The 131355-nt window shown below is 42.8% G+C and overlaps 1 long non-coding RNA gene across 1 annotated transcript; it reads right to left on the bottom strand.

Moving 5' to 3' along the window:
* Positions 1-9724: 9724 nt before the first annotated feature.
* On the bottom strand, positions 9725-110028 carry LOC126986758 (uncharacterized). The gene is made up of 5 exons (XR_007739933.1): positions 109987-110028; positions 82166-82637; positions 64720-64852; positions 54694-54823; positions 9725-9931 (listed from the first exon to the last, which is right to left on the bottom strand). It is a non-coding gene; the product is annotated as an uncharacterized LOC126986758 (long non-coding RNA).
* Positions 110029-131355: the final 21327 nt, after the last annotated feature.

Raw genomic sequence — 131355 nt, 5'->3', positions numbered from 1 at the left:
ACTCAACTATGTCTTTTATTATGAATCTTAAGAATGATGTTTTCTATGCCCTCTCTGGCCTCAATCCTCAGAATGCTTATGGACCTGACGGAGTGCCTCCTATTGTCTTTAAAAACTGTGCTTCCGTGCTGACACCCTACCTAGTCAAACTCTTTCGTTTCTGCCTTTCAACATCAACCTTTTAGTCCTTGGGACAGGACCCCAAAAATCATGAATCGGCACCATGCGGGGTGGCCAAATCTGACTGGTATTTTTCGCTTGCTAAATGTATCTAGTTTACATTTTGGTTTGATAGTCCTGCCAATCTGGTAGCTTAACAGAGGTTATCACGCCTCAAAGGTGGCGACCCCATTGGTCCAGTCAAATTTTACCAAAAATTGCTGGTTGATGGAAAACATTGATACAGTCTTTATACTTGACAGAAAGATTTCTCAAGGATGTTAAATTAAAGACATAAAATGTTCCTACCTCTTAGGGGAGCGCTTCCCCCTTTTTTGCGGTAAAAAAAACACCCTTCAGAAGGAGTTTAAAAAATCTGTTCTCATATTTATGTATTTTCTCCAAAAAGGTACATTGTTGGATAAAACAAAACTATAAGGAAAAACAGCAAATTGAATTGTGCACAAAACCTTATCTATGAAATATTGCTCTAGGTCTTACAGTTTTAGCGCAAATGGAGGCGAAAGTTGAAGACCCGTGTTTCATGATAATAAAAGATAATTGCATTTCCTAGCCATATATTGTTCAATAACAACAAAACTACTAATTTTTCGATAAACGCCTTAAAATGTAATTTTATAATGGTTATTCCTCTTTTAAATGGAGCCCTGGTCCTTGGGCCAAAACCCATAATATCTCGACTTGGTACTACCTGGGGTAACTAAATAAATGGTATTTCTCAAAGAAATGGTTCATTTTTCATATTCCTTTCTCAAGTAAACTTGTGGTGCCTTGTATGGAAACAACCATTTGCTCTAGTGTAGTAAAGTTTTTTTTAATGGAAATATGATGTTTCTGTACACCCACATTCAAAGGTTCGTCGACAGTTGCCGTCAGGTATGTTTTCACACAAGCCACATATGGCGCATTATATCATTCCACAGCTTTGAGATGGTAACTTCTACTTAATCTATTTACGTATGATCCACTATACTCCGTGCTCTCTTTGCTGGTTTGTTTGGAAACATGTTTGACGGGGACTGTCGACGAACTTTTGATTGTGGATGTACATTCATAGTGACTGCATTATAGTGAAGACTTATGATCGTCGTCCTCGATATCAGAGTCTGCTATCTCTGCCTCTGGTTCTTCACTACCAGGTTGTTGCAGCTTTGCAATCTGTACATTTCTGTACATTTTAAGCCATTGGTCAGGCATGTGCATGTATTCAATTTGCAGGACCGCATACACTTGCAGGAGAGCAGCTGCAGCACGGCATCTGGTGCAGGAGAACCACGCATCCACACGGTAGCAAGTGTATCATCCTCTTCTGTTGCCCAACCACAGTCATTGCGATCTGGGAAAGAGGGCTGAGGCTTCAGACATCTCCTCCAGATGGCAGCTTGATAGTTTACACGGGGTGAATGCATATACAGGCAGTCCTCACAAAGGGGGAGATGTCTTGATTTAACTTCACGTCTGGCGCAAAAGAGTTGGTAACGAAGCATGTTCACACTGGCTCTTTGAGTAGATCTTATGCAGGGAGGCGGTGGCTGAGTCGTCAAAGTAACGGCCTCGTGTTCAGGAGGACGCGAGTTCAATCCCCGCCCGGTGCCACCAAGCTGGGATTTTTCAGCCGCCGCCGAGTGGCTTAAAACTACCCACATGCTGTCCAGAAGACCACCTATCAACCCGGACTCTAGATTCTAGGATCAAAGATGAGCTCTGGGAGGGCAGCATGAGCCAATGCAAGATGGCGCCACTATAAACACTCGCCTGCGCCAGAACGGGCTGGGCCGACCATCAGGACCTACCGGAAAGAAGCCTTGGACCGACCATCAGGATCCACCGGGAAGAAGCCTACCGGCGCAATAGGCTGAAATGTAAAAAAAAAAAAAAAAAAAAAAAACATGTGACATGTGATATCCTGCAGTGTCTGAAAGAGTTTCGCAGATAGCTCCCATGAACACCCAAGCTCACTGAAGGTCTCCTGGTATTTCTTGTTAGACTGCATCTGTTTTAAGGTTGCAGCCTTTCCTCTGCCAGCAAATGCACTGACTGTATCACAGCCTGTGAATGCATGCATACCAATCAATGCATCAAAGCTAGGTGATGTCAAGGTGTCTTGTCCTGTTCTTTGTTTCACACTTCTGGTACATGTGTCATTGGATGTTGTTCCTGACCCCTAGGCACAGAACTGTGACATCGGTATCCTCAGTAGTGATGACTACAGACTTGTATCCTAATTATGCTGCATGAAGAGCATGCAATAGCAGACGTGTGCCAGTTTCTTCCTGTGAGGATTTCACCTCTGCGACCTCTTCCCACTGTTCTCTGGTGAGTTTGAAGCAGAGCTGTTCAGAAGTAACATACATTACCTTGTCTTTAAGTTTATTTTTCAGTTTCGACAGCTTCCATTCACCCACCAAGAACTTGATCAAGCTGGCTTTGTTAGAGGGGCTACAGAGCAACTTCCTCCATTGCTGAATAGTGTGCTCAGAGGCTATGTTTCTGAAATGGAGTCCTGTGGATGCTCCTCTGTTGGTTCTTTCTACATATTTGATGGATGTCTCCTTTGGGTAGGCGGTGGCTGAATGGGTAGGCGGTGGCTGAATGGATAGCAAGACGGCCCCGCGTTCAGGAGGACGCGAGTTCAATCCCCGACCGGTGCCACCAAGCTGGGATTTTTCAGCCGCCGCCGAGTGGCTGAAAACTACCCACATGCTGTCCAGAAGACCACCTATCAACCCGGACTCTAGATTCTAGGATTAAAGATGAGCTCCGGGAAGGCAGCATGAGCCAATGCAAGATGGCGCCACTATAAACACTCGCCTGCGCCAGAACGGGCTGGGCCGACCATCAGGACCCACCGGTAAGAAGCCTTGGACCGATCATCAGGATCCACTGGGAAGAAGCCTACCGACGCAATAGGCCACGACGTAAAAAAATAAAAATAAATAAAAATAAACATCAAAGATGACATCAATACGATGACTCTGGGAACCTTCATGTAGAACACGAGACAGAGCTGATTCTGCCAGTTAAGAAAAGGTCTTGCCATCCCCCTTCAATTTGTGGATCATGCTCATCCCATCAATAAGAGTTGCTGAATGGTCTCCGATGACTTCTGCCAAGCATACCATTTGTTATCCAGCTCTCTTGCCAAAGTGGCTTTTTTTGTTTTTTCGAAGAGATCCATCAGCATTGGTGAGTGTCCATGGCAAAGGCCCTAGTGGGTGAGACAAGACCTCTCTCGTTTTTTTTTTTTTTTTTTACATTTGGCCTATAGCTCCGGTAGGCTATTCCTTAAGGGTCTGATGGTCGGCCCGAGCCCGTCATGGCGTAGGCAATTGTTTATAGTGGCGCCATTATTACTGGCTCATGCTGTCCCCCGGAGCTCATTCTTGATTTCACTTACACAGCTTCTTCTAGAGTCCGGGCTGACGGGTGGTATTCAGGACTGCATGTGGGTAGTCTTACGCCACTCGGCGATGACTGAAAAAATCCCAGGTGGTTAGCCGCGGATTCGAAACCGCATCATCCACAACGCGGCGACTGCGGGGCCGACACGCTAACCACTCAGCAGTTGTCTGTTTTCTGTAGCAAGGATCATCTGCCCAAACAACTTCCTGTCAGCGCTTAGGACCACTTCCTTGGTTCTGCTGCGGTTGATTGTCTTCTCTCTGATGTCAGAAAAAGTTTTCAATTTCTTCGTTGCCAACCTGTCGTGGAACTGTGTAGATGGGACATTTGTTTTCGGTCGATACTGTCTGAAAGTCTGGTATGCCTCTTTACATATCCTATAGGCATTCAGGAGGTCCTTTACGACGTCTGCTGGTGCCGTGGTAACTATTGATAGACTGAAAAACTCTGCATTGTCAAGATTAAAAGGGTTCAACCAGTTGTTATCCATCAATTAAACAAGAGACTGTACATTAGCTTCATGTCTCCTGATCCATGACTTTTGAAGATCTGGATGCCTGAGGTCTGATTCATGCTGATCTACCATGTCTCTTAGTTGTCTCAGGTATCTACTGCGGTACACGGAGGTAATATAGTATCGAGCAACAGCACCACCTTTGAGGCTGAAATCTCGAGTGTTCCCTGATGTCTGGGTATCTTTGTTGATGATCCCTATAATTGTCTGGTCCAAAAGGATTTTTGTTGCCAATTTGAGTTGAAAATCCACCTGCCATGAAGTGTACTTGAACTTCTGGGTGTTCCATTGGTCGCTGAGCCATGGTTGCATATTAGTAGGTAAAGAAACGGGCATAGTTCACTTTATCGTAGGCAAAGCACCATGTCTCGCTTAAATGTATCTTCATATAAAAAGAAGTATCTTTTCTTGATTCCATAGAAAATAATCAATTGTATACACTACTGAATGTAGCTTCAGCTAACACTGAAGGAAAGAAAAATACTTCGTTTCTGAAAAAAAAAAACCATGTTCATTTTTTCTGCGATTGGTAAAGGTTATGACGTAAATGATATCAAGATATGCATTTCTGTGAATATGCATTTCTATTTCTATTTTTAGCCTCCTAGACGTCAATATATAACATCTTAAGAATAGAAAGAGTACCATTTAAAATAAGAATCATCACCCTACAATCTCGTCTCTATGGCATTTTATCGATAAATTACTTGTTTTAGAGTTATTGAACGAGTTATGGCTGGGAAACGCAATTGTGCCTTCAATTTACGGCTTTATTTGTGCAAAAACTATGACAAATATAGCAAAAATGCATAGATACATGTGCATAATTTAATTTACTAAATTTTTAGTCCCCATATCCTTTATGCCTACGATGCACCGTTTCGTAAAAAAAAAAAAAAAACGGAAAATATGAAAAAAAAGTACCCAATGAAAGTGGGTTTTCCACAAAAAAAAATAACAGGAAAGCTACCAACATGGAACGGCTATCGTATCTTAATTCACTTATAGCAACTCAATAAACACTTTAGTATCGATAAGGTTTGGTCACCTCAAATGGTACCATCATCATCATAAAGATTTCCCCTGGGGCCCAGGGGGGGGACGGGCCTTTGTCTATTGACGGCCCGTCAAGAGAATTACTAAATAACTAACGGGGGGGGAGATACAGCTTAACCAGCTGCGTGAGGACCGCCTCTCCAAGACGGAAGAGAAGTCAAATGGTACCGTTTTCGAGTCTGGCCCAAAGACTATTTCATTCTCGCTGGAAGTCCACCTACGTACAGCCTGTGCCTAGGAAAGGTGACCGTTCCAATCCCGCAAACTACCGTCCTATAACTTTATTTCCTGTCTTTCTAAAGCTTTTGAATCAATCCTTAACCGGAAGATTCGTAATCATATAAGAACATAAGAACGCAGGAGTCTGCAAGAGGCCGGTAGGCCTGTACGAGGCAGCTCCTTTGACCCTAAGCTCCCGTGTATCTAACCCCACCTAATATCGCTGTCCATGAGTTTATCTAGTCTATTTTTGAATGTGACACTTGTATTGGCACTCACCACATGACTGCTAAGCCTATTCCACTCATCCACCACCCTGTTAGTAAACCAATTTTTGCCTATGTCCCTGTTGAATCTGAATTTATCCAGTTTAAACCCATTACTTCGTGTCCTACCCGGTTCTCTTACCAACAAAACCTTATGAATGTCTCCCTTATTAAAGCCCTTCATCCATTTATAAACCTCGATCATGTCTCCACGCACCCTTCGCCTTTCTAGAGAATGCAAGTTTAACTGTTTGAGTCTTTCCTCGTATGGCAAGTTTCTCAACCCCTGAATCATCTTAGTCATCCTCCTCTGCACCGATTCTAACATTTTGATATCCATTCTATAGTAGGGTGACCAGAACTGAACCGCATAGTCAAGATGAGGTCTAACTAATGCTAAATATAGTTTGAGGAAGACTTCGGGGCTTCTGTTGCTTACGCTCCTTGAGATAAATCCCAGTACCCTATTAGCTCGATTTCTAGCTTGAATGCATTGTGCCCTTGGACGGAGATCAGAGCTCACTAAGACCCCTAAATCCCTCTCGCACCCAGACCTACTTATGAGAGTGTCATTTAAGCAATAGTTATGTGAGGGGTTGTTCCTACCTACACTCAGAATACTGCACTTCCCTACATTGAACTCCATCTGCCATTTATCCGCCCAGTCATATAATCTGTTGAGTTCACCTTGGAGAATACTAGCGTCCTGATCCGACTCAATTACTCTACCGATCTTGGTAAATTACTCTACCGATCTTGGAATTACTCTACCGATCTTGGAATTACTCTACCGATCTTGGAATTACTCTACCGACCTTCTATTTGATGGCAAATATGGGTTCTGCAAAGGGCGTTCAACTAGTGATTTTGCTTTCTTAACTGACTCCTGGTCATCCTCTTTTAGTCGTTTCGGTGAAACTTTCACAGTTGCCTAAGACATATCGAAAGCTTTCGATAGATTCTTGCACAAATCTTTGCTTTCCAAACTATCCACCTATGGATTCTAACCTTCTCTCCGTACCTTTATATCTAGTTTCCTCTCCGGCCGTTTATCAATGTTGTGGTAGACGGTCACAGTTCTTCCCCTAAAGCTATTGACGGGGGTGTCCCGCAGGGCTCCCGTTCTCTATTGTTTATTAACGATCTTCTTTCCACAACAAACTGTCTTATCCACTCGTACGCTAATGACTATACTTTGCATTATTTAACTTCTTTCAACAGAAGACCCTCTCAAAAGGATTTTACAAGACTCCAGAATGGACGCTGCAGAACGCTTATCCTGAGACCTTGCTATCATTTCGGACTGAGGTAGGAGGAACCTGGTGTCCTTCAACACCTCAAAAACTCAATTTCTCCATCTATCAACTCGACACAATCTTCCAAACACCTGTCCCCTATTCTTCGACAATACTCATCACTCACCTTCTTCTACACTAACATTATCGGTATATTCTTAACTCAAAATCTGAACTGGAAACTTCATATCTCCAATATTACTAAATCAGCTTCCTCGAAGTTGGGTGTTCTGAATCGTCTCAGCCATTTCTTTTTCCTAGCATAGATATTGTCCATATACAGGCGCCTATACCGCCCTCGTATGTGGTATGCAGTCCACGTGTGGGGCGGCTCCACACACAGCTCTCTTGGACATAGTGGAGTCTAAGGATCTTTATCTCATCATCTCGCCTCTCACTGACAGTCTCCCAACTCTTAAATTTCATCGCAATGTTGCATCATTTTCTATCGTCTATATATATTATCATGTTTACTGCTGCATTAATCTTGTTAACTGCATGCTTCCCCCCTTTCCGGCGGCCCCGCTGCCCTCGATTTTCTACTTTTACTTACCCATATACTGTCCAAATCCTTTATGCAAGAGTTAACCAGCATCTTTATTATTTTATCCCGTCCGCTGGTATAAACTCTGCAACAGCCTTTATCTGTATTTCCTCCTGCATATGAATTGACCTTTTTCAAGGGAAAAGTGTCAAGACACCTCTTATCCCGGTTTGAATTCTCTTTTGGCCTCGTATTCTGGTTACTTTTGTTGGAGCAGCGCCCTTACCGTAAAAAAAACATTAAATGTTCCGTTCACACACACACACACACACACACATATATATATATATATATATATATATATATATATATATATATATATATATATATATATATATATATATATATATATATAACTACACACACACACACACACACACACATATATATATATATATATATATATATATATATATATATATATATATATATATATATATATATATATATATATATATATAATTTCCTATTGGGGTAAAAGGAAACTTGTGTCCTTCAAAGCCCCCAAAAAACAGTTTCTCCACCTATCAACTCGACACAATCTCCCAAACACTTATCCCCTATTCTTCAACAACACCTACCTGTCACCTACTTCAACACTAAACATCCTTGGTCTATCCCTAACTCAAAATCTTAACTGAAAATTTTACATTTCTTCTCTCGCCAAATCAGCTTCCTCGAGGTTGGGCGTTCTGTATCGTCTCCGCCAGCTCTTCTCCCCCGCACATTTGCTATCCATATACAGGGGGCTTGTCCACCCTCGGATGGAGTATGCATCTCACGTGTGGGGGGCTCCACTCACACAGCTCTTCTGGACAGAGTGGAGTCTAAGGCTCTTCGTCTCACCAGCTCTCCTCTTTTTTTTTTTTTTTTTTTACATTGCGGCCTATTGCGCCGGTAGGCTTCTTCCCGGTGGATCCTGATGGTCGGTCCAAGGCTTCTTTCCGGTGGGTCCTGATGGTCGGCCCAGCCCGTTCTGGCGCAGGCGAGTGTTTATAGTGGCGCCATCTTGCATTGGCTCATGCTGCCCTCCCAGAGCTCATCTTTGATCCTAGAATCTAGAGTTCGGGTTGATAGGTGGTTTTCTGGACAGCATGTGGGTAGTCTTAAGCCTTTCGGCGGCGGCTGAAAAATCCCAGCTTGGTGGCACCGGGCGAGGATTGAACTCGCGTCCTCCTGAACACGGGGTCGTTACTCTGACGACTCAGCCACCGCTTCCCCTGATACTGATAGTATTTTACTTTTTAAATTCCGTCGCCATGTTGCCTCTCTTTCAATCTTCTATCGATATTTTCACGCTGACTGCTCTTCCGAACTTTCTAACTGCATGCAACCCCCCCTCCAGCGGACTCGCTCACGCAGCTTTCTACTCAAGCTCATCCCTTTACTGTCCAAATCCCTTACTCACGAGTTAACCAGCATCTTTACTCCTTAATCCCTCACGCAGGTAAACTCTGGAACAATCTTCCTTCATCTGTATTTCCTCCTGCCTACGACTTGAACTCTTTTTAAGAGGAGGGTATCAGGACACCTCTCCTTCCAAAGTTGACCTTTCTTTTGGCCACTCCTCTGAGCGCTTTTAGTGGGAGCAGCGAATAGCGGGCTTTTTTTTCATTATAGTTTCCTTTTTTTTTGGTCTTGAGCCGCTTACTCCGCTTAATATATATATATATATATATATATATATATATATATATATATATATATATATATATATATATATATATATATATATATATATATATATTATGTGCAATTGTTAGCGCCACTGACTACGAATCTCCGGCCCTGGGTTCGAATCTCTGCCTGGGTAGTCGGCGTGACGCCCACTCAGCTGTTCATCCTTCCTTCCGGGATGGTGGATAAATGGGTGACTGGGGAAACTTTGGGATGGTATATTGTGGCAACTCGGATGTTACACTGATCGTTTGTCGGGTTGAAGATTATTTCCCACCACTATTTAACTTGCAATTGGGGAAGGAGATTAGTGCCGCCGCCACGCCAGCAGTAGAGTATGATCTCAAATTTACCTTGATCCCAAATTACATGTCCATAAACCATGAAAAAATAATATATACTGTCAAACATTATTATTCAATAATTAAGAGTATGTGAGGGAATATAGCACTGTGGAGAGCAATCAATTTCTTAATGAAACAACTGAGAGGTTGTATATATAAATAATGTCACATTACCTGTAGGCGTATGCTGTAGGAATCACTGAAGTAAGGTACACTAAAGTCTGCAGCTTGGTAACGATCCAGTACTAGTGCCATGCCGTTGATGAGGAAGTCCTTTTCCTGACGTACCACTTGGCCAAGCATACCCACCCAGCTGCCATTGATTAACTCTCCCCAGTAGCCATCAGGCGGTAAGTCTTGTAGATGATAACTAAAATTTAAACGGCTTGATAGCTCACTCAGCATAGACTCCCCAATGCCACTGACTTGACCCGCTAAAAGAGAAAGTACCAGGATTTTATCGGGATTGCATAAATAAAAATATTTATTTATATATTAGTCAACAGCAACGTGTTTAAGGTTTGAAAATGCAAATAGACACCACACCAACACGCTCTGTAACAATATATCCATAATATATATCTACATCTATCTATCAATCTATCTATCTATCTATTAATCTATATTTTTTCAAAATTATATATATATATATAGATATATATATATATATATATATATATATATATATATATATATATATATATATATATATATAAGTACATTTAATGGCAAACTAGTACCGACGCACACCTGATACCCATCCTTTGCTAGGCTAGAGGAGACAGCTCATCGGTCTCAACTTCGCCTGGTAATCAAACTCGGGAGCTTTCGTTCGTTAAGAAACCGCGCTAATAGATCCGTATGTCTGTGTTTGTGTGGGGACGGGGTCGGGGGAGGGTGGCTTGCAAAAAAGGAGTTAAGTCAAGAGTGAAAAAAAAGAAAAAAAAAAGCCTGCAATGTCGCTGCTTCCACAAAGTGTTCAAAAGAAGATTGCAAATTAGAGAGGACAGAGTTATTTGTAAAGGGGTCTTGGTACTCTCCTCTCGAACGAGTTAAAGTTCTGAGCAAAATAAATTACTTACAAATGAAGAATTATCCAGAGTTCAACAGCCAAAGGGATGAAAGCATTAAGAGTCTAGTTAATGTTTGCATAAAGTCTAGTAAAGTCTTACCGGCATCTTGCAGACTCTTTACGTTAAGTTCTTAAGAAGAAAGTGCCTTTGACTCTGTCCAAAAAGGCATCTGTGTATTGAGCCCCTCACACACATGAGATGCAAACAAGACAAATAAGACTATTATATTGTAGCATCTAGGAGGAAGGAAAACTGGTGGAGATGACAAATAACACAGAACCTCGAGTAAGCAGTTCAGCAAGAAATGAGGTAATAAGTTCCCATTTAAGATTTAAAGTTAAGGATAGGCCAATAATGAAAAAGGGGACAGCTGAAGGAAATAGAAAAATTTGGAATAGATGTTTGGCAGATTGTGTCGAGTTGACGAGAAATAGAATTTTTGTGTCATGGAAGGACTCTAAATTCCTTTTTGACCCATTCCTAAAGAGTGGCACGATCAGGTCAAGTGTTCTCTAGCGTCCATCTTTGAGTGATACAATACGTATAGCCTGTGCCTGAGAAGGGTGACCGTTCCAGTCTCTTAAACTACCGTCCTATAGCTTTACTTTCCTGTCTCTCTAAGGCTTTTGAATCAATCCTTAACCAGAAGATTCATAAATATCTATGCACAAATGATCCTCTATCTGATCGCCAGCCATTCTGTCTATGCTGAGATAGACGGTCACTGTTCTTCCCCTAAACCTATCAATAGTGGTCTCCCACAGGACTCTGTCACATCTCCCACTCTCTTCCTATTATTCATAAATGATCTTCTTTCCACAACAAGTGTCCCATCCATTTGTTCGCTGATCAATTTACACTGCATTATTCAACTTCTTACAAGAGAAGACCCTACCAACATGAATTACAAGACTCCAGATTGGAGGCTGCAGAACGCTTAAACTCAGACCTTGCTATCATTTCTGATTGGGGTAGCAGGAACCTGGTGTCCTTCATCGTCTCAAAAACTCAATTTCTCCACCTATCAACTCGACACAATCTTCCAAACGCCGATCCTTATTATTCGACAACACAAATCTGTTACCCTCTTCTACACTAAATATACTCTGTCTATCCTCAACTCAAAATCTTAACTGGAAACTTTTCATCTTTTCTCTCACTAAATCAGTGTCCTCGAGGTTAGGCATTCTGCATCGTAAATTTCCCTAGCACAGATGCTGTCCATATACAGGGGCCTTGTCCGTCATCATATAGAGTATGCATCGCACATGTGTGGGGGGCTCCTCACGAACAGCCCTTTTGGATAGAATGAAGTCTAAGGCTCTTCGTCTCATCAACTCCCCTCCTCTACCTCACTACCGTATTCAATATGTCCTTTCACTACCGTATTCAATATGTCCCCACTACCGTATTCAATATGTCCTTGCGACAAGGCATCGTCCCTTCGGATTGGAAAAAGGCTAACGTGACACCGATTTTTAAGAAAGGAGACAAAAAAATACCAGGTAACTACCGACCCATTAGTCTAACTTCAATTGTAAGTAAGCTACTCGAGAGCATAATTAGAGACAAAATTGTGAGTTACCTCGAAAGCCACTCATTAATTGGGGATTCACAACATGGCTTCCGTAACAAAAGATCCTGCCTGTCAAACCTACTGACCTTATATAACTATATCTTCTCAATTTATGACGTAACCAAATCAGTGGACGTAGTCTATCTTGATTTCCAGAAAGCGTTTGATAAAGTCCCACATCATAAATTACTTCATAAATTAAAGCAAATAGGCATTGACGGTCAAGTAAACCAATGGATCGCGAATTGGTTGAGCAACAGACAACAAAGAGTTGCAATTGACGGATTTAACTCAGAGTGGGCGCCGGTCACTAGTGGCGTCCCTCAGGGCTCGGTTCTTGGCCCAGTGCTCTTCATTATTTACATCAACGACGTGGATGTTGGACTCAATAATCGCATTAGTAAATTTGCAGACGACACAGAGATTGGTAACTCGGTTCTCACTGACGAAGACAGGCAAAGCCTCCAAGAGGATTTGCACAAAATTTCAGCTTGGTCGGATAAATGGGAGATGCCCTTTAACGTACACAAGTGCCAGGTCTTTCAAGTTGGAACAAAAAATAAGAAGTCCGATTACGAAATACGCGGCGTTAAACTCACAAGTGTTCAGTGCGTTAAGGACCTGGGGATTAAAATCGCGTCAAACCTCAAATTCTCACATCAATGCATCGATGCAGCAAATAAAGCGAACAGAATGTTGGGCTTCATTAAAAGAAACTTTTTATTCAAAAATAAAGATGTAATACTTCCGCTCTACAATAGTTTAGTCAGACCCCACTTGGAATGTGCGGTACAGTTTTCGCCTCATTGCTAAACTGGAAGGTGTTCAGCGTCGAGCAACAAAAATGATCCCTTCCTTGCGCAACAAATCCTACGAAGAAAGGCTTTCCACCCTTTAACATGTTCTCTATTGAGAAACGTCGCCTGCGAGGAAAACTGATCGAATCTTTTAAAATACTTAATGGTTTCATGAATGTAGACAGAACAAAATTGTTTATGATCGATGACACTTTGCGAACGAGGAACAATGGCACCAAACTCAAATGTAGACAAGTAAATTCAGACTGCACCAAATTTTTCTTCACCAGCGTTGTAGTGCGAGAATGGAATAAGCTCCCACCATCAGTGGTCTAGTGTAACACGATTGACTCCTTTAAAAACAAGCTCGACCGTCACTTCCTTGAACTTAATATTAACTAGAGTAGAAAAGCAACGTTTTGGAGCCATCTGATTAATATAAAATCACTTAGGTTTAAGGACAGACCACCTAGTCTGGACCATGGGGTCTGTGTGGTCTGATTTTCTATGTAAATCTATGTAAATCTTACTGACAGTCTACTACCTCTTAAATTCCACGGCAATGTTGCATCCTTTTCCATATTCTACCGATCTTTCTTGCTGACTGCTCTTTTTAACTTGCTAACTGCATGCCACCCCCTTCCCGTGACTCTGCTGCACTAGAGTTTATATTCTTGATCACCCCTATACTGTCCAAATCCTTTATGCAAGAGTTAAAGCATCTTCATTTTTTTATCGCTTCTGATGGTAATCTCTGGCATAGCCTTCCTTGATCTATATTTCCTCCTGCCTATGACTTGTCCTCTTTCAAGAGAGGAGTGTCAAGACACATCTCCCGAAATTGATCTCTCTTTTGGCCTCTTACTCGTCTCGTTTTGTTGGAGAAGCGCCTAGCGGACTTATATATATATATATATATATATATATATATATATATATATATATATATATATATATATATATATATATATATATATATATATATATATATATATATATATATATATATATATATATATATATATATATATATATATATATATATATATATATATATATATATATATATATATATATATATATATATATATATATATATATATATATATATATATATATATATATATATATATATATATATATATATATATATATATATATATATATATATATATATATATATATATATATATATATATATATATATATATATATATATATATATATATATATATATATATATATATATATATATATATATATATGTATATATATATATATATATATATATATATATATATATATATATATATATATATATATATATATATATATATATATATGCAACACAATCACTTGGTAGCGCGTGATATGTAAATATTTGCTGGTGTCCACTGAGGAAATTAAGGAAACACGAGGATCCCGAACGCTTTCGTGTATTACATCTTCAGGGGGAAAATACAGAAGTGGAGAGTACATGGGCTTATATACAAAGCTGTCCTGGTCTGGTCCCCTTCGTCACCGAATACTGCTCCACCCAGGTCAAAACTCACAAATTGAAATTTCGTGTCAGCCTTTTGCAAAGTGCCTAAAGGAACAAGTAATGCCTGTGTCCATACTACCACATCGCATCTGCAACGATCCGATCGTCCATTTGATGAGTTCCAGAAAATAATACTGAAGAAGCATATCGACATCACAAAAATAGAAAAGGCGGAAGCTTTTCTCATTGCTAACAAGAAAAAAAGAAGCTTTCCAAAGGACTATACCAATTGACTGGAAAAATCATATGCTGAACTATTATTATCACAAATTGCGACGTGTTTGCAGGGATCTTCAATCAAAATTCCAACGGAAGCTCATAATATTAATCAACAACAGGTGGACCGAGGCATCCAACCCTGACCTACTTATCAACCTTTCCAGCAAAAAGCTTGACAAAGACACAAGCTGTGCCTTGGCATACGGTATGAGTAGTGTATATTCAAGCAAAAATGTAGATTTTGTAGATGTAGCAAAATCCTTTTGCATATTAGAAGAAACATAACAATTTATCAGATGAGATCATAAACATTTGTAAAGGAATAACCTATGCTTCAATGTCTGTGCCGTCTATGCCGAATGGCCCTTCTCGTTTCAAGAAAGCAATCAAGAAACTCAAACTTGATAATAATATCCATATAACAACTGCAGATAAATCTAAAGCATTAGTCATTTTTAATAAGGAGAATTATCTTACAAAGATGCATGATATTTTAAGTTATGATACTACATTTAGTAAGCTTAGAAGCAATCCTATAAATAATGTCAACATCAACTATAATAAGAAAATCAAGAGCCTCTTTAAAAAAACAAGACAACCTCATCAAAGAATTCACGTCGTTGTCACCATCTCCTCCATACATGTATGGCTTAATTAAAACCCATAAACCTAATAATCCGATCAGGCCAATAATAAATTCCGTTGAAGCTGGTTCATAAAAATTATCAAAATGGCTCGTAAAATTGTTAACGCCTTTAGTAGACACCATTTCGCAATCCAATATAAAGGCCAACGAAATTCCCCACCAAAGAAATAACAATGTTGATCCTTATGGTGGTTCTGATCCATGTGGGTTCTTCCCTCTTTTCTTAAAAAAACACTAGTCATTTACTAGCCCCTAAACTTGCTGTCATTTTTAGAAAACCTATTCGCCAGGGTTGCTTCCCAGTTTGCTGGCGTACTGCCAATGTCACTTCAGTTCCTCAGGGCATAACTCTCTCAGTTTGGTTTTCGTAAGGGATTTGGCACATGTGACGCTTTTATGACTATGGCTCATGATATTTAGTGCTATTTGAATGATGGACAAGAGTCTAGAGTGATTTCCTTAGACTTCAGTTCTGCCTTTGATATTGTTAATCATACAGCACTTCTATTTAAATTACAATCCGTGGGTGTAGGCAGTTCGTTTTTAAGCATTTTAACAGATTTTTTGACTGGTCTTAGTCAAAGAGTCGCAATTGATGGTGCTTTGAGTTCTTTTTGCCCTGTTAGGTCAGGCGTTCCCCAAGGCAGTTTATTGGGTCCCCTGCTTTTTATCGTTTTTACTAGTGATATGTGGAATGGCATTTCATCAAAAATGATTGCTTATGCCGATGATACCAGCCTCTATATACCTATATCTTCCCCCCAACATAGAAGAATTGTTGCCGAGGTTCTCCAAGAGGACATTAATAAACACATGTCCTGGTGCAATCAATGGGGGATGAAATTGAGCCCGTCTAAAACCCAGAGTCTTATTATTTGTAGATTTAGGACCCACCAGCCTGTTCATCCTCCTATTATTATTAATGGTATACCTATTAGAGATTGCACTTCCTTAAAATAGCTTGGTATTACTTTTAACTCTAAATTAACTTTTGAAAAACACATACGGCAGTTGGTGGCATCAATTTCCCCCAAAAAACAGGGTCATCTTCATCTTTTGGAGAGGGCCTTCAATAATATTAGATTCCTACTTCCCAATCTTAATTTTACATTAGAGCATCGCCAGTTGATAGGAAGTTTGACATTTCTATATAAAACTGTTAGTACTAATGACCATCCCCTTCATAGTATGCAGAGCTTTTTTCAAGATCAGTTATCCCTTACCTAACGAAACTATGGATCTCTCTTCCAGAAGAGGTTGTTAATTCTTGTTCATCTAATTTATTCAAAAGTAGGGTTACTTCTTTTCTTCTAAAACACCCTATCTCATTTCCATAGTTATGCTGGGCCCTCCTTAGAAACCCAAATCACGTTTGGGGTTATAGTCATTTTGAATCTTCTCTGGGGCTCCCTCATAGTTCTGATAATAATAATAATAATAATAATAATAATAATAATAATAATAATAATAATAATAATAATAATATCATTCCTTGTCCTTAACTAAACAGTAGACAGACAATTTAAATTTAGCATTTACAGAAAACCCACAAACAATGAATCTTATATTCAGCCCACCCATTCAATGTTTGAAAATGTGGGGTTTTTTTCATCAATGTTTTTGCATGAGGAATTTAAAACTGTTTACAAGAATGCTCAAAAACTAAAATACTCGAGTCATGTGATTGATAAATCTTTTTCCATTGCCAACAAAACTTTCAACAAAACTCCCCAATCAGCTCCATTAAAAATAGGAAACGTTCTCGTGTTGCCTTACCATGAAAATTTCACAAACATTCCCCAATTATGTAAACCACTTAATATACATGTAGTTTTCAGTAACTCATATAACGTTAAAAAGAGGCTCATAATAAATTCCCCTATTAATTATGATGCTTGTATATATAAAATCCCTTGTAATTTTTGGAAACATGAATAAAACATCACAAATATAGTGTAAAAACGGCACAAGGATCCAATCCATTGTTTGTTCATTTAAGAGACAACAACTATTGTATAGATTGGTCCAGTGCGTCGTCCATAGTTGCTTGTAAGTTCTACATGAACAGAAATATCATATAATCAGCACTGATCAAAAAAATGTAATATCAACCAAAGTAGCGGCATATACAAGTTGGATTGCTTTATGATTGACAATATTTTTAAAAAATGTTCCGGATTAGAAAAAAAATGTTTGGTCAGTGACACACACACATAGACACCTGGGATCAGCGTCTGACCTCACTTGTCCCTATAGGTTTTGCCTTCTCTGAAGGCTCTAATCCCCAAATTTGGCAACACCCACACTTTCCCGATTGTCGGTTGTCTGATTGAAATCATATCGTCTCCTTGTTGTGTATGTTCCTGTTTCATTAAGGCCCGCCCAGACTAAGAAAGTTTGTATGTAAGCACTGTATCTCAGACGATTCTAAAGTGTTTCAGAAACAATAAAAGGACATGGGTAGGCGGTGGCTGAACGGATACCAAGACGGCCCCGCGTTCAGGAGGACGCGAGTTCAATCCCCGACCGGTGCCACCAAGCTGGGATTTTTCAGCCTCCGCCGAGTGGCTAAAAACTACCCACATGCTGCCCAGAAGACCATCTATCAACCCGGACTCTAGATTCTAGGATTAAAGATGAGCTCCGGGAGGGCAGCATGAGCCAATGCAAGATGGCGCCACTATAAACACTCGCCTGCGCCAGAACGGGCTGGGCCGATCATCAGTACCCACCAGGAAGAAGCCTTGGACCGACCATCAGGATCCACCTGTAAGAAGCCTACCGGCGCAATAGGCCAAGACGTATAAAAAATAAAAAATAAATTGAGAAAATAATGGGATGCATTTGGGAAATAATTGAGAAACATTGCGTGAGAGACTGAGTGTGTGTGTGTGAGTGTGTGTGTGTGTGTGTGTGTTCGTGTGTGTGTGTGTGTTCGTGTGTGTGTGTGTGTGTGTGTCAGTGGTGGGCGCGGTACCAAAAGTGGGGGGTTGCGTTACGCGGTACTGCGGTACCTCAGCATGCCCAGTGCGTTCCGCGGTACTCCGGTACTTTTCCCGCCCCTCTGGTGCGTTCCGCGGTACTGCGGTACCTGATTTCTAAAGTAACATTTAAAAAGATTAAAAAAATAGCTCTGCGACACCAATTACCAAAAACACCTATGTGTATAAAAAAAAAAAAAAACGCCAAAAATCACATTTTAATACAAGTACTTTCAATTGAGAAGACTGTACAAAAGTGTACCTCCTCCTCCTCCTTCTTTTTCCTTTATTTCATTAAATTATCTCTATTTATCTCCTTTAACGTATGAGAGAGAGAGAGAGAGAGAGAGAGAGAGAGAGAGAGAGAGAGAGAGAGAGAGAGAGAGAGAGAGAGAGAGAGAGAGAGAGAGAGAGAGGGGGTGGGACGTAAATCAGCTAAGTGGACTTTTTCCTCCTCCTCCTCTTACTTTCCTTTATTTCATTAAATTATATATTTATCTCCCTTAACGTATGAGAGAGAGAGAGAGAGAGAGAGAGAGAGAGAGAGAGAGAGAGAGAGAGGGGGGGGGGGTGACGCAAATCAGCTGATGGGAGAGCGTCGATGGGTGGAGCTGGAGACGAGACGAGCTGGAGGGACGGGTATATTGCCTATATTTCTTCACTTATTATAATCATAAATTTCTTTTTATTTACTATGTAATACACATGTAGCGTACATGAGATTTGGTGGAAACTATCCAGTAGGAAAGATGTTCCCGGAATAAGTAACATAATAATGTTGTAGATAATGTTGTGCTGGAAGCTTCCCCCGGCGTCCATGGGCCTCTAGAAGGCTCCGGAAGGAGCGAACAGGGGGGCGGGGAGCAAGGCGAGCCGTCCGTGCCCTGCGGGGCGCGGCCAGACGCCAGGCGGGAAGTGTTGCCAACTCGCATATATTTTTGCTACATGTTCTTGTATGATCTAAAATATACTGTAACATTCTAGACTGTACTGTTCTGGATATATATAGGAGAAGAGGGCGAGAGAGTCCCAGTCCCAGTCATAGTAAGCTAGTGGTCAGTGAAGAGTCAGAGTGAAGTGTACTACTAAGGAAGAATATTAAACTACAGAAGCTGCGCAAGGTGTTTACATATCTCCCTCCCACAGAGTCTCCTGACGGCGACATGGAACCCAAGTAACACGTCCGGCATAACATTGGCGTCAGGAGTGTAGGCATTTGTTCTTTTTTTCGCCATGGAGACTCGTTCCCAAGCTGCCCAGAGGGACGACGTGTTGACTGAACTCTTGGAAGCTTTGAGACTACAGGGGGAGAAACAAGAAAGAGCACAGCAACAACAAGAAAGAACACTCCAAGAACTCAAAGAACAACAAGAAAGACCACACCAAGAACTCAAAGAACAACAAGAAAGAGCACAGCAACAACAAGAAGGAACACTCCAAGAACTCAAAGAACAACAAGAAAGAGCACAGCAACAACAAGAAGGAACACTCCAAGAACTCAAAGAACAGCTAGAAGATCGCTTCACAGGATTACAGCTACAGCTAAAATCAGTACAAGATGGAAGTGAGTCAGTGCGAAGAGAAATGACTGATGTGACCACGAACTTGGGACAACGCCTGATAGAAGTGGAGAAAGAACACACAAATCTTCAACAAGAGATGGAGGTGGTACGGGAGACGACACACAAAGAAATATTAGAAGTAAGTGACAGAGTGAAGGCCCTTGAAGACTACTTGGCTGGAAACGGACAGCCAGTGCCTGCAGGGGCTAGTTGTACCCAAGATGCTTCTCCTACGCAAGTCGGGGGTAGTTTGAGCCCTGTTTCGCCTGAGTTTATCCCCGCAAGAAGTTCCGCCAGCCCCATGAGTCTGCTGGGTTCGACTGTTAGAAAGAAGCCTCAGGAGTTTGATGGCAAGGTCTCCTGGGAGGCTTACCGCGCTCAGTTTGAGCTGTTGGCAGCTCGGAACGGATGGGATGACCAAGAGTGCGCGGTACAGCTGGCCACTAGCTTGAAAGGGGCGGCGCTGGAGATCCTTGCTCAGCTCGACAATGCGACAAAGGGCAGCTACAGCGGGCTGGCACAGGCGCTGGAGCAACGATATGGAACCAAGCACCAGAACGAGCTCTTCAGGGTTAGGTTCAGAACCCGCAACAGGAGGCACGGCGAGTCTCTTCAGGAACTCGCTCAGGACCTTGAGAGCATGGCGCACAAGGCATACCCAGGTGCCACCCCTGACCTGCTGACGGTTTTGCTGCGTGATCAATTCATCGATGCCCTGGACAGCCCTCAGCTGAAGATACAAGTGAACCAAGCTAAGCCAACATCAATGCAGGAAGCTCTGGCACGTGCCATGGAGTTTGAGTCCTTTGTTAGGTCTAGCTCGTCAAGCTTCAGGGACGACTCGACTTCTGGCTTTAGGGCACGAAAGGGCGCTGTCAGCGACACAGACAGGTTCCAAGGAACGTACTGGTACTGCGAGAAGGTTGGGCACAAGGAGAACGAATGCTATAAGAGGAAGAAGGAATATGAAGGTGGCGCTAAGAAGAAGCCCAGGGGAGGACCCAAGTGCTGGACCTGTGGAGAAAAGGGGCACTGGAAGAATGAGTGTCGGAAAACTGTGCCCCCAACGAGGGACCACCACTCGGGAAACTAAGGAGGACTGGTTCACGGGGGCAACGACCAGTCTGTCCTGTACATGCCCCAAAGATATCAGTGTGCAGGAGAACTACCATGACAAGCTGCCAAGTGGAGGGCAAGGTTGACGGAGTGTTGTGGCATGTGGTCGTCGACACAGGCTCGGAACGCACATTGGTGCGGCCTGACGTGGTGAGTCATCGTCGGCTTCCTAAGACGCCGGATCGACTGTGCGGAGTCACAGGACACTACGCAGAGTGTCCTGGTGCGAGCTGGACTTCCGTGCTAAGCAGCTGACTGTAGGAGGAAGGAGGGTGCCACTGACGACTGTGAACAAGGAAGACCTGCCAGTGACGGTCAAACGCACCACCATTATTCCTCCGAGGTCGGAGATGCTGTTACCCTGTCAAATTACGGGTGCCCCCCCGGCTAGCCTGTGTGTGGTAGAGAGTGGAAGTCGATGCCCGGTAGAAAACGGGGTGATTGTAGGCAGTACTTTGGTAGACCCTGCTGCAGCGGAAGTGCCTGTCGTCGTGGCCAATGTCTCCTTCAGCCCAAAGAAAATAGAAAAAGGGACCATGGTGGGGTTGTGCCAAGAGATCGACCAGGAACCGAGAACCTGTGTCTGCAGGGTATGCTGAATCCGAATCTGCTTGTTACCAAGCTGGTAAATGCTTTATAAGGGCTCAAAATTGCAATTCAAAATGGCCACCAAAATCATGCTAATTTGAGGTTCGCATTTTTGAAATTTCATTCTTAGACTGAAAATATGTTAACAGATAAGGCAATTAATGTATTCAAAAGAACTTCCACATGCCTAAGACCAACTGAGTTGATATCAAGCAAAACAAACATAGCAGCACCCCACCAGAGGCCAAAATCCAAGATGGCCGCCATCAAACTTAAACAAGGCATATCTCTTGTCCTATATGCGCTACAAACACGTTCTTGATGTCTATATGCATGTTTCTAATAGCAAGGAATCCAACTAGATGGTCCTATCCAATACAAAACATACTTGAGGTCAAACAGGATGAACAAATCCAAGATGGCCACCACTAAAACTCCAATTTGTATATGTGGTTCAACACTACCCAGGCACTTTATCTTGGTGTCTAAATGTATCTTCTTTATTAAAGGGTACCAAGTCGCAACATAATGTAGTATAGTCTTTATCTCATAAAATGTAGTAAAACATATAATCCTGTACAATTGGAATCTAATCAACAATTACCCCTACCAAGTTTGAAAGCGGCAAACATTTGTTTTCACAATACATGTAGATTTAATTTCATAAATTCACAAACTATTGTTGTGTCTGCTCGCGACACCGACGTATTTGTCCTCCTGGTGGCACATTTTCATAAGTTTGACTGTTCTTATTTGTGGATGAAAGCAGGCACATCAAAGAAACAGAAATACGTTCCAGTCCACACTGTATGCAGTGAACTATCGTTTTCTCAGTCTGTCTCACTGGCATGGTGAACTCAATGATGACAAGATTAAGTCAGCTGAGAAATTCGTTTGCCGCATATATGGCAGTGAAGAGGATGACATTGATAAAGCCAGAGTCATATCATTCACAGGATCACGCTCCATGCAAGTACTCCCGCCCAGCAGCGATGCTCTACGATTGCATGTTCACAGAGTCCACTACCAAGCTTCGGTTTGGCGACAAGCACACTGCCCACATCCAAACTTACCTGAACCTACAGCACATGGCTGGAACCTGGTGGATGGAAAGCTCATTCCAACACTGACATCTCTTCCAGCAGTTCCCGAGAGCTGCTTAGAAGTGGTGTCATGTTCATGTACCACACGTTGCCAAACATTAAGATGCAAGTGTCGCAAATCAAAACTGTTGTGCACTGGAGCCTGCAAATGCGTACACACTCTGGATTCTTGCATGAACATACAAGACTAGTATAGAATACCAGCCTCCAGTTTACTTTCATTTCAATTACGTGTTTCTCTAATTTGCAAACCTATGACTAAATCAATATATTTCATTCATAAAAATGTTATTCTGAATGTACTTGGCATGGTGGTGTTTTTATTTTATTTTAATAAAGACAACTAGCTTTGTTGTTGTCAACAAGTAGCCATAGTCATATAGTTTTGGCTTACCTGATGTTGGAAAAGGCAATTTACGGTTTAATGTTAGTGGTAACCATCTTGGATGTGTTCCTCCCATTTGACCCCAAGTATGTTTTGTTTTGGATATAAGTTATGTAAGACCATCTAGTTGGATTCCTTGCTATTAGAAACCTACATATAGACACCAAGAACAAGTTTGTAGCGCATATAGTACAAGAGATATGCCTTGTTTAAGTTTGATGGCGGCCATCTTGGATTTTGGCCTCTGGTGGGGTGCTGCTATGTTTGTTTTGCTTGATATCAACTCAGTTGGTCTCAGGCATGTGGAAGTTCTTTTGGATACATTAATTGCCTCATCTGTTAACGTGGTTTCAGTCTAAGAATAAAATTTAAAAAATGAGAACCTCAAATTAGCATGATTTTGGTGGCCATTTTGAATTGCGATTTTGAACCCTTATAAAGCATTTACCAGCTTGGTAACAAGCAGATTTGGATTCAGCATACCCAAATTAGGTTAAAAACACTTGTTACCAACTTTTAACAAGAAATGCCTCAAACACTTTATTGAAGGGCCTTTTGAGATTTTTCATCCTGACTAAGGGAGCTTCTCGTGAGGAATGCAGATGTGTTTTCCACAGGAGACCTGGACTTGGGATGTACGGACCTGGTAGAGCACCACATCGACACAGGTAGCCACCGCCCAGTGAAGCAAGCTCCTCGAAGGATGGCACCAGCCCGTCGCAAGGAGATGGATGAGGTAATGGATGATCTCCGGCAACAGGGGTTAATCGAGCGGTCCAGCAGCCCGTGGGCGTCTGCTCTAGTGCTCGTCAGGAAAAAGGACGGTTCCCTCAGGTGCTGCGTGGACTACCGAGCCCTCAACGATCTCTCCATCAAGGATTCATACCCACTCCCACGGATCGACGACACGCTCGACGCTTTGGTGGGCTCCAAGTGGTTTTCAACACTGGATATGAAGTCTGGGTATCACCAAGTCAAAATGGCGGAGCAGGACAAAGAGAAAACAGCCTTCTCCTACGGTCAAGGTCTGTGGCAGTTTAAGGTTATGCCCTTTGGCCTCTGCAACACGCCGGCCACGTTCGAGCGGCTGATGGAGAGGGTGCTGGAGGGACTTCACTGGAAGACGGCACTCATCTACCTCGACGACGTAATTGTCTTTGGCCAGACCTTCGAGCAGGAGATGGAAAGGCTATCAGAGGTTTTCGCCCGGTTTAGAGCTGCACACCTTAAGCTCAGCCCGAAGAAATGCTGCCTATTCCAAAGGGAGGTCCAATACTTGGGACACATCGTGAGCGAGGTTGGAGTACGCACTGATCCTGAGAAGGTGGCTGCGGTAAGGGACTGACCGACACCCAGCAACGTGAAGGAACTGCGGAGCTTCCTCGGGTTGTGCTCATACTACCGCAGGTTTGTAAAAGGCTTCGCTACGATTGCTGCACCACTGCACCTCCTGACGAAGAAGGGGCGCAAGTTTGAGTGGACAGCGGAAACTCAGGTTGCCTTTGAGAAGCTCAAGGAGGCCCTCATCAGCTCGCCCGTACTCACCTACCCAGACCCCTCTAAGCCTTTTATACTGGATTGTGATGCCAGTGATGAGAGGATTGGTGGAGTGCTGTCTCAGGCATGTGCCGACATGGAACGGGTTGTGGCCTACTTCAGCAAGAAGCTCACCGCAGCCAATAAAAACTATTGCGTGACCCGGAAAGAACTCCTGGCAGTAGTCAAGAGCCTTGACTTTTTCCATGCTTACCTGTACGGTGCAACTTTCACTATCCGCACGGATCACGCCGCATTGCGATGGTTGAGGTCACTGAAAAACACTGAGGGCCAGCTTGCTCGCTGGATAGGTAAAGTAGAGCAGCATCACTACACTATTGTGCACCGATCTGGGCTAACACACGGTAACGCGGACAGCTTGAGCCGGCGCCCCTGCCTACCTGAGTGTCAACATTGCCTCCAGAGGGAAAGCGTCCAGAATATGTGCCGCCGCACTACAGTGGAACAGACAGCGGAGGTGCCATGGGAAGACTTGGGAAAACTGCAGCAGGAGGACCAAGATCTGAGACCAATTATGGAGTGGCTGAGTCAATCGTCAACGCGACCTGGGTGGGAAGTAATCTCGAGAGAAAGCCCTACCACCAAGAATTACTGGACTCAGTGGGACACTCTTCGGATGGACAACGGGGTGTTGCAGCGACGCTGGGTCTCTCATGATGGTCTTGACCACTACTGGTCCACGGTGCTACCTATGAAGTCCCGGGAAGGCGTCTTGAAAGAAATGCACGACAGCATCACCAGCGGACACCTTGGGGTAAAGAAGACATTGAGTCGCCTGCGCCAAAGGTTCTACTGGGTTGGCATGAGGAAGGACGTGGAAGAATGGTGTCACGCGTGTGAGGTGTGCTGTGCAAAAAAGGGCCCCAAGAAGCGTCACCGTGCCCCATTGCAACTATACCAGGTTGGAGCCCCCATGGAACGGGTGGCAGTGGATATAGCAGGACCCTTGCCTCTGACGACGAACGGAAATAGGTACATCTGCGTCACAATAAGAACATATAAGAACATACTTTTTATTATTTACTTTATTATACTACGATTGCGTCAATTGACTTTTCGCGGGCGCAGGTACGAAACTCCAATTGGCGCGAATCGGATATGCCCTTCTTACACGGCTACGAAAATGGGGCCGAGAAAAATTAATTAGCTGGCAACTCATGTCAATGCTTCCTTCATATGGGGTGCTATGACTCATCACCCTCAGTGACTTGTGTAACCGTTTTGTGTGCAGTCACCGTTTTTTTCCACCGCTGGCTTTGTTATTTTTTCGCTCGCACTCGCGAGATATTATGTGTTAATTGCATCCTTATCGTTATGTCTAGAAAGTACACATCTCATGACGATATCGTGCGTGTGATAGAGGACCATAAATTAGGTTTGAAAACAAGTGAAATTAGTCAGAACACTGGTATTCTGCCGAGAACCGTGCAGAACATAGTGAGAAGATTCAAGGATGGCGGAGGCGTGAAGGTACCGGCACACGGACACGGGGGAGGCAGGGCTCGCAGCACTGTCCCTCGGACTTTGAACCTGCTAAAGAGGGAGATTGACTGTAACCCGACCCTCACTGCAAGAAAACTGAAGGAACAACATCCCAGCCTCCTCGGTGGCGCGTCCGTTAGAACTGTTCAGCGGGTGCTGCACGATGACCTTGGCTACAGAAAAGTGCGGGCGCGGAAAAAGCCCCTGATAAATGACTCACAGAGGAAGAGGAGGGTATTGTTCGCTAAGGAACATAAAGACTGGAACTTGGAGAGCTGGAAGAGGGTGCTGTGGTCTGATGAAGCCACATTCCGTGTGAGTGACACATCAGGACAGAGAGTGTGGCGCGCGCGGGACTCAGACCCCTTGGCTGTGAACCGCATCGCTGCTGCTGTACGACACCCTCAGCATTTAATGGTGTGGGGCAGCTTTGGCTATGGTGGCTTAGGGGACTTAGTGATCTTACCGCAAAATGAGACTGTGACTAAAGAATCCTATTACATCATTCTGAACGAGCATTTGGAGTCATCTTTTGAGAAGAGCGGCACAGACATTCTCCAGCAGGACGGCGCCACCACACACGGCAAAACTGATCAAACACTGGCTATCTGACTGTGGTATTAATTTTATCACGGACTGGCCAGCGAACTCTCCAGATCTTTCACCGATCGAAAACCTTTGGGCCATAATCAAAGCCAGGTTGAGGGAAAAAGACACGTCATCTTTGCCCAAGCTGGAGGTAGAGCTGCGCAGGGCCTGGGAGTCGCTTGATCCTGACCATCTGAAGAGCCTCGCAGAATCTCTTCCCAAGCGCCTAAAAGAAGTTCTCAAGAGGAATGGCAACCCTACCAAGTATTAGTTACACAATTGGTGAGTATTTTGTGCAAAATCAAATGTCTTTATTAATTTATTTACCGGTTAAAACAAGGTATGTATACAAGGAACGCGTATTTACTTATGAAAACAAGCGGTACGAAAAGTCAATTGACGCAGACTTTACTTAAGAACGCAGGAGTCTGCAAGAGGCCGGTAGGCCTGTACGAGGCAGCTCCTTTGACCCTAAGCTCCCGTGTATCTAACCCCACCTAATATCGCTGTCCATGAATTTATCTAGTCTATTTTTGAATGTGACAATTGTATTGGCACTCACCACATGACTGCTAAGCCTATTCCACTCATCCACCACCCTATTAGTAAACCAATTTTTGCCTATGTCCCTGTTGAATCTGAATTTATCCAGTTTAAACCCGTTACTTCGTGTCCTACCCGGTTCTCTTACCAACAAAACCTTATGAATGTCTCCCTTATTAAAGCCCTTCATCCATTTATAAACCTCGATCATGTCTCCACGCACCCTTCGCCTTTCTAGAGAATGCAAGTTTAACTGTTTGAGTCTTTCCTCGTATGGCAAGTTTCTCAACCCCTGAATCATCTTAGTCATCCTCCTCTGCACCGATTCTAACATTTTGATATCCATTCTATAGTAGGGTGACCAGAACTGAACCGCATAGTCAAGATGAGGTCTAACTAATGCTAAATATAGTTTGAGGAAGACCTCGGGGCTTCTGTTGCTTACGCTCCTTGAAATAAATCCCAGTACCCTATTAGCTCGATTTCTAGTTTGAATGCATTGTGCCCTTGGACGGAGATCAGAGCTCATTAAGACCCCTAAATCCCTCTCGCACCCAGACCTACTTATGAGAGTGTCATTTAAGCAATAGTTATGTGAGCCGTTGTTCCTACCTACACTCAGAATACTGCACTTCCTTACATTGAACTCCATCTGCCATTTATCCGCCCAGTCATATAATCTGTTGAGTTCACCTTGGAGAATACTAGCGTCCTGATCCGACTCAATTACTCTACCGATCTTGGTATCATCTGCAAATTTACTAACATCACTACTAATTCCTGTGTCTAAGTCATTGATATAAATAATAAACAAAAGTGGACCTAATACCGAACCTTGTGGGACCCCACTCGTAACACATCCCCAGTCAGATCTTTTACCATTGATTTGCACTCTTTGCTTCCTATTGCTAAGCCACGCCTTGACCCAGTTCAAAACTTTACCCTCTACTCCGTGAGCCTGTAATTTAAGCAACAGTCGTTGGTGAGGAACTTTGTCAAACGCTTTACTAAAATCAAGATAGATTACATCATAATTTTCATCTCTGTCAACCGCCTCAAATACTTTATTGTAGAAGGACAAGAGATTGGTGAGGCATGACCTACCTTTTGTGAACCCATGCTGCGAGTCGTGAATTAAGCTATGTTTCTCTAAATGCTCCCGAATGTTCCTGGCTATTATGGACTCCAGCATCTTCCCTATAACCGATGTTAAGCTAATTGGGCGATAGTTTGAAGCAACTGACCTGTCCCCCTTTTTAAAAATCGGCGTCACATTAGCTACTTTCCATAGGCTCGGCACATAGCTAGTATTTACCGACATCTTAAAGATGTCGGTTAGTGGGTCACTGATTATATCACCTAACTCCTTTAATACCCTCGGAAATATCCCGTCAGGACCTGGCGACTTGTTCATCTTAAGCTTATCTATCTCATCCTGAACTACTTGCCTGGTAATGATTATATCCCTCAATTTATCGCCATCCCCGCCCTCGTACACCTGAACTCTTTCCGGTATAGTCGTTCGATCCTCCTGTGTGAATACTGAAAGGAAGTAGTCGTTCAACAATGTGCTCATATTTTCGTAATTTTCTACTAGCTCCCCTGTGTTTGTTTTCAGCGGTCCAATTTTCTCCCGTGTTTTGGTCTATACATCTGAAAGAAGCCCTTAGGATTACTTTTCGCCTCATTTGCTACTTTGATCTCATAGTTCTTTTTAGCTATCCTGGTGTTTTTCTTAACTAATCTAGATAGTTCGACGTACCGGCCCCTGAGATGTTTCCCCATTCTTTATTTTCTGATAAATTCCCTTCTTTAACCCAATCTCGTGTTTTAGTCCACGAGTCATCCACTTAGGATCATTGTTTTCTTTTCTAAGTGTTCGCTGTGGTATATGCTGTTCTTGCCCTCTACTATTACTCTAACTAAATTATTGTAAGACATTTCTACCTGGTTCTCCTGGCTCTCCAATCCGCAGTTCTGGCCTCATGAATCCCTAAATTATCCCAGTTTACCCCTTCAAGATGTCTTCGAAGCCCTCGTAGTTTGCTCTTCTAAAATCTGGCACTAACACTGGGTTTGGTTCGGGTTACCGCCCAGTCTAAGCTAAACCGAACCGTTCTGTGATCACTATTTCCTAACTCTCCGCCCACCTCCAACTCACGTAGCAAGTTCCCATTATTGGTTAGGACTAAGTCTAATATGTTATCTCCTCTGGTAGGCTCAGTAACTACCTGCTTGAGGAAATTATCTTGTATAACTTCAAGAAAGTCCTCGGCTTCCAGGTCACACACTAGATCTTCCCAGTCTATATTCCTATAATTAAAGTCCCCATTACGCAGACATTTCTACTCATACTCGCCCTGCCAATCTCCTGTAGTAATATACTCGTGTCCTGCCTGTTAAGGTTGGGTGGCCTATATAACTCCTAGAGTTAGTTTTTCTTTCCCTTTGTAAACGTCCACCCAAACTGATTCTGAATCCATGTTAGTTTTGACTGAGTTGTTAACAAAACATTTAAGTGAGTCTTTAACATATAGCGCAACTCCACCTCCCTTTCTGCCCCTTCTGTCTTTGTGAAACATCTGATAACCCGTTATTTCAAATTCTGATCTAAAATTTCTATTAGCAGTGTCTATCCATGTCTCAGTGATCGCTATTATGTCAAAATTTTCTGAACAAGCTTCACCCCTTAGTAAGTCTATCTTGTTTCTGAGGCTCCTGCTGTTAGTATAGAAGATTCTTAGCCCGTCCTCTGTTACTCCTCTAGAATTACTTCTAAGCTGCCTGGTTATATTATGAGCTAGATGTCCCCTCCCATTACTCCCATTACTCCTCCCCCCCTCGCCTATACTAAAAAATCCCTCAGGGTACCAAGTGCTCGCTCAAGGGAGTCTGAGAGAGCCTCAACACCAACACAATGGATTACTTCACCAATTGGCCGGAACCCTACGCCATCCCTGACCAGGAAGCCACTACCATCGCTAAGGTATTGGTGGAGGAGTTCTTCTGTCGCCTCGGTGTGCCTAACGAGCTCCATTCCGACCAGGGAAGGAATTTTGAGTCAACAGTCCTTGCTGAGTGCTGCAAGCTCCTGGGTATCAAGAAGACCAGGACCACCCCTCTGCACCCACAGTCAGATGGAATGGTGGAGAGGTTTAATTGGACGTTGGGCCAGGAGTTGGCCAAGCAGTGCAACATTGATCAGTCTTCATGGGATCGGAAGCTGCCTGCGCTCATCATGGCCTACAGGTCTGCCGCCCACGAGACAACGGGGTATTCACAGGCAAAGCTGATGTTTGGACGTGAGCTGCGATTGCCGGTGGACCTACTGACAGGAAGGCCTCCTGGGGAAAGCCTTCCAAGGGACGCCTCCAGTTTTGCCCGTCAACTAGAGGAACGGCTGGAAGAGGTGCACCATCAAGTACGTGGTGCCTTGAAGTTCTCCGGGGAGGCCATGAAGCGCGGTTACAATATGAGGGCAAGCCACGTTGACTTCAAGGAAGGAGACCAAGTCTGGCTTTACAACCCGCAGAGGAAGAAAGGACAGTCTCCTAAGTTACAGAGCCCCTGGGAAGGCCCTTACACTGTGCTAGAACGCCTCTCCGACGTGGCTTACCGAATCCGGAGAACGGAAAGGACCAAGCCGAAAGTTGTCCACGTCAACCGCCTATGGAGGTACCACGGTCCGGGAAACTACACCTGGAACAACTACAGACACCCAGCAGCCGATGAAAACGCAAGGGACGTCCAGGACCGAGAGGAGGTCGACGACGACATAGACCTTCTGGACCTTTCAGCCGAGGGAGATAACCTCCCGGCTTCGGCAGATGTTCCAGGGACACCCCAAGAAGCGGACGACGACGAGGCGCACCAGGAGACAAACGCGCAGGAGGCACCGAACAGAAGACAGAGACAACGCAGGCGTCCACAGCGATACGACGATTATTATGTTTTTGATTAATTCTCTTATGTTTGTATATATTTAAGTGTGTGATCGGGACGATCACAATTAAGAGGGGGGGGGGGTAGTGTTGTGCTGGAAGCTTCCCCCGGCGTCCATGGGCCTCTAGAAGGCTCCGGGAGGAGCGAACAATGGGGGCGGGGAGCAAGGCGAGCCGTCCGCGCCCAATAGGGCGCGGCCAGACGCCAGGCGGGAAGTGTTGCCAACTCGCATATATTTTTGCTACATGTTCTTGTATGATCTAAAATATACTGTAACATTCTAGACTGTACTGTTCTGGATATATATAGGAGAAGAGGGCGAGAGAGTCCCAGTCCCAGTCATAGTAAGCTAGTGGTCAGTGAAGAGTCAGAGTGAAGTGTACTACTAAGAAAAAATATTAAACTACAGAAGCTGCGCAAGGTGTTTACATATCTCCCTCCCACAGAGTCTCCTGACGGCGACACGGAACCCAAGTAACACGTCCGGCATGACAATAACAATAATATATACAAATAATTATTTAACAGATTATTTCCTAGGAGCAAGAATTTCACCGACCTGCCAGTAGTGAAGTTGAACCCGGACTTAGTTAGAATGTTACACGTTCTAAGTCCGTCTACGTAAGCACGGTACACGTTAGTAACGTGTCTCTCTCCCCCTTCTTTCTCTGTTGCCAGCTATAGCGAGATAATCGGCGCGCACGCAACTAAAGATGAATTGAGTTAACGTCCTATAGGAGTTATGAGGTGTTGATTAATTTTAGAAGCAAGTATGGTTCCTCCTAGAAAAGCATAGGTGAAAAAATCCTGGTTCCAACCTCCCTCTGATAAAAAAATCACATCCTTTTAATTAACAATAGGTACATATCCTTTCCAGTGAAAGTGCCTCCCTTCTTTCCAACGGTGTCTGTGCGTATGTCCGACTGCCTGTCTGTCTGTCTGGTGGGGCAGGTGAAAAGAAATACTCGACGTCAGAGGCAGGGTTCACTTCCAAAGGAACCGGTATCGCAGAGAGAATTTCACGTTCCTGATGAATGGTCAACAACAGGCGATGAGCACCCACAACCCTTCCTGATACATGACAGTGGGCCACAGTCTTCAAATAGAATACTTGTTTTTGCAGCTGATTATGTTCTGCAACACTTAGCTTTGTCTGATAGGTGGTACATAGATGGAAATTTTTCCTTAGCCCCCAATATATTCATGCAGCTATATGTTACTCGTGTGTCATTGGGTAATTCGGCAGTTTCAGCTGTTTATGGCTTGTTACCAAACAAACAACAGCGAAGTTATGAAGCAGTCATCAAAATAACAGTAGACAGATAAGGAATTGGGATTCACTCCTGATCCAACTGTTGTTGTCACGGACTTCGAGACATCTGCTATGAATGCCATTAAAGGAGTCCTCGGTCACCGTGTCAGAACGCAGGGCTGCTTCTATCATCTAACTCAGAGTACTTGGAGGAAAATTCAAGATTTTGGTCTTGTCCAAATATACAGAAATGAAGAAGAAATTAAACACTTTGCTGGCATGCTCGATGGTCTAGCATTTTTACACTTAGCTGACGTTGAAGAAGAAATGAAACTCCTGAAAAATGCAGTTCCTGAAGGGCTAGAGGAACTATTTCATTATTTTGATTCGACTTATGTATACGGAAGTATTAGTCGTGTACAGCCATCACAGAATAATGTTCTATCAATTCGACTTCGGCGCCGTCCATCTCTTTTTCCTCCACAAACTTGGAATGAGCACGACGTTACACTAGGAGGAGACCGTACAAACATGTGTGAGAGCTGGAATCACGCCTTATCTCACTTGGTTGGTCACAAACATTCATCTCTGTGGACTCTAATTGATGCATTATGGAAAGACTAAGCTTTAGTGTCCCTTGCCTTGCTTCAACAAGAATGTGGTCAACCACCTAAAAAACGAGTCAAACGGTCCACAAGACAACATAAAGAACGGCTCTTCGAGATATGCATCGCTAGACGAGATGGTCAATCGTTGAAGGCTATGGGTTACTGCATTTAGTCTAATAAAAATAGGTTTGAACCCGGAAAAAAATATTATGTTAATGAATTTGGTATGAAAAGAAGCGGAATTTTGTGCAGATTAACATATCCAAAATCCGCAAAAAGTCCACTTGGGGAAAAAAAATTACAGCGACAAAATGGCGGCCAAAAACAGTTTTTTGTAAATATCGTGCTTAATAATTATTTTTGCGGAAAACCTTTTAAATAAAAGTTTTTCTACACATAACATTCTACAAAATATGTCTTATACATATTTTTTGTATGTTGCTCGGTTTTAATGCTATAAGGGCGCAAAGATCGTACCCCTATCCCTTAACACCAATTTCACCCAAAACATTGTCACTTGAGGTAGCGCCCACTTTTAAAGAGGCTGCATTTCTTCTTTTTCCAACATAATACTTACATGTAAGTGTATGAAGACGTATATAAGAAAAAAGAAAGTCAGGTAAAATTTGATCTTATAATGATTAGACCCGGAGAAAATTGTTATACAAATGGTATCAAAAAGATAACAATTTCCTTTAGACTGACATATCCAAAATCTTTTCAAACTGGTTTTGAGGAAAAAATAATACAGCTAGCTATGTAACAGGGGATATCTTATAAAAAAAATACATATATAACTTTCAAAATAAAACCAGGTTGAAAAATATTTATATCCTTATTTCTTCAGGTTATAAGAAAAAAACATTACATACATTGTTTATAATTGAATTTGGGGTATTGCTTGGAGGTAAGACTGGAGTTGGGCCGCAAACAAACAAACAAACAAACAAACAAGATTACAAACAAGATCAGAGTTTTAGTATAATAGTAGATTAATGCCGTCTTTGACGGTGAAAGTAAATTTTCCTTAATTCCACATTGTTTGGAAAAAAAATAACGAAGGTTTTCTTTAAATAAATAGTATTCCATTATATTAAATTAATTCCATAGACAGAAAAAAAATTAAAAGTGAAAGAATAGGTCACATGTTTATTACCCTTATTATTAAATAATTCCCAAAATGTTCGAGGAATCTTCGGGCATTTCTTCACTACTCATATTGTCTTTTGCGTTGTGACAATTTTTTCCGTAACACTGGCCACACGCTGAGATACACCACAGTCCTATTTTCTTACATGTACATGCGTTCGTGCCACAGACGTTTTTCCCCATCAACTTACAGTTGCATCTCACACACTTCAAGATCTTTTCTGGAGCTGGAGCTAAATCTGTCATAATTGGCTCGTACATACCATGCTGAAGCTTCCAACCCCAGTCTTCTGCTGGTAATGTTACTCTCATCAGTGATTTCCATTCAATTACTTGTAGATGAACACGAAGTGAATGGAAATAGGCTGCTCTTGCTGTTGGTGGTAGACTTTGTGGTTTTATAGTAGTAGTTGCTGTTGCTGCAAAGCGCATGAAAGTGTTGTAACGAAGTTCGGAAAGATCATCTACATCATTCCCCTTATACCTGAGGAAGAGAAAAAAAAACCTCATAGGAACAGCTTCCCAATAAATAATTGTATTTCCATAAGTTTAGATTACGTATTGAACCACTTACAATATTATTGATGAACAATTCATGTAGCCTATATTACTTACCTATGTACAAAAATTCTGAGGCCAGCATTGCCAATGTCGTCTGATGTAGCCGTATCATCTTCGAATATCTCAGCAATCTTGTGATAATATTCATTATCTTTCTGCTGGAAGTTTTTCAGTAGTGATGTCTTTCCTGTGAACGTTTTACATAAATTATAATTAACACACATGCAAAGTAAATATCAGATATATCAACTCCAGCTGCTCCAATTTGCTTAAAAGGCATCGTTTTGACACAATAAACACGAAACAAATAGTATTACACAGGGTAAGACCTCCTCAACGAAAAGATGAATAATTGTTTCATATAAATTCAAATAACTTTTATATCGCGTGACAGGCCAAAAAGTAATTTAATGGCTATTATTCGTTTCTAGTGCAGGATATCACAACTTATGGAAATGAGGCAACTTAATATTAATAACATTGCTTACCTTGACCGTAAGTCGCAGATGTCGTATCACAACCGGACCAGGCATGAATGAAGAGAATATGTCTTGTGACCATATCTCCTGCTGATGTCACCAAGCTTCCAATGTCCCAACATTGGGATTGTTTCTTACCAACGTCAGACAGCATATAGAGGTTCATGTGAGCTGCCCAGTGGAACATCAACAGTACAAGAATATCAGTGTCGTTTGCCACCACTGTCAACGGTCTTTGTTCTCTTATGAAGCATACTCTAACCCATCCAACACAAACTGAGTCTCTGCATCCCCAGTGCTATGTCGCACATCATGACCTTCAACTTTAGGGCTTTTACCAGCAAAGAAATAAACTGTGACTTGTTTTTGGAATTCTTAAGAAAAGATTCCTGGTTGCATGTAGGTGTGTTGTGCAATGCAACAGTAACATTACCAGATATATTGCCTACTCTTCTTTTGTGTTCATGATCTTTGGTGGAAGGACCATTGTCATAGCCGTCAAATACCACGCAGGATCGACCATACGTGGCATTGACAAACTGCACATATGTTGGATGATGATTTCGTATGTGCTCTTACATGGCCACTTCACTTTATGCAGTAATGTGCCTCCGTCCAGTACATAAAATGAAGGGACTGGTGGTGTGACTGCTGAAACATCCTGCTTAATGGCTCTACCTAAAGCTGACTTGTTTGGTTTCCTCATAATTCCATGTTCAAAAAGTGAGGTAGGCACTGGTGTCAACTCATACTTAAAACATTCTTTCATATCGTCATCTCTCTCCACCAGTACCACCAAGCGCGAAAATAGTAGATTAGGATCAACATGTCTTATATCTTTATCAAATTGCACCCCAGTCTTCAAATACTCTAGTGTACGTATCTGGTATTTACGTTTTATCTTTGCTTTTGAGAATAGCATTTCATCAAGCTGTCTTTGAATAGCTTTCCCAACTTGTTCAGCATCATCACAGTTGATTTGATCTTCTTTAGTAGCAGTCAATCCTGTGGAGATGCTCTTGAGAAAAGGTTCTTCTTCGTTGAATGGACTGCTTTTTGTTAGCCAATCTTTCAATTTTCCAAGATCTGTCATGTCTCTCTTTAATCTACTTGCACCAAGATCGACGTGTTGTTGACTAGTTTTATGGTGATTATTAGTAAGGTCAGTCATGGCATTGTGGATGCTAGCATGCATGCATACTGTGAATCCATGTTGTTATGACCGAGTCTGTCATACCGCGTCCCATTGTAAGTCCACCTCGACTCTTTAACGCTCTCATCATTGATTGTTCGATGACTAGATCTGTCCAAAGTCCTGCCCAAAAACGATCACTTTTTCTGACTGTGTGGCATTGCTCATCTGTGAATTTCTTGTGAATATCTGGATAGTTTGAGGAAGATCTCATCGTCTGAAGATACAAGCGAGCACTTTTGGCATAGTTTGTGTGTCCAGTTGCAGCGAATAAGTTCAGCATTTTAAAGATAGCATCCAAGTGAAGTTGCCAGTTTCCGGTTCTTTCACCTGCAATGAACATCTTGATGACATTCACGTACTCCATGTATTGAATCCAAAGCTTTGCCGTCCTAGATGCATCTACCAATCTTTCCATTTTCTCTGACAGCAGTGAACGTACTTTCGTCAAGGCAGAGCTTTCTTCTAACTCTTTCTCATTAGGTGCGTCTTTCTGAAGCTTCTTGTACAAGATCTTGATTTCTTCTTTCTCGTCCTTACTAAATGCTTTTACGTCTCTTTGATCTCCCGTGTTTTCAGTGTCATCTTGTTTTTCCTCTCTCGTCACAAAAAAATTCATCAAGAAGCAAACCATATAAAGCACTCTGCACCAAGAAATGTCCCCTAAGTGCTCTGGAGATAGCTTTTCCAGATTCAATGTGTGTCACTGCATTTTCTCCGTAGATGGTTTGCAAGCATTCATTCAATCCGGAACCTTTCATTAGTGTTCCAATGCTACCGAGAAAACTCATTAGAGTATGAAAACCTCCTAGTCGGCATACGATCCGGAGTGACTTGTCAGTTATTATTTCGACTGCTTTGATCCAAAGTGGCTGATCGAATGTAATACAAGGAGTTCCCATGCCATAATGATTGCATAATTCAGTGACGAACAAAAGTGTTGAATACAGACATGTTTCATCAGATGGTTTCAGATTGATTATTGGCAAAAGCGTGATTACAGATTTTCCAGGATGCTCACCATTGCTATAAGTTTGCATGAATCCTGACCAGTTAGGTCTTGATTCTGTTGGGAACATCTGGGCAGTTTGCCAAAGAAGATCGATGTTATGTCCAAAATTAACAATTTCTGGTGTTTCCAGTTTCCTCAGAGACTTCAACACAATCTTGGAGAAAGCAGATTCGTCTGAGCTGAGATATGGAACAATCTTGACACCTTTGTTTTGAGTGATAGCTGTACTTCGTGAGTGGATGTCTCTTGATAGGAGGAGTTTGAGCTCGGATTCCATCTTTATTTGTTGACGCTGCCAGTATTCCCATTCCATGAAATGTCCTCTTGCCGTCCAGTGTGCAGATGTTGTGGTCCACATTATCTCCCACAAACTGCGTGAAAGTACCACAAGGAATAGATTGAAGGATTGTTGAAGCATCCTCCTCTATTACTGCTGATTGCTTGAATCGCGTTACTTCGCTGTAACTTACACTAAAACCAAGTTGATTTAGCTCATCAATCAACCACCGCGATCCAAAGACATGGTCAGCTTCAACAGCAAGACCAAATAAAATTGGAGGAATAAAGGATCTTGGTCTTGCAGCATACGTAATGAATGGCTTGACCTATACTTTGCTGCTTGAGTTCATCTTTTACTAGAACCTCCAGTAGCAACTTCAAGCCTGCTGGCACCATTCGTTGTAAAAGAATATCATTCTGTGATGGATAAAAAACTGTGTTGTACTCGTGTTCTCTGATCTCAGCCATTATCAGTTTTGCTGCTGTTTTTATGATGCGCTGAGCTTCTTCGCCAGTATCCTCTTCTTGACTCATACCATTTGTTGTTGATGATACTATCTAATGTATTTCGAAAAAGGCAATATTGAGTGCCCTTTAACTTCTGCAAACACCAAAGAGTCCTTATATCTGTCCTCTACTTGTTGTTTCAACCGCTTTTCTCCGTAAACTTTGTCTCCATTTGCCAGTTCTCTCATTTTATCATGCAATTCTTTTAGAGTATACAGTTCCCCATCTGATTTTCCTTCTAGCCATACACAAAGAACTTGAAACCATTTTTGCATACTTTCATCTTTTGGTCGGCCTCTTCTGTTTGGTGGAGAATCTGCAGATGGCCAGTTTGAAACAAAGCGAGAAAAACATTCTTTGTGGTATATTGCATTGACGGCGACCAAATCATGATTTGTTGCAATTCTAGTGTAGACTTCATGGCTCCAGTTGTCATTTCTTTGGTCACACTTGTGAAGAACTCTTTGTCGAAATCCGATATGTGTCACTTGATAAACAATGCCTCGATGGGGATGCTTCTCATCCTTTTTTGCTGCCTGTCCACATAAAAAGCAATGTTCCTTCCACAAAAAATGCTCCATGCTTGATCTGAGTCTCTTGTTAGGAGTATCAAAAGATAACGCTTCATCAGCGCGGTAGGTGACTTTTCTCTTCATGTCAGTAAAATTCCGGCGACAGTCTTTATGGACCAACACCTCTTCATTTTTTTCCATGCACTTAGCAACATAAGACTCCAGGTCCGGCCGTTCACGAAGTTTGCAGTAATGTAGCACAGTATTAAGTCCTTTCAAACTCACCACAACTTTTTCAGATGAAAGACACTTTTTAAGGCATATGACACACTTTTCAGGCTCGATGTCTTCCCCAGCCATGACTGCTACCATACAAAAACTGCTGAAAATAGGGGGAAAAACAAAGATCTAGTGAAGGACAAGAAATTTCTGCAATCATTATATGTAAATTTTAGGGCCAAGAACCTATAGTGCCATCATCAATGATAAATTTATATTTTAAGATTTTAATTTTTTTTACCTCTTATGTATGCAAAGCTATCTATCTATCTATCTATCTATATACCGTATACCTGGCCTCTTTCCCCTCACGGGGGTAGCCCAAGACAATGCGAAATCACACTCATTCGCCATGTCTTTTCGTAGGATAGTTATGCAGAGGAGGGAGTTCCCAATCCCCTCGCTCCGCCCCTTTTATACGGTGGTGGGATTCTTAAGCCCCCACCACAGGGCTTAAAGTTATAATAAAAGAAATACGAAAGGGAGTAGGCTACAGAATGCCACTTATTATGTTTACACACACACACACACACACACACACACGGTATAGAGGTATAATATAGTAAGCTCTGGGAATAATATTGTAGCCTACTCACGAAATGTATTTAAATTGATTAGAATAATCATATAATCAAAACCAGATATCATACTATTATAGTTCACCCTGTCGAAAACTATTCACATTAACACAATTACAACAACATGAATACGTTTTGCATACTTACATGTAGGTATTATGTTGGTAAAAGAATAGGTAAAGCCTCTTTTTATGTCCGCGCTACCCCATGTGGCAATGTTTTGGGTGAGATGAAACTGCAGTGGTCTAAGTAGTGACGATCTTGCGCACTTATATAACTTTAATCCCTTTTCTTGTTTTTTTTCCTCTATGCATACAAACTAAAATGTTGGAGTACTATTATAAAAACATATTTCGTTATTTTTTTTTTTGGCCGCCATTTTGTTGCTGTAATTTTTTTTCCCCAAGTGGACTTTTTGCGGATTTTGGATATGTTAATCTGCACAAAATTCCGCTTCTTTTCATACCAAATTCATTAACATAATATTTTTTTCCGGGTTCAGGCATTTTTATTGCTATTTTTACTAGACTAATTCGGCCTTGAATACAATTGATGAATGTGATGAATACTTTCCCCCTTATTGCTCTCATGATTTTATCATCTTTTTATTATTTGATTAAACTTAACAAGTACTGCAGATAATCTGTTGTCTTCACTCAGATATATGAATGCAATCACAAATTTAACAAAAACATTGTATAGAATAATGAGACGGATATCCAGGAGGGATATTTTTTTTTACAGCTAAGGAGACAGTTCAAGGGCGGAAAGAAAAAAGTAAAAAAAAGCCCGCTACTCACTACTCCCGAACAGAGTTCAAAAGAGTGTCCAAAAAGAGAAGTCAATTTCGGGAGGAGAGGTGTCCTGATACCCTCCTCTTGAAAGAGTTCAAGTCGTAGGCAGGAGGAAATACAGATGAAGGAAGATTGTTCCAGAGTTTACCAGCGTGAGGGATGAAAGAGTGAAGATGCTGGTTGACTTTTGCTTGCATAAGGGGTTTGGACAGTATAGGGATGAGCATGAGTAGAAACTCGTGTGCAGCGGGGCCGCGGGAGGAGGACAGACATGCAGTTAGCAAGTTCAGAAGAGCAGTCAGCATGAAAATATCGATAGAAGATAGAAAGAGAGGCAACATGGCGGCGGAGTTTGAGAGGTAGAAGACTATCAGTATGAGGAGGAGAGCTGATGAGACGAAGAGCCTTTGACTCCACTCTGTCAAGGAGAGCACACATGAGAAGCCTACTCCATACGAGGGCGGACAAGGCCCTGTAAATGGATAGCAAAAGAACTGGCGGAGACGGTACAAAACGCCCAGCCTCGAGGAAGCTGATTTAGTAAGAGATGAGATATGAAGTTTCCAGTTGAGATTTTGAGTTAAGGATAGACCGAGGATGTTTAGTGTTGAGGAAGGTGATAGCTGAGTGTTGTCAAAGAATAGGGGATAGTTGTTTATAAAATTGTGTCGAGTGGATAGGTGGAGAAACTGTGTTTTTGAGGCGTTAAAGGACACCAATCGGAAATAATAGTAAGGTCTGAGGCTAAGCGTTCTGTTCCCTCAAGCCTTGAATCGTTAAGTTCCTGTAGGGTGGGTGTTCTGTTAAAAGAAGTTGAGTAATGCAGAGTGGAGTTATCGGCGTAAGAATGGATAGAACAGTTCGTTTTGGAAAGAAGATCATCACTGAACAACAGAAAGAGAGTGGGAGATAGGACAGAACCCTGCGGGACACCACTGTTAATAGGTTTAGGGGAAGAACAATGACCGTCTACGACAGCAGAAATAGAACGGTCAGAAAGGAAACTGGAGATAAAGGTACAGAGAGAAGGATAGAAACCGTAGGAGGGTAGTTTGGAAAGCAAAGATTTGTGCCAGACCCTATCAAAAGCTTTTGATATGTCCAGCGCAATAGCAAAGGTTTCACCGAAACGGCTAAGAGAGGATGACCAGGAGTCAGTTAGGAAGGCAAGGAGATCACCAGTAGAACGCCCCTTGCGGAACCCATACTGGCAATCAGATAGAAGGTCAGAAGTGGAAAGGTGCTTTTGAATCTTCCGGTTAAGGACTGATTCAAAAGCTTTAGATAGACAAGAAAGTAAAGCTGTAGGACGGTAATTTGAGGGATTGGAACGGTCACCCTTCTTAGGCACAGGCTGTATGAAGGCGTACTTCCAGCAGGAAGGAAAGGTAGATGTTGACAGGCAGAGGCGAAAGAGTTTGACCAGGCAGGGTGACAGCACGAAGGCACAGTTTTTAATGACAACAGGAGGCACTCCATCAGGTCCATAAGCCTTCTGAGGATTGAGGCCAGAGAGGGCATAGAAAACATCATTTTGAAGAATCTTTATAACAGGCATAAAAGAGTCAGAGGGGGGATGGGTAGGAGGAATATGCCCAGACTCGTCCAGAGTGGAGTTTTTAGAAAAAGTTTGAGAGAAGAGTTCAGCCTTAGAGATAGATGAGACGGCAGTGTTGCCGTCAGGACTGAGGAGTGGAGGGAAAGATGAAGAAGTGAAGTTGGAGGAGATGCTTTTAGCTAGATGCCAGAAGTCACGCGAAGAGTTAGAGAAAGCAAGGTTTTGGCATTTTCTATTAATGAAAGAGTTTTTGGTTAGTCGGAGAATAGATTTGGCACGATTTCGGGCAGAAATGTAAAGTTCATAGTTTGCATTAGTTTGAAGGCTTTGGTACCTTTTGTGAGCTGCCTCTCTATCATTGACAGCACGAGAACAAGCGTGATTAAACCAAGGCTTTTTAGCGTGAGTAGAGAAAGTACGTGGAATGTATGCCTCCATTCCAGAGACCTCTGTGATGCGCTGGGCACACACAGTGGGGTCTCGTTCCACGGGGAAATCGGAAAAGTACATCCTCAGGTCGTCCCACCGAGCTGAAGCAAAATGCCAGAAGCATCGCCTCTTCGGTGGGTCCAGAGGGTGTACAGGAGCGATAGGACAGGATACAGAAATAAGATCGTGATCGGAAGAGCCGAACGGAGAGAACAGTTTGACAGAATAAGCAGAAGGGTTTGAGGTAGAGAAGAGGTCTAAAATGTTGGGCCTGTCTCCAAGACGGTCGGGAATACGTGTAGGATGCTGAACCAACTGCTCTAGGTCGTTGAGGAGAGCAAAGTTGTAGGCTTGTTCACCAGGCTGGTCAGCGAAAGAGGATGAAAGCCAAAGTTGGTGATGAACATTGAAATCTCCTAGGATGGAGATTTCAGCGAAGGGAGAGTGGGTCAAGATGTGCTCCACTTTAGAGTTCAAATAGTCAAAGAATTTTACATAGTTCGTAGAGTTAGGTGAGAGATAAACAGCACAGATGTATTTAGTAATAGAATGATAATGAAGTCTTAGCCAGATGGGGGAAAATTCTTAAGAATCAAGGTTGTGGGCACGAGAGCAAGTGATGTCGTTGCGCACGTAGGCGCAACATCCAGCTTTGGATTGAGATTTAGGATAGAAATAGTAGGAGGGAACAGAGTAGAGATTGCTGTCAGTAGCCTCAGAAACCTGTGTTTCGGTGAGGAAGAGAAGATGAGGTTTAGAAGAAGAGAGATGGTGTTCCACAGAATGAAAATTAGAACGAAGACCGCGAATGTTGCAGAAATTGAGAAGAAAGAAGTTCGAGGAGTTATCAAGACACCTCTCGGGTCGGCAGCCAGAAGGGAAGTCCTCCCTGGGGGAGTTTGTGGTCTCCACCCCCCAGGCGGGGAATCCGAGGCATGATGTAGGTGTGCCATTTTGAAATTTGAATTTTGGGAAAAGGTGTATATGTTGTGTAAATGTAGTGTGGTGAGGATAGAGAGAGGATCTGTCTTCAGAGAGCATTCTGAACTACTCTCCGGTGTTGGTGAGACAATAGGGAAACGGTTAGTGAGGACATGGGAGGGTTCTTTGGAGGGCTTCAGCTCCCTTCTCACCTCCCATATATACCTCATCGGGAGTGGCTTGCGTCCGTTCGGTAGGTGTCTTCCTACTTACTCCAGCCAGGGGAAATTGTCCAGGGGGGACATAGTCCAGGGGGTAAATTGTCCAGAGGAGAATAAGTCAGTGGTGGAAGTGTCTAGGGGGAAAAGGTCCAGGGGGGAAGATGTCCTACACTCCTTTGTTGTAACCCTTGACCCATTTGAATACTTCTATCAGATCTACCCGCACTCTTCGCCTTTCTAGTGAATGTAAGTTTAGATGTTTCAGCCTATCTTGATATGGGAGGTTACTCAGCCCCTGAATCCTCCTCTGAACTGATTCTAGCAAGTTGATGTCCATTATGTAGTGTGGGCACCAAAACTGGACAGCATAATCTAAGTGTGGGCTAACTAACGCTAAATAGAGTCTGAGGATGACCTCTGCACTCCTGTTGGTTACCGTCCTGTTATTAAAGCCTAATACCCTGTTAGCCCTATTTCTCACACTGATACATTGTTTCCTTAGTTTTAGGTCCCGTGTAATGGGTTGCGTGTTCCTACACTAAGTACGCTACACTTGGTGATGTTAAAATTCATCTGCCATTTCTCTGACCAAGCTGACAGTTTGTTGAGATCCTCCTGCAGTGCTCTAAGATCCTCCCCTGTCCTAATAGTGCGTCTTATTTTGGTGTTATCTGCAAATTTACCTATGTCACTATTTACCCCATTGCCTATGTCATTGATGTAGATAATGAATAAAAGCGGGTCTAAAACTGAGCCTTGAGTAGTAACATTACCCCATTCGGATTTTTTACCGTTAATGGTAACCCTCTGTTTCCTGTCGCTAATCCACGCCTTAATCCAATCAAATACCTTCCCTCTTATTCCATGAGCCCTGACTTTATTTAACAGTCTCTGGAAGGCCTTACTAAAATCAAGATAAACTACATCATAGCTCTCATCATTGTCAGCTGCCTCGTATACTCTATTGTAAAAGGATAAAAGATTAGTGAGGCACGACTTTCCTTTAATAAACCCATGCTGTGAGTCGTGAATTAAATTATGTCTGTCAATATGGTCCCTAATACTATCAGCTATTATTGACTCAAGCATTTTACATATAACTGACGTCAAACTAATCGGTCTATAGTTTTCCATAGAAGATTTGTCATCCTTCTTAAATATTGGAATAACGTGTGCCTGCCTCCATGAAATAGGCACCACCCCTGTGTCTAGTGACTTCCTAAATACTTCTGTTAACTGCCCACTGATTTCAGTTTTACATTCCTTTATTACCTTGGGTAAAAGTTAATCTGGCCTTGGCACCTTAGTGACTTGAAGTCTATATATCTGTCTAATCACGAGCTCCCTACTTAAGTTGATGTCGGTTAATCCTTCTACCTCTTCTCCCCTGTAGATCTGTTCTCCCTGAAGTATATCATCTAATCTTTCTTTGGTAAATACAGTTAAGAAATATCTATTTAACCCTCGCTCATTTCCTCATCTCTATCAATCAGTGATTCTCCTGACTTAAGCGGCCCTATCTTATCCCTAACCTTGGTCTTATAAATCTGAAAGAAGCCCTTTGGATTGGTCTTTGCTTCCCTGGCAATTCTAATTTCATAATTACGTTTTGCCATACGCGTATTCTTCTTTACTGTTCAAGCTAAATCGTTAACTATCCCTTAGGTGAGTTTCTCCCCTTTTGATTTCAGTTTTTAGCCTGTCTGTCATCCATCGCGGGTAATTACCTGTTGACCTGACTTCCCTGTGAGGTATAAACTGTTTCTGCCCTAGTTTAATCTCCCTGACCAGACTATTGTACTCACCCTCCAAGCTACTGACTTGATTAGTGACCTCACCAGAGATTAACTCCCCTCCCTGCTCTGGATCCTGACCTACTTCTGATCTTACTCGCCTAAGCCTTTTCAGCTGCTTTCTTATCCCCTCGTAGTCCGCCTTCCTGAAGTCAGGTATTAATGTGTTGTTACTGCTGACTCTATCCTCCCATTTAATATCAAATCTAATTTCCTTATGATCACTGTTCCCTAATGAATCCCCAACCTCAATGTTGCTTATTATGTCCTCTCTATTATTTAACAACAGATCCAAAATATTTTCTTCCCTCGTTGGTGTTCTAACTCCCTTTCGGCGGAAGTGGTTAGAATATTAACGACTTGTTTGGACGTATCCTCTAGACTATTTAGCAGTGCACTTCAAAACTGACCACCCTCGCGCGTACTCAGTGACCGTCTCTTCATGCTCCCGCGCTCTGCTGCCCCATAGCATGCATTATCAGTCTACGACTTGATGTGGAGAGGTGAAGATGGCACTTCCGGTAAGTGTTTTCCTTTGTATTTTTTTGTTATTATATGTAATTAAATCATGAATGTTTTAGATGTTTTCTATTATTGAAATTATACTTGTTCTTTGTGATAAAAATGTGTATTATGACATAAACCTCATGTTGTAGTATTTATATAGCCTAGTTTGGTGGTTAATATAATGACCACTACCACCATGCCCCAGAGGGTGTAATACTTCTTTGCCTCAAAATAAACAACCATTATTTGTAGAACTAACTGAATGTAGCCACGGCATTGTATTTTACAAGGTCAAAATACGCTATACAATTATTGTTTGTTTATAAATAATAAATAAATAAATAAATATAAATATATTTATATAGAGCCACTACCGCCATGCCTCACGGGGTACATGGTGATACATATTTTTTATCAAAATAAATAGTCAAGATTTACGAAACTAACTGAAAGAAGCTTAGCCTACTATATATACGATGTTGTAATGTACTAGTTCTAATTAGGCTTTTCAAATATTGTTTATGTCAATAAATAAGTGTGTGTGTGTGTATATATATATATATATATATATATATATATATATATATATATATATATATATATATATATATATATATATATATATATATATATGCCAGGGACTCTAGAGAAGCCGTCCAGCGTGTCCAAGCGAATCAGGAAGGGCAGCGGGGCACGCATGAAAGTACAAGCACTAGAGCCACCGCCTGCGACTGGCGCCGAAGCGTGACCATCAGCCTCCCTCTTCTGGGCGGACCACCAGGCCAGTAGGCAATATATATATATATATATATATATATATATATATATATATATATATATATATATATATATATATATATATATATATATAACACAATTTTCAAATTAATATCGTGTTTCGAAGATGAAAAAAAAACATGTTTGATGCTTACAGCAAGACTATTAGAGCAATCAGTAAAAAAAAAAAAAAAAAACATTTTCAAAACCTATCATGTATTTTTATTTTGTTTCAGAAACCTAACTCAAGAAAGAGACTGACAGACAATGAAATCAGGGATATACTCGATGAAGATGTCACTGATTTTCCTGATGAATTACAGGACGAGGAGGAGATCGGTGAAAGTGACGAGGATCCCGAAGAAGATATTCCCCTGCAGGAAAGCCGTGAACCACCCAACCATGATGAGTCTGACTGTGATGTCGATGAAGACTTTGTCGACGCCATAGCCTCGTCTGTTGTCTCGCATGATTTTGTTCCAAAATGGAGAAAGAAGGTGTATGACATAAATTCAGTGAAAAGGTTGGACCATCTAGCATATTCCCTGAAAATGAGCTTAGCCCAGTAAAAGTCTTCAGTTTAGTTTTCAGTGACGAACTCTATGACCATATTGCCTACGAGACTAATCTCTATGCCACACAAGAACATAACAGCTATACTGCTACAAATGTTGTTGAGCTGAAGAAGTTTATTGCCATTAACTTTCTCATGGGTATCAAGAGTCTGCCATTGTACAAGGACTATTGGTCTTCTGATCCAGCTCTTAGGGACCCATACATTTCAAATATGATGGGACTGAAACGGTTCTCTTGGCTTTTGTTCCACATACACCTCAATGACACTGCAAAAATGCCAAAGAGGGGTGATGAAAATTTTGATAAATTGTATAAAGTTAGGCCTTTTTTGAACAAATTGAATGCACAGTTTGGTGAATGCTACCATCCATCACAAAATCAGTCAGTGGATGAGAGCATCATAAAGTTCAAGGGTAGATCTTCCTTCAAACAAAAGGATATGTATGTCAGTTTGAAATTTATACGGGAAAGAAAACAAAAGAATCAAAGCCATCCAAAGATTTGGGTAGTTCAGTTGTAAAAGAACTAACTTCTAAACTTGAAGGAAAAAAAATATAAAATATATGCTGATAACTTATTTTCAATTATTCCTCTTGCTAAATACTTATCTGAAAAAGACATTGGGTATTTTGGAACCATTAGATCAAACCGAAAATGCATACCAGATGTCACAAAACTGGCGAATGGAACCCAATGGAATTTCAGTGACAAAGTGGATGGACAACAAATCTGTGTTTTTCATTTCCAATATGCACAATCCATCAGAAGAACAGCAGACAAATAGGCGTCAGAAGGATGGAACATTGCGTACTGTTCCTGGAAGGAAGATCGGCTCTGACTATGATAAGAATATGGGTTTTGTAGACAAAGCTGACATGTTGCGAGCACTGTATCAACTTGACAGAAAGAGTAGAAAATGGTGGCATCGCATTTTCTTCTACTTCTTAGACGTTACATTGGTAAATGCCTATGTAATCTTCTGTAATCTTCATGAAGGAAAAGATACACTGAAAAAGTTCAAAATTAGTGTGATTCATGGGCTAGCAGGCGCGCTGGCATGAAGTCCAAAGCTTGCAAAAGAACATCAGGTGAATCTTCCAAAGTGGTTAGTCTACCCTCTAAAAAAATCAAAACTAAAATACCACAAGAAATAAGACTTGATAAATCTGATCACCTTCCAACTAGAATTGCATGTCACAGACGATGTAATTATTGCAGCACAAAAAAAGAACCTCATCGCACAATTTGGGAATGCTCAGTTTGCCAAGTTCCACTGTGCAACAACAAAAGGGGATGCTTCACAAAGTTTCACAGTGTTGAAAAGTAAGACTAGAGTATATAAACCAAATAAAATGTGAAAGTAAAATGAAAGGAAAATATTCTGTAGTATGTAGTGCCTAATTAGAATGATAAAGTCGCAACATTACATAATTTTTTTTTGTTCTAATTAAGTTTTCCTCCTTTTTTTCATTTGGAGGTTCATTTTCTTATATCTATGAACTTTGTTATACCAAATACTTAAATACTTACATTTTATGAATCATGTTCTCTAAGGAATATTCAATTTTATAAAAATCTTATCCTGTACACTGTGTGGCAGTGGTTAGTTTTTTTAACCACCCTATTATTGTGTAACTAATAAATTTTCAGGCAAAAAACTGGTCAATAACATTTTATTACCCTCTATGCATTACATAAAAGCGAAATGTAAGAAAATTTTCACAAAGACAAAAAAAAGTTTCTCAAAGGGTTAAGGAAACTATCCTCTATCAAATCTAACAAATCCTGTGCCTCTTTTTTGGACTATCAGTATGAGGAGGAGAGGAGGGATGAGACGAAGAGCCTGCCTCACCACTCTGTCCCAGAGTGTGTGTGTGAGAGCCCCCCACATTATGAGATGCATACTCCATACGAGTATGCATCTCATGTGATAAAGTATCCCACTCTATGTTCCTATAATTGAAATCCCAAATTATACACACATTTCTATATTTTGACGCCCTACTAATTTCCTGTAAAAGGGATTGGCTACTGTCCCTGGTAAGGTTGGGCGGTCTGTAGAGTACTCCTATGACAAGCTTCTCCTTCCAACCTATTGTTTCTACCCAGAGGGATTCTGTATTGATATCTACCTTGATTGAGTTGTTAAAGACACACTTAAGATTGTCCATGACGAAGAGTGCGACCCCATCCCCCTTCCTGCCTATTCGATCTTGGTGTAATAACTTATACGCTTCAATCTCTAATTCTGGGAGAAAGTGTCTGTCTGCAGTGTTTATCCATGACTCTGTGATCGTTGTCATATCAAATTTCTCTACGCACGTCTTTTCCCTCAATAAATCTATATTATTCCTAATACTTCTACTGTTTGTATAGTACACATTTATACCTACCCCTTGCCTTACCCCGCAGCTGCTATTATTATTACTACATTTAATGCTCACACTTGGTATTGCCATCTAAGGCTCCTTCTTACTTACCCTAAAAAAAACCTGCGGGGCCCCCAATCCACGTTCAAGGGCATCAGACAAGATCTGAACTCCCTCCTGTGAAAGGTGAACCCCGTCCCTCTGGTGTAGGTGGATCTTGCCAAATAAACGGTCCAAGGCGTCGACAAATGTCCATCCATTGGCTTTGCAATAATCTGCCAACCTGCAATTTAATACAGTAGCCCTGGACAGCCAAATGCCACCAACCCACCGCCTTGGCAGAACCCCACACACCACAGGAATCCCGCCCTTGGACGTAACTCTTCGAAGAGCCACCCTGTAGCGACGCAGAAGCTGCTCGCTACCTAACCTGCCTATGTCGTTCCCTCCCACGCTCAGGCAGACGATGGGTTTGACTCCCTCGCCGGACATGCACGACTCTACCCTATCGCTGACATCCCTAATCCCCCCCCTCCCTCGAAAACACACCCTGGTCCTGCGTTTCCTATCTTTGGCACAGAAGGCCCTATCTAAAAAAAATTACCTATCTATCCCCAACAGCCAAAATGTTACCTCTGGGCAGGGATTTGTCATCTGTCCTCCTTTAGGGGTCCTAGTGAGCTCTGATCTCCGTCCAAGGCCACAATGCATTCAAGCTAGAAATCGAGCATATAGGGTACTGGGATTCATTTCAAGGAGCGTAAGCAACAGAAGTGCCGAAGTCTTCCTCAAACTATATTTAGCATTAGTTAGACCTCATCTTGACTATGCGGTTCAGTTCTGGTCACCTTACAATAGAATGGATATCAAAATGTTACAATCGGTGTAGAGGAGGATGACTAAGATGATTCAGGGGTTGAGAAACTTGCCACACGAGGAAAGACTCAAACAGTTAAACTTGCATTCTCTAGAAAGGCAAAGGGTGCGTGGAAACATGATCGAGGTTTATAAATGGATGAAGGGCTTTAATAAGGGAGACATTCATAAGGTTTTGTTGGTAAGAGAACCGAGTAGGACACGAAGTAATGGGTTTAAACTGGATAAATTCAGATTCAACAGGGACATAGGCAAAAATTGGTTTACAAACAGGGTAGTGGATGAGTGGAATTGGCTTAGCAGTCATGTGGTGAGTGCCAATACAATTGTCACATTCAAAAATAGATTAGATAAATTCATGGACAGCGATGTTAGGTAGGGTTAGATACACGGGAGCTTTGGGTCATAGGAACTGCCTTGTATAGTCCTACCGGCCTCTTGCAAATTCCAACGTTCTTATGTTATTATATATATATATATATATATATATATATATATATATATATATATATATATATATACATATATATATATATATATATATATATATATATATATATGGGCGTTCTGTATCGTGTCCGCCAGTTCTTTTCCCCGCACTGATGCTGTCCATATACAGGGTCCTTGTTCACCCTCGTATGTAGTATGCATCTCATGTGTGGGAGGGCTGTATCCACTCACACAGTTCTCTTCGACAGAGTTGAGTCAAAGGCTCTTCGCCTCATCAGCTCCCCTCCTCATTCTAACAGTCTTTTACCTCTTAAACTCCACCGCAGTGTTGCCTCTCTTTCTATCTTCTATCGATATTTCCACGCTGACTGCTCTTCTGAACTTGCTAACTGCATGCCTCCCCCTCTCCCGCGGCCCCGCTGCACTCGACTTTCTACTCATGCTCATCCCTATACTGTCCAAACTCCTCATGCAAGAGTTAACCAGCATCTTCACTCTTTCATCCCTCACGCTGGTAAATTCTGAAACAATCTTCCTTCATCTGTATTTCCTCCTGCCTACGACTTGAAGTCTTTCAAGAGGAGGGTATCAGGACATCTCTCCTCCCGTTTTTAATCTTGCTTTCGGCCACCTCTTTTGTTTCTTTTTTAGGAGCAGCGAGTAGCGGGCTTTTTTTATTATTGTTTTCTTTTTTTGTGTGCCCTTGAGCTGCCTCCTTTGTTTAAAAAAAAATAAAAATATATATATATATAGACATATATATATATATATATATATATATATATATATATATATATATATATATATATATATATACATAATGGTTTGTGTGTGTAAAAACATGTGTAATGATGATGATGATGATAATAATAATAATAATAATAATAATAATAATAATAATAATAATAATAATAATAATAATAATAATAATAATAATAATAATAATAATAATAATAATAATAATAATAATAATAATAATAATAATAATAATAATAATAATAATAATAATAATAATAATAATAATAATAATAATAATAATAATGATAATAATAATAATGATAATAATAATAATGATAATAATAATAATAATAATAATAATAATAATAATAATAATAATAATAATAATAATAATAATAATAATAATAATAATAATAATAATAATAATAATAATAATAATAATAATAACAATAATATTAATAATAGTAATAATAATAATAATAATAATAATAATAATAATAATAATAATAATAATAATAATAATAACACTAATCAAAATTAGCGGATTAATGATCAATACATGCAGCTATTGACTGAAAATCTACTTCAGAAGTCTAAAAGAGGAATAATCCTAAAAAATAAGGCTTATAAACAAATGAAATAAATAAAAAGGAAATAAAAATTATTGTAATGAAAGAACTTTTCAATGATAATTAAAAATAAAATGTTCCTCCCTACTCCTTTGCTGTAGTTGCAACAATAAACTTATCAATCAGTCAAGCAAAAATAAAATGAATACATATATTAATGAAATGCATGTAAGGAATTGATGAAAACTTTACAACAGGAACCAAAAAAAGCCTATCGGCGCAATAGGCAACAACGTAAAAAAAAAAAAATTTAAATAAATATAAAATGAAATTAATCGTAGTAAAAGAAAGGTAAGTGTGATGAAGTGATGATAGTTTGAAATGTCTGGATATTGCCTTCTGTTATGTGTTAACGAAATACTAATGTCGATATGTCATCGTTTTTGTATTTATCACTTCGTGCTCTGATGGGAAACAGCTTATTGTAGTGGCGCGCTGCTCGACCGGGCTTCGGGGCTCCGAGGGGGAAGTATGTGCCAATGGAGTCTATTATTTAGTAGTATGGTACCAAATTTCTGAAGCTGAAGGGTCAAGAGGTCCACAGTTGGGTGATGATGTTACTGTATGTGGTGTAGTTTGTCCCAAAGATAATTTAAATTGCTCTTTTCTGGATTCTATTAAGTTTGTTCATTTGTGTGTTTTAGACGGACGAGGACTAGACATGAGAGACGTACTTCAGCTTGGGTAGGATTAGGGGTGTGTAAGTTCTTGGGTAGGGAGGGACACCAAGCTTCTTCAATGTGCGAAGCATGTGCAATCTGTATGAGGTAGTTGAGACTGTAGGATTAGTGTGCGGGTCCCAGCTGAGGTTATCATCAAGGAGGATGCCTAGTAGTTTGGTGGTGTGGACAACCTTCAGGGTGTGGTCACCGAGCTTGAATGTTGGGGGTGGAATAGGTGTAGTAGCCAGGTCGAAGTGCAAAACTATTCTTTCATTCCTGTTTTTGGTGATCGGATTGCCCTGTACTTAGGCCTTCAGGGTGTTGGTATTGCTTTAAAGAGAAGTGCAGTCTGTTGAAGTGTTACCGATGACCGCGGCTATCGTGAAGTCGTCCACATATTTACACCGATGATTCGTGTCCTGCAGTGCATCATTTATTAGTATAAGGAAGTAGAGTGGCCCCATTCGTGTGCGCTGAGGGACACCACACGCAAGACTTTGGAAGCTGGATGTAGCACCATTCTAGCGTACTGCTTGTCGACCATAAGTGAGGACGTTTGACAGGCAAAAAACTAACCATTCTCTAATAAATATATTAAGCACTTTGATAATGATGTTGGTGTGATTGAATACCTCAATGCATTGATAAAATCTATGAAGACTGCTGCTGCAAAGTGTTTTTGTTAATCCAGATGTTTGTGTATAATATCAAGAAAACTGGTGAGGTAGTGAGGGGTTGAAAGTGATCTTATATTATCCTACTGATATATATTAATTTTGTTGGACGTCTGAGTAGGCCAATTCTGCAGCAAAACTTTCACAAAGGAGGTCTGGTATAGGTGTAACGGCAATGGGTCGTAGTTCATTAAGAGAAGTTGAAGTGGGTGATTGACGATCTCGGGTTTTGTAAGACGATTTCCATGTGTAAATATGTGTAAGGATGCATTGATGATGGACTTGAGGGGTTTGGGAAGTTCAACTAAAAATTGTTAATAAAGGCGTCTAGGCAGGTCAAGGGTTGTGGAAGAACGTTTCAATTTTATACTTTATAGGCAGGAAGCAACCTGATGGTCGAACACAGCCGTGGATGATTCACGGGCAGGGAGGTATGGGGGATTAAAGTTGTTGATTAGCCTCGGAAATTGCTGACAGATCTTGGCAAAATGGTCAGTAATAGTTTTCTCTGCCTCATTATTGGGCAAGTTAACAACACAAGAGAGTGTAGGTGTATGGTGCTGGATCTTACTGTTCCACTGGCTTTCAATGTTGTTGTTGGGGTAATATGATTTTTTGGTAACTAATTGATACTGATTACCTTGTTTCTTCATGCTTTTTAATGAGCTGTATTACTTGAGTGGAAGGCAACATTACGAAGCTAACCGAGACGTTTAATGCTATTAGCGAGCCATGGTGCACCAGATTAATGAATTTGAACAGATTTGTTAGGACAGAAGTGGTGATAGGCTTGTGTTTAGTTAGTTGGTCCATTTCATTACAATATCCTCAACTGAAGTGACTTCTACCCAAGGGTAATGCACAGTCCATCTCCCAAAGTATAGTATTGCAAAGTTTGTCAGTGGTCTGTAAAATAATGTAGTTGGTTTCTGTTTCAGACACAGCAGGTTTGTGAGACCAGATGATTGATGTATGGTTACTCCATGAGGTTAAAATTTTGCCATGTCACTTGAAATAAAGTATATATATATATATATATATATATATATATATATATATATATATATATATATATATATATATATATATATAAAGGAAATACCAAATTATTACCTGTATCATAGAAAAGGTATGGAAAATCATCGATCCAACTCGCAATGTGAAACTTGTGCCCGTGGAAGTTCGGAAACCGATCAATAAATAGTTGAATGCGAGGTCCTCCTGTTGATATGACATTAACAACCTGTTGGGAAAACAATATATATATATATATATATATATATATATATATATATATATATATATATATATATATATATATATATATATATATATATATATATATATATATATATATATATATATATATATATATATATATATATATATTACTTCAATACAAAAATCAGTCAGAATCGGTTTAAACTAGTCAGAATCAAAAGTACTGATTGTGGTGCTTAAAATGTAGTATTACCTAGGCAGAACTAGTTACACAAAAAGAGGCTTGGTAAAACATGAAATGAATGACTGAAGTGAGTTTATACCTTATTTTTATCTCAATATATCAGTAAATATTAGTCTCAAAAAGCGTTTTGTATGAGAGAACTAGGTGTTCCGATATTTACCTGCCAGACAGCTCAGTGAACAATAGGTGATATAACAGTTAATGTGTGGCACACTTCATGACACTAATTTATTTATTTTAAATGATTATAAACTATGTTTATCTTATCCTCATGATAATATTAGCTTTATCTTGATCGTATATCTAATCTACTTATTTGTAGTTTGAAATAAAAGTGCCATGCCAATAAAGGTTATTAACGACCAAACGTAGCTGTCAATAACAATAATAAGTAATGTATGTTTCATATAGTCTGGTCATATGTGGGTAGGCGGTGGATGAGTAGTTAGCGTGCCGGTCTCACATTCGCCGCGTCGTGGATGATGTTGGTTCGAATCCGCCGCTACCACCTGGGATTTTTCAGTCAACGCAGAGTGGCCTACGTCTACCAACATTATGTCCTAAAGACAATCTATCAACCCGGACTCTAGAGAAACTGTCAAAAGGAAATCAAGAATGAGCTGCGGGGGCAGCATGAGCCAAGAATAAATGGCGCCACTATAAACACTTGCCTGCACCACGACGGGCTCGCGCTGACTCCCAGACCGCCCCAAAAAGCCTATCCGGCCCCATAGGTCAAGACATAAAATTCTGTACCTCAAAAATACATCGGGATGACAAGGACTACGCTGTCGAGGCGCTTCACTTGCCACTTACATAATGGAGCTATTAAAAAAAACACTACATCACCAAACACAAGATCGCCGTGACTCTCCTTAACCTGGAGGATAACACTAAAGTCATCGAGAAATAAAGAAACCCATGCCCTCTTTTCTACCTCGAAACACTGCACATTGAGAATATATATATATATATATATATATATATATATATATATATATATAAATATATATATATATATATATATATATATATATATATATATATATATATATATAAAACACTTACACACCCACAGCCTTTACATTATAGAGAAGGGTAGAGCAAGCGCGTCCGGTTGCTCCTTTCAGGCGAATTTTCCCCCGCCCGAGTTACGTGGAGAAGTGGGTGGAAGTCCATCTCAAGTAGTGGGCGTTATTCTTCAAATAACTTGGGTAAGGGGCGTCAGGCGTGGTGTAGGGTTGGAGCAGCGTTAATTGACTCTTCAAGTATCATACGAGACGACCGAGGCTTCTCGCCCCTCGCAAGCAGGCGGCCAAGTACAGGAGATGTATCGGATGTCAGATTTCAGAGATCCGCGGATGCGGATGTGTATGCGGATGTCATATGTTCATATTTTGCCGGTGCGGATGCGGATGCGGATATCAGATTTTTCAAAACTGTGAATGCGGATGCGGATATGAAATTGTGACATCCTTGCGGATGCGGATGTGTTCAGAATTTTGGTAATGCCCTTGTAGTATATAGTGAATTACCATAATTATGAATACGTGGTAATTATTTTTATTTTCATTTTTATTTTTTTTACGTCGCGGCCTATTGCGCCGTTAGGCTTTTTCACTGGTGGGGGTCTGATGGTCGGCCCAGCCCGTTGTGGCGCAGGCGAGTGTGTATAGTGGTGCCATCTTGTTTTTGCTCATAGTGTCCCTCGCAGCTCATCTTTTAGCCTTTCTTTGGAGAGGTAATCTAAAGTCCGGGTTGATAGGTGGTCTTCAGGGCAGCATGTGCACGGGTAGTCTCAGGCCATCCGGCGGTGAATGAAAAATCCCAGCTGTGTGGCGGGGAGGATTTGAACCTGCGTCCCTCCTGGATGTCCCGGACGCGGCGCCGGTACTCTAACCACTTAGCCACCGCCTCCTCATATTACACTTCCGTTGTGGAAAATCCGCTTCATCGTTAACTCTGCTCATACGCACGCTTCACCTCCGGGCACACGCCACAACACGACAATACTCGTGCGATAAGAAGAGCTCAGCGCTGCCAGTTCATATTTTTCATTCTTATTTTTGTATGATTACAAAATATATAGTTAATGACGAAGCACTGAAAGGGAGTAGGGTCTACATATGTACACATTACACAGACATGCATAATGCATTTATATATTAATTACAAACACAAATACGTACATACACACACACTGTCACACGACAAACACTATCACACACACACATTCTCAGCCAGTGCAAAGGTGGGAATTCCGCAATTTAAGTCGCTAATCGCTAATCCGACAATAGTAGACAGTTAGCGGAATGCCAAAATTGTAGTCTGCTAACGCAAACTTTCAAAAACTGCCAACAATCAAATTTCCGGGGACTTAAGAATATTCTTGAAAGTGTGGATGGCCAGACGTCCCGGATTTTCTGGGATAGTCCCGGATTTTAATGGTTCACGCCGGAAATAAAATTGTCCCGGAAATGTCCCGGATTTCATGCAGTGTCGCGGAAAACGTGTTTTTTTTAATTTTTATTTTATTAGAACGTCCCGGATTTCACTTCAAGTTCAACACCCTTGTCCCCTCCTCCGCAGCTGTGGAGAGATTGTTCAGCTTGTGCTCTGACATCCTCAAGCCCAAGAGGTCATCTCTTACTCATGAAAACATTGAAAAGTAGGTGTTTGTCAATGGAAACATGCACCTCTTAAAAGGGAAGTGGCTGTGCCAGAGGGAGGATTTTGTATTTTGCTGTTTGGGGACTAAAAAATGGTTAGCAGACTGTTGCGGACTTCGTTAGTGGACAAAAAAAAAATATTAGCGTTAGCATTAGCGGATTTGCGATTGCTGACTGGCGAAGCAGGAAAACTTGCGGATTAGCGATTAGCGACCCAACACAGTTAACGGAATTGTAAATTGCAGACTAACAAAAAATTAGCTGGTGCCCACCTATGCCAGACACACACAATATCTCTCTCTCTCTCTCTCTCTCTCTCTCTCTCTCTCTCTCTCTCTCTCTCTCTCTCTCTCTCTCTCTCTCTCCTTGCCAGGCAGGCTGGATCCATTCATACCTACGCAATATTACATATAGTACATACAGTGCAATAATAAAGACACACATACTTTTACACATTTATATGAAACATACACACTACATAGTCACAATGTAAAATTATCTCCCTCCTTGTACCCTTCCGTAAAACTTTCAACACATTAGGTTGGGTAAATTAGAAAGAAAATGAATACGGTGTAATTTTAGTAGATTATTAAGTAAATACCTTATTGATAAAATCAATTTCTTCAACTTCGCAAACACTCTGCACTGAGTCTGTGACTCTGTAATGCTTAAAGGATATCCGCCACATCCTCATTGTGTGTGGTGCGGATGCGGATGCGGATATGTACTACATCACAAATGCGCCTGCGGATGCGGATGCAGATTTCTCATTTTTTTATAAATTGCGGATGCGGATGTGTAAAATTATGCGGATATTCCGCAGTTGCGGAAGCGGATGCGGATATCCGATACATGACTAGCAAGTACCAGCCCATGCTGCACACGAGCGAGAGGGAAAGAGAGAGAGAGAGATAACAGGGAATTACCTTGTCTTCTTTTAGAGAGTCTGGACTCTGGCGTTCAGGGCACGGGTCGCAGCTGCGGTCGTCCTGTCTGTTGCGGAGATAGGAGTCGGCGGACGGAACTGGTAATTGATTCCGAGCAGTCCCCTTTCGCTATTTGCAACAGTGGCGACCTCGCCTAGGACATTTGAGTTGTTCTACTAACATCAGTGCTATAAATTACCTAATTTTGTTTATTGTTAGTATTATTGTTAACTTTCACTACGGTGACTCCTGAACCAAGTGCCCCAGGTAGCCCTCGCCCTGAGTCCCCGCTGGAGGAGGTGATTCAGAAGATATCTTCCCAAAAAAGCGGCAGAGTATCTCCCACGCCTGAACCATCCCGACCGTCTCTGCCTAATGCCCGTCCGTCTGCACCCACCTTTGGCTTCTATGGTGGGGCTCATTCTACTTCGTTGGGTCTGAGAGTCTTTGCCCCGGAGGCTCAGAAGCAGCTGGAGTAGAGAAAGTTGGAGACGGAGGAGAGCAGAGAGAAGAGAAGGCTGCAACAAGAGAGAGTGATGGAGGAGAGAAGGCTGCAACAGGAGGAGAGAAGGTTGCAGTATGAAGAGACTGGCAGAGGCAGTATGAGTTCGAGAAGTCACGATTAGAGTCCCGGATAGACTCGCGTAGAGTAAATCCAGCAGTGACCCGGATAGAGACCCCGGAAGCTAGCCTCATTAGGAGTTTGAAGCTAGTTCCGGATTTTGATGAAGAGAAACGGACTGAGTGGTTTGTCAGGTTTGAGAAGAAGCCCCGGGAGTACGAGTGGCCTCGTGAGAGATGGGTGGGAAAGGGAAAGGCAATGTCAGCGTTCGACAGAATGGGGGTGGATGACCTGGAGGACTATGAGGAGTTCAAGACGGCCAACTTAAAGGCTTATGAACTCCAGCCGGAGGCCTACAGGCTTATGTTCAGAGGGGCTCGCAAGAGAGCTACCAACACCTACGTGGCTTGCGCGCGTTACCTCGAGAAGACGCTAGATAAGTGGCTGTTGAATGAAAATGCTGATACCTACAAGGACGTGAGGGAGTTAATCCTCATGGAGCACTTTACTAGCATTGCTGACAAGGACGTCGGAGCCGAGATTAGGGAAAAGAGATTCACCGTCCTGAAAGAGGCGGCTACTTGGGCGGACGATCGAGTGTTAGCCCTTCGAGGTTCGGGTTCTAAGTCAAGTGGATGGACACCGTTCGTTCGTGAGAGGTCTGCTGGAGGAGCAGCCTCTGCTAACAAGACACTAAACCAGTCCAGTACAGCCCGGGAGGGTGAGAAGTCTACTGGAAATAAGACTCCTACTTCTAACCCTTAGGTAACTTGCTTTTACTGCAAGTAGGTGGGGCACATTAAGTCCAATTGTTCTAAGTGGAAGGCGACTCAAAATGCTAACCTGGTGGCATTAATTGTTGGGTCCGGTCAGGTGGATGGGAGGAGATTGGAGGATGGGAAGGATGAGTGTGTGGCATCGCGTAGTCAGGGGAGTAGCCAAACGGGCACTTCACCGGAGCGGGCCAGGAACGACTCGCACCTGACACCGCCTCCGGAGAGGCTACCTCAGGAACCGTCCATGGACTGGTGAAAGCCCTTCATGTGTCAGGGTACGGTGAAGATTGAGGGCGTCTCCTACCTAGTTACGGTGTTCTGGGACACGGGTGCACAACAGTCGGTGTGCAGAAACGTGACTGGGAAGACTGGGAGCACGGGAAGGTACTTGATGTGCCGGTGTATGAATTCAGTGGACTCCAACGACTGTTTTCATGTCGAACTTGAGTGTCCTATCGTGACAGCTGCAGCTCAAGTGGCAATGGCCGATGTTTTGCCGGTAAATGGGGTAGATTTCCCGCTCAGAAATGACTTGGCGGGAGAGAAGGTGTTCCCTTCACCCGCAGATTCTGTCACCGTCTCAGAGGAAACAGGTGAAGCCTCTGTCACCGGTGGGGACATGGCCTCGGAGGTGGAACCCCCAATCCCATGCAGTCTGTGCTATTACACGTTCCTTGGGTAAGCGGCAGGGTGTTATTGAGGAGGAGAAAGAGGAAGCTTCCCCTACCCGGTGCACCAGAGGTGGTGCTGAGGTTAGCCCACCGACCTGTCAGGACGCTGGGGCCGAATGTGTATACAAAAAGTCACCAAGAAAAGCGCCTAATGTAGCGGGTGTTATTGAGAAGGAGGGAGAGGAAACTTCCCCTTCCCAGTGCACCAGAGGGCGCACCAAGGGAAACGGCGCTCTGGCATCAGATGCCCCGACTAGCCCCGTGCCTTCTAATCCCTTATCCACTAGAGGATTAACTTTGGTCGGTTCGGCTGAGTTGGGTGGTAAACAGCAGGAGGACGCTTCGCTAAAGCCCTTCTTTGCCAGAGTGGGGGAGGAGAGCAGCACAGGGGGCGGTAAGGAGCATTTTATGCTCGTCGCTAATGTCTTGCATCGGTGGTAGACCTACGAGGACACCTAGGCAGGCATGGGAGTGGGTGACGTGGTACAGGTTGTCGTTCCTGAAGAGTATAGGGAACCTTTAGTGCAACTCGCACACGAGGGTCCTTGGGCGGGTCACCTTGGTGTGAAGAAAACCGTGCAACGGCTGAGGATATTTTTTTGGTGGCCACACCTGACGACAGGGCGTGACACACATGAACAGTTGGTGGGCAAGCCGAACCAGGTGATTCCTGTGGCTTCTCTGGTCCCGATCCCGGTTGTGAAATTACCCTTCACTATATTAATGGTTGACATAGTGGGGCCTTTCCCTCCTTCGTCGGCGGGGAACAAGTATCTTCTTACCATTATGGATGTCAACACTCGATATTCTGAGGCAATACCCATAAGAAACATGCACGCCAAGTCAGTGGTTAAACACCTTATTAGTTTCCTCACCCACTTTGGGTTACCTAAGGAGCTGCAATCGGACTTCCCACTTGTTCAAGCAGATGCTGGTTGACTGGGGAATTGCCCATGTGTTGTCCAGTGCCTACCACCCGCATTCGCAGGGTGCGCTGGAGAGACACCACCAGGCATTGAAAACAATGTTGCGTGCCTTCTGCTATGATAGCGGCAAGGACTGGGATCTGGCGGTGCCGTTCGTATTGTTTGCAGTGGTGAGGGATGTGGTGAGGGAGGCCTAGAGCGACGCCGCGCGGTGTCAGGCCGAAGCACCACTCGATTTTGTCCATCGAACCCAGGGGAGGCTACATCACGCCCTCGAGTTGGCTCGTGAGCACTTAGTTGGGGCTCAGACTAGAATGAAGACCTACTATGACCGAAAAGCCCAGGTAAGGTGTTTCCAGCCCGCGGAGGAGGAGCTAGCTCTACTGCCTCTACAGGTAAACCGCTAGATGGCCGGTTCAGCGGCCCGTATCTATGGTCTGTTCCACGAGAGCTGGCTGAGATGTTCCTTTAGGGGTGGACTCGCGGGCTTGGCATCATTGCTTGAGTGACGGTCTCCGCGCCGCTCATTGGTTATTGTTTACTAGATCTAAGCTGCGACAATTTCGTTTGCCATGTCATAGCCTACTATCTCTCGCGCTCTGTTACCTCTTAAAATCAACACTCTTGGTATATAAATGAATCTATTATCATATTCTCTCTTCCTTATGTTTTTTTTTAGTTTATCACCCACAAATAATATAAACATATCTCAAGATTAATGATTGGACGGACGATGAAAGAAAAGAGAAGGTTCTTGCCATAGGGCTTAAGCCAATGTTTATGATTAAGCTACGCCAAAAATATACCAAGAAATCTTACAATAAATGAGTTAGTTGACGAATAACATTGTGTAGACTGTAGCCCAGCACTTTGTAGTAGAAAAAAAAGTATTTAAAAAGTTTAGTCTCAACAGTCGCTTTAGTCGCTGGATATTGTCCGTTTACGTGCAGTTCCGACTTACTTTTGTTATGAATGTCGTTTCAGATTTATTTATAATAGCTCAAAAGGCACATACTTATCAATAAAGATATTATTGCATTAGTTTTTTTATCGGTGCAGTCTGTTGCCTTACTGCTTAAAAGGGGTTTTGGTAGGAATACAAAGTCAATTTTATGTGCATCAGAACAAGTTAAGAATTAGCCAATGGGCGCGCAGTACCGTCACCCAAGCAATGATGCCAAGTCCGCGAGTCCACCCTTGAAGGCTTAGGCCCCCCAGGTCTGGTGGAACCGACTATAGTGAAAAGGAGGGCGGTTCCACCAGACCTGGCGGGCCTAAGCCCGCCAGGTTTGGTGGAACCGCGGGGGGCCTGGACTACCTGATTGCTACTCCAGACAGGCGGAAGGACCTTCAGCTATGCCACATAAATATTTTAAAGCCGTACTACCGTCCTGCCAGTCGCCAGGAGGCTGCCTGCGAACCCCCCTCACCCACAGGAAGGTGAGCGGGAGGGCGAGGAAGGGACTGATTCTGACTGCGCAGGTCGGGTCCAGGGGCGGGCCGCGTCTAGACTCTAGAGTGCGGGGGCCGAGGCACTTCCGGAGAGACTAGAGCAAGCGCCTCCTTCGACCTGGTAGTAGGTGGTCAGGAGAATGAAGGAGGTGGCGGGGCTGATTGCGTGAGTAGTGTCTTGGGGGGACTGATCCCAGTTGGGGGTGGGGCGGGCGTGCCCGGCGACCCGGGTGCGGGCGCTTCACTGGTTTTAACACTCGGGGCCGATTCTTCTCTGGACCTATCGGCCGAGGAGCCGGGGCTCGACGCAGTCATCCCAGCTGTGTTGTGGGAAGGAAACGGCCTAGTTCCCCTCCGGGACAAGCTTACCCATCTTGCTCCAGAGAGACAAGGTGAGTTTAGTAGACGACTAAGCAAGTATCCGCGGGTCTTCGGTAATGATTCTGGTGTGACCATATGGACTACGCACGACATTGACGTTGGTGACGCCAAACCAGTGAGCCAGACGTGCGTAGTAGGGTCTGATGGTCAGCCCCAGCCCGTTGTGGCGCAGGCAAGTGTTTCCTGTGGCGCCATCTTGCATTGGCTCATGCTGTCTCCCGGGGATCATCTTTAATCCTAAAATCTATAGTCCAGGTTGATAGGTGGTTTTCAGGACAGCATGTGGGGCTGGAGAATCGTTAATAGACTCCTTCAGGTATCATACGAGACGAGCGAGGCATCTCGCCCCGCTCGTAAGCAGGCGGGCAAGTACCAGCCCGCGCTGCACACGAGAAACAGAGAACAGGAAATTACCTTGTTTCCTCTTAAAGAGTCTGGAATCAGGTGTTAAGGGCACGGGACGCAGCTGCGGCCGTACTGTCTGTTCCGGAGAAGTAGTCTGCGGACAGAACTGGTAGTTGATTCAGAGCAGGCCCATTTCGCTATTTGTAAAATATATATATATATATATATATATATATATATATATATATATATATATATATATATATATATATATATATATATATATATATTTTTTTTACGTCGTGGCCTATTGCGCCGGTAGGCCTCTTCCCGGTGGATTCTAATGCTGCCCTCCCGGAGCTCATCTTTAATCCTAGAATCTAGAGTCCGGGTTGATAGGTGGTCTTCTGGGCAGCATGTGGGTAATTTTAAGCCACTCTGCAGCGGCTGAAAAATCCCAGCTTGGTGGCACCGGGCGGGGATTGAACTCACCTCGCCCCGAACGCGTATATATATATATATATATATATATATATATATATATATATATATATATATATATATATATATATATATATATATATATATATATATATATATATATATATATATATATATATATATATATATATATATATATATATATATATATATATATATATATATATATATATATATATATATATATATATATATATATATATATATATATATATATATATATATATATATATATATATATATATATATATATATATATATATATATATATATATATATATATATATATATATACACACACACACACACACACACACACACACTTGTACACAATGTTTTCTTAAATTTTGTGAAACCTAAAAAAATCCTGTTTTTTTTTTATTATTTACGTCTGTCTAACTTCGCAGTGCTACTCTTTTTCCCGAAAGTTTCCCCCAGATATGAGGAATTTGGATGCCAACTTACCTTGGAAATAAATCTTGCTCCTTTAGGATTATAGGGTAAATACGATGTTACTTGAAACACTGGACATCTTCGTGACCTCATTGGCAACAGCAGCACCGCCCTTCTCAAACCCACAGTCCGACGTAATGCATTCCTAAGGAAATATTGAAAACGGGAGAAAATGGGGATGGTATTCACTTATTAATAAATGAGTATGTTAGTGTTATGTGTGGTGTTCTCTGAAGTTGTGGGAGAGACATTTTTGAACCCATAGACCACGAGTGTAGTTACTGAACACATCATCTTCAATGGTCGTGGCAACGGGTGTAGGTATATAATCCCAGCCATTGCCCGCTATAATATTTATATAACGCAAAAATGGGTCACGTGTGCTTCTGTTATTCTTCAGTTAATAGTCATTTCAGTAAGTGTTTTGACAGCTGTCGAGATGTACGAGTCTTGTGAACATGCTGAAGTCTACGAAGAAAAAAATACAACACTTCATGGTTTAACATTCTCCAAAATTACATAACTTAACGGAATAAATGCACTGTGCTGAAATCGGACTTTTTTGTTGGTCATCAGTGTATTTTTTGCATCTAGAAATATTAGGGTACTTGGAAATATCCGGAAACACACATCTAATGGCCGCTAATACACAGTCCCACTTTTTCTGCTCCCAACAATACTTGAGTAAGATTTTCAGCATCAATAATTGTCAATTTTAAAATGAGCCGAATCTAATGAGACTGATGGTATTTGAGTAATTGACGTTAGAAAGAAAAGGTTTAACGTTTGGCAAGTACTAAAATATCCTAAATGGCGCGGGAGTCGTGGGAAGAAATACCCGTAGCCTAGGCATATGTGCCTCTCTCTCTCTCTCTCTCTCTCTCTCTCTCTCTCTCTCTCTCTCTCTCTCTCTCTCTCTCTCTCTCTCTCTCTCCTCTGAATAAATTGAATACATACTTTTTCGAGAAACAAAAACAGCATTTCTTGTAATTATAAATGGACTCGTAATCTAATAACAATAGCAGTATATATATTGGCAAACCGTTAAAATAAAGGTAGGACATGAAGAATTACCAAATAGATGAGTTAAGATATAATGGAGGCTGGATGGAGGAGGAAATAACACGCAGGGCAACAAACACTATGGCGGCCGGCTGGAAAGCGGGGGCGACTCAAGAAGGCCTCTCGTCTCCATAGAGAGCCAGCCGTGACTGGCGATATTGATTGACGGTACCGGTAGTCGGTGTCGGCAAGAGTTCCGGTACTGGGGGCATATTCAGAAAGCACTTACATCGATGTAACTCCGAGATACATCCCTCCGCACTTCCATCGGGATTCAGAAAACAGAAAAAGGATGTAGCCGAGGATGTAACTCGGGTGTAAGTTACGCCAGCCTCGGAGGAGGTGTAACTCTTGCATCCTTTCTTTAATTTTCAATGAAATGCTTTATATATATATATATATATATATATATATATATATATATATATATATATATATATATATATATATATATATATATATATATATATATATATATTGTTTCCCGATAAGGAAATAAGAGTATATGAGTCAGTAAACCAAATTCCTTCCTTAAAACTCGATATACACCTTTTCCCAAAATTAAAATTTCAAAATGGCGCACATACATCAAGCCTCGGAATCCCCGCCTGGGGGGGGACCACAAATTCAGCCAGGGAGGACTCCCCTTCTGGCTGCCGACCCGAGAGGTGTCTTGATAACTCCTCGAACCTCTTTCTTCTCAATTTCTGCAACATTCGCGGTCTTCGCTCTAATTTTCATTCTGTGGAACATCATCTCTCCTCCTCTAAACCTCATCTTCTCTTCCTTACCGAAACACAGGTTACTGAATCTACTGACAGCAATCTCTACTATGTTCCCTCCTACTACCTCTATCCTAAATTTCAATCCAAAGCTGGATGTTGCGCCTACGTGTGCAACGACATCACTTGCTCTCGTGCCCACAACCTTGACTCTTCTGAATTTTCTACCATCTGGCTAAGACTTCATTATCATTCTATTACTAAATACATCTGTGCTGTTTATATCTCACCTAACTCTACCAACTATGTAAAATTCTTTGACTATTTGAATTCTAAAGTGGAGCACATCTTGACCCACTCTCCCTTCGCTGAAATCTCCATCCTAGGAGATTTCAATGTTCACCACCAGCTTTGGCTTTCATCCTCTTTCACTGACCATCCTGGTGAACAAGCCTACAACTTTGCTATCCTCAACGACCTAGAGCAGTTGCTCCAGCACCCTACACGTATTCCCGACCGTCTTGGAGACCGACCCAACATTCTAGACCTCTTCCTTATCTCAAACCCTTCTGCTTATTCTGTCAAACTGTTCTCTCCGTTGGGTTCCTCCGATCACAATCTTATTTCTGCATCCTGTCCTATCGCTCCTGTACACCCTCTGGACCCACCGAAGAGGCGATGCTTCTGGCATTTTGCTTCAGCTCGGTGGGACGACCTGAGGATGTACTTTTCCGATTTCCCGTGGAATGATTATTGCTTCCAGGATAGAGACCCCTCTGTGTGTGCTCAGCGCATCACAGAGGTGATTGTCTCTGGAATGGAGGCATACATTCCTCGTTCTTTCTCTACTCCTCACGCTAAAAAGCCTTGGTTTAATCACGCTTGTTCTCGTGCTGTCAATGATAGAGAGGCAGCTCACAAAAGGTACCAGAGCCTTCAAACTAATGCTAATTATGAACTTTACATTTGTGCCCGGAATCGTGCCAAATCTATTCTCCGACTAACCAAAAATTCTTTCATTAATAGAAAATGCTAAAACCTTGCTTTCTCTCACTCTTCCCGTGACTTCTGGCATCTAGCCAAAAACATCTCCTCCAACTTCACTTCTTCATCTTTCCCTCTACTCCTCAGTCCTGACGGCAACACTGCCGTCTCATCTATCTCTAAGGCTGAACTCTTCTCTTAAACTTTTTCTAAAAACTCCACTCTGGACGATTCTGGGCATATTCATCCTACTCATCCACCCTCTGACTCCTTTATGCCTGTTATATAGATTCTTCAAAATGATGTTTTCTATGCCCTCTCTGGCCTCAATCCTCAGAAGGCTTATGGACCTGATGGAGTGCCTACTATTGTCCTTAAAAACTGTGCCTCCGTGCTGTCACCCTGCCTGGTCAAACTCTTTCGCCTCTGCCTTTCAACATCTACCTTTCCTTCTTGCTAGAAGTATGCCTTCATACAGCCTGTGCCTAAGAAGGGTGACCGCTCCAATCCCTCAAACTACCGTCCTATAGCTTTACTTTCTTGTCTATCTAAAGCTTTTGAATAAATCCTTAACCGGAAGATTCAAAAGCACCTTTTCACTTGTGACCTTCTATCTGATCGCCAGTATGGGTTCCGCAAGGGGCGTTCTACTGGTGATCTCCTAGCCTTCTTAACTGACTCTTGGTCATCCTCTCTTAGCCGTTTCGGTGAAATTTTTGCTATTGCGCTGGACACATCAAAAGCTTTTGATAGGGTCTGGCACAAATCTTTGCTTTCCAAACTACCCTCCTACGGTTTCTATCCTTCTCTCTGTACCTTTATCTCCAGTTTCCTTTCTGACCGTTCTATTTCTGCCGTGGTAGACGGTCACTGTTCTTCCCCTAAATCTATTAACAGTGGTGTCCCACAGGGTTCTGTCCTATCTCACTCTTTTCTGTTGTTCATTGATGATCTTCTTTCCAAAACGAACTGTCCTATCCATTCCTACGCCGATGATTCCACTCTGCATTACTCAACTTCTTTTAATAGAAGACCCACCCTACAGGAACTTAACGACTCAAGGCTGGAGGCTGCAAAACGCTTAGCCTCAGACCTTACTATTATTTCCGATTGGGGCAAGAAGAACCTGGTGTCCTTCAACGCCTCAAAAACACAGTTTATCCACCTATCCACTCGACACAATCTTCCAAACAACTATCCCCTATTCTTTGACAACACCCAGCTATCACCTTCCTCAACACTAAACATCCTCGGTCTATCCTTAACTCAAAATCTCAACTGGAAACTTCATATCTCATCTCTTACTAAATCAGCTTCCTCGAGGCTGGGCGTTCTGTACCGTCTCCGCCAGTTCTTGTCACCTGCACAGTTGCTGTCCATATACAGATGACGTGCGGTGGCAGAACGGGAGCGAAGAGCTCGGCGAGCCGCTCAGCCTCCTCCTGCTGCCGTGGGTGAAGCCCGGGCCTAGCAACGGCCCCTCGGCCAATAGAGCGAATTTTTCGCCAGAGGAGGGAGACAGGCGTGGCGGATCCGAGGGAGGCGCACCAAGCAAGCTAACCCTCCTCCTTCACCCGGTTGGTCGTCTCTCTTGCTATGCGGACCGTTGCCCTCAGGAGGCGACGAGTCTCCTCGGAGTTGTGGCGGCGGTTGAGCCTCCTCGCCATGTTAACGCGGTGGTTCACCTCCCAGACCTCCTCGTCATAATACCATCTGTCCCTTTGATGGAAAGTGGGACGCCGGGACAGGGGGATGGCGGAGTCCGCCGCGGAGTGGAAGGTGGCGACCAGGCAGGCCTCGGCAGCGTCGACCGCGGCAGGGCGGGGATTTTCAGCCAGGTAAGTGGTAAGACAATGACTGAATTTGTCCTAGTCAGCCCTACGGAAATTCCAGCCAGGAGGGCGGGGAGGGAGGACAGGCGGCTGGACGGGGAGAGTGATCATGGAGGCGATGTGGTCGCTCACGAGGTGGTGGTGGAGCGACCATGCCGCGTCTACCCCTAAGGGACCCGACACAAAGGAGAGGTCTAAGACCCCCCCCCCCCCGCGAGGTGTGTCGGCTCACCAGTATTGAGGATGGATACCCGAGGGGCCTCGTCGAGGGTGGCAGATAGAAGGCGCCCTGCCCGGTTGCGCCTTGCATCGCCCCATCGCTCGTGGTGAGCGTTGAAGTCTCCCCCGATGAAGGTGCGCTCCTCGCTGGCAAGAGTAATCAGCTCACCAAAGTCGGGCTCCTCCGACGTCGGCCCCCAGTAGACGCAGTAAAACGTCAGGCGCGTCCGGGCAAGCGTGACGGCGACTGCTAATACCACCACGCCGTCGCCGCAAGCCACGGGGTGACGCACTCGAGAACAAGGAAGTGAATCCTTGACCAAGATGCCACACCCTCGTGTCTGACCGGCCACAGCAGGGAGGTAAAAGGACTGGTATCCCCGGAAGAAGGGCACGCGGTGCTCCGGGAGAAGCGTCTCCTGCGGGAGAATCACACTCTTGCGCCATTGCAGCACGCAGGAGGTTGGACTTTACGCGGACGCTACAGACGTTCCACTGCAGGACCGTGAGGCGGTGAGCACCTATATTGACATCTTCCTGGGGCGCGGGTCCCGGTTCATCACCGGGCGGGTCGGCAGCTCGCCCGCGGTCAGGGAGGTGGGAGCAGGAGGCGGCGTCACCAACCGAGAGTGCTGGCTGGTTGCAACGGGCGGGGGCGTCGTTAGGGGCGCGGAGGGCCCCGCGCGCACGAGGGCAGGAGGCGGCGGATGGGGGGTCTCCAGAGCAGGAGGGGGCGGCGTGGGTGGTGTTGGTGACGGCCCGCTGAGAGAGTGTGCCTGCATAGGTGGAGCGGCAGCCTGCCCGGCCGGCGTTTCTGGGAAGAGGCTTCCCACCACCTCATTCGCTGCGTCCTAGAACACTTTCGGCTCGACGTCCGACTTGAGGACCGTCGCTATGATCCTCCCGAAGCCCTCCAACAGGCCCACCACCACCTCCCTCGTGATGAGGCAGCCCGGAGGAGCGGCAATGGGAGCCGCTGTGGTGAAGGAGCGGGGCTGGCGGCCGGCGGGCGGAGGTTGGCGAGCGGGATCGCCGGTCGGGCACACGGCGAGCGGTGTGCTGGGCCGGCGGAGGCGGCCGCAGATGGCGAGGAGTGATAGGAGGAAAACTCTTCTCGTACGGAGCTGGTGGAGGGGGGGCAGGAGGTGTCTGATGTACAGGCTGGAGGAGGCGGGGCGGGGGAGCATCCGTGGACGCGGAGGGCAGCTGGCTGCCCCAGCGGAAGGTGCCAAGAGGAGCAGGGCGGTGGGTGACAACCCAGCGCTGTTGGACCGTGCGCTGCTTGTCTACCAGCACCCGCCTGTTGGCACAGTTCGTGTTCCAGGCGTGGTGCTCCTCTTGGCAATTTGGGCACTTGCTGATGATGTCCTGACCAGCCTCGTATTTGGTCCGGCACCGCTCCGTGTCGTGCCTGGCCGAGAAGATGCCACATACCGGAGGGCGGCTGCATCTGACGCGATGGTGGCCGAACTGCTGGCAGTTGTAGTAGCGAAGCGGCTCCTTGTTTTAGACCTGGCGCGTCGGCCCGTCCCGAGTCGTGCAACGTTCCGCCTCCAGCACGCTGGGATGACGCAGCAGCGGCTTGAGGGGCATGACAACTGGTACGCCAGCAGCACGCCCTTGGTGTTTACCCCGGGGGACACCCTCAGCTCCACTGGGACGCCGGAGACCTCCCTCACTGCGAGCAGGGTGTCGTGCTGGGCCCAGTCGGCAGGTGTGATAAGCACACACGTTGTTGCAGCTGCCGCTCCAGCGCCTCGGCGAGATCGAGGGTTGTCTCGATCCCGGGAGTCGCCGCAGAGGCGACTGGGGGCGAGAGGGGCGCCGGCGGACGAGGCGGAAGCAACCGGGGAGGAGCAACGCTGCCTCTTGGAGCCCGTCATTTGCCAGCCGTCATCACCCTCAGGGTTGTCGGTGGTCAACTCAGCCTCCTCGTCGAGTTCATCGACTGTGATCTCCGACTCGGACGAGGACACCGAACCCGACTCAGAGTCATAAGATTTTGATAGTAAAAGAGCCGGGTAGGACGCGTAGCAATGGTTTTAAGTTAGACAAATTCAGATTTAACAAAGACATAGGCAAGAATTGGTTCACCGATAGAGTGGTGGACGAATGGAACAGGCTTGGGGGCTATGTTGTGGGTGCCAATACCGTAGATACATTCAAGAAGAGGTTAGATAAAGCCATGGATGGTGAGGTAAGGTGGGTTGGTTTGGTTTGTAAGATTTACCACTGAAAAGGGGTGAGGGCCTTCGCTAAAATGCGGCCCTGTAGGGAGGACGAGCGATGAAACTCGGGGAGGGTGTGGGGACGCCTCCGTCGCCGCCACAGCCACGGGTATCAGCCGGCGAGCAGCGACGGAGACACGGGCCCCCCAGGCAGACGCCTAGTAGCAGCCCGTAGCAGGACACGGGCGAGCAGCCGAGCAGTCAACCGCAACGGGGCAGCCTAAAGCAAGGATGACCAAGCAGGTCTACCTCACCGCTGTGGAAGGGCCACCCGGCCGCTCGCCCATGGAGGGCTGGCGTGCTCTGTCAGCCCGTTGTTGTTGTTGTTAAAGATTTACCCCTAGTATCACTAAGGGAACGGGCCCTTGTCCGAATACGGCCCGTTAAGAGGCTAAAAATGCTCTCTCCCTGCGCGGGGAAGCACGGGCTTAGCCTAATGGCGGCCCGTAGCAGGGTGCCGACAGACCGACTCTATCGGCGATTGAAATTAGCCGACCGAGTCGGTCCGTCGACGAGGACTGGCGTGTCTCTGGCAGCCCGTTTTTTTTTTTCGTTTCTAAGATTTACCCCTTTAATAAGGGGACAGGGCCTTTGTTCAAAGGCGGCCCTGTAAGGGGGAGCGGGCAATTTAATTTCCGGCGGGTGTAGGGACGCCTCCGCCGCCGCCTCAGCCACGGGTATCAACCGGCAAGCAGCGACGGAGACGCGGGTCCCCCAGGCAGGCACCCAGTAGCAGCCCGTAACGGGACCCGGGTGAGCAGCCAGACAGTCAACTTAACCGGCGGACCGGAATGCCTTTTTTTTTTTTTTCTTTTAGGAAAGAAGGTGAAGGGAGGAAAAGGGGGGGAGTGGAAGGTAAAGTAGGAGGGAAATGCAGTAGGAGAGGAAAGTTGTGGGCGAGCCACTTTGCTTTATTTAGGTGTATCATTTCTCATTTAGTTGGTTGTACATAAACAATGTCAGTGTCAATTCCTTGCTGCAGAGGATTACAATTGTTTGAATAATATATTTGTGAATACAATGACATTAAGGTTTAAGGTAGCTAGCTAAACTAAGCATGTGTTACATATTATATACATATAATTTGAATATTGATAATGTGTTACATAATCGTTGGTGTTTAGTGGATTTTCTGGGTCAACGGTGTTCAGTGATATGATGGGTTAGGGATGTTGTTTATTTTCTCCATGCTGCTTGGGAAGTTGGTGTTGTACCTTTGAATGGTGTTGTCTTTGGGTGAATTGTAAAGTGGAATGTTAAGAACAATACGTTGCCAATTTTTTTCTGCTTTCAAATGAAGTCTTTGGTTTATTGGTAGTGTTTTGGTGATTGTGTGTATTTGTGCTGTTGTTAATGTATATGGATAACTTTGGCCGGTTGCGAACCTGAGCGCTCTGTTTTGAATTTTCTGTAATTTACTGATTTGGGTCTTGCTAAGTGTATGTGTGGGAATTGGGGGGTAGTCTAGGATGGGGATAATTATAGTTTTTACGTGTTGTGTCTTGGTGTTGGTGGACATGTTGCTGAATCGGTAGGGTTTGTGGAGTGTTTGTGATGCAAATATCTTTCTATCTTTTATGTGTTCAATGAATCCCCGATTGGTAATTTTTAGTCCTAGTATTTTGCCCTTATTTTGCGTTAGGTGTACATCATCGTTAGTGACAATTCCCTTTTGCTGTTGTGCGCCAAGTCTTAATATTGTAAATTTGTTTGTGTTTGTTTTGATCTTCCATTTGTTTTCGTAGCGGTTTTGTGTTTCAATTTCAGTAGCTGTGGCCCTCTGAGCCATAGCTTTAGAGCGTCCTGGGTATCCAGTGATCTGCGTGATGTCATCAGCGTAGGCAACGTTAATGCCTCTTACTGGAAGGGTGATGCCCTGAGTGTAGATTGTGAAAAGAGTCGGGGAGAGCACGCTGCCCTGTGGGACACCGCAGTGCAGTGAAAAGTAGTCGCCCAGCGCTGTTCCAAGTCTTATCCTCGCCTTCCTGTCCTATAATAAGTCACAAAGAAGCTTCTCAGTAGAGGAAGGAAGTCCGAGGTGTAAGATTTTGTACTTAAGCCCTACGTGCCAAACTTTGTCAAATGCCTTCGAGATGTCCCTCAGGACGACGTGACATTGTCCTGAGTCTGCTTTCTACTGCGCTATGGCCTCTGTCGCCAGAGCCAAGGCGTGGGTCGTGCCCCGGCCAGATCGAAATCCGAATTGAAGCTGATTATACAAGTCGTTTTATTCTAAATGAATTCGCAGTCGTCTGTTAATGATTCTCTCAAAAAAAAATTCCGGGGACTTCGAGTAATGAGATTGGGCTAAAATTGGTGGGAAGGTGAGGTGTTTTGCCATGTTTGGGGATTAGTTTAATCATCGCTTCCTTAATTTATCAGAAAAATAGCCAGAGGCTAGTGAGGCAATGAAAATGTGTTTGAGCCTTGTGATGGCTTCTAGTGGTAGGTGTTTTAGTATTGTCTTGTTGATTCCGCTCTGGCCGGGGCAAGTCTTCTTCAATTTTGAGTTAAGATTTCGTTGATTTCGTCGTTAGTGACAGGGGATGATAGGGGATTGTCTTCTGTGTCAAGTCGAGTCAGATCTGCGTAGTCGTGAGGGAGGGTTCTATATAGATTTTGCGTCAAGAATTGTTGTACTGTGTAATCAGTGTCTTCGTCGTGGTCTATGTCGTCATCGTCCGTGTAAACGTCTCGCCAGTGTTGTTTGTGTATAAGTTCTTTGTCGTTGTCGGAGTAAACTTTAATGTTATCTGGAGAAAGGAGGTATTGCGGGGTCTTGTCTTCCGTGCCCATCATGTTTTTGATCTTCCTCCAGAAAGTTGTTGGGTCACTGTGATGGGGGGCGGTGTCAGTTAAAATGCTTGTCCAATTGTTGTTGCTGTCCTTGATGAGTGAAGTATGCAGTCTGTCTTGTAGCAGTTTGTAATGTCGGTAAGAGTTGTACGTCCAGCCGTGTGTGGTTGTGTTGCGTCGGAGGCCGTCGAATTGAGCTATAAGTGTCCGGAAGTAGTGGCTGAAAGTGGAGGTGAATATTGTTTTATATGAGGTGGCCGGGATATTGCTGCCGGTGGAGTCTTTGATTACCTGGTACCAATCGTCTATGTATTGGTCGATGTCTTCCAGTGTAGGGAGGTGTATGATGTCTGGGTCCTCAAGTTTGTCTCTAATGTCAGTCTTAAATTTAGTCCAGTCAGCTTTTTTAAAGTCAGGTCTTTTGGGGATAGGGATTTGGATAGGCTTTGTCGCTGGTGTCATAACTATGGGGATATGATCGCTCGTCGTCAGGGGTCCCTGGGCGATATGTATATTGTGGTATGTTATGTTGTTTGTGAGTATGATGTCTGGTGTGGTGGCTGTGTTGTGTGCAGTGTATGTTGGGAAATGTGGACCAATGTGCTGTAGTGTTCTGTTTGTGATAAGGTGGTGTAATTGTCTTCCCTTTGTGTTGGTGTGTATGTAGCCGAGGATAGGGTGGTTGGCGTTTAGATCTGTGAGCATATATACTGATATGTTACGTCTGAAGAGCGTGACAAAGTCAGGAATGGGTAGGTAGTTGCGGGCTGGGGGCTGATACAGTGTGGCAAGGATAATTTTGCCTGTGGTTGTGTCGATTTCTACAGCAAAAGTGTCGGAGATGAAATCTTCAATGAGTTTGTATGTTATGTTGTTCCTGACGGCTATGGCGGTTCCGTCGGAGGGGGCGTTAGTGTGGTTCCGTTTGTGTACTGTGTAACTATGTATTTTTAGTGGTGTGTCGGTAGGGACCCCGTGGCTGTTAATCAGTATAACGTCTGCGTTGAGTGTCTTGTAAGTCTCAGTCAGTTGATATTTTCTATACCTCCAGTTTAGGACATTGTGTTGCACTACGGTGATCAGGTGTGTGAATGTTTTGGTTTGTGTTGCGAGTGCCGAGTCGAGCGCGTAATGGGTTGGAGGGAAGTATCTCTAAGCTCCAGTGTGGCAGCCTTAGCCAAGTTGGGGTTGGCGAGGTGTGAGGTGGAGGTGTGTTTGTTTCTTGGGGAACTTTGTTTCTTGGAGGGGGAGGAGTTTGTAGGGGAGGATGCGGGGGAGCGGGGTGCTCTCGGTTCTTTGGAGTTTTCATCTTTCTCGGCGAGAGGCGTCATAGTTTCTTGGGCAGGGGTTGATGGAGCACTTTGGATCCTGGGGAGAGCTTGGGTTGGTTGATGAGCGGGGCCGGAGGATGCTGGAGATGTAGGAGGTGAGATTGAGGAGGCGGCGGTGGCTTGCTGCTCTTCCTGGTTCTAGAATCCGGGGCTTCTCCGATGATGATGGGGGCGATGTTTCTTTGCAGCACCCTGTTGAGCGTGGCCTCGAAGGATCCTGGCTGGCTGATGTCCTGAAACATTGCAAACATGATAGCAGTGTAGATGTTTTCGACAGTCTTGGCGGAGATGAGTGGTGGGTTTGACATGGGTAGCGGGCCTGGGGCTGAGGCTGCTTGGTTGTATGTTTTTTGGTTGTTTTTTGAGTCTTCCTTTGCTTTGGCGAGAGCGGCTTTTCTCATAGGGCACTTGAAGGCTAAGGTGCGGTGGTCTCCATTGCAGTTGATGAACCTTTTTGTCGGGGATGTGCAGTTTCTCCAAGTGTGGCCTTCCTCAGCGCACTCGGAGCAGATGTTGTAGTCTCGGGGCATGGTGCATTCGCAGGCTACGTGGTCCTCAACTGAGTAGCATCGCATGCAGTTTCTGAGGGCATAGTATTCCTCCTGCTGAATCTGATGCGGAGGAACCCGAGTGTTGAAAAGCTTGATTTCAAGCTCACGGGGTCTCAGTGCAGGAGCAGTGGTGCGGAAGGTGATCTTTAGAACGTTACTTTTCGGGAACTTGAACAAAGAATCGATACAGTCCTTGGTGTACTCGTTCACCCGGTACACTTCGGTTGTCATTTGATCCAGGGAGTGGTCAAAGGCGTCCTCGTCGATGCCGAAGAGGAGTATGGTTCTTTTAGCTTTGAGGTCTAGGGGCATGACCGCCGCAAAGCCTTTGGCTTTCAAGTCCTCGTTGCAGCTGTTATTGAAGATGATATCCACTTCATCCTCCTGGCTTGTTATGAGAATGTAACCATCGCGAGCCGGGATCACTCTGGAGGCGTAGATGTTATACTGGGCCAGCACGTCAAGGAGTAGTAGTTTCATGTCCCGGAAGGGTGAGGGATGTTTTATTTTAAATCGCGCCATGGCATGACAGGAAAGGGTGGTGGCCTCCTGCCTAGCTCTGCCGTTGTTCTAAGTTGCAAGGGGAGTCCACTTTCTAAAGTGGGGTTGGACGGCAGAGCGCTAACGTAGCAGCTGGGTGCCCTGCTGATCCTATGCTTAAGGCAGCTAGAAGAGACCCCTTTGTGTATATATATATATATATATATATATATATATATATATATATATATATATATATATATATATATATATATATATATATATATATATATATATATATATATATATATATATATTCAAACATAGAAACAGAAAGAGATATATATATATCTATATATATATATATATATATATATATATATATATATATATATATATATATTTTACGTTGTTGCCTATTGCGCCGGTAGGCATCTTCCCGGTGGGGCCTGATGGTCGGCCCAAGGCTTCTTCCAGGTGGGGCCTGATGGTCGGCCCAGCCCGTTCTGGCGCAGGCGAGTGTTTATAGTGGCGCCATCTTGCATTGGCTCATGCTGCCCCCCGGAACTCGTTCTTGATTCGCTTGGACGGCTTCCTCTAGAGTCCGGGTTGATGGGTGGTCTTCAGGACAGCATGTGGGTAGTTTTAAGCCACTCGGCGGTGACTGAAAAATCCGAGTGGTAGCTTGGGGATTCGAACCCGCGTCGTCCATCACGCGGTGAATGTGGGCCCAGTACGCTACCACCTACGCCACCGCCTACCGTAGTTCACCTTCACACAGGGCAGCGTCTGGGGCTGGGGCCAGAAGAGGTGATAGATGGAGAGGGGAGTGGGGATAAAGGAGGAAGGGTTGTAAAGTAGCAGATAAACACTGTACAGTGTTCTCTTTGTTGAAGCAAAAGCTCCGTGTTGTGGGCGCCGTTAGGCGTGGTGGCGGCGGGAAGCGGAGCCAAGCGCGGTGATTGGCTCGCCTGAGTCAACTCATGAGTCGCGTTGCTGCTCTGCGTCTTGCCGTCGGAAGAATTTGGAAGTCTTCTGCTTGTCTGTTTATGGAAGGCAACTTTGTTGTTATGTATATTGCTTCTAAGAACAGTAGACGTCTGTACTCCTTTTCCCTGTCAAGTATTGTAGTGTTACTTTCCAAATCTTGACGGGTGAGGCTTGACTTATGCTTGCCGGCGTAGTGGTCTTTGATTGCGCCGTTACTTAGGTGGCAGGTGACACGCCGTGACATGGAAGTTCTCGTCATTCCAATGTAAGAGTGAGGCCCACACTCCTTAGTGTAGCAAGTGTATTAATAGACGACGTGGTCTTCCTGAAGGGGCGTCTTGGTCGTATTGGGTTGATTGCGTAGTAGTTGATTCGCTGTTTAGTCTTGTTTTGTTGTTGTGAGTGTATATATATATATCTATATATATATATATATATATATATATATATATATATATATATATATATATATATATATATATATATATATATATATATATATATATATATATATATATATATATATATATATATATATATATATATATATATATATATATATATATATATATATATATATATATATATATATATATATATATATATATATATATATATATATATATATATATATATATATATATATATATATATATATGCGATGCTTCTGGCATTTGGCTTCAGCTCGGTGGGACAACCTGAGGATGTACTTTTCCGATTTCCCGTGGAATGATTACTTTTTCCAGGATGGAGACCCCTCTGTGTGTACCCAGCGCATCACAGAGGTGATTGTCTCTGGAATGGAGGCATACATTCCACGTTCTTTCTCTACTCCTCATGCCAAAAAGCCTTGGTTTAATCATGCTTGTTCTCGTGCTATTAAAGCTAGAGAGGCAGCTCACTAAAGGTTCCAAAGCCTTCGCACTCCTGCTAACCATCATCTTTATATTTCTGCCCAAAATCATGCCAAATCTATTCTCCGACTTACCTAAAAACTCCTTTATTAATAGAAAATGCCAAAACCTTGCTTTCTCTAATTCTTCCCGTGACCTCTGGCATCTAGCCAAAAATATCTCCTCCAATTTCACTTCTTTCTCTTTCCCTCCTCTCTTTAACCCTGTGGTGCCCCGCAGGCCGCGACACCCCTAGCTCCAGTGTCATCATCTTCGCCGGCAATATTTTCCGATGACAACAGCGGTATCGACCGCTAAAGCACAACACGGACTCCAACACATGATTGTCCCCAAACGCACTGTTCATTTACCAACCTATACACAATTGCCCATTAACGCACCCGCTTATCTCTCTAAGCCAAAACACAATCAACCGCGGCCAAAACACGATCAACCGCGGAACAAAATGTTATGAAAACAAAGCTGCGTCACCGCGTGACAGCTACACTAAGGATTACAATCGAGTGTACGCCAACCTTATTACACATGTCGGTTAGGTAGATTATTGTATGAGCTCGGTGTGAGTTTGATGTATGACTCACACGCCTGACGTATTACCCTCGTGATGTCTGTATGTATGTCATGCCTATATAAGAAGCATTTATTCAGGCTAGGGATCAGATCAGCCAGCACTCTGTTCGTGTGCTGTACACCCAGTTGTCCTTCCCTAGACAACATGGGCAGAACATTCATCTTTGCTACTGTGAGTATGGAGTGAAGAATTACCATAGAGGAAAGCGTATCTAACATATCTATTGTGTTCTATTATCTTAGTTTTACTTAGGATTATATTTCTATGATACTTTATTGTGTGAGTTTTTACTCAATATTATACCAGTGCTAACGTCAGTAACCAATAGTGAAAGAAAACCTGAAGACTCATTGAGTCTCGTAAGCCAGTCGCTGGTTTAAACAATATTTTTACCCTTTGTAATATTAAGTAGTATTAAGGTAGAATAAAATACATATAAGAAAGGCGACACCGTTTCATCACCCCATTTACGAACTCCTTTAAATACTCCTAAAGTACCAGAATTTTAAGTTAAGTGTCACTAGTACAAACAGTGTGTCGTCTCCCCTGTGTGACCCGGATTACGGGTTACAACAACCCTGACGGCAGCACTGCCGTCTCATCTGTCTGTAAGGCTAAACTCTTCGCTCAAACTTTCTGTAAGAACTCCACCCTGGACGATTCTGGGCATATTCCTCATACTCTTCCCCCCTCTGACTTCTTTATGCCTATTATTAAGATTCTTCCTAATGATGTTTTATATGCCCTCTCTGGCCTCAACTCTCAGAAGGCTTATGGACCTGATGTAGTGCCTATTATTGTCCTTAACAACTGTGCTTCTGTGCTGACACTACGCCTAGTCAAACTCTTTCGTCTTTGCCTATCAACATCTACCTTTCCTTCCTGCTGGAAGTACGCCATCGTACAGCCTGTGCCTAAGAAGGGTGACCGTTCCAATCCCACAAACTACCGCCCTATAGCTTTCCTTTCCTGTCTATCTAAAGCTTTTGAATCAATCCTTAACCGGAAGATTCAAAAGCACCTTAACACTTATGATCTTCCATCTGATCACCAGTATGAGTTCCGCAAGAAGCGTTCTGCTGGCGATCTTCTTGCTCTCTTAACTGATTCTTGGTCATCCTCTCTTAGCCGTTTCGGCGAAACTCTCAGTTGCGCTAGACATATCGAAAGCCTTCGATAGAGTCTGGCACAAGTCTTTGCTTTCTAAACTTCCCTCTTTCGGATTCCATCCCACTCTCTGTTCCTTTATCCAGTTTTCTTTCCGGCCATTCTATCTCTGTGGTGGTAGATGGTCACTGTTCTTCCCCCAAACCTATCAACAGTGATGTTCCACAAGGCGCTGTCCTATCACCCACTCTCTTTCTGTTATTCATTAATTAGCTTCTTTCCATAACAAACTGTCCTGTCCATTTATACGCCGACGACTCCACTCTGCATTATTCAACTTCTTTCAATAGAAGACCATCACAACAGGTAGTACATGACTCTAGGCTGGAGGCTGCAGAACGCTTAACCTCAGACCTTGCTATCATTTCCGTTTGGGGTAGAAGGAACCTTGTGTCCTTCAATGCCTCAAAAACTCAATTTCTCCACCTATCAACTCGACACAATCTTCCAAACACCTATCCCCTATTCACCGACAACACTCAGCTGTCACCCTCTTCACAACTAAATATCCTCGGTCTCTCTCACTAATTCAGCTTCCTCGGGATTGGGCGTTCTGTATCATCTCCACCAGTTCTTCTCCTCCGCACAGTTGCTATCCATATACAGGAGCCTTGTCCGCCCTCGTATGGAGTATGCATCTCACGTGTGGGGGGGCTCCACTCATACAGCCCTTCTGGACAGGGTGGAGACTAAGGCTCTTCGTCTCATCAGCTCTCCTCCTCTTACTGATTCTTCTACCTCTTAAATTCCGTCGCAATGCTGCCTCTCTTTCTATCTTCTATCGATATTTCCACGCTGACTGCTCTTCTGAACTAGCTAACTTCATGCCTCCCCCACTCCTGCGGCCTCGCCTCACACGACTTTCTGATCACGCTCACCCCTATACTGTCCAAACACCTTCTGCAAGAGTTAATCAACATCTTCACTCTTTCATCCCTCACGCTGGTAAACTCTGCAACGATCTTCCTTCATCTGTATTTCCTAGTGCCCACGACTTGAACTCTTTCAAGAGGAGGGTATCAGGACACCTCTCATCCCGAAATTGATTTCTCTTTTTGGCCACTCTACTCTATTTAGGAGTAGTAAGTAGCGGGCTTTTTTTTTCCATTGTTGTTTCCTTTATTTTTTACACCCTTACACTGTCTCCTCTGCTGTAAAAAAATAAAATAAATAGATAAAAAACAAAAAAACAAATATATATATATATATATATATATATATATATATATATATATATGTATGTATATATATGTATATATATATATATATATATGTATATATATATATATATATATATATATATACATATATATATATATATATATATATATATATATATATATATATATATATATATATATATATATTATATATATATATATATATATATATATATATATATATATATATATTAATATATATTCATATATATATAGAGAGAGAGAGAGAGAGTGCGTGCGTGTGCGTGCGTGCGTGCCTGTGTGCGTGCGTGAATGAGTGCGTGAGTGCGTGCGTGAGTGAGTAGAAGGGAGAGAGAGAGAGAGAGAGAGAGAGAGAGAGAGAGAGAGAGAGAGAGAGAGAGAGAGAGAGAGATTATGGTATAATATTTACCTCCATAAAGTGTTGGGCACTAATCCAAGCAGTATAACAGGTGATGATGAAAATTTGCCTTCATTTTCTAAGATCAGAAGAAGAGATTCCGCTTGTTTTGGATCGGTAGACAGAAGAAGAAATGGGTTCAGCAATGACAGTTGACTATGCCACTCAAAGATATTATTGGTAAAATTGGCATTAATGAGAAATGTTCTTATCTGAACTGTGAAAATAGATTCTGAATTTTGGAAGTTTTTGAGTAACGACACTGCTTCAGTTGAATCATCATGGACCACATTTAAAGAATTGACATGCGGTAAAGAATTTTTAATTAAATATATAAGTGTGTTGGCATCAAGAGAACAAGCTCTTTCATATCTTTTCTGAGATAATGAATCATCATTGTAGAATACTGATTTCACCATGCTCTTTGAAATGTGAAGTGAATGAATAGAGTGAGTATCCCGTCCATAACAGTAGCTTGGAATATCTGAAAGAAAAAAAAACAGTCATGGCAACATCTCTACATAAAATAGCATTTTAGACCAGAACATAGATAAAAAAAAAAAAATACAAAACTATAAATTAAATTTATATTTGATTTACTACAACCAAACTTTACGAAACCTATCCTCTACCGGGGGTGGGGGGGTTCGCCCCCCTTGACCCCAGTGCTAACCAGGGGGGCACCACCCCCACATGTACGATGCGCCGGTAAAACTAGAGAAGTGCAACAGTATGTGAGACCTTGGAAAGGTCATTATTCTCGTAGGGGCAATATTGGAGGCGCGTGCTTGTCACAGCTTGATGCGCCCACGAAGCACCTAATAAACGCACCCCATGTGACACGCCCGTGTCACTGTTCGAATCTGGTGGACTGAAAGACAATACGTTTAGGAAACTTTACTCAAAGTTTCAGGACTAGGGATTTTTCCCGATTTTAGGGAAATTTTTGAGGCCCATATTTCAGTCCGTTTGCCTTCTCACACCCAAAACCCACATTCCCCATAGGTTCCCAAGCTCTCAATATAACGCTCTCTAGGCTGTTGAGTGTTAAGTGTACACCGCTGACCATGTAACACGCCAGTGTCACTGTGTGCCTTTGCATATGGTGGTATTGAAATAATTGAAGGGACTCGGTTTTGGGCTATATGACGGCGCAATATGTGCCTCCTGAGGGATACTACCAATAAAGAGACTAAATAGTCAGTTAACACTCACCGAGAGTTGAATTATAATGATATTTTGAGTGAGTGAGTGAGTGTGTTGATCCATCCATCATGGCGGGCCGAGGAAGACTGGCAAAAAAATTACCTACGTGGCGCTGCCTGCGCGATACACACCGCGTAGTAATACATCTTGAATGTAATCGTTTAAAATCATAAAATACAAATACTTGCACCAGTATTTGCTTTAATATAGAGAAGAAAATAAGGTAAAACTCGTAAAGACCGTTTCATGTCCGAAATCGTGATCCATGCGAGTTCTGGATATTACTGGCTTAGGAACTAGTTTGTATGGTGCACTGCAAGGCAGCTATGAGGCTCAGTCTATCTATAGAGGCGCTCGTGAAACTATAACAATGGATCAATCGTGAGGCCAGCGTGGAAAAATACACCCGTTGTGACATAAACACGCCTGTCCGCTTGTCAAAACTCCGTCGCGTGCTAGAAATGTTGTAATTACCACCATACTGTGCCCTAAATGCGCACCCGCTACGAACCGCTATTCCTAAGATTATCCCATATTAGGAATTCATGAAAATCGATATTCAATAAATTTCCGTTTCTAGCAGAGGGTCATCATAATGTTGCGATATTGATCCGGTTTGTATTATATCGGAATTATCCTTATCAACCAGCTAAAGAGATACAAAGCGTAATGATTGATGATCACGATTCAAGCACTTGATTAAATATTGGGTTAGCTGCTTAACACAAAAACTCTCTCTCTCTCTCTCTCTCTCTCTCTCTCTCTCTCTCTCTCTCTCTCTCTCTCTCTCTCTCTCTCTCTCTCTCTCTCTCTCTCTCTCTCTCTCTCTCTTTTTCTCATCCGCTATTATTTAGTAATAGTATAACTTCTAAATATGCCTTTATTATAACACAATTTGTGTTAGTGTGTGTGTGTGTGTGTGTGTGTGTGTGTGTGTGTGTGTGTGTGTGTGTGTGTGTGTGTGTGTGAAAATTGAAAAAAAGATTAAGAAAAATGAAAACAGCAAGAGGGAATAAATAAAGATTAGCAAGCAAAGTGGAAGAAAGAGGGAGATAAAACTTTAGATAATTTTGGTAAAATATAAATGAAATGTAGAGAATGGAGATAGATATTGCAAAAACGAGGAGCAAAAGTAATGGTCTCTGTTCTCCCTTGGAATATGCAAGTGTGTTTGAAAGGGGTAAGGACGGGATGGGGAGAGGTCGTGGTGTTAGATTCAGCGCGGACATCAAGGGAAAAGCTGAGACAAAGATAAATATATCTCCTGGCCAGTCCCACACGGCTGCGAATGTATCCTCTACTAGTACTAGATGGTCCATAGTACCCTTCCAAAAAAACGATTCTCACGACTCTGTTTGGTTCCGACAGACAGGCCGTAGTATCGGCGCTGTGAAACTGTTGTGTATTCAAATGACACGTTCGCGGCCCATACTCCTTTGGTCCGCCCTAAAGACAATAGCCGCAATACAGACAACAATCATTTGACCTTTTGGTAGCCATATCAAATAGCTCATCATATGCACGCACAAGTTCGACCAACTTTCATTCATGATGCCAAACATCTAACTATAATTATAATCAATACCCAACAAGGCGAAAACTGTAGAGCGACGAGGTTGACGGGAGCTTTACGGGTACTCGTCCACATGAATCATCACCCACCGAGTATTCTGTTGAGCTGCCTTCAAACCGGCCAAGGTTTCCTTTGATGGAATTCAAGACGTGTTGGTCGGTTGACGGAGGGTGTGAACAGTTTCCTAAGGTTTAAAGTTAAATATTTTGACGGCATCTAGACGGCGGACAACCAAGGAGTCTCCGTAGGCATATCGAGACGGCGGCGTGCCGTCTCGATATGCCTACGGAGAATCCTTGGATGTCCCTGGTATGAGTTTGTGTCAAACCAGCAATAACAAAACCACAAAATTTTAACTATATATGAGTTTCGGTACTATGATGTAGGACTGTGCTTCAAGGATTGCTTTGAAGAGTATCACGTATCATTAAATTACTAAAGTAACAACGATAATGTGTAAACCTCACCTGTGTTCTTTCTTTCGAAAAAAGAAACATCCAAACTACCTTTTACTTTTAGTATTAATAGCATTTAATGTACTGTTCAAAATGTTGAAACATTTATGTGTTTCGATATTTCAATTTTCTTCAAACTATAAATTTGTTAAATCTACCATCAAAAAGGTCCAATCCGCATCAAAACCTATCATTTTAATAGTTTAAAGAGCCAGTCTATCGGAACATGCGTGGCTGGACATTTTAATGTACATGAACTAAACTTTTTTTAAAGCGACTTGAAAGGATTTTTAGTATTTTTTTCACTTTATTGTAATCTGGCCAACGGAGAAGAGAACGGGTTGAAACAATGGCTGAGGTGGACTGAAGACCCTGACTATGGTGCTGGGAAATTTTAGTTTTCTCCAGTTAAGGGAAGAGCCCACCACTGGTAAAAAAAAAGAAACCTCCACAGGTAAAAAGAAAAACATCCCCACATGAAGACGCTTATGTTCCGTGGATCCCCGGTTGTGAGGTATTTTGGTACCGGTTAAGGCCTGATGCATTTTACCATTCATTTTCCATAAATATACAGATATAACAAGAATATTTTCAGAGAAAACTGGCCAGAAGCAATGTTCCAAGTATGATGCACCTAGAACATATACTTCTTGAGTTATGCTATACACCTTTTTTTTTTCAGCGCTAGTCTCTGACAAATTATATTTTGCTAGAAGAAAAATAACCCAGAATTATTAGAGAGTTATCTTGTTCAACCATTTATCTAAGATTGTCTCAATAGAAAATTTTACTTTAAAAAAAAATATATATATATATATATATATATATATATATATATATATATATATATATATATATATATATATATATAAGAAACATAAAAACGTAAGGAGTCTGCAAGAGGCCGGTTGGCCTATACAAGGCAGCTCCTGTACACTCAACCCCACCTTACCTCACCATCCATGGCTTTATCTAACCTCTTCTTGAATGTATCTATGGTATTGGCACCCACAACATGGCTCCCAAGCCTGTTCCATTCGTCCACCACTCTATTGGTGAACCACTTCTTGCCTATGTCTTTGTTGAATCTGAATTTGTCTAACTTAAAGCCATTTCTACGCGTCCTACGTGGCTCTTTCACTCTCAAAATTTTATTGACATCCCCTTTATTAAATCCCTTCATCCATTTATAAACTTCGATCAAGTCTCCTCGCACCCTTCGCCTTTCTAGAGAGTGTAGATTTAACTGCTTCAGCCTGTCTTCATAAGGCAAGTTTCTCACCCCCTGAATCATCTTTGTCATCCTCCTCTGTACAGATTCTAACATCTTGATATCCATTCTATAGTAGGGGGACCAGAACTGAACTGCATAATCGAGATGAGGTCTAACTAGTGATAAGTAAAGTTTGAGGATGACTTCAGCGCTCCTATTGCTCACGCTCCGTGAGATGAAACCTAGTACTCTGTTTGCCCGATTTTTAGCCTGAATGCATTGAGCCCTAGGACGGAGGTCAGCGCTCACTAGGACTCCTAAGTCTCTCTCACGCCCAGACCTGCTTAGAGGAGTGTCATTTAAGGAGTAATTGTAAGGGTTATTCCTACCTACGCTCAAAATGCTACACTTCCCGACATTGAATTCCATCTGCCACTTCCTCGCCCAATCATATAGTCTGTCAAGCTCATCCTGGAGAACGGTAGCGTCGGTGTCTGATTGGATTACTCTACCGATCTTGGTATCATCTGCGAACTTACTGACATCGCTACTAATTCCCGTGTCCAAGTCATTGATGTAAATAATAAAAAGCAGAGGACCCAGCACCGACCCTTGTGGGACTCCACTCGTGACACTGCCCCATTCAGATTTCCTACCATTGATTTGCACTCTCTGCTTCCTACCACTAAGCCACGCCCTGATCCAGTTCAAAACTTTCCCATCTACGCCATGAGCCTGTAATTTTAGTAATAGCCGGTGATGAGGTACTTTGTCGAACGCTTTACTGAAATCTAGATATAATATGTCATAGTTTTCATCTCTGTCAACCGCCTCGATTACTTTAGTGTAGAAGGACAACAGGTTAGTAAGGCAAGACCTACCCTTTGTGAACCCATGTTGTGAATCATGAATTAAATTATGCTTTTCTAGATGGTCCCGAATGCTCCCGGCTAAAATTGACTCTAACATCTTTCCTACAACTGATGTTAAGCTAATTGGGCGATAGTTTGAGGTGGCTGACTTGTCTCCCTTTTTGAAAATCGGCGTCACATTAGCTACTTTCCATTGATTGGGCACATACCCAGAATTTACCTACATCATAAAGATATCGGCAAGAGGGCCACTAAGGACTGCCTTGCACTCTTTCAGAACCCTTGGGAATACTTCGTCTGGGCCCGGCGATTTGTTTTTCTTCAACCTATCAGTCTCATCCTGGACTACTTGCCTAGTGATGATCACATCCCTCAACTTGTCATTCTCTTCGCCCTCATATACCTGAACTCTCTCCGGAATGGTTGTTAGATTTTCCTGCGTGAAAACTGAGAGGAAATAGTAATTCATCATTTGAGTCATATCTTCTCCATTCTCAACGAGCTCGCCCGTGTTTGTTTTCAACGGTCCAATTCTGTCCCTTGTTTTCGTCCTGTACAATTTGAAGAAGCCCTTGTGATCGCTCTTGGCCTCGTTGGCAACCCTAATCTCATAATTTCTTTTTGCTAGGCGGGTGTTCTTCACCGACCTGGGTAGCTCAACATACCTACCCCTGAGGTGGATCTCTCCGTTCTTTATTTTCCTATAAATTCCTCTCTTCAAGCCTATTTCATGCTTGAGTCTGCGGGTCATCCATTTGGGGTCGTTATTTTCCTTCCTACGTGCTTGGTAAGGGATATGCTGTCTCTGACCCTCTGCAATTTCTCTAACTAAATTATTGTAGGTCATTTCTACTTGGTTCCCCTGTCTTTCCGGTTCCAGCCCTGAGATCTGGCCCTCATCCAGCCCTAAGGTTTCCCAATTTACCTCCTCAAGGTGTCTTCTGAGCCCCTCATAATCAGCTCTTCTAAAGTCAGGCACCAACACAGGGTTGAGTTCATGGGTCACCGCCCAGTCTAATTTAAACCTAATTTCCTTGTGATCACTGCCACCTAATTCTCCCCCAACATCTAGCTCGCTGATCATATACTCGGTGTTAGTTAAGACCAAGTCCAGAATGTTGTTACCCCTGGTGGGCTCTGTTACTGCCTGCTTGAGAAAATTATCTTGTATTAATTTCAGAAAATCCTCAGACTCTAGATCACCCACCACGCCTTCCCAATCTATATTCCTATAGTTAAAATCCCCCATTATGCAGACATTTTTGCTCCTGCTCGCCCTGCCTACCTCTTGCAGTAATATATCAGTGTCCTGCCTGTTAAGGTTGGGTGGCCTGTAAAGAACCCCTAGAATTAGTTTGTCTTTCCCTTTGTGGACGTCCACCCAAACTGATTCTGAGTCGCCATTTGTTTGAATAGAGTTGTTAGCGGAACATTTAAGTGTGTCTTTAACATAAAGTGCCACCCCTCCTCCCCTTCTTCCCTTTCTATCTTTGTGAAACATCTGGTAACCATCTATTTCATACTCAGACATGAAGTTTTTGTTTGCAGTATCCACCCATGTTTCCGTGATAGCTATAATGTCGAATTTCTCGACACATGCTTTCCCCCTCAGTAGATCTATCTTGTTCCTGAGACTCCTACTGTTGGTGTAATAAGCCGTTAGCCCATCCTTTCTTATATCCTTTCGATTTCTCCTGCGCCCCCTAGTCCCAGTCTGCGATGCATTGACAGGCCCTCCCCCCTCGCCTACTCTAAAAAATTATGTAGGGTGCTAAGTGATCGCTCGAGGGAGTCTGCGAGAACCTCCTCCCCCTGGAGTGACAGGTGCACGCCATCGTTGGCATACAAGGTGCCTGTATTGTAGAAGAGGTCCCAATTATCAAGGAAAAGCCAACCATTTCGCTTACAGTGGGCCGCCAGCCTGCTGTTTACTGCTAAGGCTCTGGAAAGCCATCCCTCTCCCACCCCCCTCCTCGGCAAAACCCCACAAACAGCCGGCACCCCCCCGAAGTCCCTCACTTTAGCAAACGATTCCCTGAAGCGCCGAAAGATCTCTTCGCTACCCACCTTACTGATGTCATTACCACCGAAACTGCAGAAGACGATTGGCTGTGTCCCCTCCCCTGCTAAAATTTCCTCCATTCTGTCAGATACGTGCTGGATGCCTGCCCCGGGAAAGCACACTCGAAGCCTATTTTCCTTATCCCTTGAACAAAAGTACCTGTCAATGAACCTGACTTGAGAGTCCCCAACCACCAGGACTTTCCTCTTATTAACTTTGTCAGTAGACGGAAGGGAAGCCGCTACAGGAGGAGAGGGAGAGGCGGCAGCAGGGGAGGGGGAGGAGGAGGAGGAGGAGGAGGAGGAGGAGGACGATGAGTGGAAGAAGGAGAGTCCTGGCTACAAGTCTCCTGAAGGCATTAAGAAAGGATTCAACAGTCAGATATGTAGTCAATTCTAGGTGTATGACCGTACTGGCTGCACATGTAAAGAGCATAGTTTTAGTTTTAGTTTCAGTTTTACCGTCAGGATTTATCACTTCAATTAAGCCTGTATTTTTTTTACAGCAGTGGAGACAGCTCAGTGGCAAAAAAAAGAAACAATAATGAAAAAAAAAGCCCGCTACTCGCTGCTCCTGTAAAAGAGTTCAGAGGAGTGGCCGAAAGATAGGTCAATTTCGGGAAGAGAGGTGTCCTGATTCCCTCCTCTTGAAAGAGTTCAAGATGTAGGCAGGAGGAAATACAGATGAAGGAAGACTGTTTCAGAGTTTACCTGAGTGAGGGATGAAAAAGTGAAGATATTGATTAACTCGTGCGTAAGGGATTAGGACAGTAAAGGGATGAGCTTGAGTAGAAAGTCGTGTGCGGCGAGGCCGCGGGAGGGGGTGAGGCATGCAGTTAACAAGTACAGAAGAGCAGTCAGCGTGAAAATATTGATAGAAGATAGAAAGAGAGGCAACATCGCGATGGAATTTAAGAAGTAGAAGACTATCAGAAAGAGGAACAGAGCAGATGAGACGAAGAGCCTTAGACTCTACTCTGTCCAAGAGAGCTGTGTGAGTGAAGCCTCCTCACACATGAGATGCATACTCCATACCAGGGCGGACAAGGCCCCTGTATATGGATAGCAACTGTGCGGGGGAGAAGAACTGGTGGAGACGATACTGAACGCCCAAACTCGAAGAAGCTGATTTAGTGAGAAAAGGTATGTGAAATTTCCAGTTAAAATATTGAGTTAGGGATAGACCGACAATGTTTAATGTTGAAGGTGACAGCTGCGTGTTGTTGAAGAATAGGGAGAGATGTTTGGAAGATTGTGTCGAGTTGATAGGTGAAGAAATTGGGTTTTTGAGGCATTAAGGGACACAAGATTCCTTTTACCCCAATATGAAATGATTGCAAGGTCTGAGGTCACGCGTTCTGCAGCCTCCAATCTGGAGTCTTATAATTCCTATTCAGATGGTTGAATAATGCAGAGTGGAGTCGTCAGCGTATGAGTGGGTAAGACAGTTTGTTATGGAAAGAAGATCTTTGATGAATAACAGGAAGATAGTGGGTGATAGGACAGCGCCCTGTGGAATACTGCTGTTAATAAATTTAGGGAAAGAACCATGACTGAGTACCACAGCAGATATAGAAAAGCCGGAAAGGAAACTGGAGATAAAGGAACAGAGAGAAGGATAGAATCTGAAAGAGAGCAGTTTAGAAAGCAAAGAGTTGTGCCAGACTCTATCGAAAGCTTTCGATATGTCTAGCGCAACTGAGAAAGTTTCACCGAAACGGCTAAGAGAGGATGATCAAGAGTCAGTTAAGAGAGCAAGAAGATCGCCAGTTGAACGCCCCTTGCGGAACCCATACTGGCGATCAGATAGAAGGTGAGAGGTGGAAAGGTGCTTTTGAATCTTCAGCTTAAGGATTGATTCAAAAGCCAAATGAGGAATATAATAGGTGTTTTCCCCCACCTGTGCATGATTTACCCTCTCAATAAATTCCTCATCCAGTTGATCTTCAATTATTTGGTCATACCTGTCCAGTAGATCCTCCTGTCTTTTATGTGTTTTTTCGAATTCGAATTCAGCCGATTCAGGGCTAATTAAAAGTTAGTAAAAAGGTCGGGTGACCTTCCAGGGAAGTCAGACCCAATATTGAACGTCACTATATCTAACAGTTTTGGCATAATTTTCCAGCACAAAGGCTTCTTCAATTAGTGACCTGTTCCGCCTTAATAACAATAATATCCAGATTTCAAAAAATTGAAATGTCAGGTATCTCTGAATTAAGTGTGGGCTGAATACAGACATTGGTGACCATGCCGACTCTAGCATCATATGGTTTATTCATAAATTTGGCAGGTATATTATCGTAAGGGATTAAACTACCTTGAACTCACAGGAAGTTAATCCCCTTTAGCTTAATGAGGCTTCTCACTATTTGTGGGTAGTAGTCTGTACCAATGAGAAGGTCTATCTTTTCTATGTGATCAGTTAGAGTAGGACTGAAAGACTTATCAGTTGATTTTGTGAGCAGTTTAGGCAGTTTCCCACACCGTCTACTGTTAGGGGGCTGGGTTGAGTTTCCCTTACTGTTGCTTCTAATCCAATGTATTTCCAGCCAGTTTCAATGGTAAATAATTTTCATTTATTTCCATCTCACTGACGAAACCTGAAAGTTGTAAATTAGTAGTACCACTTTTCATTAATTTTAGGTGTTCTACCATACTTTGGGATATAAATGTTATTTGGGAGCCTTGGTCATAGCGAGCCCTAGCCTGGATTTAAATTTTGTTCGTCATCACAGTGACTGTTCCCACTGGAAGGTCAGTGGAAACGTCATAACTATCTGTGGGAGTGGCTGAAAAAAATGAGAGTTGATGCTCTTGGTATTATTATCACACATTATGGTGAACGCCATATTTGTAGCTCGAATTTTTTTCTTAATTAAATTTACATTGATCAGATTGGTGCTTGCAGGTGCATCGACCACACCATCCTGACTTTTCGAATCCCTTGACCTGGTTGGGGAGGTCGAGATAATTGTCGCAGTTTTTAGTCAAGTGTGTTCAGCCACATAAAATGCAACTTAATCGGAGAGCTGATTCATTCTTAGCAGGCAATAATTTTGCTAACTGAGTTTATGAATCACGGCTGGATGGATTACCGGAAGTTCCTTGAGTATGATAGATCTTAGCACTGGCTTTACTTGGGATGGTTCTATCTTTAGTGACCATTGGTTTTGCCCCCTCCTCAGATTTAAGATCAGGGTCTTTAGACTCCGAATGAATTATATAACTTTGAGAAGTGGATCTCTGATATCCTGTAAGTTAGGGTAATCTTCATCAGTTTTCCGTTGTATCATCACCGTCTTGCTGGGTAATTTTTTCCATCAATACTGGGGAGATGAGTCTACTAGAACTGTCTAAATAGCATCCAAAGTTCTCTAGCTTCATGAGGGTACACTCTATTTGGGCCCGAAATTCTAACAATGAGCTTACATTTTGACTGGGAGATTTGATGTGCATTAACTGCAATGCAAACTCATTTCGCTTCCTTTTGGGATTATTATAGGTGTTTGAATAATTTCATAGCATTTGCAAAACTATCATCCTCAAGACTAAACCCGTCAATAAGCCTTTTGGCTTTAACCCGGCAGCGTCGGCGGTACCCATTTTTGGGCTCCCGCAAGTCGGTCCCCTGAAACGGCGGACCCCGTTTGGGGTCGGCTCAAAACTCCTAATTCGAGCTAATTGTAGACGCTGGCGGCATAGAGCAACCCGCCACGCATGGCCTGGGTCAATGTGGTGGGTGAGTGGTCTTGAGGTGGGCTAATTTGTCATAGGTGGCACTGTAAGGTCATGACAGACTAAATTAGCTATCCATACAGTAATCTTTCGTCAAATTCTCTAAAGTAGACAACAAGCGACTCTCGGCTAGATGCCACGCGTCACGAGACTGTTTATTTTGTAACAAACACCACCCAAAAAGAATGGAGTTTGAGTAAAAGTAAATATTTTTAACGGCTTTATGGTTATGAGAGGAGTACTCTGATGTACGTTCCATGCTCTTTTCATAGTCTCAAAATGCAGTGTAAGGTTGACGTTTCTCGGCCACTTCTCGGCTGTCCCATAGCCCAAGCCCACGGGTTAAGTGCTCACTTCAGAGAGTTGAGTTTGTTTACGGGGCTCAGTTCTGGTCTAGTATCGACAATAACGGAGAATCTATCTGCAAAATAATCCCACTCTGAAAATTTCCAGTCGAACCCGGTAATTAAGTTTTGGGTAGATCCAAAACTTGTTTCAAACTCACTTAAGGTTCTGACTCCAAAACCAAGGATGAATTAATTTGAGTTAAGATCTAAAAGAGATATTCTTCTAATGTAGCCTTTTCCATGATGACTTTACTTAATTCTTATTCATCCTGTATTTCATCACAAAGGGAATCATATAATTGCCCAAAAGCTGTTCATTGGTTTTCTATCAGGCGGCTCCGAGTCTTTAATTGTGTTTGATCCACGCTAAGACTCTGGAGTTTTTGAGTAATTTTGTCACAAAGAGTTGCGCAGTCAGCCTTGTGGCCTGCAGTTTTCCTTCTGGTAGACATACTGAATTAAACTGAAGAATAACACGCCCGAAAGAGGAAAGCACATGAGCGAACCGATCAACGACAAGGGAGGTAAATATTACCAAATTTCAAAAATGCTTAATTTAATTTAGCTGTTCACTGCTCATAATGAAATTTAATTGCCCCTCTAGTTTTGTACCAAATGTGGTGTCTGCTTTCCCACGTTGGATGAACACCGTCCACGACCCGTAGAGCCACAGGGTAAGTCTTCCCACCTAAATGAATAATTTTTCCCTTAAGTCTTTTAGTCAGTTTTTTTTTGTTGGCATTATTCATGATTCCATTAAAGACTTCATGGTCGACACAACGTGGATGGTTGGTTGGATATACTCTCTTCTCAATGGTGCGCGGAACACATGTGGCACCACAAGATTTGATTGTCTCATGAATCTCAAATAGGACAGCTGACGGCCATTCCCCATCTGTCTCGGCGTTAATATCATTGCCCTCACCATGACAATCACCAAGTGGTACCCTGGTTTCACTACTTCCCGGAACTGGGGATACTCAAAAAAATGTATCAGCCTGGGCCCCGCCACAGCGAATCAATTCCATGTTCACAAACGGTAAAGGTTCCGTTCGGGACCTAAGAGTGTAACAGCTGACAAGGGAATGCCATATATAGGCCACTTGGAAATATGGGCAGGTTGTTAACACTAGACTTTCTGCAATGGTCGGGAGAAACGAATAAGGCCGTATCCGGTTCGAAGGACCAGTTGCTGAAAACTTTAATGGGTTTCAAAGAACAATAACTATAAATGCAGAACGCTTACCTCAGCCCTTGCAGTCATTTCCGATTGGGGCAGAAGGAACCTGATATCCTTCAGTGCCTCAAAAACTCAATTTCTCCACCTATCAACTCGACACAGTCTTCCTAACACATATTCCCTATTCTTCGACAACACTCAGCTATCACCTTCTTCTACATTAAACATCCTATGTCTATCCTTAACTCAAAATCGGCTGTAGTAGGTAGGAGGACACCTACCGAAATGGGCGCAAGCCACTCCCGGTGAGGTATGTATGGGAAGTGAGGAGGGTGCTGAAGCTCTTCAAAGACCCTTCCCATGTCCTCACTAACCGTTTCCCTATTGTCTCATCAACACCAGAGAGTAGTTCAGCATGATCTCTAAAGACAGATCCTCACTCTATCCACACCACACTACATTCACACAACATACACACCTTTTCCCAAAATTCAAATTTCAAAATGGCGTACCAAAACACTGCCTCGGATCCCCCGCTTTAGAGGGGACCACAAAATCCCCCAGGGAGGACTCCCCTTCTGGCTGCCGACCCGAGAGGTGTCTTGATAACTCCTCGAACCTCTTTCTTCTCAATTTCTGCAACATTCGCGGTCTTCGTTCTAATTTTCATTCTGTGGAACGTCATCTCTCTTCCTCTAAACCTCGCCTTCTCTTCCTCACCGAAACACAGGTTTCTGAGGCTACTGACAGCAATCTCTACTCTGTTCCCTCCTATTATCTCTATCCTAAATTTCAATCCAAAGCTGGATGTTGCGCCCACGTGCGCAACGACATCACTTGCTCTCGTGCCAACAACCTTGATTCTTCAGAATTTTCCACCATCTGGGTAAGACTTCATTGTCATTCTATTACTAAATACATCTGTGATGTTTATCTCTCACCTAATTCTACTAACTATGTAAAATTCTTTGACTATTTGAACTCTAAAGTGGAGCACATCTTGACCCACTCTCCCTTCGCTGAAATCTCCATCCTACTAGATTTCTATGTTCACCACCAGCTTTGGCTTTCATCCTCTTTCACTGACCAGCTTGGTGAACAAGCCTACAACTTTGCTATCCTCAACGATCTAGAGCAGTTGGTCCAGCACCCTACACGTATTCCCGACTGTCATGGAGACAGGCCCAACATTCTAGACCTCTTCCTTACCTCAAACCCTTCTGCTTATTCTGTCAAACTGTTCTCTCCGTTGGGCTCCTCCGATAACAATCTTATTTCTGTATCCTGTCGTATCACTACTGTACACCTTCTGGACCCATGAAAGAGGCGATGCTTCTAGCATTTTGCTTCAGCTCGGTGGGACGACCTGAGGATGTACTTTTCCGATTTTCCGTGGAATGATTATTGCTTCCAGGATAGAGACCCCTCTGTGTGTGCTCAGCGCATCACAGAGGTGATTGTCTCTGGAATGGAGGCATACATTCCACGTACTTTCTCTACTCCTCACGCTAAAAAAAACCTTGGTTTAATCACGCTTGTTCTCGTGCTGTCAATGATAGAGAGGTAGCTCACAAAAGGTACCAGAGCCTTTAAACTAATGCTAACTATGAACTTTATATTTCTGGCAGGAATCGTGCCAAATCTATTCTCCGAGTAACCAAAAACTCTTTCATTAATAGAAAATGCCAAAACCTTGCTTTCTCTAACTCTTCCCGTGACTTTTGGCATCTAGCCAAAAACATCTTCTCCAACTTCACTTCTTCATCTTTTCCTCCACTCCTCAGTCCTGACGGCAACACTGCCGTCTCATCTATCTCTAAGGCTGAACTCTTCTCTCAAACTTTTTTTTATAAACTCCACTCTGGACGATTCTGGGCATATTCCTCCTACTCATCCCCCCTCTGACTCCTTTATGCCTGTTATAAAGATTCTTCAAAATGATGTTTTCTATGCACTCTTTGGCCTCAATCCTCAGAAGGCTTATGGACCTGATGGAGTGCCTCCTATTGTCCTTAAAAACTGTGCCTCCGTGCTGTTACCCTGCCTGGTCAAACTCTGTCGTCTCTGCCTGTCAACATCTACCTTTCCTTCATGCTGGAAGTATGCCTTCGTACAGCCTGTGCCTAAGAATGGTGACCGCTCCAATCCCTCAAACTACCGTCCTATAGCTTTACTTTCTTGCCTATCTAAAACTTTTAAATCAATCCTTAACCGGAAGATTCAAAAACACCTTTCCACTTTTGACCTTCTATCATTAACGCCAGTATGGGTTCCACAGGGGGCGTTCTACTGGTGATCGCCTTGCCTTCCTAACTGACTCTTGGTCATCCTCTGCCATTAGCCGGGTCTGGCACAAATCTTTGCTTTCCAAACTACCCTCCTACGGTTTCTATCCTTCTCTCTGTACCTTCATCTCCAGTTTCCTTTCTGACCGTTCTATTTCTGCTGTGGTAGACGGCCACTGTTCTTCCCCTAAACCTATTAACAGTGGTGTCCCACTGGGTTCTTTCCTATCTCCCACTCTTTTTCTGTTGTTCGTTGATAATCTTCCTTCCAAAACGAACTATCCTATCCATTCTTACGCCGATGACTCCACTCTGCATTACTCAACTTCTTTTAATAGAAGACCCACCCTACATGAACTTAACGATTCAAGGCCGGAGGCAACATAACGCTTAGCCTCAGACCTTACTATTATTTCCGATTGGAGCAAGAGGAACCTGGTGTCCTTTAACGCCTCAAAAACACAGTTTTTCCATCTATCCACTCGACACAATCTTCCAAACAACTATCCCCTATCCTTTGACAACACTCAGCTATCACCTTCCTCAACACTAAACATCCTCGGTCTATCCTTAACTCAAAATCTCAACTGGAAACTTCATATCTCATCTCTTACTAAATCAGCTTGCTCGAGGCTGGGCGTTCTATACCGTCTCCGCCAGTTCTTCTGCCCCGCACATTTGCTATCCATTTACAGGGGCCTTGTCCGCCCTCGTATGGAGTATGCATCTCATGTGTGGGGGTGGTCCACTCACACAGCTCTCCTTGACAGAGTGGAGTCAAAGACTCTTCGTCTCATCAGCTCTCCTCCTCATACTGATAGTCTTCTACCTCTCAAATTCCGCCGCCATGTTGCCTCCCTTTCCATCTTCTATCAATATTTTCATACTGACTGCTCTTCTGAACTTGCTAACTGCATGCCTCCCCCCCTCCCGCGGCCCCGCTGCACACAACTTTCTACTCATGCTCATCCCTATACTGTCCAAACCCCTTATGCAAAAGTCAACCAGCATCTTCACTCTTTCATCCCTCACGCTGGTAAACTTTGGAACAATCTTCTTTCATCTGTATTTCCTCCTGCCTACGACTTGAACTCTTTCAAGAGGAGGGTATCAGGACACCTCTCCTCCCGAAATTGACCTCTCTTTTTGGACACTCCTTTGACCTCTGTTCGGGAGCAGTGAGTAGCGGGCTTTTTTTTTTATTTACACCCTTGAACTGTCTCCTTAGCTGTAAAAAAAAAATCTGCAACATTCGTGGTCTTCGTCCTAATCTTCAATCTGTGGAACACTAACTCTCCTCCTCTAAACCTCACTTTCTCTTTCTCACCGAATCACATGTTTCTAACAGCAATTTCTACACTGTTCCCTTTTACTATCTCTATCCTAAATTTCAATCCAAGGCTGGATGTTGCGACTACGTGCGCAACGACATTACTTGCTCTTGTGCCCACGACCTTGACTCTTCAGAATTTTCCACCATCTGGCTAAGACTTCATTGTCATTCTATTACTAAATACATCTATGCTGTTTATCTCTCATCTAACTCTACTAACAATGTAAAATTCTTTGACTACTTGTACTATTTGAACTCTAAAGTGGAGCACATCTTGACCCACTTTCCCTTTGCTGAAATCTCCATCTTGGGAGATTTCAATGTTCACCACATGCTTTGGCTTTCATCATCTTTCACTGACCAGCCTGGTGAACAAGCCTACAACTTTGCTCTCCTCAACGATTTAGAGCAGTTGGTTCAGTACCCTACACGATTCCCGACCGTCTTGGAGACAGGCCCAACATACTAGACCTCTTCCTTACCTCTAACCCTTCTGCTAACTCTGTCAAACTGTTCTCTCCGTTGGGCTCCCCCGATCACAAAAAAAACTTCACATCTCTTCTCTCACTAAATCAGCTTCCTCGAAGTTGAGCGTTATGTACCGTCTCCGCCAGTTCTTTTCCCTCGCACAGTTGCTTTTCATATTCAGGGGCCTTGTTCGTCCTCTTATGGAGTATGCACCTCACGTGTGGGGGGATCCAATCACACAGCTCTTTTGGACAGAGTAGAAGCTAAGGCTCTTCGTCTCATCAACTCCCCTCCTCTAGCTGATAGTCTTTTACCTCTTAAACTCCGCCGCCATGTTGCATCTCTTTATATCTGCTAACCATATTTTCACGCTGACTGCTCTTCTGAACTTGCTAACTGCATGCCTTTTCCCCTCCCGCGGCCCCGCAGCACACGACTTTCTACTCAAGTTCATCCCTTTCCTGTCCAAAATCCCTTATGCAAGAGTTAACCAGCATCTTTACTCTGTCATCCCCTACGCTGATTAACTCTGGAACAATCTTCGTTTATCTGTATCGTACCTACGACTTGAACTCTTTCAAGAGGAGGGTATCCTCCCGAACTTGACCTCTCATTTGGCCACTCCTCTTAACTCTCTTTTTAATAGGAGCAGTGATTTGCGGGGTTTTTTTTCATTAATGTTTTTTTTTTTTTAATGTTGAGTTGTTTCCTTTACTGTATAAAAAATGCTTGGATACGGATTTGGTGACATGCTTCAAATTCTAATAAACAATTCCCAACCCCATCTACCACTAAATAACAATACTTACGTGATCTCGATGTGGTAGACCAAAGTTGAGCGGTACAAAAATCGGATACGTAGTATGTAAAGGGAATTCGATGATATATCAATCGCCCGAAAACCACAAGGGAAAATTAAATCAATATACTTAGATCTGGATAGATAGAACGGGTGAAGCTTTGGAAGATTGCAAGCCAGCAGTTCGGGTCCCTGTAGATCCTCTCGGGTCATGGACAGTGTAATTTATTAATGCTACATTGAGTTTTGTACTGAAATTTATGTGCATATGTACAACAAAAATTACCCATGATGGTTGTGGACAGGCGAGTCAGTAGAGAAATTTAGATGTAGACATGTCGGTGCCTGGTTGAATAGAAAGCTTTGGGCGTGTCTGTGTACGTGGAGTCACTTACGGAGAGGCTTTGCTTTAGAGCTCCGACATGTAACGTCACTTCTTACCACTTCGGAGAGACGTCACTGGTATTAAATTTCTCCAATTATTTGATTTGCCATCACAAATTTATTTGAATTATAATAATCTTATTGTTAAAAGACCCCAAAATTAGTAACATATCTCTAATGACATATGAGATATAACGGGATATAAATTTTACAAACAGATTTCCGTCAACAGCTAAATACATTGACATAAAGTAAACCATTAGGGGAGGCGATGCCTGGGTGGTTAGCGCGCAGGCGCGATGTCCAGGAGGGCCCGGGTTCGCGTCCCATCCGCCGCCACAAGATGGATTTTTTCAGTCACCGCCGAGTGTTCTAAGCGTACACACATAGTGTCCTAAAGACCACCTATCAACCCAGACTCTATATTCTCTCTAAAATAAGCATCAAATATGAGCTCTGGGGGACAGCATGATCCAATCAAAATGGCCCCAGTATAAATACTTGTCTACACAACGGGCTGGGGCCAAGGATCAGGCCCGCCAAGAAAGCCTACCGGCGCCGTAGGCAGAACGTAAAAAAAGAATTATAAATACCATTGCCCCGACATGTGCGGTACTCCTAGGCTACGTTGGAGGCCGGCGCATGTCACCGGTTATCCTAGTAAGGAAGGAGTTTTGTCCCTTGTGCACAAAAAGCAATGTGTGTCGTACTCATTCTGTTGGTATGGACGATAATAAATCATGTCGAAAAGGTACATAGGAACATAAGAACATAAGGAGTCTGCAAGAGGCCGGTTGGCCTATATAAGGCAGCTTAACTAACGGGGTAATACACTCGGGGTCGCGTCGCTTCAATGACTTACCGATTCCACTCCCGACGGTCCCCCGAGCAAGCTCCCACCCAACTGCCCTATCCATCCCAGGTCCCTTCTGATCGATCTACTTACCCGAGTATTGAGTTGCGTGGGCGTCCCTTGGTTTCCTCTAATCAGGTTAGTATTGTGTAGAAACATCTCTATGAGCAGGAATGACGTTCGGGAGGCGTGCAACGTGTCCATACATCCGGAGTTAGCGCTTTCGGATCAGGCCTCTATTCAGTTTTATCGCGTAGTAGCTTGTTGGGCACGAACTCATTCCAACGATACCCCATGATCCTGCGGAGGTATTTAATACCAAAAACATGGACACACCTCTCCAAGTCACTAATCAGTCTCCATGTTTCACAGCCATACTGTAAGACAGGGAGCATAAGTGACTTTAAAGATTCGAATCTTTGTCCGCCTGCATAGATATCAACATCGGCATATGCTCATGTTCAACGAGCATGCTCCCACGCAGCTGCCTTACCCATTTCAGAATCCGGCGACTTGCCCCAGCCATGAGTTAGGTGGGTATCCCCTTGATCTCCTCCACTCAGAGTTGTCTCGTACAATAACAACCCTGTGAGCAAGATCGGCGTCCGGAAGGAGTGTCGCGTGCGCATGTAGCCGGAGTTGGCGTTTACGAACTAAGCTGGTAACCGGTGTACCAGTCTGACTTTCCCCCCGACCAATCCCCCCCCCCCGGGAAAAGTGTCCTAGGATCATTTTCCCGAGGGGGAAGAGTAACCCAGGATACCATTTCCCTCTTTGGGCTACAATATCCCCCTTTCCTATATTTCTTCCTCTGGGCTGAATTTCCCCCTCCCCTTAATGTAGTAATTGTGGAGCAGTTAGTGGTTCGGCAGTTAGTGGTTGTACAGTCGGGCAGTCAGTGGTGGTGGGAGCGCTTTTGAGCAGTTAGTGTAGAACTACACGACTATACGTGGAGCAGTTGGTGGTTCGGCAGAGAGGGCAGCCGCCACTTCCGCCAGTCATTGTGTCGGTACACTTGGGCAGTCAGTGGTGGTGGGAGCACTGTGGAGCAGTTAGTGGAGGACTATACGACGTGAATTATGGAGGATACCAAGTATAATGAAATATGGAATTATCTGAAGTATGGGAAATACCCTGAAGGTGCAAATAAGGAAAAAAAGCGTGACATCAGGAAAAAAAGTGGACCATTTCTTGTGTAGAATGAGGAATTATATAAACCAAAGAGTGGAACTGAAAACATGCCGAAAAAAGTTGTGTTGAATAAAGATAAAGAAAGGCTAATTCAAGCTTGTCATGATAATCCAGTATCAGGAGGACACTTTGGAAGAGACAAAACGTTCAATAAAATATCACAAAAATATTACTGGAAAGGCATGAAAGATGATGTATCGAAGTTTATTAGTAAGTGTGACAGATGTCAGAGAAATTCTAATAAACCACCAATGCAAGCCCCTGAACTGCATCCAGTTCCAGTTCCCAGTGGTGTTTGGAAACAGGTGGGGATGGACCTTGTTGGGCCACTCCCAAAATCTAAAAATGGAAATCAGTATATTTGTGGTTTGACTGACTATTTTACTAAATGGCCAATTGCTGAAGCAATACCACGTAAATCTGCTGCTGAAGTGGCCAGTGTTCTGATTCGGGCTATCTGCACATATGGAGGTTTTGAAACACTAATAACTGATCAAGGTCGTGAGTATGTGAATCATCTGAATGATATAATTTGTGATAAACTTAAAATAGATCATAGAATTGCATCTGCATTGCATCAGCAGAATGCATTTGAATGTATTTCAGTATTCATCTATGAATCATATATATGAAACACAAAATTCAGGGTTGTATTATTTCAACAATTTGTATTTACTAAACAGGAACGTTTCAACCAGACACTGGAACGTGCTATTGCAAAATTTGTAAATGAAAACCACGATGACTGGGACCACCACTTGGATGGAATCCTGTTTGCCTACCGTACTGCGCAACATGACAGCATGAAACTCACCCCATTCTATGTTATGTTTGGACGTCATCCTATACTACCCGTTGATATGGACTTCAATGCTGCAGGTAATGCAAGTGCCATTGACAACACTACAACTGTGGACACAATAAGAGACCTTACAAAAGAAATAGTTGATAGGCAGCATTTAGCCCACAACGCGGTACAGACTAACATAGAAAAGGCCCAGAAAAGACAAAAGCAATATTATGATGCAAAACATACATGTCACACTAATGAAATGAGAGTAGGACAGCTTGTATTAATGAAGAACAGTAAAAATGTTCACAGAATGGGTGGAAAACTTGAGAACAAATGGTTGGGCCCGTATGAGATTGTCAGATGTTTAGATAAAGGTAGAGTTAAGTTGAAAAACTTGCAGTCAGGAAAGACACTTAAAAACACTTATCATTCTGTAAATTTGAAGATATATAATTCTGCTGATGAAAATGATACATGTGGAGTGGTGTCAGAGGTAGCTGTAACTCTGTCTGAGAAGGAAAAAGAATGTTTAAGGTGTTTTGTGGACCAAGATGTAATCGAATCAACAGTGATGTGTACTTATCAGAAATTATCAGAAGATATGATTGAATGCAGACCAGAAAAGGTGCCTGGAATTTTTTTTATCCATGAGAAATGTCTTACAGGGTTTGAAATGTTACTTTGATGAAGATGCATAGGTACTTCTGCAAAATGTACTAAAAATGAAAGAGATTCATGCTATTGGGTCTTGAATTTGTAAAATAAGTGCAGTTGTATCGTCAAGAAAAACTTGTATTTAGATATATTTATTAACTTAAGAAAAATTTAGATAGTTTTATTTATTTATAAGTTTTCAAACATTTGCAGTTACACTTTAGATAGATTACGTTTTTATTTAAAGTATATAATTTTTTTATTAAATTTTAAATCATATTGATATATTAAATTGGGAAATTTTAGTATAAATTAATGTAGATCATTCAAAATTCTAGAAAATTAGACTAGAAATAGTTCCCCCCCTTCCCCCCCTGAACTGGGGGGAAAGGGAAAAAATTCTGTGGACGGAATAATTAGTTCAAGTTGGTCATTCCGTCATTAAATAGCAACATGGTCATTCCTACGATAGTCATTAGTGGGCCTTTTTTACCAACATCAACATCCCCGGAAGCCTTTAACTATTCCATCCATGTCTCACAGCATTACAATAAGACAGGGAAGACAGCACAGCAAAATATCGAGTCATTCTACCTTTCTAATATAATATAAAATAAGACACACTAGTATCGACAATTTTCCATAAATAATAGTCTAATCTGTTCTGTAATAAATGTCTCTTGCTGCATTGACATTGTTTGTTTTTACGCTATCAAGGTACGTGAAACTTTTGGTGACCTCAACGTCCTCCACACGTATGTAATACAATATCAAGATTTTTGGTAAAAGACCTGAAGGGAGGACTTTTCGCCTCGTGCAGCACTTTGAGATCCATTTCCTACGCATGCCCTTTCCCCTGAGGAGAAGGTGATCTCTCTTCCCCTCCTCCACATTAGATCCATTCACACGACTCACACTTCATGCGACTTCAATGTTGCTAGGCACTGACATAGTTAGCTATGAACTAGTGCATGGTCATAGACATAGTGGAGTTCTGATTGACACACCTTCTCCTCCTGAACTGAAGTACCTGGAAAACATTGATTGCTCCCCTAGCAGGCTAGAGAGACAGAGCAGCACGGCTGGATAATAAGGCCGGATGCCAGGCATTTGACCATACATCGTAAGTACTCGTTAGATGACCTTTCTTTTTTGCATGTTTTTTTTGGTGTTTTTTTTTTTGTTTTTGTTTTTGTAGTTGCTGTGTCTTTAGAATGTTGTCAGAAAATGTTGAAATACGAAGAGGAATGGCTGAAAGCTATATGCCGAGCCATCTGCTCAGGCTGAAAACAGGAGTATGCATCAATATAACCTTCAATCAAGATTCAGCTCCTCCAGTCCTGCAAAATCAAATGAAAAACAAACATCAAACTACCAAAGGCAAAGAAGGTAGAAAAAGGGGAATATAGGAGATAAGAATTGGATCATAGGGGAGGTTGAGATTCATTTGTCATTGATAAGGTAACCTCCGACTTGCTTCTTCTTCCTCAAAGACGCTCCGCTCGAGCTTCAGGTTCTCTCGATCCGTATGTATCCGAATTGATAACTGCTTGTGTCGGATATGGGCAGGGCGAGGCTGAGGCTTAACTTTGTACTACTTTGAGCAGCTGACCACTGACTGGGGGCTCACTTGACACTGCACTGATTAGGTGTGGCTCTCAAAAAAGGAGGTGAGCCATGATTAATGGATTTGATGCAGTGTGGGGTGGCAAAATCTTGAAACCTGGTACCATTCCGAAAATGAATGAAATCTACCTGGAAAGAAAAGGAAGGAAAAGGGAGAGGACAGCTGGACTGCAGCATTATATATTGTTCAGTGTGCTGGTAACGTGCTAGTCAATGTACTCAATGTGCTGCTGATGCGAGCTGCTGAAGCTGCTGAAAGAATGAGAAGTGTGAGTTCACACCTGGTGAATGAGACTATATCCCGTCGCCCGCGCTCTCGCGGGAGGAGTGTCGACGTGAGTTTTGACAAGGATGAAAGCAAGCCGCGTCGATGACAAGAAAGCGTTAGATTCAGTGCTTCGCGAGACACTTTTACGTTCGGCCTGTTGCACCGGTTGGCTATTTTGATAGGGTCTGCTGGTTGGTCCCAGCTCGTTCGTGGTGCAGGCAAGTGTTTAAAGTGGTGCCATCTTGTTTGGCTCATTCTGCCCCCTACTCTCATACCCGGAACTCATCTTTGCTCCACTGTAAAGTGTTTCGCTTGAGTTCGGGTTGATAGATGTTCTTCAGGAAATCATGTAGGTACTTTTGAGCCACTCGGCGGTGGGCGATGGGAGAGAGTTGAACAAGGTGTTCTCCAGGATACCGCGCTCGCACGCTGACCAATCAGCTACCTCTGTGACGTGTGTGAGGGTCTTGTTCAGTTTCTTTCCTGTGAACGCGGACAAGACAAGGTTGTGACCTTGCCTCATCGACTTTCAACTCTTGTATCGACTGGGTACTAGGGAGAGATGTGGACCCAAGTTAATGTGGATCATCCACAGTCACATTCCTTGTTTTGCCGATGTTGCAGTAATCCTTGCGGAGTCCCTGGGGGTTCTGATGATGGCTCTCGAGGCACTTCACGAGGAGGCGAAAACTTTGGAACATCGTCTCCAGGGCCAAGAAAAAGGTACAAGTGTTTGGAGGCTACTAGATGAAACAGAACAGTCTGTTCATGCCTGTGGCGAGGACATTGATATCTTGTAAAATTTCACATAACATCGAGGTTTACATCAGAACAACGGTGGGTCTCGCCAGGAAGTCTTACGGCTGACTGGCTTGACCCACGGTGTTATGAACTCGCGTAGCATGAGCATATACCAATGTCGATAACTGTGCATTATTATTATTATTATTATTATTATTATTATTATCATCATCATCATCATCATCATCATCATCATCATCATTATTATTATTATTATTATTATTATTATTATTATTATTATTATTATTATTATTATTATTATAGGCCAAGAATGTCAGCCCCTCTGGAGAGTTCATGGAGCCTTCTTGTCATCGACATAGGCTTCAAGCATCCCTTGTCAAAACTCACGTCGACACTCCCCTAGAGCGCGAGGCGCTAGGATACGGTCAGTCTACCCAGGTGTGAACTCACACTTCTCATGTTTCAGCAGCTTCAGCAGCTGGCTGCGAATTCGCATCAGCATTACATTGACTAGCACCTTAACTAGCACACTGAGCAGGATAATACCACTATAGCTGCTGCAGTCCTGACGGTCTCCTTTCCTTTTCCAGGTAGAGACGATCAATCTCCTTTTTCATTCACGAGGAATGGTACCAGATTTCTATATGCCACTCAACACTGCAATCAGTCCGCAAATCATGGCCTCACCCTCACCTTAGAGCAGCCATCTGCAACTCAGCAAGTGGAGGCTGCCCAGTTGGAGGGTCAGCCATGAGCATATGCTTAAAGTACTCAGCTTAACGAGCCCTCTGCCTACCCATGTCCGACACAAGGCAGCTATCAACTTTTCGGATACCGCTCACCTGAGAGGGAAGCTCGGAGCGGAGCGTCTTTGAGGCTCAGGAAGCAAGTCGGAGGTTACTCGCATTTTAATGACCCTTTTTCAGCGAGATTCCGAAAATCCACTCCTATATCTCCGGCATTCTACAATGCACCCCTTTGCAGCTTGGAGAGTTTCATGTTTGAAGGTGTTCAACATTTATACAGGGACCTCAAGGGTGCAGAGCATATTGAACCGATTTTTTTTTTGTTTCTGCATACTCCTGAGCATATAGCAGGTGTTTCAGCCTCTCGAGATGGAACACAGTATTCTTGTATTTCGAGATTCTTCTTGACCTGACAACAGGCCTATGATCAAGTCCAAATAACACAGCACTACAAAAAAAAAAAAACATGCAGTTCAGAAAGATCATCTAACGAGTACTTACGATGATGTGGTCAGTCTCCGGCATTGCTATACCTTATCCAGCCGTGCAGCTCTGGTCTCTAGTACGAAGAGCCTGCAATTATCAATCTCCTGGAGCTTACACAGTTCAGGAGGAGAGTTGTGTGTTTTCCAGGTACCAGAACCAATAAGGGTCTCAAAGGGGGGAACATTGGCCTTAGGAAAAAGCAAGTCGCCTAAATAAATAAAAATATTAACTCTGTTCTTAAATAATTGCAGGTTTTCAACTTTAACATCATGTGGAAGCTGGTTCCACAATTTAGTTATACATGGAACAAAGCTTCTAAAAAATGGGAAAGTACTACAACATAAATCTGAAAATGCCAAATCATTGAGATTTGAAGCAAATCTAGTGAAATGAGACTGAAGAAAAGATGGAGGAAGTTTATGCTGTAAAGGATGGTTTTGATTATTAAAGATCTTATACAACAGAGTAAGAAATCCGACAATGCGGCAATGTTCAAGATTATTATCTAGATTAGGTAGCAAAAACTTGATCTGATTAAATGCCCGGTTCAAGAGCTTTATATGGGAGTCTGCATCAGAGAGGAAAACAGGGGAGCAGTACTCACAATGTGGTAATAAAAATAAATAAAAGTAATTCAATACAACGCTGCCGTTAGAAAACATATTTTTGCGCTTGCGAAGAAGACCAATTTTCTGAGAGTTTGATGAAGCAATAGAACACAAGTGAGACTCAAATGTTAAATTAGAGTCTAACGTCACCCCAAATAGTTTTAAAGTCTTACAATTCTTAATCACGGAATTGTTAAAGACAATATCAGGGTGGCTAGGAAGAAGAGACCTGGATCTGCTAATAATGAGATCCTGGGATTTCAAAGGATTCAACTTCATCCCCCACTGAGTACACCAAGAATGAATTCTGGAGACAGTGTAGAAACACAAATATCCGAATTTTCAATTTGCTTGTGATCCAAGTCTTACTCTATGGATGATGAGACAGGGACACTAAATAGAGACTTGGAGAATAGGAGTCATACTTTTGGTATTAGATATCTACTCAGAATCATGCTATATCGCTGGAATGACTTTGTGACAAAACGGCGACTACTCCGTGAGACTGATTCGACATATATTACCCCAAATAGTCCGCCAACGCAATCTCCGGCTACACGGGCATGTGGCACTCTACACAGACGCAGACATAGCTTGTAGATGCTCGCTGAACGCGAACCTGCGTCCTTCTGGACGCGGCGCCGGCATACTAACGACGCAGCCACACCCTACCCAATATGTTTATGTGTGTGTGTGTGTGTCTGTGTGTATATATATATATATATATATATATATATATATATATATATATATATATATATATATATATCTATATATATAAATATATATATATATATATATATATATATATATATATATATATATATATATATATATTCCTGTTACCCACAAGTTACACTCAGACTTGTATTTAATGCGAACAAAACCATACGATCCTTCTTCCACACCAAAGATAAGATACCTTTACTACTAGAGTCTTCTGTGATTTACAAGTACACGTGTGACAGCTGCCAGGCGTCATATATAGGTAAAACAGAGACATCTAAAAACACGTATTCACGAACACTTCGGAAAATCAGCCCGGACGGGCAACTGAATCATCCACCCATCCCACAGCGCTATAAGAGAGCACGCCCACACACAAGACCACCCTCTGTCCTGGACAGAGCTCGGTTTAGAGCTGACTTGGCCATACTGGAAACCTTACACACACACCTTAACACTGTTGGGGATAACTCCACATCAGTGGAACTGCTGTGCCTTTAAGCTAAAGGTACTAATATTAGTATTGTAATATTTGTAATTATTTTCTTTTTCTTTAGCTGTTTCCTCAACCCACTGTTTTTAGTTTAGCGTTGTTTATTTCACTTTGAACTTGTGTTTTATAATGTTTCAATGGTTTCCTTTTATTTCCCCATTTTGGGTACTTTTATGCTCCCCCTCGTCTTTTACGTTATTTTATAATTCATTTCTTTGTTTTCTTTACTTTTTTAAATATTGTTTTATGCTTCTATTTTTACTCCCCTTTATGGGTCACTTTTATGCTTTCACGTGTTTTAACGTTTTTCTTTCATAAGGCATCTGCTTGTTTTATATTAGTAATAATTTTTATGTAGTGTTGCTTTATCATGTTCAATAATGTTTTAAGTTATCTGACACACTGTATGCATGTCTTAGGTCTGAAGATGGAACATGTTTCTTCCGAAACGTCACCGAATTATTTAAGGATTCAAATGTCAGCAGATATGTTTCTACCAGCCCTGGTACTTCTTTTCATAATACGACTGCGCTTTACAAGCCGACATCCTTTATCATATATATATATATATATATATATATATATATATATATATATATATATATATATATATATATATATATATATATATATATATATATATATATATATATATATATACACAATGGTATCTAATCCTCATTTGACTTACACAGTAAAAAGAAACAATATCTTACCTCCAAGACTTAGGAAGGCAAGGACCGTAACGTAAACCACACCTTCCATGACTCGCTGAAGAAAACTGAATATCGCTTTTATGTCCTTCACCAAACCAAAGGTGTTTATTGATCGAGTTAAGACGTGGAAAATATTGAGAGACACTGTCTATTCCAATGACATACAACTGCTATCATCAAAGAACTGTCTAAATCGAAACATAAATACATAAAAACCGAAAAGAATGGAAAGAAATGCCAGACTTAATTAGATTTTTTCATCTAAGAAAATTAAGAAAAAGTTCAGAATGGGAATCTACGTCCAGTATTCCATTAGATGCATCTAATTATTGGCAACACGTTACTGACTTTATTTCATATATATATATATATATATATATATATATATATATATATATATATATATATATATATATATATATATATATATATATATATATGGAGTAGGTCGGAAAACACCTACCGAACGGGCGCAAGCCACTCCCGGTGAGGTATATATGGGAAGTGAGGAGGGTGCTGAAGCCCTCCATAGACCCTTCCCATTATCTCACTAACCGTTTCCCTATTGTCTCATCTACACCAGAGAGTAGTTCAGCATGCTCTCTAAAGACAGATCCTCTCTCTTTCTACACCACACTACATTCACACAACACACACACCCTTTCCCAAAATTCAAAATTCAAAATGGCGTTCAACAACAGTGCCAGGGAGTCCCCGCCTGTGGGGAGGGGGGCATAAATTCCCCCAGGCAGGACTCCTTTTCTGGCTGCCGATCTGAGAGGTGTCTTGATAACTCATCGAGCCTTTCTCTTCTCAATTTCTGCAACATTCGCGCCTTCGTTCTAATTTTCATTATGTGGAACACCATCTCTCCTCCTCTAAACCTCACCTTCTCTTCCTCACCGAAACACAGGTTTCTGAAGCTACTGACAGCAATCTCTATTCTGTTCCCTCCTACTATCTCTATCTTAAATTTAAACCCAAAGCTGGATGTTGCGTCTACGTGCGCAACGACATCACTTGTGCTCGTGGCAAGACCTTGACTCTTCTGAATTTTCCACCAACTGGCTAAGACTTCATTGGCATTTTGTTACTAAATACATCTGTGCTGTTTATCTCTCATCTAACTCTACTGAATATGTAAAATTCTTTGACTATATGAACTCTAAAGTGGAGCACATCTTGACTCACTCTCCCTTCGCTGAAATCTCCATCTTGGGAGATTTTAATGTTCACCACCAGCTTTGGCTTTCATCCTCATTCACTTACCAGCCTGGTGAACAAGCTTAAAACTTTGCTCTCCTCAACGATCTAGAGCAGTTGGTTCAGCTCCCTACACGTATCCCCGACCGTCTTTTTTTTTTTTTTTTTTACAACAAAGGAGGCAGCTCAAGGGCACACAAAAAAAGGAAACAATAATAAAAAAGAGCCCACTACTCGCTGCTCCTAAAAAAGAAACAAAAGAGGTGGCCGAAAGGAAGATCAAATACGTAAGGAGAGGTGTCCTGATACCCTCCTCTTGAAAGAGTTCAAGTCGTAGGCAGGAGGAAATACAGATGAAGGAAGATTGTTCCAGAGTTTACCAGCGTGAGGGATGAAAGAGTGAAGTTGCTGGTTAACTCTTGCATAAGGGGTTTGGACAGTATAGGGATGAGCATGAGTAGAAAGTCGAGTGCAGCGGGGCCGCGGGAGGGGGGGAGGCATGCAGTTAGCAAGTTCAGAAGAGCAGTCAGCGTGGAAATATCGATAGAAGATAGAAAGAGAGGCAACATTGCGGCGGAATTTAAGAGGTAGAAGACTATCAGTATGAGGAGGAGAGCTGATGAGATGAAGAGCCTTAGCCTCCACTCTGTCCAGAAGAGCTGTGTGAGTGGAGCCCCCCCACAGATGAGATGCATACTCCATACGAGGGCGGACAAGGCCCCTGTATATGGACAGCAACTGTGCAGGGGAGAAGAACTGGCGGAGACGATACAGAACGCCCAGCCTCGAGGAAGCTGATTTAGTAAGAGATGAGATATGAAGTTTCCAGTTGAGATTTTGAGTTAAGGATAGACCGAGGATGTTTAGTGTTGAGGAAGGTGATAGCTGGATGTTGTCAAAGAATAGGGGATAGTTGTTTGGAAGATTGTGTCGAGTGGATAGGTGGAGAAACTGTGTTTTTGAGGCGTTGAAGGACACCAGGTTCTTCTTGCCCCAATCGGAAATAATGGTAAGGTCTGAGGCTAAGCGTTCTGCAGCCTCCAGCCTTGAGTCGTTAAGTTCCTGAAGGGTGGGTCTTCTATTAAAAGAAGTTGAGTAATGCAGAGTGGAATCATCGGCGTAGGAATGGATAGGACAGTTTGTTTTGGAAAGAAGATCATCAATGAACAACAGAAAAAGAGTGGGAGATAGGACAGAACCCTGTGGGACACCACTGTTAATAGATTTAGGGGAAGAACAGTGACCGTCTACCACGGCAGAAATAGAACGGTCAGAAAGGAAACTGGAGATAAAGGTACAGAGAGAAGGATAGAAACCGTAGAAGGGTAGTTTAGAAAGCAAAGATTTGTGCCAGACCCTATCAAAAGCTTTTGATATGTCTAGCGCAATAGCAAAAGTTTCACCGAAACGGCTAAGAGAGGATGACCAAGAGTCAGTTAAGAATGCTAGGAGATCACCAGTAGAACGCCCCTTGCGGAACCCATACTGGCGATCAGATAGAAGGTCAGAAGTGGAAAGGTGCTTTTGAATCTTCCGGTTAAGGATTGATTCAAAAGATTTAGATAGACAAGAAAGTATAGCTATAGGACGGTAGTTTGAGGGATTGGAGCGGTCACCCTTCTTAGGTACAGGCTGTATGAAGGCATACTTCCAGCAAGAAGGAAAGGTAGATGTTGACAGGCAGAGGCGAAAGAGTTTGACCAGGCAGGGTGACAGCACGGAGGCACAGTTTTTAAGGACAATAGGAGGCACTCCATCAGGTCCATAAGCCTTCTGAGGATTGAGGCCAGAGAGGGCATAGAAAACATCATTTTGAAGAATCTTTATAACAGGCATAAAGGAGTCAGAGGGGGGATGAGTAGGAGGAACATGCCCAGAATCGTCCAGAGTGGAGTTTTAGAAAAGTTTGAGAGAAGAGTTCAGCCTTAGAGATAGATGAGACGGCAGTGTTGCCGTCAGGACTGAGGAGTGGAGGGAAAGATGAAAAAGTGAAGTTGGAGGAGATGTTTTTGGCTAGATGCCAGAAGTCACGGGAAGAGTTAGAGAAAGCAAGGTTTTGACATTTTCTATTAATGAAAGAATTTTTGGTTAGTCGGAGAATAGATTTGGCACGATTTCGGGCAGAAATGTAAAGTTCATAATTAGCATTAGTTTGAAGGCTCTGGTACTTTTTGTGAGCTACCTCTCTATCATTGACAGCACGAGAACAAGCGTGATTAAACCAAGGCTTTTTAGCGTGAGGAGTAGAGAAAGAACGAGGAATGTATGCCTCCATTCCAGAGACAATCACTTCTGTGATGCGCTGAGCACACAGAGGGTCTCTATCCTGGAAGCAATAATCATTCCACGGAATCGGAAAGTACATCCTCAGGTCGTCCCACCGAGCTGAAGCAAAATGCCAGAAGCATCGCCTCTTCGGTGGGTCCAGAGGGTGTACAGGAGCGATAGGACAGGATGCAGAAATAAGATTGTGATCGGAGGAGCCCAACGGAGAGAACAGTTTGACAGAATAAGCAGAAGGGTTTGAGGTAAGGAAGAGGTCTAGAATGTTGGGCCGATCTCCAAGACGGTCGGGAATACGTGTAGGGTGCTGGACCAACTGCTCTAGGTCGTTGAGGATAGCAAAGTTGTAGGCTTGTTCACCAGGATGGTCAGTGAAAGAGGATGAAAGCCAGGGTTGTCTCTGTAAGAGACAATCCTGAGTGGAGGAGGCCAAGGGGACGCCCACGGAGTTCGTGGTTTGAGCAAGTCGATAGATCCTGCCGGGAGGTACTCTGGTAGGGAAAGGGGCCTGCATGGAGACTCGCTCGGAGGGGCCCCTGGGCTTGGCGTCGTAGGGTGGGCGAGGCGACGCGCCCCCCTTCGTATGCCCCCATTGATTGATTGATTATACACACAATCACTCAATGATACATAACGTGTAAGTAGTTAGAAGTTTATTACATTTAAATGTCATAATAATGAACATATTCACGAAAAAGTGAGAGCACACTTACCTTCACTTTGAAGTTGCGGGCTGGACTGGGCTCCCTAAGATGGCGGCCGAGGTACTCCCGGTTGCCGCACCTGAGTGTCTGGCCCGCGCGCTCTAGGTATATAATTATGTGGTCCAGTGTAACACGATTGACTATTTAAAAAAAAAAAACAAGCTCGTCCGACACTTTCTTCAATTAATATTAACTAGAGTTGAAATGCAAAGCTTTGGAGCCATCTGATTAATGTTAAATCATTTAGGTTTAAGGACAGACCACCTAGTCTGGACCATGGAGGTAATAAGTTTTCGTGGTCTCAGCTGTCAAATCGGCCGCCATATTGTTCAAGCCGTGAAATACGAATACGAGTGTGGAGCGCGCCTAACATGGTGGGCGCTTGCCCTTAGAGTACCGCATCCAAGGAGTACCGTAAAGTTTCTCTCTCTCTCTCTCTCTCTCTCTCTCTCTCTCTCTCTCTCTCTCTCTCTCTCTCTCTCTCTCTCTCTCTCTCTCTCTCTCTCTCTCTCTCTCTCTCTCTCTCTCTCTCTCTTTCTTCTTACTGTTTTACAGCACTTGAACATGCAGGCGTATGAAATAAAAATAACTTTTCACTCTCAATCTTTATTGCACCTTAACAAATACTTAAGCTACCCTTACGAAACATATTACAAACCATTAAACAATATTAGTTTATTGAGCGTTGCTCTACTTTTTTACATTTTTTATTGAAGTTTTTCTAAATTTAAATTGTTTACATGAATATTTGTATCTGACCTGCAGATAATTTTCAGCAACTGCCTTGATAAGTAAAACCAGATGATTATTTAGAGGCTCACTTTCCATCATATGACTGGATAGATCTGAAAATACTTTCTTGTTTTCAAAAGCTGACAGCACTTCAGTAACAATTTTATGGCAACCATACGTTGAAAGGCTTGCGTAGGGATGCTTGTTGCTGCCTATCAGTACTTTTTCTTTGAACAATTTTTTCGCATTCTATACATATGATCATTACATCTTTTGCTGGAAAACACAGGTTGCCCTTGTTTTTTACACGTATTAGCTCATGAGATTTGTAAACATTATGTGTTACTAGGGCATTACAGCAAGTTTCACTGATCAATGTTTTTTTTTTAGTTTGAAACAAACAAAGCCGGCAATATAACTTACAATGCTTTCACAAACAGGGGGAAATAGCGTACCAGAATTTTCTTTTTTTATTTGCCACATGAAATACATCATATTCCTCGGTTTTGGAAGTTAAATCCTGCTTTGCGACACTGCTTTTAGCAAAATAGCTGTTGATTACAGAACTCGATGGTATATGACCAGAAGCCCAGAAGCAGTAAGTATGGGGACACACTCTAAGGATGTGCAGTTACCACGAGGTACTTCTTCAATTTCGTTATTTGTCAAAATTTTCTTGTACGCAGACGAGAACTGGCTAACTGAGGGATTGGTATTGCATCCTCCCATACTTCTGATTTTGCTAAAAAAATAACTTAATGTGGTCTTGGCTCATCTTATAAGTTAGTAGATACATCAGCAGTGGCTCCGAATGAACAATTAACATTTCATTTAGTACTCCGAGGCTCTTACAACAAACAAGGAAACCAACGAAGCCGGTTTTCCTTCTTGATTGAGTAACTGGTACACCTCCAGGTAGTATTAAGGAAGTTACATAGTTTTTTCTTATATTTGCAATGAAATTCATCACCTCTGAATTATTGCTTATTTGTAAAGGTTGCTTCCACCCGTTGCTACACAAATCGCACGAGTTCATGATATCAAACAGCGCATTGAAAGCACGAATAAATTCTATTGTGCCTTGGCAACATTGAAATTCTGTGGTCTGGCCGACCGCTCATGGAGGTACAGTCGTCACAAAAAGTATCGGTGCATAAGGGGTGCGATGACTACTGTAAACATTCGAGCATCCGCTGATATTGTGGGAGGGTTGGCACGCCTGACTGTGGCTTCTCTGCAAGATTCGAACCACAAGCGATTGTTTCATAACTCAGATCCGAAACATTTCAACCCAAATCCGAAACGTTTCAAAGACTGACAGGATGTTAATGTGGTTATCTTCGTAACATGGCCATGCCAGTCAACATGGAAACACCGCAGGCGACGCGAGGGGCTATCGTAGCCCTCCATGCTAGGGGTTTTACCATAACTGGTATTGCCCGTGAGCTTGGTATTCACCGGAACACAGCAGCACGGTGGATTCGGCGGCACGCAGACACTGGTGCTACAGAGGACATGCCACGAGTCGGGCGCCCACGCTGCACCTCCGCAGCCGAAGACCAGGTTAAGGATATAATATTCTACAGTAGAATATTACATTCTGTAGTAGAATATTAGTCTGTACTAATAATGTAAATAGTAACATGGTGACAATAACTGGATAGGGTAATGTGTTGTAATATAATATCTCGTGTTGCTGTTCACCATTCACCTTACCATACTGATTGGGTGTTTGTGGTTTTATATCTAGGCCATAAATAACGCCATCGATGAGGACCCATTCACACCTGCTGTCAACATTCGCCGTGACCAGGGTCTGCAGTGCAGCACTCAGACCATTCGGAACAGGCTTCACAACAGGAATTTCCGAGGTCGGAGGCCAGCCACAAAGCAGAAACTAAGCGAGCGTAACATGGAGCAGCGCATGGAGTATGCGCTCGAGTATGCTGACATGCCAGCAGACTTTTGGGAGAATGTAGTCTTTTCTGATGAAAAGACTTTCTACTCAGATGGCACATCAGCAGCACAATATGTTTGGCGGAAATGTGGCACCAGGTTAGTCTCTCTCTCTCTCTCTCTCTCTCTCTCTCTCTCATGGACACTTAAACTAGTTGGTTGTTTCTACAGGTGCCTGTAGCCACCCGAACAGATTTGTGTTGTCTGTCTTGTCTACTACTACTCAATACCGGTTACAGAAGGTTTTATGTGACTAGTTCATAAATAGTTATAATGTTTCAGATACGACATTGGAAATGTAATTGCTACCAGGAGGAGCGGGCGTGTCTCTGCTGGGTTATTTGGATGGATGCATGCCAGTGGCGTTGGAGAGTTGGCTGATGTTGGACCGGGATATTTAACAGGTGATAAGTATGTTGAAATCCTGGAGGAGGTCCTTCTTCCCACGGTAGAGGCATTGCTGTTCCCCGACGGGGAGCCTTTCTACCTTCTCCAGGATAACAGCCCAATCCACACATGCCAGTTGTTAGAGAGTGGTTTGGCCGACATCCACACGTCACTCTGATGCCACATCCTCCCAAATCACCAGACCTCAACCCCATCGAGCACGTCTGGGCAGCAATGGTCCGACATATGCCTGAGCAGGACAGGGGAAGGAACCGTGATGCTGTCGTCAGAAGTGCAATGCAAGCATGGGAGCACCTCCGTCGTCCACCTGGTCAAGATATAACTAGTGCGTTGGTGGCATCCATGCCTAAACGGCTGAATGCTGTCTTAGCTGCAGGTGGTGCCTATACGTCTTACTGATGTATATTAATAAAGATAATGAAACACGCGTTGTTATATTTACCCTAGAAGTAGTAGTATAATAGCAAACCTACTGCTATAAAAAGTGTTCCACGAGAATTAGGTGATTTTTTTTCAGGGGTGGACTCGCGAACGTGATATTGCATGTGTGCTGATACGGCACGCTCATTTGCCAATTCTTAACTTAAGTATTGTGTGCCTTGTGAACCATTAGAAATTCATCTGAAACAATTCGTAACAAGAAAAAATACCCTTCCTCTCGCTTTGAAACTGTGTTACCAGATCAAACAATCCAAGGCAGACAGTAGGCAGGCGAATGTGACTCGGGCCAGACGCCGTGCAGTTTTCTTTAGCCGTCGTGTGGACGGGCCTTAATGGAGTCAGAACTGCACGTGAATGGACAATGTCCAGCAGGCAGCGACTGAAGCGAGTGTTGAAACTATGCATTCTTCATTTTTTTTCTGCTATAAAGTGCTTTGGATGTTTTTTGGCTTGGCATAGTCATAATGTGTATTGATGATATGGAGTCATAACGGAAACATTGCTCTACGGCAAGAACCTTCACATTTCTCATCGTCCTATCATTATTCCTAAAAGATCTAATATATGTGGGTAATAAACTAATAAATAATCATAAGGAAGAGGGATAATAAAAATAACTACATTCATATATCAATAGTTTTGACTTTAAAAGTTTTTAATAAATTTATTACGCAAATAACGGGAGCTCCATGGTGTAAATGGTAGCGCGCTCGGCTCACAACCTAGAGATCCCGGGTTCAGTCCCCGGCCGGAGCAGAGTTAGATGGGCTGTCTCTTTATCCCTTGACCCTGTCCACCCAGCAGTGAATGGACCGGGTATCAGGTATACGGATTGTGTCCCAGCTTCCCGGGAAGGTGAATTGTGGTAACCCGGATGTCACAGTGGCCATGTGGCCCGTGGTAGGGTTCATACCCACCACAAGGCCAATGCGGCGGAGATGAGCTCCGTGGCTAAGCGCTGTTACAACGTATGCCCCCACCTTTTTTTATAGCGTCAAACAGAGCGAGTTTTACAATATGCATTTGTTTAAATGCCACACAACACCTGCTGCCCTTACCATGACACACACACACACACACACACACACACATTAAAACAGAGAGCAGGTTGATGCATTTTGATTTTAAGAGATAGCAAAAAGCGATAAATAGTAGGCTATGTCATGCCAAGCGAAATTGCCGTAGCTTAGATCTACGTAGTAAACAACAGCCAATGAGCGGTGCGGAGACCGTCACTCAAGCAATGACGCCAAGTCCGCGAGTCCAACCTTAAAATGAAAATCTCCGCCAGTTATCGTGGATTCGACTATAGTAGTATTAAAACAGCATAATTACTACTATGAGCAATAAAGGCTATATTTTATGCATGACCGTATTCGACTACCATGTATACTTCACATACCTCATTTCATAGGTGATGTGTAGATATGTTTTACCACATGAAAGTGTTACCGTAAAAACCACGTGACAATATCTTGTTGCATTATCAACGAACGCAGATTGGACATTATACGTAAACACAAGTGAACCAGTATGTGGTATCAAGCTGGCTGGTGAATTATGGCATTCACCTCACAGCAGAGCTACCAACATGCATCAAGTCGGCCACCTCTTTTCACTGTCTTTCGTTCCGTGCTGTCAGAATGATTCGTGCTTATACTGCACCGATAGTTTTTGTGACGACTGTACATCCATGTGGCCACTCCTCTCCGGCTTGAACAATATGGCCGACTGACAGTTTAGTGGCTTCAAACCGCGAGACTCAGGGCCTCTCCATCCTTATTACCTCCATGGTCTGGACCATGGGGTCTGTGTGGTCTGATTTCCTATGTAAATCTATGTAAATCTCTCTCTCTCTCTCTCTCTCTCTCTCTCTCTCTCTCTCTCTCTCTCTCTCTCTCTCTCTCTCTCAGTCATCGAAGATATCTCTCTCTCTCTCTCTCTCTCTCTCTCTCTCTCTCTCTCTCTCTCTCTCTCTCTCTCTCTCTCTCTCTCTCTCTCTCTCTCTCTCTCTCTCTCTCTCTCTAAGTCATCGAAGAAAAAATTAAATAAAAATTGTTCTCTCCCAAGTGCAAGTAAAGGGTGACTCGCTTCCTCTTTTTCTCCTTTTCTTTTATTCCTCCTTTCTCTTTTTCCCTTTTCCTTTATATTTTGGGCTTTTGTATATATGAATCTTCTTGTCTGTCAATGTGTCTGTCTGTCTGTCTTCATATGTCTATCTATTGATCTATTTATGTATATTTTATATGTAACTATGAATATCTTTGTACTTATTTCAGTGTTTATCTATCTACCTATCTATGTTCAATTATTTCATCAATATATATCTATCTACCAATTCTTCTCTTGCACCCTTATTTTTTCTTGCCTTTTCATATTCTTATTTCATTCTACTTATTTTGTTTTACCACAGTGTGTATGTGTGTGTGTGTGTGTGTGTGTGTGTGTGTGTGTGTGTGTGTGTGTGTGCAAGGCGAAAGGGGCGGCAAGGAGGTAGGGGAGGGAAGGGGAAGGGGAGAGGAAAGGTAGAGGGAAGGGGACGTAAGAAGGTTAAGGTAAAGTTGGGGGCATACGCTATAGCAGCGCGTGGCCTCGGTGCTCATCTCCGTGGCATTGGCCCTTGAGCCTGTGGTAGGAGGGAGCCCACCACCCCGGCACACAGGGCCAGTGTGACATCCGGGTTACTACAGTTTACCTTCCCCAGGTTTTCCCAGGTACCCATTCATCCACCAGCCAGAGAGGGAGGATGAACAGCTGGGTGACCTGCACGCCGACTGCACGGGCCGGGATTCGAACCCGGGCCCACGCTGACCACCAGACAACGGAGGCGTATTAGAAGGGTAAGGAAAAGGTAAATAAAGAAGGAAAGAAGAAAGGAAAGAAGGGAAGGGAAGGAAGATTGCTCGACAAAGAATAAGACACGAGAAATAAAATAATATTAACTAAAGGGAAGCAAACGCCAGGAGGTAAAATATAAGTGGCAATATAAAGAAATAATGAGGGAGAGAGGAGAGAAGAAAGCGAAGGGAAGAGAAGAAATAAAGAGATAAAGGAAATGGGCGATAATGAAGGAGAAAAAAAAGTAAAGAGGAGAAAAGAAAGGGCACGAAAGTGGAGAAATGGGGAGAGAACAAGAGAATGGGAGATAAAAATAAATAACGGAGTAAAGGAAAGAAAGATTGAAAGGAGATGAAAGAACCAACAAGAAGAGATAAATGTAATGGAAAAAACAAGAAAAGGGAGAAGCATGAGGGGATGAAAGAGAAGAATGAGGGCGAGATAAGGTAGAGAAGTAAATAAAGAAATGGGAGTAGTAAGAGGAAGAGGAAGGATAACATCAGAGAGGAGAGGGAGAGAGAGAGGTGTCATATGCCCTTCAGTCACCCGTGCACCTGTCTCCCTCCTCAGGTGTGTTGTCCCTCCTGATGTGACCTATGCGTGTGGCTAGCCAATTAGCAGGGAGTGAATATAGAAGTGACGGCCCACAGACAATCAGGGTGACTAATAAGGGCGATGACGCTCAGAAATGGAAGTCAAGCTAAAGATACAATGTTTTCCTGGTTGTTAATGTGTTTATGACCCGTCAAAACAAAATGGAAACCTTGTTCTTAAAAGAAAAATAAAGATGGCAATGGTGATAATATATATATATATATATATATATATATATATATATATATATATATATATATATATATATATATATATATATATATATATATATATATATGTATATATATATGTGTGTGTGTGTGTGTGTGTGTTAAGAATGATCAACAGAAACAAAACAGTGGAAATAAAACAGAACTCTAGCAAAGCCGAAAAAGAAAACAAAAAAATACAGTAATTGCGATGAAGAAAAGAAATATAGTAAGGAAGACAAAACGAAACATAATAAAAACATAACTGATAATGTTAATCTCAAAACAACTGAGACATTTTGGTAATTCCGATAAAAAGAACCACAAGATAGAAAATATATCAGAGCAAGAAAAGCAGCGCCTACGTAGTAGTGGTGGTAGTAGTAGTAGTAGTAGTAGTAGTAGTAGTAGCAGTAGCAGTAGTAGTAGTAGTAGTAGTAGCAGTAGCAGTAGTAGTAGTAGTAGTAGAAATAATAATATTATTAGTAATAATAATAGTAATAATAGTAATAATTATAATAATTATAATAATAATAATAATAATAATAATAATAACAATAATAATAATAATAATAATAATAACAACAAAAATAACAGGAGGAAAAGGAAAAGGAAAAGAAAAGGAAAGTCAATACGCTGAACAACAACACGTTTAACCTGAAGCACCCGAGGTCAAAGGTCAAAGAAACGCGACTCTCTCTCTCTCTCTCTCTCTCTCTCTCTCTCTCTCTCTCTCTCTCTCTCTCTCTCTCTCTCTCTCACACACACACACAAAAGAAAATCTTCACATCACTATCAATTATTATTATTATTATTATTATTATTATTATTATTATTATTATTATTATTATTATTATCATAATTATTAGTCAGTTAGTCAGTTCTTCAGTCATTTGATTTATCAGTTAGCAAATCAGTCAGTTAGTCTTTCAGTCAGTTAATTAGTCAGGTTATTAGAAAGACACTCACTTGGTCATCCAGTCAGTCAGCCATTCAATAAGTTGATCGCCAGCATAATCAGTCAATCAGTCCGTAGGTTCGTGACCAAAGTCAGTCAATCAGTTAGTCGGTTAGTCGGTTGGTCAGTTAGTCAGTAAGGTCGTGGCTGCTATGGAGTGACCGCCACATCTTGACCTTCATCGCTACACGATTTCCTGCCCCTTCACACTCGTCTGCTCCTGATAGAGCCAATTGTCACTTCTAAACACTACCTCTTGCTCTTCTTTCAACTATTCCTTCTCCCCCTCCTCCTCCAGTTCTCCCGCTTTGCACGATATCTATCACCTAACCCCTCTGCCTGTTTCTTCCGCTTCTCAGTTCTCACCTCCTCCTACTCTTCCTCTTCCTTCTTCCGGTTAACTTTTCATGTTGAACTTCCCTACTCGCCTTCTCTCTCTCTCTCTCTCTCTCTCTCTCTCTCTCTCTCTCTCTCTCTCTCTCTCTCTCTCTCTCTCTCTCTCTCTCTCTCTCTCTCTCTCTCCTATCTCACATCTCCTGCTCCTTGTCCTCGTCTTACCTAAATCTTACCTCAATTGCTACTCAGTGTTCTGTCTTTTTCCTCCTCCTCCTCCTATTTTTCCTTCCATTCGATTCACTTATTCCACTTATCCCTTCCTTATAGCTTCTCCCTCTCCTCCACCTTCCTGCTCTTCCTATCGCCTCCTTCAGAAGTAACAACACACTTCAACAGCGAACTGTACGGTGTTAGGTAATTTGATTTTCTCACGTGCGATCATAAGGAGAAATGGAAATAGATTATGAAGCACCGAAACAGACGACGCAAAGTGTTCCCCGGAGACAATTCGAGTCACCCCTTCAGAAACGCAGCTCGTACCTCTTTAAACCGTTTTCTTTATTACAGTTTTATTTCGTGTGTAAACAGATTGAAGAATATGGTGTCTTGGACGTTTTTCTTTGCCATCCCGGTAGTGTTACATAACTCTCTCTCTCTCTCTCTCTCTCTCTCTCTCTCTCTCTCTCTCTCTCTCTCTCTCTCTCAGCCCAGGCCCAAAGTAATTGCATCCACGCGTTAATTATAAATAACTTAATCATAGAAAACGAATAGCTTCCACGACTACCGACCCTCTCCACCGTCCCCTAATCTCCCTCTATCCCATAGCATACTTTTCTCACCCATCAATTCCATTTCTTGCCCACTCAACCTAACCACGCCGACCCACTAATCTCACCCACCTCCCTCACAAACCAGTCATCCACCTCTAAATCCCTTGCATCCCACTCAGTCACTCATTCTCTCGTCACCCGCCTCTCAACTACTCAAGTCATCCACCTTCTCACCCATCTGATACATTTCGTCACCCATCTCTTTACTAGACGACTGCACGGCTAAGCGGTGGCGGATGAGGAGGCGGAGGGAGATAGAAGTGGTGGTTGGGTGGTGGAGGAGGAACAGGAGAAAGAAATGAGTAGTTGGATGGTGGAAAGTGGAGGAAAAGGGAGAGATGGATGTGACGGCTGGTGGGGTGAGGGAGGTGGTGAAGGAAGTGGTGGGATAGGTGAAAGTGATGGAGGAGTTGAAGGAGGGGACAGATCTGGTGGGGTTGTGGAGGAGGAAATGGAGGAGAACATGGAAATAATCGTAGTGGAGGAGGTGGAGGGAGAGATGGGTGTGGTGGCTGTGTGGGAGGAATGTAATGGGAAGGGGAAGTGAAGGAAACGAAATGGAGTTGGTGGGGTAGTGGAGGAGGAAGTGGTGGAAGAAGTGGAGGAAAAAATGGAATTGAATAAGAAGAGAGGGATGTGCGTTGGATGGTGGTTGTAATGTGTATATTATAATGTACATGTGTATGTATGACTGTACGTGTGGCGACACCCGGTCGGTGTCGCACAACAGGATGTCTAACAACACGTCGTGCTTTTGGCCGTGGGAAGCTGTGATGAACTGACACTAGGGACAGCAAATGATGACTTTCATCAACAGTCATCAACCGGAACCCACACCCTTCCGGACGAACTACAAGCAAATAAAACGGGCGAACAACGCGGAGAAGGGAGAGAAGACGGGTGACGGGCAGGCGAGCGGTGCTCTGCCGCCCCGCGCCCTGCAGCGGTGTGGCTGTCTCTGATTTCGTGCGTCTCGCTCACGTAAACTGTAAACCTTATGTAGTACAACTGTTAATATAGTTAAAATACATTTGTTATTTGTATTAACCTGAGAGAGAGAACTAAAGTGAACTAAAGTGAACTTATAACGGCTACCGCTCGGCCACACATCACTTAACTAAAAGGCTATTGTGTTGTCTCAACCACTTCAATCAACTGGAGAACGCAGGCAACGGTACACCGGACCTGACGTGAGATAACAGTTCGCGCCTTAAAATTATTAAATATTAACACATAACACAAACCACTTAAAGTTGGTAACAAGAAAGGCTAACAAAAGCACGACGTGTTGTTAGACATCCTGTTGTGCGACACCGACCGGGTGTCGCCACACGTACAGTCATACATACACATGTACATTATAATATACACATTACATGGTGGGGGGAGGTGGAAGAGGAGAGGAAGGGAGATATGGATGTTATAGTTGGGTGGAGGTGCAGGAAGTGGAGTAAGAGGTGGAGGCTGAAGACAGGGGATGTCAGGTGCTTGCAACAGAGATGAAATCATGTATGAATAAACGGAGTAAAATGTTAAAAAAAAAAAAAACGAATCTGAGCGTCCTAGTAATAAAAAAAGTAAAGAACAAGCACAATGAATATACAATGAAAGAACCAAATACGTATAATAGATAACGAGTATAATCGCCGGCAAGAAGGAAACACAGGAAATGGTGCTAAAAGATGCAAAGAAATGAGAAAAAAGACGCATTATTCCCGGAAGCCGATTAATTAAAGACAGAGGGAAAAACAATGAAACAAATGAATTAACTCCTCCCTTGACACGGAAAAGAATACAAGCTTTTGTACCCTATACGCTAGAGAGAGAGAGAGAGAGAGAGAGAGAGAGAGAGAGAGAGAGAGGCAAACATACACATATATACAGACATACATAAATATACACAGACATGCAGACACACATTCATACAGACAGACAGACATAAAGACTAATACACAGACAAAAACAAAGAAATAACTCGTGGAAAAAAAACGTATTTTCATCATTAATTCTGACCGCGAGTAAAATATCCAAGTAAAAAAATTGTCCCGACTGAGACTTAACCCCGACCCCAACGCTCCCATGTGCTGGCTGACGTGGTGGGGGTAAAGGAGGGAGAGGGGAGGAGGTAGATAAGGGGAAGGTGGAGAGAAGGGGAAGGGAGGAGAGTATAAAGAATGGGGTGGAAAAACGAGGGGAGGGAAGAGGATCAGCTAGGTAAGGATAGGAAAAGAGGGAGAGGGGAAGAAAGTTTAATAAATGCTGTGTAATAAGGGAGGGGAAGGAAGGGGAGCAGGAACTATGGGAGGGGAGAAAGAAAAGTATGAGGATTGAGGTCGAAAAAGGAGGGAATGGGAAGGGAGTGAAAAGTTATGGGAATGGGGAGAGAAGTAGGGGAGGAAACTATAAAAAATGAGGTGGAAAAGAGAAAGAAAGAAGGAAGAGGGAAGCAGACAGGTATAGAGAAAGGGGAGAGACGGGGAGGGGAGGAAAGTAAAAAGAAAGGGGAGGAGAAAGATGGGGAAGGGAGTAGCTTAGTAAGGATAGGGAAGGGGATGTGAGGATGGGAAGTGGTGAAGGGAGGAATGGGGAGAGACGTAGGTTAGTATGAGGAAGGGGAGAGGGAGAGAGTAGAGGAAGGGAAGTGTAGAAGAGGGGAGGAGAAGGGGCCACCAGGAAAGGATGGGAAGGGAAGGAAAGGGAAGGACAGGGAAGTTAATGAAAGGGAAAGAAAAGAAAGGGAAGGAAAGATAAGGGAAAGGAGAGGAAAGGGAGGGAAGGAAAAGAGAGGGGAAGAAAAGGGAGGGACGGGAAGGGAAGGGAAAGGTAAGGGAGGAAAGGTAGGAATGTTACGGGTAGGGAATTTAAGTAAAGGGAAGGGAAGGGAAGGGGTCAGGCAGGTAAGGAGAGGGAAGGGGGGCAAGGGAAGCTCACCTGGCATAATTAGTAGCAACATGAGTCTTAAGAAACTGGAGATTACCTGCGTGATGGATGAACGGGAGGATTATCTGAGGGAGAGGAAGGGGGAGACAGGACGAGAGTGTTTATCTTGGGTCAGGAAGAGGAGGAGAAGATGACACAGAAGGAGGGAGAAGGAAGAACAGGAGAGGAAGGAGAGGGAAACGATAGAGGGAAAAAGGAGGGGAAAGAATGGAGAGAGGAGGGAGAGGTCCTAATGAAATGGAAGTGGAGGAAAATATAGGATAACAGGATGGAGGAGAGAGGAAGAGTACTCAAAGGGGAGAAGAGAAGGGAGAGAAAAAAATAGAAGGAATGAGAGGAAAGGAGGGAGACGGAAGAATAGATGAACGAAGAGATAGAAGGGAAGTAAAGGGAAGGGAAGGGAAGGGAAAGGAAGGGAAGGGGGAAGCATATCTTAAATTAGGGATTGGAGGTAGAAAAAAGAAGAGATAAGTACAAAGAGGGAAAGGATATACAGACATAACTGGAGGGAAAAAAAGGGTTCAAGGAAGAAAAGGGGATGTATCTAAACTGGAGAAGAGGGGAGGAAGAGGGAAACAGTGAAGGGGAGAGATTTTGTCGACGCCAGGCCACGAAAAATACAGAGAAAAACAGCTGTATTGAATAGGGATGGAGGAAAGCAGGGAGGGATAAAAGTTGAAAAATGAAAGAAGGAAAAAACTATTGAAGGAATATTGTGATGATAAAAAAAAGGTAAACCTGTAAGAAGACGGATAGATAGATGTATGAATAGATGGATAGATAGATAGACAGATATATAGATGTATGAATAGATGGATAGATAGATAGACAGATAGATAGATGTATGAATAGATGGATAGATAGATAGACAGATAGATAGATGTATGAATAGATGGATAGATAGATAGACAGATAGATAGATGTATGAATAGATGGATAGATAGATAGACAGATAGATAGATGTATGAATAGATGGATAGATAGATAGACAGATAGATAGATGTATGAATAGATGGATAGATAGATAGACAGATAGATAGATGTATGAATAGATGGATAGATAGATAGACAGATAGATAGATGTATGAATAGATGGATAGATAGATAGACAGATAGATGTATGAATAGATGGATAGATAGATAGACAGATAGATGTATGAATAGATGGATAGATAGATAGACAGATAGATAGATGTATGAATAGATGAATAGATAGATAGACAGATAGATGTATGAATAGATGGATAGATAGATAGACAGATGTATGAATAGATGGATAGATAGATAGACAGATAGATAGATGTATGAATAGATGGATAGATAGATAGACAGATAGATAGATGTATGAATAGATGGATAGATAGATAGACAGATAGATAGATGTATGAATAGATGGATAGATAGATAGACAGATAGATAGATGTATGAATAGATGGATAGATAGATAGATAGATAGATGTATGAATAGATGGATAGATAGATAGACAGATAGATAGATGTATGAATAGATGGATAGATAGATAGACAGATAGATAGCTGTATGAATAGATGGATAGCTAGATAGATAGATAAATAGTGTAATAGATAGATAGGTAACAATATAGGATGGATATAACAAGGAAAATGGTAAAAAGGTAGGAAGAGAAGACAAAAAAAATCTAAGGAAGGAAGGAAGTGAGGAAGGAGTGGAGAAAGGAAAGGAGGTTAGAGAGAGGTAGGAGAGGGTTAAGCACTGGAAAAGAGGGAGGGGAGAGGAGGAAGAGAGTGAAACATGCAAAGACCGAAAGGGAAAGAGCGAAAGAAGAGCAAATGGAAAGAAGATCACTGAGGAGAAATGGAGAGAAGAGAAATGATTTATAAGGAAATACAGAAATAAATAAACTGATAACAATGGAAAAATCAGAAAAAGAGAAGAGACAGGAAAAGATAAAAAAAATGGAGGAGGAAAAGGAGTCAAAACGATGAAAAATAAAATAACGAAAAGTTGCACAGGAGAGAAAAAAACATACATAAGAATCTACAGTGAAGAAAGTGTAAACAAAGACATGAGGAAAAAGTAGAAAACGAACAAACTAATCAGAAAAAGAAAAAGAAAATAGAGGAAAGAAATATGAGGAAAATAAATGGGAACAGAAAGAGAAAACTCAGACGAAAGAAAACAATAATAATAATAATAATAACAATAGATGAAAGGGAATCGAAGAAAAACGAAATTGAGAAAAGAAAAAAAACAACGACAAAAAGAGAGAAAATAGTGGATGCAAACGGAGAGAAGAGAGAGAAAGGAGGAAAACGAGTCAAAAAATAAACGATGAGAAAGATAAACAAACTCCGACGAAGAGAAAAAGAAAACGATGAAGAGGAAAAGAGAGCGGAGAGAAAAGAAGGAAAGAAGGAAAACGAGGTAATAAAAAGTCACTCGGGATATCCTGTAGGAATTTCAGAACCCCAACAGGAATCTGGCAGGGAAAGTGAAGTCCTAGAATACCCGCAGGAATATTTGAGCTGCGGGAACAGAGCGGGACTTCACGTGTACGATGATCAAAAGGAGAGAGAGACGGGGGGAATGCAAGAGGTAAAGAAGAATTCAAGATAGATGGAAGGAGGCAAAGGAGGTAGGAAATAAGAACAATGCTGTAGGAAGAAGTAAATAGGAATAATGCCATGACTGAAGAGGTAAAACGTGTATGAGGAGAAGAAAATGTTTATGCTTAAAGGGAAAGTAAGAGTAAAAAAAAGAGTAAAAGGTGAATGGAAAGGTAAAAAGAGGAGGAGATAGATGAAGCGAAAAATAATCGCATTAATAGGAAGGTAGAAAGTGTTGGAAAGAAAACAAATACGATGATGAGAGAGACAAACTTAAAGAGAAGAAAAAGGTGAACGGATCGTGAAAGGAGGAGGCGGCAGAGGAAATTGGCAAAAACTACATCATTTGAAAAATGTGTGTGATAGAAGAAAAATGCCGATGATCAAAAGAATGAGAGTGAAAGAGCAAAAGAAAATGCTAATCGAAAGGTAGTTAGGAAGTAGTTATGATGAAGATAAAGGTGATGATGGTTCTAGTGATGGTAATGCTGCAAGTGGTAATGACGTTGATGATGATGATGGTGGTGGTGGTGGTGATGGTGGTGGTGGTGCCTGGCTTGGCATTTACTTGTCATATTAGTTTTATGCACCACCGAAAGAATAATAATTTTTTTTTTAACGGTGAAATTTTGTTTGTCCATCTGGCGCCGTGTCGCTCGTTTGTGTCATGTATGACTGTGTTGCAGTGTACAGTATTTCAGTTACCATTATTATTATTATTATTATTATTATTATTATTATTATTATTATTATTATTATTATTATCATCATTATTATTATTGTTATTATCATTTTCATCAATATACTTTACATCGCAGAACAGGTATTATGTGAACAAAACACAATGAGTCTGCAAGAGATTGGTAGTATATAGCAGCAGTAGTAGTAGAGGCTATCTAGGGCAACTCCTGTCAACCTAACCTTCCCTATCCCCAAAATCCGTAAATTTATATAACTTTTTTTTCTGAAGTGTTTATCGTATTGGCACTCCCAGCGTGACTGCCAAGCCCGTCCCACTGATACACCACGCTAGTAATACGCCCATTCTTGCTAACGGTAGTAGTAGTAGTAGTAGTAGTAGTAGTAGTAGAAGTAGTAGTAGTAGTAGTAGTAGTAGTAGTAGAAGTAGTAGCAATATCACCTTCCTCTGTCTGTCCCTCGGTTCTATCTTTCCTTTCTCCTTTTTCCGTTGTACATCGTGTTCTTCAGTATTTTTACCATCATAGAAAAGTTATTACTAACATCATCTTTTATTGCCATTATCATTTGTACTATCATTATCACATAACACTTATTATAATTCTCAGTATTTTCATCAATATTCCCATATCTCTTTTCGCTTCTCCAAAATCTAAATCAACCCAACACGAAATTCGTCATCCATTTCAGCACCTTTTATCATCTGTTCCAGTATCTTTTATTATCCATTCTAGCACCTTTTACCATCCATTCTTGTATCAATCACCCAATGTTCCCCTCTCTATCATTCATAAGTACTGCGATGTATTGCTTTCTTTCCATTTTGTATTCCATTAACACTGTATCGGCGCCCCATTCACCATGTCACCCTTACTAACACCAAGATCGAAGTAAGTCAGGTCGACCGAAGGGTGGCCCAAAATTCGTTCCATGCCGCGACCTCCCCTTCCTTCTCGTGACGTAACACAGGGTGTAAAAACCGCAGAGCGAGGCAGCGAGCTGACAACTCCATCAGTCACACACACACTGGCATGTACTCCGCTCGCTGTCTTTTAACTGCTCTCGCTCCCGCCACATTCTCTCTCTCTCTCTCTCTCTCTGTGTGTGTGTAACTATATATAGATATATATATATATATATATATATATATATATATATATATATATATATATATATATATATATATATATATATATCCAGAGGTGGGCAAGTGCGGTACTTAGTCCGGTAGTGCGGTATTGCGGTACTTCCGCATCACAAAAAAAGTACCGCACTACCGCAGTACCGCAAACTTTCTTAAAATAATGCACTACCGCGGACCGCACTAAAAAATCCTGCGGTACTTTTTGCGGTACTTAGAATACCATCGAAGACATTTGCAGCGCGGCATGCTCACATATTTTTTTTTTATACAGTGAATCGGACTCAATCAGTCAATCGGTATCAGTCCTCAGAATCGGTGATTCAATCATTCTGACTTTTCAGTTATTGTTCAAAATTAAATACTAAATGAAATGAATCTGTTGGCCACTCAACCCAAGGCGGCCCGCCATGACTGCCTCTGACGATGACTACATGGCAGTGTACAACAGTACAAGCAAGTACTAACATGATCGCCGCTCAGTCTCATGTCCCGTACAATTTTTCAAGGG

Source organism: Eriocheir sinensis, chromosome 62 (assembly GCF_024679095.1).
Source record: "Eriocheir sinensis breed Jianghai 21 chromosome 62, ASM2467909v1, whole genome shotgun sequence".
Lineage (NCBI taxonomy): Eukaryota > Metazoa > Arthropoda > Malacostraca > Decapoda > Varunidae > Eriocheir > Eriocheir sinensis.
This window is presented reverse-complemented; position numbering and strand designations above follow the sequence as displayed.